Below are 144,179 nucleotides of genomic sequence, written 5' to 3' on the forward strand. Positions count from 1 at the left end.
CAGAATACTGAGCCACAGAGAACTCACTCACTTTGTCTGAGGTCTTCAAGCTGGAATATCAGACTTTTCTTGCCTTAGGACCCAGACTGGAATTTAAATCATCAACTCTCCTTAGAATTTGGGACTACAGATCTTCGGACTTTTTGGTCCCAGGCAGAGAACCAGACTAAATTTATACTCCTCCATAGGGGACAAAATGGAAACCAAATATTTGCAAGACCAAATGGGAGCAGGACAAAAGCTAAAGGCAAATGACAACAGTGCCCCTATCCCTTGGGACTTTTGTAAATCATTGCCTGGGACATGTTCTATTTTCATTTCCAGATGCATAATTAATGTTTCTTCCAATGGTTCCATTTAGTGCCTAGAACATGGAATTGGTAGACATGGGAGGAATCTGAGGTGTGTGTGTGGAGCTGAGGTTCATGGTGTTGCAGAATGGAACAGGAAAACCCATAATCACAGGGTGAAATGTGAACCAGGAACACACTGTTTAATTATTATTATTGCTTGCCTAGTGAATCCCTAGGCAAGTGTACATGGAGAGACACAGCTTATATGCAGAAATGTCAAGAACAATGAAGAAACACTGCATACCCATTACCCCACCACCCAAATCTGACTATTCTTAGCTTGAAATTTAAATGTCATCATTAATTTACTCAATTTGTTGGAAATGTTATTTATCTGAAAGTACAGAGCATTGCTAAGGTAATTTCCTCCTGTTGTTCTTTTGAATAAGTGGAAAAGGGAGTTTAAAATCCCAGTTTAAAATTCTTGTAAAACATTAAGCAAAAGCACCAAGGTCTCAGATGAAACTGTATGTACAAATAGTCATAAGCAGCTAAGAATTGGAGTCACATAAAACATTTATACTTCTTTCTGTCTCACAGTGGTAGAGAAAGGTGGGAAGTGGAGAGCCAGAAGGCAAAAGAAAGATAACCATGGTTTCACTTGGCAGTCAGCTGACTAAGCCTTCAGGTTTTAGTTAGACTCTTAAAGAAGATTTTACGGAGATTAGATACAGTATCTTTCCAAGTACATGCCACTGCTTTCCCTTGCTTGAGGTACAATTATGCCAATGGCACTTTTCTGTCTCCAACTAATCGCTTAAGTACCCACCTGTCTAAATTAGGACATCTAATACCCTCTTGTAAGCTCTTCTCATCAAGAAGACAGAAGAACCCAAAGGACCCACTTAATCCAAAAGGATCAGTCTTGTTCCCAAACACCACGAAGAGACAAATACAAAATCCCATCTGTTCCCCAGTAGATTCTAGTTTTAAAATATTGTTGTCACACATTATGGCACTATTAAAAACTGGCTCCTACTGACAACACCAAATACTGACAGTGATGTAGAGTAATAGGAACCCTCAATAATTGCTGGTGGGAATGCAACATGGTATAGTCATTCTGGAAGACCATTTGGCAATTGATTACAACATATAAGCTACCACACAATCCAATAGCCATGCTCCCAGGTGTTTTCCCAAATAAGCTAAAAATTTATGTATACACAGAAACCTGCAAACAAATGTTTATAGAAGCTTTATTCATAATTGTAAAAAACTGGAAACAATCAAGATATACTTCAATGAGCGAATGAATAAACAAACTGTGGTACATCTGTGATGAAGGATAGTGGGAAGAAAGGCAGGTAGGGACAAGGGTCACCCTGTTCTAAAGAAGCCACCCTTAAAAGGATTTTATATGACCCTGGAAGGAGACCCCCCCCCCACTCTTTCCCACATAACAGACAGATGACAAAAACCCAATTGGATGACAGACACAAGTTAATCAGATTAAAACAGCGTGCCAACAAGCCCATAACAATCCCTAGACTTAGAAGCTCTGGTGGCAACCCTCTCTTGTTCCCTCCCTCTTCAGGAGATTTGTACTATCACTTCATTATCACTCAAACCTTTCTTTGCTGCCCACCACTCTCTTTGGTCTATCTCTTCATTCTCCAAAGCAGCATGATCAAGAACTGTGGGCACTGAATGAAAAGAAATCCTATAACATCTATATTAGGGTTCTCTAAAGAAACAGAACTAATAGACTATTTAATATATTTGACTTTTATTTTAATGTGGCCAAATTTTTCAGGCTTTTAAAAAATATGTTGTGCTATTTGCCTTTTGATTAAATAAATCTATCCTATCCCAATGTCATAAAGGTATATCTCTATCTATAGATATAGATAACATATCCTTTATATTTTCTTCAAAAAGTTTTAATATTTTGGGCAATGATTTCTGTGTGCTTTAATTACTACTATAGTCCAATGTCTAAGAGTGTTGGCACAAAAAAAGGCAGGCAACATTTGTTAAAAGAGTGAAAGGAGGGGTACCTGGGTGTCTTAAGTCTGTTAAGCATCTGCCTCAGGCTCATGTCACCATCCAGGGTCTGAATCAGGCTCCCTGCTCAGCGGAGAGTCTGCTTCTCTCTGCCCCTACTCTTGCACTCTCTTCAAATAAATAAATAAACTCTTTAAAAAAAAAGAGTGAAAGGAGAGGAAATGTTCAGGGGAAAACAAAGTAAGAATGGAAAATCAAAATGGTGAGAGGGAAATGAAATTTCTTTAATTCGTGCAAGGTAGAGAGCACTGCCTTGTGTCATACCTTTCCATACTTCCTGATTGGAAATCAATGGGTGTCCATTTAGGGCATGATAAATCCTTGTATCTGGCCATTACCCAAGACAAAGTGGAGATAGTTGTCTGACTCAGCTGCAAGATCAAACCAGGAAATAATGGCATACAGAGGTGGGGCTGTCACGCATGAGTGCCTTCACCCAGCTGCTTAGACATCACCAATTATGAGTTCTAAACTGGTTCTTAATTGGACAAAGTGTTTACCCTGTTGTTAGGCATGTTTAATGAATACCTTTATGGCTTCTTTATATTGCATTTACTTATTATACAGCATTAAATAACACTATTTTATTTTGGCTTTGAACTGATAAAGATAATCCAAAATTTAAACTAGTGGACCCAATGATGTTATTTCTGGCTCTCATAAGTTTTATTTATTTTTTAAAGATTTTATTTGTTTGACAGAGATCACAAGTAAGCAGAAAAGCAGGCAGAGAGAGAGGAGGAAGCAGGCTCCCTGCTGAGCAGAGAGCCCAATGTGGGGCTTGATCCCAAGACCCTGGGATCATGACCCGAGCCAAAGGCAGAGGCTTTAACCCACTCAGCCACCCAGGGGCCCCTCTCATAAGTTTTAATCCAAACATCAAATTCTCCTCTTGAGGTACTCTGTTTTCCTTCAGCTAATAAGGAGATACTTTCCATAGCCTCACAGGCTCTGGCCTTCAAAGTGGTATTGATCATGACATCAATTGCTTTCATTAAATCCACATTCATTATTCTTGGAACCAATGTAAGAACTGCCTCGTATTGTCCCAAAGAGTAGTTGTACTACATGGCACCCATAGCCCCTTAGGCTAAAGACCAAGGCAGAGATTTTTCAGAAGCTGCAGTGACAGCAACTAGGCTTCCCAAACCAAGCCAGTGAAATCTCCTGTAGGATTTGCACTGCAGAGAAGGATGATGTGAATCACTGGCATAAGTTAAAGATTGACATCTGGCTAGAAGAGAAATAGAAAACTGGTACTTCTGTGGATGTAAAACTTCTGGGCAGAACTTACATCTTTGTATACCATGGGTCTGTGATGTCATACCTGAGAACTGAAGCATACTTTTTTAAAAATCTCTTATTAATTATCTTGCTTTTACCAACTCTGCTTCCTGTATGACATACATATTTAGCATATCATGACTCATTATAAAACATTACTTCCCAGTTTATCTGAATGGGTTTCATCATGTCACTGGTTGTCTGTACCTGGTTCGCAATGTCTTTTGGTTGAGCCCAAGTGTTATGTCAGATAACCCCTAAGGATAGCTAAATACTGAGGGCTCCAACACATGCATTGTGAGCTGCAACCCTGCCCCCAAATTCCCACTGTCCCTACGGGACCCCCACTGGCCCTGCCCATATCTCCTCCCCCACTCTACCTGGATCCCCACCCCTCTTCTACCCTGCATCCTGTCCTACAGCCAGATCAGAGCTCATGGTTGTCTATGCTTTCATATGCCAGTCTGCATGTTTCTCTAGGCCACAGGGCTTTTAACTTGGAGGCAATGAAATCTCTCTACATGGTATTTCTTTTATGTCACACAAATATAAAGATCAAAAAGTCATAATTTCTTTACAGATTTTATCACTTGAGCACCTAGTGAAGATTTTGCCTTGTAGATAGAAATATTGAACTTACACTTGAATATTGTTGGGTATATTCTAGTATACTAGTATACTAGTATACTTTCTCACTCCATTTACCCGGTAGTTTTCTAGGGATTGTTTAAAGCCTGATGTGTAGGGGACCTGGGTGGCTCAGTTGGTTGAGCATCTGCTTTCCGCTGGGGTCGTGATCCCAGGGTTCTGGGATCAAGTCCCTTGCCAGGTTCTTTGCTCTGCGGGGAATCTTCTTCCTCTGTCCCTCCCACCACTCCTGTGTGCGCTCGCTCTCTCTCTCTCTCTCCCTCCCTCCCTCAAAAAAAATTCACAAATAAAATCTTTAAAGTCTTTTGTATAGACACCAATTATTGTTTGTTTCAATACATTGATTACTCTCATCAGTTACTACACAGAAGAGCTTGATCTCTTCTCTATAGTTTGGTTTGCTCCCATATAGCTCAGCATCTTCCCAATTTACCACCCAAAGGTATTACTAGGCATTTTTAATCATTGAAGTCCTTGGTTGGTTCTTGGAATAGAGACCACTCTGCAAGAGGACACTGGTATGTATTCAGTCTTCCCTAAATATGTGTTTATCAGACAGTTTTAAGTCATGCCACTTGTCAGTAGAGGGAAAAGTCACTTACTTTGGATACTATATGTGCAAGGAACGCCAGCTCTGAAGAGTAACTGCTCTCATCAAGAGCAACAGGATTAGGGAAAATGTACTGAAAAGGGAGAATAAAATTAAAGGATCAACTTCAAAGATGGATGGACCTTAGGTTACACTGTATTTACTGCATACCCTTTTGTCAACATTACTTGACCATTAGCTCTCTACTTTATGGCTTGGTTTCTAGATAGTTCGTTTGGACAACATTAATACTCCTTTTTTACCGATCTTTTGTTACACAATAAAGAGTTGTGAATCCTTATTCTGGTTTGTTCAGTAGACTGCTATCAAATTATTTCCCCAATTTATATAAATAAGAATTTATAAAGACTAAGAAAACAAGTAAAGTTTGATTCCAATGCACATATAAATGATTAAATCAAGCCTATCAATGTTGTTTAAAATGATTAGTAACTGTCAATACTGGTATGTGTTTCATTTTTAACAATTAATTGATAGAGGAAAAATAAAACCCTAAGATAGCTAATTCAGAACCCTTGTTTCCATTACTTCTTTGTCTCAGAATAATTTATAGATTTTACTTATTCATTCATTCGTTCATTCATTCATTCAGAGAGAGCACGAGCAGTGGGAGAGGCACAGGGGAAGAGAGAGACAATCTCAAGCAAACTCCACACTCAGCGTGGAGCCTGAAGTGGGACTCAGTCTCACAGCCCTAAGATCATTACTTGAGCTGAAATCAAGAGTCAGATATTTAATCCACTGAGCCACCCAGGCATCCCTGCCCAAAAGTAATTTAAAGGGGTGATTTAAAATTTCCAATGGAAGGAATACATTTTATTTTTATTTTTTATTTTTTTGTTGTGCATTTCCACATTTTCTGCATTATGGTTGAGAATGTGGTCTTACGTGAATTCTGATTTGGGAACTCAAATTTTTCAGCGTGGCTTAATGTATCATCAGTTTTGGTAAGTATTGCATGTGGATTTCATAATTAAGTGTATATTTTTATGTGTTAAGTATAGGGCTCTTTATCCTTTTATTAATAAGAATTTTTATATTCCATTAAAATTTTTAAGTTTTTACTATTCCCATTTTGATATTTTTATTTCTGACTTATAGTTGACTTTCCTACTCTGGTTGGGATTTCTCATTTTCTCCTTGTCATTTTGTCAAGTTTTGCTTGCTATATATTTGAAGGTATATCGATAGCTACATTAGAGGTTCATGATTTTCTCACCAATAAAGACTTTTGCCATATAGTCTAGTTATTTTTGTTTTTATATTGCTACATTTATCTTCTTTATATTAATGTTTACCTTGTAAATCTTTCCCATTCTTTCTAATCACTTTTTAATGTATAATTTCTTTAATATCAAAGAGTCAGAATTTGTTTTTATCTCCCACAGTATAAGAGCTTCTGCCTTTTTGTTTTTCTAAATAGACACCATGCCCAACATGGGCCTCAAACTCACAATCCTGAGATCAAGGGTCATATGCTCTGTGGACTAAACCAGCTAGGCACCCTTGAGAGCTTCTTCCTTTTCATAGGATAAAACTATTTCATGTTTATTTTTCCTTCTCCTATATTTCTATCTTACTCTTTATTTGCCAATTATCATTCTTTCTTATTTCCTCTCCCCTTCTTACCTTTGTTGGATTAAAGTTTTTTTCCTCTCTATACTTAATTTTGATTCTTGTGACATATATAGAGACTGATAGCTATATCTATCTACTAATAGATATAGATACATATCATATATCTTCCTAATACCTAATATATATACATAATTTCAATATTAATAGTGCTTATACTCATTTTAATATATGTATTTAATTTGTATTCTTCTAGTAGCATCTAGTGTCTTTTTATGTTCTCAAACGTAAGAAATATTGAACATGATTTGATTTCTCTCCTTCTAATGTCCCAGAATCTCCTATGTGGAGATAATTTTCAATTTGTTGTTTTAAAGTTTTGGCTCTTTTCCCATTCATTATACACCAATAATTAGACTTTATATGTTTTGCTAGTATTACTATTTTTCACATCCCACATATATATACCTCATTTTTATTTTATTTTATTTTTGTACTTTAAACTGCATAGCAGTTTTATTCTTTTTTAAAAATTTGTTTATTTATTTATTTTAAGTAAGCTGTAGGCCCAACATGAGGCTTGAATTCATGACCTGAAGATCAGGAGTCATGTGCTTTACAGACTGAACCAGCCAGGTGCCTCTCAGAGAGGCTTTTTTTTTCCTTTTTTAAAAATTAACATATAATGTATTACTGGTTTCAGAGGTACAGGTCCTTGATTCATCAGTCTTATATAATACCCAGTGCTGATTACATCACATGCCCTCCTTAATGTTCATCACCCAGTTACCCTATTCCTCCAATCCCCTCCCCTCCTATCCTTCATTTTTAGAGTCACTGTTTAATTTACTAGAATATATCCTCAAACAATTCTTTCAGGAAGAATGTGTGGCTATGCCCTTAGCTTGCTTATCTATGAGGGATCTCCAGGTTTTCCTGGAATCACTTACCTGAAGTGATGTCTGGCTTATCCACTCCAGTTTCCACACTCAGTATTCTACCTGTGTCTACCGGTGAGGTGACCACAACTGCCCTTTGTCCACATGGGAAGAAGGACAGGGAGAAGAGTAAGTGTACCTGCTCTGTACCCAGCTACCCATGGATAATTCTGCTAACTATTCTAACAACTTTCTTACTTCTTGTGTTTACTTACTTGAGCTTGGAGTTGCTGTGAAATGTCCATGCCTTCAAATCAGAGCTCTTCTGCATGTCTTTTGTGCTACAATTTTCTTCAGTATTATTTTCCGGTGAGGGAAGAAGCCACCTCAGCACCTCTATCCATTACTTAGATGTTTCTGAGTGTCCCAGGGGAAGAATCTGTGTAACTAGGGTCTGCCTCTCTGTGCTCACAGCAGCAGCGTGGCCTGCCCATTGAGACAGATACAGCTCTAGTGAGCTGTGTCCAAAGCAGAAAAGCTAAGAAGTCTCTTTTCATAGAAGCCATATGTGCAAGGGTGTTAGAGGAGACAGAGTGATGACCTTCTCGTGATGTCTTTGTACTCATGCCCAGAACTTGCAGAAGTGTTCATTTACATGGCAAAAAGGACTCTGCAGTTGTGACTAAGAATCACATGACATTGGGAGGAATATTCTGTACAGTATTAACAAGAGGGGCCCAATGTAATCATGAGATAGGAGAAAGGGTTACAGTCAGAAAAGTAGATGTGATAAAGAAGCCAAGTTTGAAGATGGAAGAAGGGACTTGAGCCAAGGAATGTAGGCAGCTTCTAAAAAGCAAAGAAATGCATTCTACATGTGACCCTCCAGAAGGGACACAACTCTGCCAAAACCTTGAGTTGAGCCCATAAAACCCATTTTTGACTTCTGACTTCCAGAACTGTGAGGTAAGATGTTTGTGCTGTCTTTAGGCACTAAGTTTGTTATACTTTGTTACATAGCAGCAATAGGAAACTAATACAGGTGGCATCTTTCCCCAGCAACAGCGATTTTGCAGTGGGGGAGGTGTGGGCTTCCTATTTTCCCCATGTTATCTCCAATGTAGGGTGGCCCCAGCCAAACCAGCCAAAGCTCTCCAGAGAAACTTGTTTCTTCTTCCCTGCCCTGGAGTCAAAATCATGGACAGGGGCCAGTTACCTCACAAATGGGAACCCGTGGAAGCTTGCACTTTTGTGGAATTATGCTATAAGACTGTGTTGGGTACCATAATGGCAAAAGAGCCCAGGAATGTCACTGGGACTGGTGAAAGATGAAATCTTGTTCAGGGACGCGGGAAGGAAGAAGCAAGCAGAAGAAAGGCCCTCTACCCAGATGAATCCTCCTGAGAGCTGGGTAGAAAGCATGAACCTACTGGCTAGGTTCTCTGCTCTCATTGCTCTACCAGGAGCTCCTGGCTGTGAGTCCACAGGGGAAGGAAATCTCCAGATTATGTGCAGACATTTCTCCACCCCAATGCTTACATCTAGAAGGAATATGCTCTGACAGATGTGTAGGTGTTTGATAAGCACCAGGTGACCTCTGGATGCTGGATCATGTCCGGTTCCCCAATCCAGCCTCCCAAGACCCAGATGGGCCATCCCTTCACTTCTCTCTCTGCTTCAATGTCAGAGCTGGCTCACTCTCACCTTTATAGTAATTCTATTTCAGGGGCCCCATTCCCCATACCTAGCTTGGTTGATTCTGGAAGATGCCAATAACTTCAAACCTGAGGGAGCAAGAACTAGAATAGAGCTTCCTTGGGGTGCTTGGGTGGTTCAGTCAGTTAAGCGTCCAACTCTTGATTTTGGCTCAGGTCATGATCTTGAGGGTCTGGGATCAGGCCTTATGTAGGGCTCTGCACTCAGCAGAGAGTCTGCTTGAGGACTTCTCTCCCTCTCCTCTGCCTCTCCACCTCCTCCCCAACGCAGCCCCGCTCTCTGTCCTCTCAAAAATAAATAAATCTTAAAAAAAAAAAAAAAAAAAGAAAGAAAAGAAAAGAATACAGCTTCCTTTCCTCCAAAAAGTTTCTGAATTCCTTAACCTCTTCTTGCCCCTCCCCACATCAGAGAAATGTGCTTCAAGCTGATTTTTCTGTCCTGGGCTGACTGTGAAGCAAGTGGCAATTACAAAGAGAAAAGTTAAACAAATATAAGTTTAAGTAAGTTTGAGGTGTGTACTCTTTAGTAAGGTACCCTCCTCCCCTGATTGTGCTTGGATCCTTGTTCTCAGACTTACCTTGAATTTTTATGACTAACTCTGCCATCATACTGTCGTGTATCTTTAATGGTAGAAATCAAGTGACACAGTGTCTGGCATATTGAAAACACTCCATACACATGAATTATTTTGAAGTAATGCTGTGGCAAAGAATGCTTATTGCCTTATAATATCCCTTCTCTCTTCTTCTTTAGTAACAGAACCCTGGGAAGTAGGCTTGGCTGTAAGATATTTCTTAGACTCTGTTGCAATTAGATGTGGCCAGTGAGATATAATGTAAGTATTCTCTGAGGTTTCTAAGAAGGCTCCACAAAAGGAGGGGGACTGTGCCCTTTGGCCCATCTGCTCTTCCTCTTTCCTGTGTTTGGAATGTAAATGTGACAACTAGAGCAGAGCAGGAATTTGGCATCATTTTCCTCTGGATTATTTTTATGTAGGAAAAAACAAATGTCCATATGGTTTAAGACACTTTATTTTAGCTTTCTGTATGCAACCAGACATAATCCCAACTAAAGCAAGCCTGTTTTTCCTAGTTTGTAGAGAACAGAAGAAAAGAAACATGGAGAGAAGATTGAGGAAATAGGGAAGAGACAAAACAAAACAAAACAGTGTTAAGATTCTAGGGGTGGTGTATTCCCTCAAGTCTTTCAAAGAACAAAACGTCCAATCTATTCTGCCATCGCACGTGTTTTGGCGACACAAATGAGCTCACGGACAATCGGTAAGTAGGGAAATGATGTCAGTGTAATAATGCTCGTCATTTTGGTTCATAAACAATTTTACTCAGCATGTGATTTCCAAGAAATCAGGAGCAAACTTCCTCCACAATTAAAGAGCAAGCTTCAGCGACAATATATGAATGCCTTAAGAAAGAAATCCTACAGAGGTACCTTCCGTTAGTGAAAGCAAGGGCGGGGTTAGTGGTTTCAATAACTGCTACACATTTCCCTACATTAAACTATTTGCCTGAAGCTATGAAGACAGGTAAGGAACTTGCAACAATATTTCCTTCTGTATTTTAAAATTTTGGGGGTGTCTGGGTGGCTCAGTGGGTTAAAGCCTCTGCCTTCAGCTCAGGTCATGATCCCAGGATCCTGGGATCGAGCCCCACATTGGGCTTTCTTTTCTGAGGGGAGCCTGCTTCCTCCTCTCTCTCTGCCTGCCTCTCTGCCTACTTGTGATCTCTGTCAAATAAATAAAATATTAAAAAAATTTTTTTAAAGACTATTTATTTATTTATTTATTAGAGAGAGAGAGAGCAAGAGAACATGGGTGGGGCGCAGAGGGAGAGTAAGAAGCAGACTCCCTGCTGAGCAGGGAACCTGATGTGGGGCTTGATCCCAGGACCCCGAGATCATGACCCCCGCGGAAGCCAGATGCTTAACAGAGTTAGCCACCCAGGAGCCTTCCTTCTGTATTTTTTTTTTTTTTAACGATGGATCCTCCTGAATCAGATTTTTAATTTTGATAAATTTGCTTTCTTGGAAGCAAATGCTCTTATATTTCAAGGAAGAAAGTGTAAGTACCCAAATTTAAAGTCTACACAGGGCAAGCTGCTAGTGGAGACAAACTAAGCCATTAAAAACAAAACAAAACAAAAATAAAACAAAACAAACAAACAAAAAAAACCAGGAGCACCTACGTGGCTCAGCTTGTTAAGCATCTGACTCTTGGTTTCAGCTCAGGTAATGGTCTCAGGGTTTTGAGATCAAGTCCAGCACAGGGCTCTGTGCTCAGCACAGAGTTGGCTTGAGATTCTCTCTCTCTCTCCCTCTGCCACTCCCCATGTTTACATGCACAGACTTTCTCTTTCTCTAAATAGTTGAATAAAATGTTTTTTAAACAAATACATGTTTATGGTTTTTGTTAGCGCTCCTGTTATACAGTTAGTGTGTTCTGCCTCTAACCTTACTTATCCCATATGCCCTTTGTTAAGCACACGCTTTTGTAGAACGCAAAGCTTTAAAGGAATGCATACATGATTTTATTAACAAAAAAACTAGCTGTGCGAGGAAAACAGTATGAATAACTCTAGAACAAAGTATAACTGATACAACATTCCTCTTTCGCATCTCAGTGCCAATTCTTTGGTCACAGTTGGCTTTCCCACCTGCTACCTTCTATAATTTCATTTTCTAGAATCATCTAGAAAAAAAAGTCTGAAAAATGTCAAGCCTTAAACATTTTATTCCTATTCTCAGGAGGCTATGAGGAGATATACTCTTCCAGAATGAGAGCATGAGTGGTGGGATCAGGAGTCAGGGGCTCAGGACAGGAGAGCAGTGGGAAAAGGTCTTGGACAATAGTGATGAAAGGTTCCCAGAAAATCTCCCCGGAACTGACAGAAGACAAATTGCTCAGATGGGGTTCCTGGAAAATGCAAATGAAGGGATATGCTTGGGCATATGGAAAACTAACACTTAAGAGTGTCTTGCAGCTCTACTGAGGACACTGGGAAGAATTAGCTGTAAGACCATAGACAGACAGTTCTAACTTGATTTGAAAAACAAGAGATAGGACTGTACCTGCAGCTCCCATTGTACAGTATTGACCACACATCCTACACGGCCATCAGGACTGAAGAATAAAAAAATGGACGTCATCATGTTACATTTCCAGAGTTCCAGTAACAACCCTGTACTTTTAATAGGAGATTTACTTGTCCAAAGCACACGGAATACTTCATACTTTTGTGCCTGTGGCATAGTTCAGAGGGCTTCTTTACCTCTCAAAACCCTGGTCAGGAAGTGCCATCCCTGCACTTCTCCAGAGATGTAAAGTTCTGATATACACTTTCTCTTTCTGAGTATCCTTATCCAGACCTTTGGCTTCAAATAGCAACAGTATATATACCTACTTGTCCCAATTTCCTAGGCCCAGCCCAGATCTCACTCCTGAAAAATACCTTGGTTATCTTATATACCTCTTTGACAGATATTAGGCTTATTGTGATGTAGGCCTCCCTCAAAAAGGGTGGGCCTTCATAGGGAAACAACTTTTTAAAATACAGGCAGGTGAATACCTATTCTTCTCAAACTGTTCCAAAAAATATAAGAGGAAGGAAAACTCGCAAATTCATTCTATGAGGCCAGTGTCACCCAGATACCAAAAACAGATAAAGATAACACAAAAAAGGGAGAACTATAAGACAATGTATTCCATGAATACAGGCGTAAAAATTCTGAACAAAATATTAGCAAGCTGAAACCAACAATACATTTAAAAAATCATATACCACAATCAAGGGATGCAAAGTTGTTCAATACTTATAGATCAATTGACATGATATAGCACGTCAACAAGAAAAAGGATAAAAACTGTATGATCAGTTCAGTAGATGTAGGAAAAGCATTTGATAAAGTACAATATATATTCATAATTAAAAACCCTCTGCAAAGTAGGTCTAGAGGGAACATACCTCAATATAATAAAGGCCTTATATGAAAACCCTACAGCCAACATCATACTCAATGGTGAAAAACTGAGAGATTTCCCCTAAGGTCAGGAACAAGACAAAGATGTCCACTCTCAACACTTTTTTTTTTAATGTTCCAAATGTGATTGGTTTATCTTATTTCACTCTGATGCGAAACCAAAGATTCTACTACAGCACAGAGACCAATGTACTGAAAGGTCGTGAGAAAGTACTGAGGACCTGCTGAAAGATCAGGTCTTTTCCTTTGTAACATGACACTACATTGTCGCTTAAGGCCCACGGTTCAAGTAACACTGTGGAACTCAGCTGAAATGTGGCACAAACATGACAACTTCTAGGCATGCCTTAAGTACCTCACTCAGGATGGACCTGCGATCTGTAGACTTCAGTGTGGGGAGGATTACAATTCTTTAGAAGAATAAAAATTTCACACTTTAGAAATTTCACATAAGAATTTTAAGGCCAAAACATGGTGGGTTCCCACCTCCAGGGACGAATAAGATGCTTACCCAAAACCACATTAAGCTTCTAGTTCAAATCCCAACCCAAACTTGTGACCTCCTGCACTGAAATTCTTTCCTTTGATTAAAGCTGATAGGGTCAGTCTGACGCCTGGTCCAAGGGCCTGAGTATAATCCGGTCCAATCAGGCTGGCATTATTTACTCTAGCAGAGAAGTTCTACAGCCCAGCTTGAATTTAGCAGCAATGTCAAAATGGGTATTGTTATTTCTGGCTGTCCAAGCAATTTTTATTGACCTTTCAATCTTCTCATTAACCTTCTGCTAGGTAGACCCTCCAGATTCAGCGTCGTCATTCACATGAGTGTGCAGCTGGAAGTCTGCAGCCTTGTAACCCAGGGCAAAATTATTCTGTGATAGTTTGGATTTGGCTATGTCAAAACTCACCTGATAGCCAGTAAGCTAACCTTCAAAGGCTAACAGAGCCCAGCCATAGATGGTTGGTGTAGAATAATCTATATCAACATCACTGAAGAAGACCTTCAGCATTGCCCTGGTGGAGCAGAGACAGACCCTCTGGTTGAAGATATGTGTAATACACCAACTTATTGTGATCTAGGAAAGGCTACCAAGGATGTCTTCAATAAAGGATATGGAATCTGAATGGTCAAAATAGATCTGAGAACCAAGTCTTGTAGTGGAGTGGAATTTTCTACTTCTGGTCATGCTTATGCTAATACAGGGAAAGTGTCAGGCAACATAGAGACCAAATATAAAATCTATAATTATGGGCTTACCTTCACCCAGAAATGGAATACAGACAATACTCTTGGAGCAGAAATCTCTTTGGAGAATAAGTTGGCTGAAGGGTTGAAACTGACTTTTGATACCCTATTTATATGGAACACGGGAAAGAAAAGTGGAAAATTGAAGGCCTCCTATAAAAATGGATTGTTTCAGTCTTTGAACTCTCACCACTTTTATTCAACAGGGTATTGAAGTTCTAGCCATAACAATTACATAACATAAAGAAAAGGCATGCAAATTGATAAGAAGGAAGTAAAATTCTCATTATTTGCAGATGACATGATACTATGTACATAAAACTCTAAAGACTCCACCAAAAAACTATTAGAATTAATAAATGAATTCAGTAAATGGTCAGTCATTGTACAGAAATCTGTTGCATTCGTATATGTTAATAATAAACCAGAAGAAACTGAAAGTAAGAAAACAATCCTATTTATAATTATACCAAAATAATACCATATCTAGATATAAACTTAACCAAGACATAAAAGACTTGTATTCTGAAAACTATAAAATACATCTTGAAAGAAATTCAAGATGCTGCAATAAAATGGAAAGACATTTCATGCTCGTGGATTAGAAGAACAAATATGGTTAAAATAGCTATACTACCCAAAGCAATCTACACATTTAATGCAATCTCTATCAAAATACCACCAGCATTTTTCACAGAACTAGAAAAATCCTAAAATTTATATGGAACCACAAAAGACCCTAAATTGCCAAAGCAATCTTGAAAAAGAAAAACAGAGTTAGAGGCATTATAATTTCAGTCTTCAAGTTATAATACCAAGTGGTATAATACAAATACAAAAATATACATTAAAACAATATGGCACTGGGTGCCTGGGTGGCTCAGTGGGTTAAAGCCTCTGCCTTCGGCTCGGGTCGTGGTCCCAGTGTCCTGGGATCAAGCCCCACATCGGGCTCTCTGCTCTGCGGGGAGCCTGCTTCCTCCCCTCTCTCTCTGCCTGCCTCTCTCTGCCTACTTGTGATCTCTGTCTGTCAAATGAATAAATAAAATCTTTAAAAAAAACCCAACAATATGGCACTGGCATAAAAATAGACACATAGGCCAATATAAACCCACAATTATACTGTCAGTTAATCTTCTACAAAGGAGGAATGAGTATACAAAGGGTAAAGAAATCTCTTCAATATATGGTGTTGGGAAAACTGGACAGCTACATGGAAAAGAATGAAACTGGACCACTTTACACCATACACAAAAATAAATTCAAAATGGATTAAAAACTTATACATGAGACCTGAAACCATAAAAATCCTAGAAGATAGCACAAGCAGTAATGGCTCTGACATTGGCCATAGCAACATTTTTCTAGGTATGCTTCTGAGGCAAGGGAAATGAAAGCAAGAGTAAACTATTGGGACCACATCAAAATAAAAAGTTTCTGCACAGCAAAAGAAACAATCAACAAAACTAAAAGGCAACCTACTGAATGGAAGAAGATATTTGCAAATAACTTATTCAATAAAGGATTAGTATCCAAATATATAAAGAACTTATACAACTCAGATACAAAAAACAAGCAATCCAATTTAAAAATGGGCAGAAGACATGAACAGACATTTCTCCAAAGACTTCCAGATGGCCAACAGACACATAGAAAGATATTCAACATCACTCATCATCAGGGCAAAGAAAATGAAAACCACAGTGAGATACCATTTCAACCTATCAGAATGGCTTAAATAAAAAATACAAGAAACAAGTGTAGTGAGGATGTGAAGAGATAGGAACTCTAATGCACTGTTGGTGGGAATGCAAACTTGTGCAACCACTCTGGTGAACAGTATGGTAATTCCTCAAAAAATTAAAAATAGAACTACCCTATGATCCAGTAACTGCTCTACTAAGCATTTACCAAAAAAAAGCAAAACCATGAATTCAAAGAGATACATGCAACCCCTATGTTTATTGCAGCATTATTTACAATAGCCAAACTATGGAAGCAGCCCAAGTGTCCATCAATTGAGGAATGGATGAAGAAGATGTGATATATATATAAAATAAATATTTATAAATACTGTAAAAATATAATCTTGTCATTTGCAATGACATGGCTAGAACTAGAGAGCATAATGCTGATAAAATAAGTCAAAGAAAAAGACCAATACCATATGATTTCGCTCATGTGGAATTTAAGAAAGAAAACAAAAAAAACAAAGGGAAGAAAAAAAAGAGAAAGAGAAACCAAGAAACAGACTCTCAACTACAGAGAACAGACTAATGGTTACCAGAGGGGAGCGGGGTGGGAGGATGGGTGAAATAGATGATGGGGATTAAAGGCTACACTTATCATGAATGAACAAAATAAAATAATTAAAAATATACGTGTAGGTGAGATAATGAAATACTCTTTCTGGCCTTGTTTCATTGCTTTTATTTATTTATTTATTTATTTATTTAATTTTTTAGAGAGAGAGAGGGAGAATGCATGCACACAAGCACATGCAAGGATGGAGATGTGGAGGCACAGAGGGGTAAGGAGAGAGAGAGAATCTTAAGCAGACTCCATGCTCAGTGTGGAACTGGTCTTGGGGCTCCATCCCACGACCCTGAGATCACAACCTAAGTGGAAATTGAGTCAGACCTTGAACTGACTGAGCCACCCATGTGCCCCAAGTTGCCTTTAATTGTCCAGGCAATCTGCTCCTTATCTTGTAGATTTTAGTTACTTCACTGTGTAACCTTGTTGAAGGCATTTTTGGTGACAAGGAATCCAGACTTATCTTAAAAATTTAACAGCTGGAGTGGTAAGAATGTAAATAATGCAACCAGGTGACAAATTGTTCAGGGGTACTTCTGGACATGCCTACATAAGGAGGCCAAGAAAATGTCTCAATTTACTCTTTGGCCTGGCAGCTGAAATTCTTTTGACACCAATTATTGCAGAAATCTTAAGCTCTGAGTTGTTAAAATCTGAAAACCAATATGGATCCTAGGAAGAGAAAACTACAGTAATTCTAGAATTATAGGAAAACTTCTGTTCCCCAAGCATCAAAGACCACTTCAAGCATTGCCCCAGCCCTCAGGAAGTTTCTATAAGATGAAGTAATGATTACACAGAAGAAACAACTGGGAAGAAAAGCAAAGACAAGATCACTTCTGATTACATGTAAAATTACATGGTAAGGACTATGACAAGAGCTGAGGGATAAGGGTGCCATCCAAAAGTCAAATTAATACAATTGCCTCATTATCCACACACAAGAGACTAAATGTTTGAAACTATAGTAATTTTCTTTATGAATACAGTTCAGAAATTATGCATTTTCCTGGCCATGTAAATGCAACTAATATGGTTGATTCTGAACATCTGGAACATTTTGGTCACGTCAAACTTGGAACAAAGCATCTGGCATCCTTTAAAGGGTGTGTGCTTTCACAATGTAGGGAGGAATCCTTGATAGAATTCCACATTATTCCACATTAAAAGCAAATACAATTTTTAATATGCTGAACGAGTACTGTCCTGAGTGATAGAAGAACACTCAACTAGTAAATGGTGGAGCTCAGGCTAACCCAAATGTCAATGTGGCCCATCTCCTGTGGAATGTGGATGCACTTAGTGACTTCAATGATTTTTCATTCTTAATAGAACCCAGATGCTCTTAAATATTCCAGATATTATTAAAAATTAACTCAAACAGAAGTGGACTCAAAATACTATAGTGTTCCTTAATGATTGTTTTGGACACTGATGTAGAAAAAGAGCTTTGTCCTTTTACCAACATGGCTATTTCAAATGTGCTCTCATAAATTATTGTATAGTATTGATCTGTTCTTTATATTTTCTATATAAGAATTATGTATCAAGTGCATTAAAATATATTTAAATTTCACTCCTTATAAGACTTATTCATCATGGTCAGTGAAAGAATATAGAAAATAGAATCTTGAAACAATGCAAGGGACCCAAATGACAACTGAAACTCTTTCTTTTATAAGTCACATTTCACTTTTGTTTTGCTTGAAAATTTTCAGCAACCCCCTAAAATATTTCTATTTTGCGGAGGGGAGGACTCTCTTAATGTGGTAAAATTTAAATTTTTTACTGAAGCAGAATGCAACAGACATTTTTGAAAGGGAAGTCAAATACCATACTTTAAGTTGATTTTAAGTTAACTTCAGTATATTTATAAGTTACATTTAACTTATTGGTATGTCATCCAACCATATTTTTTTTACCTGTGAAAGGTGTGTATCATGACTGTGATAGAATTTTTAGTACTGATGATCACTTCACTATGGCAAAATAATCTATGATGAAGGAACTTTAAAAACAGCTTTGTAAAACAACACAAGAGCACTAATTCAAAGGGGATACATGCACCCCTACGTTTATAGCAGCATTATATACAATAGTTAAGATATGGAAGCAGTCCAAGTGTCCATCGATTGATGAATGGATAAAGAAGATGTGGTGCATATATACAACGGAATATTATTCAGCCATAAAAAAGAATGAAATCTTGCCATTTGCAAAGACATGGATGGAACTAGAGTATAATGCTTAGTGAAGTAAGTCGGTCAGAGAAAGACAACAGGTTTTCACACATATGTGGAATTTAAGAAACAAAAGAAAGCAAATGAGCAAAGGGAAAAAATAAGAGAGAGAGAGACAAATCAAGAAACAGACGTTTATTATACAGAACAAACTAATAGTTGGGGAGATGGGTGAATTAGGAGAAGGGGATGAAGAAGTGTACTTGTTGAAATGAACACAGGGTGATATACAGAAGTGTTGAATCACTGTATTGTTCACCAGAAACTGATATAACACTGTATGTTAACTAACTGGAATTAAAATTAAAAACCTAAAGAAAAGCAACTTTGTAAAATTGTGCATACTTGGGAAAATGGTAATTTAACAACAGAGACTATTCAGATTTACACATGAATGTTCTATTATAAAATAACCAGTTACACTAAATCCAAACTTTTAAAGTACAGTTTACTAAGAAATAATTACTCAATTTTCCACAAGTGTCTTTACTTTCAGTGTTCTTTTGAAATAGGGAGCACCCCTTGTGCATTTAAACAGTGACTGAATCAACAAAATATAATTTACATATTTGTTTTTCAGGAAAATATTCTAAGTGAGATTTTCTAGAATGTACATAAACAAATTTGTTCCAGGAAAGTCAGCTGAGGTGTGTTTTAAGTGGTGGTTTTACTGTTCAATAAAACATTGTTTGTAATTTTGTTGATGTAAAACCCTGAGGAAGGAAATGTGTTCCGGAATGGAAGCAAGCATTTCAAAGAGTTTAGGGCAGTCTGGTTTGTCATGTGGCTGGGATTTCAAAAAGGAAGAGGAAATTGCATAATTCAGTAGAGCAAGTGATGGCCAAGTGATCGGCTATTTTTGGTCTTTATGGTAAAATTAAATCTTTAGAAATAGCAATAATGTTAATTATGTAGTACTATGCATTATTAGTATTTCAAGGGCCTTAAAAAAACAAAGTTGTCCATTCTAAAAATTGAATAAAAATGTATCTGAATCATTCTTATCTTTACTCCTCACTATAAACAACATTATAAACCAAGAAGAGACCTAAGAGGCATTTAAAAAAAGTAAGAATACTGTACTTTAGGCATAGCATGGAATATAAAGAGATTTTAATATGTAGTAATGTCTTCGCTTAGGCGTATTTTCCCTTGGTAATTGTTAGAGTATATTCATATTTGTGGGTCTGTTTTTGTGTCAGACCACTCAAAGTCCAAAGAAAGTGACACGTTCTGGAAAATAACATTAGCTAGCATCTGTGGCTAACCTGTGATCATGGTTTGGGTCTAAACTAATAAATAATATGTTGATCTTACTATGCCTACATAAATATTATTTAAAGATGAGTCATGTAAAGTGATATGATTACAGTTCTTTTCTTGGTCAATTTGTCTCATTTTTTTCCCACTGCTTTGTACTCTAATTCCTTATTAATTCACCTCCCCTCTCCGAGAAATAGGAATCTCTTGCTATGTTCAAATATGCTACTTTTCTTGGAGACAGTCCCCCTAGAGCCCTCTATTATCCAATTGTAAGTGGGATTGCTCCTTTCTGGGCCTCTTGCCTAGCTGTCATTTAACAATAACAACAACGTTCCCTTCAACAACGTTCTTAAACAATCTTCACCTTCCTGAGGCTGAAGCCTCTGTGTTGTGGAAATTTCCTCATCCCTTTTTTCTTTTCCTTGTTGTATTCTTATTTTTGTGCAGCAAATGCACATTTAGGTTGTCATTTACTTTCTGGAAGAGCATGAGAGAGAAACTTTATGGTTCTTTGCAGTATTTATAAAAATGTCTTCATGTGTCCAATTTGAATGATCTCATCTACCTCAGACATAGACCTCCACGTTAGAAATCACTTTCTCTTATAACTTTGAAGGCATTGCTCCATTGTTCATCAGCTTCAGGAATTTCTGTTGAGAAGTCCAATCCATTCTGATTCTCAGTCATGAGCACAGGACCTGTTTCTTTTACCTGGGACCCTGTGCATGAACTCAGTCTCCAGTGCCTTCTCCTGCTTAAAAGTGGGGAAGAACCGAGGCTGAAAGTACCAACTCTCTAATCAATTTTTTTTTTTAAGGATTTTTATTTGACAGAAAGAGACAGAGAGTGCACAAGAAGGGGGAGCAGTAAGCTTCTGGTTGAGCAGGAAGCCCAATGTGGGACTCGATCTTAGGACCCCGGGATCATGACCTGAGCCTAAAGCAGACACCTAAGCAACTGAGCCACCGAGGCACCCCATCTCTGATCAAAGGCTTGGTCTTCCTGACAACCAGCCTCCATCATGAAGCTATCTAGGGCTCCTTCCCCCTCCAGCTATTAGCCACCTTATTAGCATAACAAGGAAACACCTATCACTCCTGAAACTCAAAGGGTTTCTTTCTTTCTTTCTCTCTCTTTTTTTTTTTTTTTTAATTATTAACACATAATGTATTATTTGTTTCAGGGGTACAGGTCTGTGATTCATCAGTCTCACACAATACACAGTGCCCACCACAACACATACCCTCCGCATCAAAGGGTTTCTGAAGTTCTGATCCAGGAACTGGGGACAAAGACTATCTGTACACACACCACATACTGTTACGGCTTTTGACAAATGCTAACATCATTGACTACCATTATGATATCATGCAAAATATCTTCACCACCCTGTGTTTCACCTGCTTATCCTTCTCTTTATTCCCCGAACGTCTGGCAACTATCTTTTACTGCCTCTATAGTTTTACTTTTTCCATAATGTCATATAGTTAGAATCATATAATACGTAGCTTTTTTAGACTGCTTTCACATAGCAATGTGCATTTAAGTTTCCTCCATGTCCTTCCATGACTTGATAGCTCGTTTCTTTTTATTGCTGAATATTATTCCATAGTATGGATGTACCACTGTTTATCCATTCACGTATTGAATGATATGTTTGCTTCCAGTTTGGGGTAATTATGAATAAAGCAGCTATAAATATTAATGTACAGAGTTTTTTTGTTTATTTTTAAAGATTTATCTATTTACTTGAGAAAGAGCATGAGCAGGAGAGGCAGAGGGAGGGGGAGAGATAATACCAAGCAGACTCCACACACTGTGGGGCGTGCCTCGGGGCTTGATTTCACAATCCAGAGATTACCACCTGAGCAGAAACCAAGTCGGAAGCTTAAACAACTGTGTGACCCAGGGACCCCTGCTATGTGCAGAGTTTTGCGTGGACATAAGTTTTCCACTCATTTGAGTAAATATCCATGAGCGTGATAACTGGTTCATATGGCAAGACTATGTTGATCTGTGTAAGAACTTCCAAATTACCTTCTAAGATGGCTGTACCATTTACATTCCTACCGGCAATGAATAAGCTTTCTGTTTGCTCCATATCCTCATTGGCATTTGGCGTTGTCAGTATTTTGGATTTTAGCCTTGTTCCCAGGTGTGTAGGGGTATTTCATTGTTGTTTTAATTTGTATTTCTCTAATGTCCTATGCTGTTGAGTCTCCTTTCATATACTTACTTGTCATTTGTGTATCTTATTTAGTGAGGTGTCTTTTCAGATCTTTTGCCCAGTTTTGTTTTTTAAGATTTTATTTATTTATTTGACACACAGAGAGAAATCACAAGTAGGCAGAGAGGCAGGCAGAGAGAGAGGGGGAAGCAGTCTCCCACTGAGCAGAGAGCCCGATGCGGGACTCCATTCCAGGACCCTGAGATCATGACCTGAGCTGAAGGCAGAGGCTTAACCCACTGAGCCATCCAGGCACCCTCTTTTGCCTAGTTTTAGATTGGGTTGTTTTCCTATTGTTGAGGTTTTGGTGTTCTTTGAATATTTTGAATACAAGCCCTTTATCAAATATGTATTTTGCAAATATTTTCTCCTAGTTTGTGGCTTGTCTTTTCCTTTTCTAAACAGTGTCTTTCACAGAGCAGAGGTTGTAAATTTTAGTGAAGTCTAAGTTAACAAATTTTTTCTTTCAGGATTGTGTTTTTGTTGTATCTAAAAACTATGATTAAACCCAAGGCCACCTAGATTTTCTCCAATGTTATCTTTCAGAAGTTTAGTTTCGCATTTTAAATTTAGGTCAATGATCCATTTCATTTTTTTTTTTTTAAGACGGTATTTATTTATTTCAGAGAGAGAGAATACAAGCAGGAAGGAGGGGCAGAGGATGAGGAAGAAGGAGACTCCCCACAGAGCAGAGAGCCCAATGTGGGGCTCAGTCCAAGGACTCAGGGTTCATGACCTGAGCTGAAGGCAAACACTTGGCTGACTGAACCACCCAGGCACCTAAGTGACCCATTTCAAATTAAGTTTTACAAAAGGTGTAGCGTCTATGTTTAGACTTTTTTTTTTTTTTTTTGCTAGCATGTTTGTCAAAGATCCGTTGAATACATTTGTGTGAGTCTATTTCTAGGCTCTGTATTCTGTTCCAATGATCTATTTTTCTAGTCTTTTGATAATACCACACTGTTTCAAATACTATAGTTTTATAGTAAGTTTTAACATTGGGCACTGTCAGGCCTGTGACTTTGTTTACTTTCTTCAGTATTGGTTGGCTCTCCTGGGACTTTTGTCTTTCCATAAAGACTGTAGGATTAGCTTGTTGATGTCCAAAAAATAACTTTCTGGGACTTTAATAGAGATTATGTCAAATCTATCAAGTTGGGAAGAAGTGACATCCTTTTTCTTTCTTTCTTTTCTTTTTTCTTTTTTTTTTTTTTTTTAAAGATTTTTATTTAATTATTTGAAAGAGAGAGCACAAGACAGGGAGGGTCAGAGGAAGACACAGATTCCCTCAGAGCAGGGAGCCCAATGCAGGAATTGATCTCTGGGCTCCAGGATCATGACCTGAGCAGAAGGCAGTCGCTTAATCAACTGAGCCACCCAGGCACCCAGAACTGACATCCTGACCATATTCAATCTTCCTACTCTTAAACATGGAATATCTTTCCATTTACTTGTATCTGATTCCTTTCATCCAAATTTTATAGTTCTCCCATATAGATTTTGTACATGTGTTAGATTTATACATAAGTATTTCATTTTTTTGTGCTAATATAAGTGATATTGTGTCTTTAATTTCAAATTCCAATTGTACATTGCTGAAAAATATAAGCAAGTAGCTCTTGTGTATGTTAAACTTGTATCTTACAACTTTGCTATAATTATTTATTAGTTTTAGGGTTTTTTTTGGTTAATCTTTTGGGATTTTCTAAATAATCATGTCACATGTTTGTTTTTAAAAAACAGGCATATTTCTTCCTTACCAATCTACTGTCTATTTTTAAATGTCTACTTTATCAGCTAGACCATAAACTCTCTGAGGGCAAGTTTTCATCTTGTATACTTGTCATCTCTTTTATTCTCAGATTTTTATTAGTTTTGCCACATTAAATTGTTACGGCACTAAATATAAATAAAATGCTTCTAAGTTAATGCTTGGGTAATTTAGTGCCTCAGTTTCTCTGTTGCTAACAGGGATGTTGTATCTGTCTTACAGACTGGTGTAAGGATTTCAGACTACATGACAGCATCTGGAACCTAGCCAGCCCTCAAGAAATATAGTTTTTTAGTGTTTGCTTTAGGATATGGGTTACTGCTTTTGCGCAGCACCATACATAACCTTGAACAGCGAATGAACTTTAGCTCAGTTGGACAAAGAGTAATAAAAGCCGAAGAATAAAGTTGTAACAAAGAGGGGAAGAGTTGAGAAGGTTTAGGGGAAGCAATGTTTCTGAGCCTGTGAGTGGCGAGGTAAAGTGAGAGGGTCCAGATAAGTAGGAGTAAAGTGGAAGTCCAAGGCTGTGAAGGAAATCTCCAAAGGACAGGTTCTCTGGACTCTCCTTTGTATTGTAGGTGATGTGAACCAAACGACCCTGAGCACACAGGAACACAGCAGAGGGCAGGTAGCACCCGCCCTCCCATACCACCCCTGGGGAGGGTGGAGAAGGTGGGGAACATAACCTCGGGCAGCGGGTGGGCGACTTTACCCTCCCCAACCCTAGCACTAGCATGAGCAGCCCACGCCCTTCCCCCGTCCCCCAGTAACCCCGGCCTGTTACCATAGGGATGGGTCACCTGACCTGGAGCCGCGCGCCTGCGCGGGCGGAAGGCGGGGGCGGCACCGTGACGCGCCTCGCGGGCGGTCCTCGGGCGCTCGCTGCTCTTCTCTCTTCGGGTCTCGGAAGTCTGTGCCAGTTACCGGAGGCGGCGGGGCGGCAACGGCGGTGAGCGGGTCCTTGTGGCCTAGGTGAGCAGCGGTGTGGGGGGAGAGGGGTGTTCCGGCCGCGTCCCGGGTGCGGGGACTAGGGGCGGAGGCGAGGGATCTCCGGGTCACCTAGCGGAGAGCGTCTGGGTCTCAGCGGTTTTCGGGAAGCGGCGGCGACGTCCGCTCTTCAGTGGTCTCCGCGCCCGTCCTTGCGCCCTCCGGAGCCCGGGGCGAAAGTTTGCGCGAGCCGCTAGCTCCGCCGGCGACCCTGGCGTTTCGTGGTCCCGCCCGGACTGGGGCGAAGGGTGAGGGGGCGGTGAGGGGGGCGGCGGGGGGTTGGCGGGGTAAGGGGCAGCGCTGCGGCCCGGCCCGCGGCGACGCCGTCAGCTGCCGCCTCAGCTCGGACTCCTCGTTCTGGTCCGTCTCGAGCGTTTTTGTTCCTCTTGGCTGGGATCGCTGGGGACCGGTGGAGGAAGAGCGGCTGGCTGTGGCTCGTCACGGTGCTCTGCGTTCCTTGGACTGTACCCAGTCACCTTCCTGGGTGGCTTAGTCGGACCGCCCTGGATTTGGAGGGGGGAAGGAGGTGTCTGTTGAGTGGGCCAAGCCTTGACTTTCTGGAAGGGGGTTGGGAGAGGTGGTTCGCTGCGCGCCTATTCTTGGAGAAGTTGGAGAAGAGGGAGAAACGTTCCAGCAGGGTGTGTGTAGAAGGAAGTATCCCTTGAGATGTAATGACTCAAGAGTTTTCATTTCAGGATTTCCTTGTAATAAGGGGAAAGTGAAGGCATATGGATGTGGAAAGTTGTCCTTTTCACCGAAGTGGAATTATTTAATTATGGAGCCTTCCAGTGTGCCAGGTTTTGAAAGGAATTTCTAGGTTATCTGGTCTGTATATATTATCTGCATACGTATTTATTGTGATTTTTTTTTTCTTGTGCTCGCTTCGGCAGCACATACATTGTGATTTCTTTTTTTCTTTATGTAAGTACATTTCTTGAGAAGTACTTGGTTTACCAAACTCTTAACATCTACGTGTTTGAAAGAAAAAAAAACAATTGATTAAAAAGGAAAATTACATTGAAAACAGCTGCAGGCTCTTAGCTTTACCTTCAGTATATGTGATTAAAATACAGATTTTCCATTCTTTACTTTTTCTATTTGAGGTTGAGGGAAATGGTAAAAAAAAATAATAATAATAAAAAGAAAAAAGTTTTTTCATGTTTTTTGTTCCACTTCAGTTCTATAAATTTTTGTCCTTTAAATGGTACAGAAATATTACGGATCAAGTGGTTTGTGCTATAGAATGAAAAAAATTAAGTGGAATGTCCTTTAAAATGTTCAGGAAATAGTCCATTATAATCCAGATTTAATTTCGACAGCATTTTTAGTTATTTTGAGCATTATAAGGATACAAAAATCTTTACCAGAAGAGGATGAATTTACAAATAGTTGGCAGTTGAATGTACTCTTCAATATAACCATTCCTTAAATTAAACATGAGTCAACTATTTTTTTTCCTGTTTTTGCCAGATTTCGGTATTTTTTAAGGTAGTAAATGCCAAGATTTTCTAAAAAAAAAAAAAAAAATTCCTCTGAACAACTTTAAAATATGTCCTGCATCTAGTAATAGTTATATTAGCATTAATTAGTTTTTTTTCCAAGTGCTGCCAACATAATTTGTACATTTATTTGATTTTTGAGGCAGTAAACAGTAACACGGCTCGGAATGTAAGCAATAAAAAAGGTGTGCCGTGTAGTCTCCCTCCATTTTAAGGTCCTCCAGCCAACCACAGTTCCTTCTTATAGGAGTCAACCCTTTCATGTTTTTTAGGTATCCATCCAGGGATATTTGATACCTATGCAAACATATATTCTCCCCCTTCCTCTTTTCTTTTTTACTGTGGTAAAATACACATAGCAAAATTTATCATCTCAACCATTTTTAAGTATGCAGTTCAGAAGTTTAAATACATTGACGGTGTTGTACAACCATTACCACCATCCGTCCTTAAAAACCTCTTCATTTTGTAAAGTGGAAGCTCTATGCCCATTAAACAATAACTCCCGGTTCTCTCCTTCCCCCAGCCCTTGGTAATCACCATTATATGTTTATGATTTTGACTAAGTACCTCATATAAGTGGGATCATACAGTATTTGTCTTTTTGTGATTGGTGTATTTCACTTAACATAATGTCTTCAAGATTCACCCAGCGTGTTGCAGAAATTCCTTCCATTTTAAAGCTGAATAATGTTCCATTGTGTGTATATACCACATTTTGCTTGTCCATTCATTTATAGATTGACACTTGCATTACTTCCATGTTGGAGCTTTTGTGGATATTGTTGCTATGAACATGGGTGTCCAAATATCTCTTTAGACATAGATTTTAATTCTTTTGGATGTCTACCCAGAAGTGGAGTGATGGATCATATAATTAATTTTTTTTTGTTTTTGGGGTTTTTTTGGTGGATCCACCATTCTGTTTTCTATAGTGGCTGTACCATTTTATATTCCCATAAACAGTGCACAAGGGTTTCAATTTATTCACATTCCTGCTAATTGATACTTTTTAAAAAATTCCAATATAGTCAACATACAGTGTCATATTAGTTTCAGGTGTACATTATAGTGAATAAACAATACTGAATATCACCCATTGCTCATTAGGACAAATATATTCCTTAATCCCCATCACCAATTTCACTGATTCCCCAGCCACTTCCCTTCTGGTTACCACCAGTTTGTTCTCTATAGTAAAGAGTCTGTTTTTTGCTTTACCTCTTTTTCTTACCTTTGCTCATTTGTTTCTTAAATCCCACATTCCACATATGAGTGAAATTTTGTGGTATTTGTCTTTCTCTAACTTATTTTGCTTAGCCTGCTCCCTAGCTTTATCCATGTTGTTGCAAATGGCAAAAGGTCATTCCTTTTTATGGCTGGATATTCCTCTGTGTGTGTATATCCCTTATCTTCATTATCTATTGATAGACACAGATTGCTTCCATAGTTTGGCCATTGTAAATAATGCTGCAATAAACACAGGGGTGCATGTATCTCTTTGAATTCATTGTTTTGTACTTTGGGGGTAAATACCCAGTAGTGCAATTACCGGATTATAGGGTAGTTCTATTTTTAATTTTTTTTAGGAACTTCCATATTGTTTTCCAAAGTGGCTGTAGCAGTTCGCATTCCTGCCAGCAGTGCAGAGGGTTCCTTTTTCTCACATCATGACCAACACTTTTTTTTTTTCTGTTTTTTTATTTTAGCCATTCTGATAGTTGTGAAGTGATATCTCATTGTGGTTTTGATTTGCATTTTCATGATGAAGAGTGATGCTGAACATTTTTTTCATGTGTCTGTTGACCATCTGGATGTGTTTTTTGCGGAAATGTCTGTTTTTGCCCATTTTAAAATTGGATTATTTGTTCTTTGGGCTTTGAGTTAAGTTCTTTATGTATTTTGTATACTAACCCATTATCAGGTATGTCATTTGCAAATCTCTTTTCCCATTCAGTATGTTGCCTTTTAGTTTTGATGATAGTTTCTTTTGCTTTGCAGAAACTTTATTTTGATGGAGTCCCAATAGTTAATTTTGCTTTTGGTTTTCTTGTCTCAGGAGACTTATCTAGAAAAATGTTGCTATAGCCCATGTTAAGAGTCATTACTGCCTGTGCTCTCTTCTAGGATTTTTATGGTTTCAGGTTTCACATTTAGGTCTTTAATTCATTTTGAATTTATTTTTTTGTGTATGGTGTGAGAAAGTGGTCCTGTTTCATTCTTTTGCGTATATCTGACTAATTTTCCTTCAATACTTGGTTTTTTTTTTTTTTTTTGATAGCCATTCTGAGGGGTGTGAGGTATCTCCTAGTTTTGATTTGCATTTTTGTAATGATTCATGATTTTGAGCCTATTTTCATGTGTTCATGGCCATTCTTGTATCTTTATTGGAGAAATTTCTATTCAGTTTTTTTTGCCAGTATTTTTTTTTCTTGTTGAGTTTAAGTAGTTCTCTAAATACTCTAGATATTAAGGGATTAATCTCTTATTGGATATATGATTTGCAAATATTTTCTCCCATTCTGTGGGTTGCTTTTTTTGCTTTGTTGATGCTGTCTTTTCATGTACAAAAATTTAAAATTTTCATGAAGTCCATTGTGTCTAAATTTTCTTTTGTTACCTTTACCTTTGGTATCATATCCAGAGAAATCACTGGTAAATCCAAAGTCATGAATCTTCTGTCCTGTGTTTTCTTCTAAGAGTTTTTATTGTTTTGGGTCTTAAGTTTAGGTCGTTCACCATTTTGAGTTAATTTTTGTAGTGTTAGGTAGAGGTCCACCTTCACACTTTTGCACATGGATGTCCAATTTGCTCAGCGCCATTTATTGAAAAGGCTTTTACTTATTGAATGGCCTTGTCACTCTTGTTAAAAATCATTTAACCGTGTGTGAGGGTTTATTTCTAGGCTTACTATTCTTTTCCATTGATCTATAGGACAGTATGCTAATATCCTACTGTTTTGATTAGTGTAGTTTCATAGTAAGTTTTGAAATGAGAAAGTATGAGCCTTCCACTTTTGTTTTTTTCAAGATTGTTTTGGATATTTGAGTTCTTAGAGATTTCATATGGATTTTAGGATGAGTTTTTCTGTTCCTGAAAAAAAGTCATTGTTATTTTCATAAGGATTCCATTGAATCTTGAGATTACTTTGGATAATACTGACATTTTAACAGTATTAAGTCTACCAGTCCATGAATGTGGGGTGTGCTTCATTTTATTTATATCCTCTTTGATTTCTTTCAATGGTGTTTTGTAGCTTTTTCTTTTTTTTTTTAAGATTTATTTAGAGAGCAAGTGCGAGCACAAATAGGATGAGGGTTAGAGGGAGAGGGAGAGAATCTCATGCAGACTCCTTGCTGAGTGCAGAGCCTGACTTGGGGCTCAGTCTTGTGATCCTGAGATCCTGACCTGAGCCAAAATCAAGATTGGATGCTTAACTGACTGAGCCACACAGGTACCTCTGCGGTTTGCATTATACAAGCCTTTTACCTCCTTGATTAAATTAACAAATGCATTAATTCTTAAGTATTATTTTTATGCTATTGTAAGACAATAACAATTTTCAGATTATTTTTCATATATAGAAATCAACTGATTTTGTGCATTGACTGTACCCTGCAGCGTTGCTGAATTTATTAGTTCTAACAGCTTTTTTTGTGGAGTCTTTACAGTTTTCTAAACCTTAGATATATAAATTAAATGATCTGCACAGATAATTTTACTTACTTTTCAGTTAGGATGCTTGTTATTTTTTATTTTTGCCTAGTAGTTCTGGCTAGAACTTCTAGTACTATGTTGAATAGAAATGGTGAAAGTGGGTTTCCTTGCCTTGTTCCTGATCTTAGAGGAAAAACAGTCACTTACCACTGAGTATAATGTTGGTGTGAGTTTTTCATATGTGGCTCTAAATTATGTAGATGTAATTTTCTTCTGTTCCTATTTTGTTGAATTTCTTTTTTTTTTTAATCATAAAAGACTACTGAATTTTATGAAATATTTTTTCTGTATCAGTTGAGGTCATCATATGTTTTTCTATTACCCTTCGTTTTGTTGATGTGGTCTGTTACATTGATTAATTTTTTGTATGTTGAACCATCCTTGTACTCCAGGAATAAATCCCACTTGTTAAAATGTGTATAACACTTCAGTGTGCTGTCGAATTCGATTTGCTAGTATTTTGAGGATTTTTGTAGTGTTCATAAGGGATGTTGGTTTGTAGTTTTCTTTCTTGGAGTGACTGTCTTTGATACCAGGTTAATGCTGTCCTCATAGAATAAGTTTATCTTCAACTTTATCTCAAATTTTGAGAAGGATTGGTATTTTTTTTTAATGTTTAATAGAATTCACTTATGAAGCTTAAGGTTTAGGGTTTTTATTTGTTGGGAGATTTTTGATTACTGATTCAGTCTTCTCACTGCGTTCAGATTCTTAATTTATTTGTGATTTAGTTTTGGTAGGTTTTATGTTTCTTGGAATTTGTCCATTTCATCTAAGTTATCCAATATTTTGGTGTAAAATTATTCAGAGTACTTTTAGTTTATTTTTGTAGAATCTGTGAATATTTCTATTTTCTAACTTAAGTATTTTGAGTTTTCTCTTTTTTATGTCTTATCTAGCTCAATTTTGTTGATTTTTTTTTCAAAGAAACAACTTTTGGATTCATTGATCCCCTCCCCCCCCATTTTCTAGTTCATTTCTCTATTCTAATCTTTATGATTTCCTTCTGCTAGCTTTAGGTTTAGTTTGTACTTCCTTTTCTAGATCTTTAAGCTCCCTCTTCCTTGTAACACAAATGTTAGCATGTTTATATATTGCTCTAAAGCATGCTTTGTTTTTCCATGTAGTGATATGTTAAATCCCTTTCAATATTGTATGTAGAACTTTCTCCTTTCAAGTCTTTTGCTATTGTAGTTGATGCTTCAGTGAATAAGCTTTTATATATGTCACTTTTTTTTTTAAGATTTTATTCATTTATTTGACAGAAATCACAAGTAGGCAGAGAGGCAGGCAGAGAGAGAGGAAGGGAAGCAGGCTCCCCTCTGAACAGAGAGCCGGACGTGGGGCTCGATCCCAGGACCCTGGGATCATGACCTGGGCCAAAGGCAGAGGCTTTAATCCATTGAGCCACCCAGGTGCCCCTATATGTCACTTTTTATGTGCAAATATATTTATGGACTGAAGACCTGGATTGCAGAGTTGGAGGGTATCTGTATTTATAATTTTGATAGATACTGCAAACTTACTCTATATGGAAATTGTACACGTTCATGGGTAAAGTAGGAGTGTTTCTCAAAACCTTACTGGTAGAGAGTCTTGTCAAACTTTGGATTTTTGCCAGTCCATTAGGTCAGAAATGGAACCTTATGGGTAAGAAGAAAGTATTCGACTTAACAGTAGATTTCTGTGGCCACATTTCACGATGGCTTTTGAAAATCTCCCTGGATAATTACTAAAAGAAGATTTCTTAAGTCCTTTGATGAAATCTGTGTCAGCCTGGGAAGCTATTTTTAAGTAGTGCCCAGGTAATTCTGATCTGATGATTAGCCAGGTTTGAGAACCATCGTTGTAGATGGCTGTTAGGACTTTATCAAAGTGAGTTTATTGACATCATTTATGAACCGTTTAGAATGCTTAATTAATCCTCTGTGTACTTTCAGACTTGGTCATCACCATTTACCATCTGAGCCCAGTGGACGCTTCCTTTTTTATATTTTAGTTTTATCTTCAGAAAAATTTGCAGAAGTGAGGGTAAAGGGATAGTTGAAGCACAGTTTTATAAGAAATACAGTTTTAATAACTGTAGAACACAAGAAACCCATGAGTTTTTGTTGTTTTTCTGTTTTTATTAGAGAGCATGAGCAGGTGGTGGGGGCAGAGGGAGAGGGAGAACGAATATCTCAAGCAGATGCTGAGCTGAGCATGGAACCTGATGAGGGGGTAGATACCACGACCCTGAGGTCATTACCTGAGCTGAAATTAAGAGTTGGATGTTTAACAGACTGAGCCACTCTGGTGTGCCAAGAAACCCATGTTTTTATTCTAAATTTTCTTGGATTTGAAAGTATATATGGCTGAAATGGGCAGCATCTTTTTGAGTACAACTAATTGTTCATCAGTTGTCATGCAGGAAGTTAGCACATGTCCATCTGATACTGTTCCCAGGTTTCAAATATGTCTCTGTTATAGCTAATCATTATTTATGGTTCTCCTTTATGAACTTGGTTGTCAAAATACAATATTGATTCTAGATTTCAAATACATCTCTAGTTCTACTGTTACCATCTGGTGATTTTTGTACTTGTATTGTCAGAATGCAGCACTTCTACAAATTTTAATGGCGAATGATTTTATTGAGAGGATGACCATCTTCTTTGTTCTGTATTTGCAGATTTTCATTTATACTTTATATTGTAAATACCAATTAGAATAATCAATGTGATGAGTTTTAAAAATTTCACTATATTACTGTTTCTTTCCAGTCATATTTGTTTAAAGGCCAACTTTCATTTGGTCACTTAAAAGCCATATCAAGTAAATTTTGGTCTACAAATATAAAAGAATAAAAGAAGGTAATATATTAGTGAAACAGGATCAAGGGACTTGTTTCAAAATACTGTATAATAAAATTCTTCCTTTTGAATGACTGAGTGAAAAGTTTTATGTCTTTTATTAATTGCAAGTATATTTACTTATTTTTTAATTTGGAAAAATTTCAGTTAGGATATCATGATCTGAAAATTCATGGCCTGTGAATTGCTTATATTATTGATTGTGTCATTATCATAAGAGTCTAGGGTATAGCTACATGTCTTCTGATTTGTCCAATAAATGTTTTCCTTCAGTTTCCTTTTCTCTGCCATCGTGGGTGAAAATGAAAAATTCCAAGTGTTCAAGGAACACTTCTGTAGAGAACAAGCATGGATGTAGTGTCTTCAGAGTTTATATGTTCTTGAAAGAGGATGCAGTACTTTGGGCAGTACAAACTGAAGGATGAAAGAATGTGATTATTTCTGTATTGCATCATTCTCTGATCTTATTTTTTTTGTTATTTTTAGTTTTTTAGAATAGTTGGCAATAACTGATGAATTCTGATATAATAATTTATGGATTGTTGAAATAGAAGGGTGTTTCAACATAGAGGAATACAACTTCACTAAAATCCCATAGTACGTTTTAGATTTATAAAAAAGTTCAGTTGAACCCTTATGATATTTAAAAGGGAATGATTTTACTACATTTAAAGATTTTTCTTTCTTTTCTTTCTTTGGAAGATCTCCAAGAAAGACTAAAAGTCACCTGGGGTGCCTGGGTGGCTCAGTGGGTTAAAGCCTCTGCTTTCGGCTCGGGTCGTGATCCCAGTGTCCTGGGATCGAGCCCCACATCATGCTCTCTACTCGGCGGGGAGCCTGCTTTCCCCTCTCTCTCTGCCTGCCTCTGCCTACTTGTGATCTCTGTCAAATAAACAAATAAAATCTTTAAAAAGAAAAAAAAGACTAAAAGTCACTAAATAGAACTTCTGAGAAAAGGAACTCAGAAATTAAAATTGAATCCAGGGGACCCTGATGGAATACAAAGGGTTGAGGGCAGATTTCTGAACCCTAGTCTAGATTTAACTGTGTCAGTTTTTGGGCTAGGACTGTAGAATCTTTAGTAGCATTTCTGGTTTATCCTTATGGACTTGAAATTTGAAGAAATGCTGTTTTAGGGCCTTAAGATGATTTTTAATTTGCTATCATATAGTAATATAGTATCACCCCTTATCTGCATGGTCACCAGTTGTCTGAATGCAGATGATCCTCCCTTCTGATCTATCATCAGAAGGTCAGTAGTAGCCTAACATTAGGTCACAATGCCAATGTCATTCACCTTACTTCATCTCATCATTTTATCATCTAACATCATCACAGGAAGGGCAGGTACAGTACAGTAATACCTTTAAAGAGAGAGAACACATTGGAGCACATTCATAGAACTTTTGTAGCATATTTTATTGTTACTAATTCCTTACTGTGCCTAGTTGCAATTTAAACTTTATCATAGTTGTATATGTGTAGGAAAAAGCCTGGTATATATATAGCTTCAGGACAATCCCTAATTCAGATATCTGCTACGTCTTGGAATGTGTCCCTTTTGGATTAAGGGGGTACTTTAGGTTACTTTCCTGATGTTCATTTGTTGTTTCTTATGCTAATTAAAAATGTTTTGTACTGTATTGAAGCTAATTAGGCTGCTGCTATGTTTAAATAAGGGAATAATTTGATATGCTGCTTTCCTGTGAAAGTAATTTATGGGACTAGAACATTCAAGCCCTTTGCTATTGAAGAGTTCCAGGAACATAGCACTAGTGGCAGATATTTAAAGAAGAATGTGTTCTAAATTTTTTGACTTACAGAATAGGTACTTTGTTGATTTACTGTAGCATCCGTGAAGTTGATAGAAAGAAATGTAGTTGTGGCAGAGCTGAGACTAAGACTTGGCTTTTTTTTTTTTCCCTCCCCCCAGTATATTTTTAAATTTTTAAAAATTCAGGTGTAATAGAGCTATAACCATTATATTAGTTTTAGGCATACAACATAGTGATTCTATATTTGTACATAATGTGAAATGATCACAGTAAGTCTAGTTAACATCTGTCATCACACGGTTTTTTTTCTTGTGGTGAAAACTTCTGAGATTTATTCTCTTAGCAACTTTCAAATATACAGGACAGCATTATTAACTCCAGTCATCATCCTGTACATTACATCTTCGAGACTGACTTATTTTATAAGTGGAAGTTTTGTGCCTTTTGACTCCCTTCCTCCATTTTGCCCATCTTTTTCCTTTCCCACCTCCCTCCCATCTCTGGGAATCACTAATTTATTCTCCAGTGTCAATGAGTATTTTTGTTGTTTAGATTTCACATGTAAATGAGGTCTTATGGTTACTGTTTTGACTTATTTCACATAGCATAATGCCTTTAAGGTCTGCCCATATTGTCACAAATAGCAAGATACCCCCCTTTTTTTTAATGGCTTAAAACTCCATTGTGTGTGTTTGTGTAGTCTCACGTTTTCTTTATCCATTCATCCATAGATGAATGGTAAGATTTCTTCTTTTGTTATGGCTGAAAAATATTCCGTTGTGTATATATACTACTTTTTTTTTTTTTTTTTTTTTTTAAACCCATTCATCCATTTGTGGACACAACTTGCTTCCATCTTGGCTTTTTTTTTTTTTTTTTTATAAATTTTTTTTTTTTTTTCAAAGATTTTATTTATTTATTTGACAGAGATCACAAGCAGGCAGAGAGGCAGGCAGAGAGAGAGAGGAAGGGAAGCAGGCGCCCTGCCGAGCAGAGAGCCCGATGCGGAGCTCGATCCCAGGACCCTGGGATCATGACCCGAGCCGAAGGCAGCGGCTTTAACCCACTGAGCCACCCAGGCGCCCCCATCTTGGCTATTTTAAATGGTGCTGCCTGGAACATGGAGATGCAGGTATCTTTAAGTTGGTGTTTTTTTCCTTCAGATAAATACCTCAGAGTGGAATTGCTGGATCATATCGTGGTTCTGTTTAATTTTTGAGGAACCGCTGTGCTGTTTCCACAGTGGCTGCACCAATTTACATTCCCACCAATGTTGTAAAAGGGTTCCTTTTTCTCCGTATCTTCACTAACACTTATTTCTTGTCATTTTGATAATACCATTCTAATAGATGGTGTACCTCATTCTCTCTTTTTTTTTTAAATTTTTTAAAAATTATTTATTTATTTGACAGAGATCACAAGTAGGCAGAGAGAGGAGGAAGCAGGCTCCCCACCCAACAGATAGCCTGATGCGGGGCTCGATCCCAGGACCCTGGGATCATGACCTGAGCCTAAGGCAGAGGCTTTAACCCACTGAGCCACTCAGGTGCCCCCCTCATTCTCATTTTGATTTACATTTCCCTAATGATTAATGATGTTGAGTTGAGCATCTTTTCATATACACGTTTGCCATCTGTAGGTGTTTGGAAAAATGTCTATTTGGCTCCTCTGTCCCATTTTGAATCATTTATTTTTTTGTTTTTTTTGGTCTTGAGTTATTTTGGATATTAACTTCTTATCAAATATATGACTTGGAAATATTTTTTCTTGTTTTGTAAGTTGCCTTTTAGTTTATTGACTGTTTTCTTTGCAGGGATTTTTTAGTTTGACATAGTCCCCACTTGTTTATTTTTCTTTTGCTGCATTTACTTTTGGTGTTACATCCAAAAAAAATCATCACCAAGACCAATGTCAAGGAGCTTATCATCTATTTTTTTTTTCCCTAGGGGTTTTTAGGCCTAAATTCTAATCCTTAATCCATTTTGAGTTGATTTTTGTGTACTATATAAGATACTGGTCCGGTTTAATTGTTTTGCATGTGTTTGTCCAATTTTTCCAGCACTTTCTTCATTGTATATTCCTGGCTTCTTTGTCATAAGTTAATTGACCACACATGTGTGGGTTTATTTCTGGCTTTTTTGTTCCATTGATCTGTATGTCTGTTTTTATGCCAATAGCTCACCCTTTTGATTACTATAGCTTTATAAGGTAATTTGAAATCTGGAAGTATGCCGCTTCTAGCCTGTTCTTTCAAGATAAAATTTTAGGATTTTTAAAATTTTAGTCCTTTGAAAATGCTATTGGAATTTTTGTAGAGATTCTATTAAATCTGTAGATTGCTTGGGGAAACAGGTAGTTTTTAAAAATATTAAGTCTTCCAGTCCATGAGCATAGAATATCTTTTTATTTGTATTATCTTCAGTTTTTTTCATCCTTGTTTTATGGTTTCAGTTTACAGGTCTTTCATCTCTTTGATCATTTATTTCTAAATATCTTATTTTTTGGATGCATTTGTAAATGGAATTTTTTTCTTAATTTCTCTTTTAGCTTATTAGTGTGTAGAAACAGGTGATTTTTATATATTGGTTTTTTTTTTAATCCTATAATTCTACTGAACTCATATATTAGCTCAGTTTTTTGATGGAGTCTTTAGGTTTTCCAAACGTAATATATCACCCACAATACAGACAGTTTCAACTTCTTCCTTTCCAGTTTTGTTGCCTTTTTTTCCTTACCTAATTGCTCTGGCTAGGACTTTCAATACTGTATTGAGTAAAAGTGGCAAGAGTGAGCATCCTCATCTCTATATTTTATTTTTGATGTCACACTTACTTTTCTTTTGTATATTCCTTAGCAAATTATTATACTTAGTTATTTTTACTTTCGTTTTTTAGCATTCATAACTAGCTTTGTAAGTGATTGCATCTTTATGGTACTAGATAATTCTGAATTTTACAGTATATTTATTTTTGCTAGTGAGATTCATACTTTCTTATATTTTCCTGTAATTAGCACCCTTCGGTTCCTTGTAAGACACATCTAGTGGTGATGAATCCCATTAGCTTTTGCTTGTCTGGAAAACTTATCTCTCCTTCAATTTTTTTTTTTTTTAAAGATTTTATTTATTTATTTAAGAGATAATGAGAGAGAGTGTGCATGAAAGGGGAGAGGGTCAGAGAGAGAAGCAGACTCCCCACTGCGGGCGGACTCAATCATGGGACTCCAGGATTATGACCTGAGCTGAAGGCAGTTGCTTAACCAACTGAGCCACCCAGGTATCCAGTCCTTCAGTTCTTAAGGAGAGTTTTACTGAGTAGAGTATTCTTGGTGGCAGTTTTTTTCTTTATATCATGGCACGTCTTCTGGCCTGCAGAGTTTCAGCTGAAAAGTGTGCTTAGTGTCTTATGGCGGTTCCTTTGTACCTAACCTGTTTTTTTCTCCTTCTGCTTTTAAGATTCTCTCTCTTTTTTTAAACATTTGACATTATAATGTGTTTTGATGTGGGTTTCTTTGGGTTCATGTTATTTGGAACTTTTTGGACTTCTTGGATCTCTGTATCTGTTTCCTTTCTCAGGATAGGGAAGTTTTAGCCATTTATTTTTTCAAGTAAGTGTTTTTCTGCCCCTTTCTGCCTTCTTCTGGGACCCTTATAATGGGAATGTTGGTTTTGTTGATGTCCTGTTAGTCTCTTAAGCTATCTTTACTCCCTCACCCATCCTTTGTTGTTGTTGTTATTGTTGTTGCTGCTGCTCTGATTGGATTAGTTGTACTACTCAGTTTTTGAGTTCATGAATTCTATGTTCTACTTAATTTAACCTGTTGTTGAATCCTTCTGTTGTATTTTCAATTATGTTATTGTATTTTTTAGCTCTTTGACTTCTACTTGGTACTTTCATATGTACTCTTTTGAAATTTTCACTTTTTTCACCCATTGTTCTCCTGAGCTAGGTGAGCATCTCTATATCTGTTATTTTGAGTTGTCAGGTGTATTGTTTATCTTTTCATTAAGGTCTTTTACTGAAGTTATATCTTGTTCTCTTGGAATATTCCTTTGTTTCTCCATTTTCCTTGATTTTCTGTTGATTTCAATGATTAGATTAAAAACCCATCTTTCTTACTCTTGAGTGACACAGACCATAGAAGAGATGGATCTCATCATTTAACTCAGTTCTTGGTTGTATCTCAAAACTTTTTTAATTGTCCAAGCAGCCTACTTTATTCTTAGTTGCTCCTGGTAGTTGATGATATGCCAAGATCCAACCAAGTTCCAAAAGGGAGAATCTCAGGTCCTAGATTCAGACTGATTGTAGACCTTCAGGCAGCAACTTTTAAAGTATGCAGAATACCTCTTTCAGGGGAAGATTTCTGTCTGCTCATTCTGTTTTGTGCCCTAGGATGATAGCCAGTTCACTTTTGTTGTTGTTGTTGTTGTTATAGCCTGTTGAACCTGTGAATACAGGCTTCCTGGCTACTTAAAGCCCGTTTATCTGGGGATGGGCCTTATGGGCAGCTTGTACTTCAGCTTCTTTCTTGGAGACACCAGTGACCTGATATGGGGCAAAAGGAGAGTGCCTAGATGGCACCCACTGGCCTCCCTGTTTCTGGAGACAATTGTAGTCAGCCCTTGGATGTGTGTTTAATTAGAAGGCTATATTCAGGTCACAGCTATGAAGGAAGATAAGCTAATCAACTTCTTTCATAGAAAGACTTGGTGGGGGGGTGCGGAATTTATTTCAGTCTGCTGTGTCTGCCTTGTGCCCTGGGGAAGATAGCCTATTAACAGTTGTTCTGTTTGTTAGAGTCTTATGGGATTGATGAATTTAAGCCAAGCTGGCCACCAGAGCCAGGCAAATAAGGATTGTCTTCTGGGCAGCAGCTACAAAAGCTAGAGTACCAGGAGTGTTGTAACTACAGTTCAAGATCACGGATTCTGCAGTCCCGAATTTTCATCGTCCTATGATTTTTTTTAACAGCTGGGATTAAATAAACAAATACCATTTTAACTTAATCACTCATCATTAAAAAAATGGAGACTAGTTGTAGCAGTTGGTTTGATTGAGGGAGTGAGATCAACAACTCAAAAAATTATATGTATTGCCATTCTAGGTGATATTATCTGGAAAACTTTACTTGTATGTTTCCTAATATTTCCTACCTCATTAACCAGAGTGTTGCAGCTGGAAAGCAAATTAACTAGATGTTCCAAAATATTACATACAGTATTTGAGTTACAGAAACCTTTAGTCTGTACATACATAAAGACTCCAAAGAAGCTGCCCTGACATTACCTTGAGGAGATGGAGAGTCAAATGGGAAAGTTCATACTGAGGCAGAATAGTCAGATATTTTTTAATTTTAGATGTTCTAAAGAAACCCTGTAAATATTCCAAGCCCTGAGAAACCTCTTAGTAGAAACTAACTTGGGGGTTATTTTCTAAGGCCTAGGGATGCATTGGGTGCAGAGACCTTTCATTATGCATGGAGAGAGTTGAGAGTCTGTGAGGTTGCAAAGAGTTTAGAGTGGGCCAAACCTGGGCTAGGAGTAAGTGGAGATACCAGTTCTTTCCAGGAATTAAACCAGTGAAACAAAGCTATTAGGAATGTTGTGCTAAACGCTGGTAGAGAGATGGCAAGATGCTTTGCCTACTAATCTCAGGGTCAGTAGGATCTATACCTTGTTATTGATTCTTAGTCAGCTGAAGGAGAGGCCTAGAAACAAAATTCTGTAGTCAGCACAACAATAGCATGGGAGAGGAGTTTCAAGTGAAAGTAAAATGAGGAATTCACATACTGATGTAACAGAATTATTTTCACAATCCCCTTAAGTCTCATTAATGGTCATTCTGAAATTCCAATCATACTTGAAAGGATTTTTCAAAGGTAGTTTGGTAGTTCTTCAAAAAGGGCTAATTATTTTTGACATTAGATAAAAGATTAACTCATATGTTAATGGAACCCTTCAGAAAAATAATACAAGAAATGTATTATTCTCCCTGAAAGCTTTAAACAGCTTGTGTTCAAAGACATAGACATGAAAGATTTTAAAAATTTGAACTTTTCAATGAATGTTTGAATATATCTTGTTTACTGCTATTTTGATAATATTGGTCAAAATTTAACAAACCTTTGACTTCTTTTACAATCAGGAATCATGCTAGATAAATAAGAAATTAAGGCCTTGATCTCAAGAGCAGAGAAACTCACTATATAATAAAAGGCAGAGTAAAACTTCTGAAGTGAGAGAAACAATGTTAGACTGAGGTCATTAGAGGTATCCTTACAGAAGTGGCTCTTGACTGAGATTTTGAGAGAAGTCTTCGAAGTACATTCCAGGAAGAGAAAGCAAGTTTTTGCAGATACAGGGCAAAGAAGAACTCAACCAGTGTGGGAAATAGCAAGTAGTTTGTGGCTAGAATGTTGTAATCCTTAGAAAGAAATGATGTGAAATGAGGCCATAAAAATAGTTTGTGAAGTAAAATCATTGAGAAATCCTTTATATTTTAGAAGAATGATGAGTTGATTAAGGTCACATACTTAGAGCAAACCTGAAACTGAATCCTTATCATAAGGTGGGGTTATATTTGTTATTTAAAGAATGTCTGAAAAGCCTATTTCTTTCCTGGGATTAAGTTTGAGTATTTGTGAGTATGAAGTAACTTCTGGGGAATGAGTGAGCTAAGAGTTGTTCAGACAATTTTGGTTAATATTTGTTTAAGGGAAAGCTTCTATGAGGAAAATATTTGAGAAAACTGCTCTCTGAGTTTTGAAATTTACCACTCATCCAGTTCATTTTTCATAAGGAAAAGGGGATCTTATAGGTGGCCAGTGACAGAACTAGAAGTAGAAACCAAAAATCGTGATAGTACTAGATTAAAAGTCAACATTTATTCCAGTGAATTTAAAATGATTTTATGATGTCGATAAAATGATTGGAAATGTAAATAAAACATGTTTAAGAAGGAAGCTTAATGATTTTTTTGAGACACAGAAAAGGTAGTATATTTTGTTTCCCTGGATTAATAGAATTAAACAATTTCTTATTGTGCTTTCTCATGAATTTGCATTTTATTCACGGATACAAGCCCTATGTTCTCCTTAAAAACTGTATCGGGGGGCGCCTGGGTGGCTCAGTGGGTTAAAGCCGCTGCCTTCCACTCGGGTCATGATCCCAGGGTCCTGGGATCGAGCCCCACATTGGGCTCTCTGCTCAGCAGGGGGCCTGCTTCCTCCTCTCTCTCTGCCTGCCTCTCTGCCTACTTGTGATCTCTGTCTGTCAAATAAATAAATCTTAAAAAAAAAAAAACTGTATCAGGCCCTTTTTTTTTTTTTTATAAGGTTTATTTTATTTCTTTGAGAGAGAAAGGCAGGGTGAGAACATGAGTAGAGTGGGCAGGGAGAGAGAGAAGTAGATTCAGGCCTGATGTGGGGACAATCCCAGGACCCTGAGATCATGACCTGAGTGGAAGGCAGACACTTAACTGACTGAGACACCCAAGCACCCCTTTATCGGGCCATTTTTATTTGGCATTTTTATTCAAGAGTCTAGCCCAGAAAAATTAAAAAAAAAAAAAAAAGAAAAAAGAGAAAGAAAAGAAAAATTAGTAACTCAGACAATTAATTTGAATTGACATTTTCCCAAAGATCTACAGATGGCCAATAAGCAGATGAAAAGGTGCTGAACATCATTGGCTATTAGAGAAATACAAATCAAAACTTCAGTGGGATGCTGCTTCACAGGAAGGTGGCTGTAATAAAAAAGATAATAGCAAGTATTGGCAAAGATATGGAGAAATTGGAACTCTCCCTTACATGCTGCTGGTGGGAATGTAAAGTGGAACAGTTACTTTGGAACCCAGTTTGGCAGTTCCTCAAAAAGTGAAACAGAGTTACCATGTGACCCAGCAACTCTACTCTTAGCTGAATACCAAGAGAATTAAACATATATGTGTTTACATAAACACTTGGATGTAAATGCTCATTAGCATCATTAGTAGCATTATCCTTAATAGTCAAAAAGTGTGAAAACCCAAAATGTTACTGACTGATAAATGGATACCCAAAATGTAGCATGTCCATAGTGTGGAATGTTTGTCAGTCATAAAAAGGAATGGAGTACTGGTACATGCTATAGCATGGATGAACTTTGAGGGTGTTAACATTAAGTGAAAAAGAAACAGATACGAAAGTCCTCATATTCTGTGATTCTTGATTAAATATCCAGAATAGTTAAATCAAGAAGCAGAAAGTAGATTTTTAGTTGTCTGGAGCTGGAGGGAGGGGAGAATGGATAGGCATGGAGTTTTGGGGGGAAGGGTTAGAAATGTTCTAATATTAGATGGTGGGGATGGCTGCACAACTGCAGATCTATTAAAACTGTAGAATTGTATACTTTAAAAAAGTGAATTTTATGGTGTGCAAAGTATATACATTTTTCCTTAAGATTTTCTTCTTAAGATTTCTTAAGAGTTCTTAAAGATTTATCTATTAAAGAGAGTTAATTTATCTATTAAAGAGAGCACGTCCATGAGTGGGGGGTGGGGTGGGGCAGAGGGAGAGGCAGAGAGAATCTCAAGCATCCAGCTCTGAGCTGATGTGGGGCTTGATGTCTAGACCCCTGAGATCATGACCTGAGCCAAAACCAAGAGTTGGATGCTTAACTGACTGTGCCACCCAGGTGCCCCAAAGTACATAAACTTTTTAAAAAGTATTGTTACTCAGCATTCAGCCAAGAGACAGAAACCATATAGTAATTTAAACAGTGAAAAATTTTAATGTATGGTATTATTAACTATAACATGATTAAAGGAATAAGAATTGTAAAAAGTAAAGTAGGTAAAAAGAACTTTAATGAATACAGGAAGAGCAGATTTAATAAGTATCTACTAACCTCAGGGGTGAGTTAGAGTGCCCCAAGAAGAGGCTGCCCTCTTCCCATGCCTTACAGCCCAGGCCTTGTTGGAGAGTGCAGCTGTTGCTCAGTGGATAGTGAAGTTGGTTTCTCAAAACCAAACTTACTGGAAATCTCCTGTGGAGTGCTTGTAGAATTTACAGGAAGGTGCTGTACCTTGGAACTTGCTGCACATGAGGGGAGTGTTAGGGAAAGCTACACATAGGGAGATGCCTTGCAGGTGGCACCATGCTGAGAAGCTGCTGAAGAGTGCTGGGGTTGGTGTTGGTTTTGTGGACTGAAGGAGTTTGGGTGCTTAAGAAGCTGCTTCCTGCCAGGAGCAAGGTGCTAGAGAGGCAGGTTCTTCAGGAGGCTGGCTGGAGTGGTATACTGGAAACTGGAATGAAAAACCTTTTCTCCTCCAGTGTATCTCCAGCTCCCTACCCTGATGAAGTTCAGCCTCCGCAAGCTGGCCACAGAGCATTATTTAAAACGCCCTTTTCCATTTGCAGAGCCCCCAGTAATGCGTGGATTTGGAGATGATAGGTAATAAATTGATAGCCAGCTCAAGAACCTCTGATACACCTATGCTATGCCAGTTTGGTATATATTGTTTTGTTGGGTTTAAAGAAAGTACCAGATACTCACCTTAAAATTTTCAAATACATATCCTTGTGATACTTTTAGAGAACTTTGTTTTAAATTCTTACATTATTACAAAAGCCAGTGGTCATTAAACAACACTGAACAGTATAGAAATGTTTAAAATGTAATAATTTCCATCTTATTCCTCAGTCCTTTATTATCTGTATCATTAATGTGTCCTAAAGATAAAATTACTGTTAGTGATTAGTGTATATTGTTTTTTCTACATACGTATATAGGAATATATCTGTGTTTGTGTGTGTGTGTGTGTGTGTGTGTGTGTGTGTATTTATTTCATAGATAGGGTCTAGGAGCCCTTATAGGTTTTTGTTTGGATATAATGTTTTCTCATTTCCCAAGCACTTGTGTAAGCTAGGCAAGTCACATAACTGTTCTATTTGATTTTTTAAACTTTTGAAATTAAGGGACTTTTCCTTGAAGGGAAATTTAAGATCTTCAGTGAATATAGTTTGATAGTAGTAGTAAGGAAGGGGGATGTAGTTTGGTAACCAGTAATCAGTTTTTAGTATAGGCTAGATGTTCATATTTTTCCGTGTTTTGCAATTTAAGTGTTTCTTATTGTGTTAAAAATTTATAGATGTTTATATGTTTTGCTGTTTTACACATATTACTTAAATTTCAGGGATGCCTTGGTGGCTCGGTTAAGCGTCTGTCTTGGGCTCAGGTCATGATCCCAAGGTCCTGTGATTCATTTCCACATCTAGCTCCTTGCTCAGCAGGGAGCCTGCTTCTCCCTCTGTCTGCAGCTCTCCCTGTTTGTGTGCATGCGCTCTCTGACAAAATCTTAAAAACAAAATCTTTTTTTTTTATGAAATTAGAATTACAGGATTTTTTTTTTTTTTTCTTTAGAAAAATCCTGCAAAAATGTCTCTGTACCCATCTCTTGAAGACCTGAAGGTAGACAAAGTTATTCAGGTATGTTCAAGTTGTTTATGTACTTTTCTTCAATATACAGGGTCCTACATTGTGCTTATAGATGAAGTGAAGCAAAGAACTGAAATAGCAGATGTATCCATTTTTACATTTATACATTTTTCAGTTGATTGATTGCAGACTAAAATTACAGAAGAGTTACAAATTTTTTTTTGTCACTGAATTAATGGACTTGGGATATTATTTCTTTAAAACTGTACTTAACCTCTTTCAACAAAGATTGATTTTAAGACTAAAATTTAAGTTAAATACCATATATTTGAGTTGGTAAAATACACTTCAACTCTCTAGATGGTGATAGTTTTGTTTAAAATTAGTACATTGTTCTTTCAGATAGGACCTATCTTTAAAAATAATTCTCTGCCTTTACTTTGAAGTTAAAAACTACAGAAATGCTCTTTGAAGTATAAAAACACAATGAAAGCAAAGTAATTTATTTTCTTTTAGGTGTAAGTAGCAGACAGTTCATGTATTCTCCTCTTAATGTCTAAATGTTAGATATTACAGTATTTCTAATTTAATGAAGTCAAAAATTTTTTGTAGTCCTTAGAGTAAGTATTAGCTTTGAAAATAGGTGCTTCTGCTTAAGAAAGTTTGGGAATAGGAGTTAAGTCTGGCTTTTTTGTAAGTTTTTATTCTGTTTAGCTGGGGATAATTTGTAATACTTCAAAGCTGCTTACACTGAGAATCCTTTTACTTGGGGCCTTGGCCCTAGTGTACTCTAAGTAAGATTTACTTCTTAATAATTATTTAATGGGCATAAAAATTTATTACAAACTTGTGATAAGTCTTAAGCAATGTCAAGTATAAAAGTGTCTTTTAGGCAAAATGTTGGCCTTTCTAGGGTGAAAACCCCCAGCAATAATAGTGGAATTGTTACATATAGCAGTGATTGGGTAAATATGGGGGGAGATCATGGTGAACACATATTCTACATCATAAGTCCACTGAGGATATTGAAATGTGGTTTGTAAAATCTCTGAAATCTGTTCCTCTGGTAAAGGCTTTGATGCTTCAGTGTTAAGGGGTTTGTTCAGTTACCTTAAATGCTCTATTCTTTCTTCAGTATTTTGTCAGTATTTTTCTCATGGGGTTTTTATTTCTACAAAGTCATCTGAACACACATACTTTGTTTTTAAAAAGCTTTTATCTAAAATATGTTGCCTTCATGAATAACAAGCCATCAATATGACATCAGAGCAATAAATAATAAGGATTTGCAGACAGATGTGAATGAATGACTAATCTGTTTTCATTCTTTTTTGTTAGTCTTTATAGAATTGAACTATTAAGCATCTGCCTTCAGCTCAGGTTGTGATCTCAGGGTCCTGGGATTGAGCCCCAGTTACACCACAGCAAAGTTGCAGCAGTGAACTAGCAGTTCTCATATTTTGTAAACTATTTTACAAAGGCATTAGGCTGTTTCTTTTAGCATCATAAAATCCCTGAATCTCTATCCGTTATGAATCCTGAACAGAAGTCGGTGGTAGTTATACCTGTATAAAATAAGCTTTTAAGAAACAGTGATGTAGTGTCACCTGGGTGGCTCAGTCTGTTAAGTGTCTGACTTAAGCTCAGGTTATGATTCCTGGGATTGAGCTCTGCATTGGGCTCCTGGCTCCCTGAGGAGCCTGCTTCTTCCTCTTCCTTTGTCTGCCAAAGGATTTTTAATTTTTAATAAAATTTAAATAAATTTTTAATAAAAATTTAAAAAAAATTTAAATATTTTATTTATTTATTTGACAGAGAGAGATCACAAGTAGGCAGAGAGGCAGGCAGAGAGAGGGAAAAGCAGGCTCCCTGCTGAGCTGAGAGCCCTATGAGGGGCTCGATCCCAGGACCCTGAGACCAGGACCTGGGCCAAAGGCAGAGGCTTTACCCACTGAGCCACCCAGGTGCCTCATGAGTAGCATTTTGATAAATATATACATTGCAAGACGATTTTGAGAAATTTGTTTAAAAGTTACAAATTACATTATTTTAATCATTCTTTTATGTCAATAATAAGGTATTTTCCCTACTTCGTAATTTTTTTTACTTAGTATAGTGTATTCCCTTCTTTGCTAAAATGAAGATGAATATTATTTCAGTAGGATATGCTAGAATGGCAAAATATTAGCAGCTTAGCAGGTACTTAAATTTTAGGTGTTTTTATGTGTTCTGGGTGACTTGTATGAATATGGTAGAGCTTTTTCCTTATGCAAATAAAATATTATTAGACTAGTTAATAAAAAATAATGAAAAATATAAAATGTACAGTCATATATTTCACAGTGCATTTTGAAAATACTAATTTATTAAACTATAAATTAAACTATTGTTTAAATTTTTTAAAAAAATTTACTTCTTTATTTTAGAGAAAGAGCAAGTTCAAGCAGTTGGGGGGAAGGAGCAGAGGGAGAGGGAGAAAGAAAACTTCAGTCAGACTCTTCCCTGAGCGGGAACAGATACAGGACTGGATCTCAGACCCTGAGATAGGACCTCAGCTGAGATCAGGAGTCAGATGCTCAACTGACTGAGCCACCCTAACGCCCCAGAATTAAGCGTTATTGAATAAGACTTCAGTGTTTAAGTTTCTTTTTAGAATTTCTAAACTTGGGGCGCCTGGGTGGCTCAGTGGATTGGGTCTCTGCCTTCAGCTCGGGTCATGATCTCAGGGTCCTAGGATGTAGCCCTACATTGGGCTCTCTGCTCAGCGGGGAGCCTGCTTTCCCCTCTCTCTCTCCCTGCTTGCCTCTCTGTCCACTTGTAATCTCTGGCTGTCAGATAAATAAATAAAATCTTTAAAAAAAAAAAAAAGTACTAAACTTAACTTACAAATTATATAAGACTTTTAAGTAAGTATATATATATATATATAGCATTGTTAGAATTTTCTTCTTTTCTTTTTCAGGCTCAAACTGCCTTTTCCGCAAACCCTGCCAACCCAGCAATTTTGTCTGAAGCTTCTGCTCCCATCTCTCAAGATGGAAGTAGGTTTATATTTTGGGTTCATTCTTGAACTGAAAATATTTAAGTCTTCTTTTACTAAAATAGGGAATCCAAGGTTTTTTTTAACCTGCAGCATAAAATATGTGGTTAAAAGTTCTAGTAATAGAAAAAAATGTTTACTTAAAAACCCTTTAATCGGGGCACCTGGGTGGCTCAGTGGGTTAGAGCCTCTGCTTTCGGCTCAGGTCATGATCTCGGGGTCCTGGGATCGGGCCCCGCATCGGGTTCTCTGCTCAGCAGGGAGCCTGCTTCCCCTTCTCTCTCTGCCTGCCTCTCTGCCTACTTGTGATCTTTCTCTCTGTCAAATAAATAAATAAAATCTTTAAAAAAAAAAAAACCCTTTAATCAAGAAAGTGAACTATGAATATGAAGATAGGTTTTTATAACTTAATCAGAATTAAGTGAATTCAGTTAAATACCAACCCTCATAAGTCCCTAACTTAGACTGATTGATTTATGAAGAAACCGTGTATGTGAACTGTGCCCCATGCTACTGCTCTTGAACTTCTCAACTGTCCTCCATCATTGTGGGGTGAGGGTGGGTTTTGAAGTTTCCAACCACCACCTCTGGGGGAGCTTCCCAAATTCTGGAATCTTTATTAGGTCTCCATATACTTCTCGTTGGTTCCTTTTCCTTCTAAGTTTATAGGGATTTAGGACAGAGCCCCTAAATAATATGACTTAAGATAAAAAGTATTAAATAGGATTTTATAGCCAGATATAACTATTGATAACATTCTTTTAGAAAATTCATTTTAAGTCACAAATCATGTAAAAAAGAACTAAGTTAAGTACTGTTAATATTTAAGTATACTGTTTCTAAGATTTCATTAGAATGTGGTTAACTTTTTTTTAAATGGTAAGATACTAAATATAGACACTTTTACAAGCCTTGGTTTTTTTTTTTTTTTTTGTAGTTCAGAGGAATCATTTCATAGCCGCATTTATTAAATGAGTTGTAAAGTTGCTGACTTGACAATAAACATTTTAGTCAGATCTGAGGTGGACAATCAGTGGTATGCTTATGAAATTCCTAATCAAAATAGGTTTATTTTAGGAAAAAAGAAAAACAAGATAATTTATTTGGAAGAATTATTTCCATCTTGACTAAACTTTCTGTATTTTCTATTTCTAATTACCATTACTGAGATAAGGAGACGATTTTCCAAATTGCTTATTTAGATTCATTTTAGCTTTTATAAAATAAATGTAATTTTTTAACACAAATAGAAGCCCATAATAACAACAGTGTTCATTTTAAATGTTCTAATTTTTAATTCATTCATATTAGATCTCTATCCTAAATTGTATCCGGAGCTCTCCCAGTACATGGGCCTGAGTTTAAATGAAGAAGAAATCCGTGCAAATATGGCCGTGGTCCCTGGAGCACCAGTTCAGGGGGTACGTATACTGTACTTAATTTTGAATTGTATAAAATCATATTTTAGACATAGACAGAAGCTTTCCTCTTCATGATTAACTCACAAATTTATAACTTTAGCATTGCTCTCTCTTTTCTAATTTTAGACTGCCTTCTGAATATCACTTCTTAATGATTTACTTTCTTTTAACCTTTTACTACTCTTCTAATTTATTAGGAGTTAAAGATTTATTAGGACTAGTCCATTCTCCTTAGTCTTCTGCATTTATTCAGTTACTAAGACCTAGTGATTCTGTCCTCCCCATGTTTCTTGTATTCACTTTATCCATTCCAGTCCTACTGTAACCCTCTTCTGGGTTTCTGTACTTCTAACCTGGATTATCACAGTCATCTCTTAAGTTTTCTCTAGTAACTTCTTATAGCAAACAGTACTAAGCTGCTGCTGGGTTAATCTTTCTGAAGTATAGTTCTGTCATATCTTTTTTTTTTTTTTTGCTCATAATCTTTTAACATTCCAAAGTCTAAAGCTCCCTATAAAAGACCCCCAAATTCTAGGCTTTAAAATATAATGTATCTTTTAACAGCCTCCTTGTTGGAAGGCCATGACATTTTATAGTACTTATTATAAATATAATGAAAACATGAAGGTCAGGGTCAATAGCTATCTCATTGCCATAACCCCAGTGCTTAATACAGTACCTAGTATTACTTACCAAATATTATTGAAAACTTGCTTTTATTAGGGCCCATTTGGTAGATAGTAGGTATGTCAACAGAAATAATTTAAGAAATTAGGCAAAAAGGTTGAAGAATTTAAAAACGCAGGCATGGAAGACAGATGTAATTGCAGAAAAGTTGGTGCTCCTTCTAGGACTGGAGTGACACAGGGAAGAATTTGGAGTTTTTAGAACCTAAAAGCTTGGGGGAAGGGCCCCTTGGAGCTGGGCCTCATCACACCTTGGAGGAGTAGACACTGCTGTCAGTACTGGTACCTTTGAGAGGTTGCAAGCAAGGCTGGTTCTGGAAGTGTGGCAGTAAAAGCTGGAGAATGGAATCAACTGCTTCCATCAGGGCTAAGGGTGAGGCCCAGGCAGAGCTGATAGGCTGGAAACAAAGAGGAAAGAACAACGTAGTTGTCCTCCTCCAGCCTTCCAGCCTCCTGTGCTGGATGCTAACCAGAAATCTGCTGACAAAGGATTATGTAATTTGCACATATCTTTTGCACAAGCCCCATCATCACCCCGTACAGTCTAGGTGGGTTTGGAGCTGACAAAAAGTAGCTTAATACACAGCACTGCCTTGTATCCACACAGTTTTTAAGTTCAAATGACAGCAATAACTGCATAGTTTCCCTTTAAAAGATGCAATTCTTGGTAAAATTGAGGTTTCAGCCCACTCTCTGTTAAGGGGGACCTCATGGTAACCATTGTAAGCTTTGCTGGTCACACATGGTTTCTGTTGCGTATTCTTGTTTTTGTTTCTTTTGTTTGCTTATAATGTTTTAGAAATACAAAAGTAACTTTTAACCTAGGGGTATACAAAACCAAGCCAATTACCTCTGCTGTAATGAAGTACTCCTACCCTTATGCCAGAATGGGGCAGTGCCAGTTATCATAGCCATCTCTGGGCAGTGGCCTGTGGTATCAGTTACTGTGCAATATTAATTACCCCTTAGTATTCACATTCTCAGCTGAATATTTTTGATGTAAAGACAAAGTATAAAGTTCACTGCTATAAAAAATTCATGTATTTACAGCAAAGGAGGTATAGAGGAACAAAAAAATTGTTACTTACAGAAAATATACAGGTACAATCAAAGAAGTAGTCATGGCTACTGGGATACTTATTTTGGTAACTGTTCATGAGGCTGTAGTTAGTATTATGACTCCCTTTGTCTATTATACATTCTTTTTTTTTTTTTTTTTTTTTTTTTGTCTAAACATATATTTTTATCCCCAGGGGTACAGGTCTGTGAATTGCCAGGTTTACACACTTCACAGCACTCACCATAGCACATACCCTCCCCAATGTTGTTACACATTCTTTATCCCGTTTGCCCTCAAGACCACCTTGAGCTGGTCTTTTCTTAATACCTCATGGGGTGACCTAAACCATTTTGAAGTGTCATAATCTCCTTCTTAAGCATCTTGCTTTTTCTTTAGTTTTTATTTTGTTGCTGGTTCTATTAACTGTTTCTATATAGTGAATTTTTCATTTCACCTACTGTATTTTTCTTCCCTAGATGTTTCATCTGGCTTTAAGTCCTTGAGCATACTGAGCAAATTTATAGTAACTTTTAAAATCCCAGTTTGCTAATTTTCTGATCTGTTATTTCTGAATTTCTGTTAACTGATTTTTCTCTTTATTGTAGATTACATTTTCCTGTTTGTTCACATGCCACCAATTCTTTTTAAATCAGAATGGGACACTGAATTTTACATTTTTAGATGCTAGATTATGTCTTTAAAGAGTGTCCGCACTTGTTCTGGCAAGCAGTTAAGTCACATACATCAGCTTGGTCCTTCTGAGGCTTGATTTTACACGTTGTTAGGGTAGGTCTGAAGCTGCTTTTATTGTAGGGTTATCGTACCCCCATTACTCAAGATGAGTGTCCCCTTGGGTTCTCTGCTGAAGGCCCTGGGTGTTCAGTGAGCACACCGCTTTTGCTGATAGGACCTTGGATGTCTCCCAACCCTGTGTGATCTGCAAGGAAGGTTCAGCTTATAGCTTCCTGCATGTACTTTGCCTGGCCTCTGGAGCTTTACCTCACAGATACAGAGATTAGTATTTAGCAGAGGGTTCCAGGAGACCTGTATACAGATTTCTGGAGCTTTTTCTCTGTATAGCTTAGCTCTCTCCTTCATGGGACTCATCCCTGAAAATTCTTGCTGTTTTACTAGCTGCTTCATCCTTCCTGATTTTTGTCTCCTCAGCTTAGAAGAGCACAATGCTCTGCTTGAGATTTGTACTTCTGTGTTCTAGTCCAGATAGTGGTCTGGGTAGAAGGCCAGGCGATGAAAGGGCTCACCTCACGTTTCTTTTCTGTCAGGGATTACTGCCCTACCTTGCCTAATACCCAGTGTTCAAAAATTTTTGCCTTTTATTTTTCCAAATTTTTAGTTATTTATAGCAGGAGGGTAAGCCTGGCTCTATTACGACTATAAGCAGAAGTCTGTTACTGTTTTTAATTAATTTTACTGTTGAACATGGAAGACCTAAAAGGCACCTCAGAGACCCTCCAGGATTCCAAATATAGTCTAGAATCCATTTTCTAGTAGTGACCCAGTTTCTTCTTGGTTACTAGAATTAATCACACTAGCCCGTTCAGTAATCTCCTCTTGCCTTTTCAGTGGCATATAAAATCCAAAACATTCAGGTGATGATCTTCTAATTCAGGGGAAGCGTGTTCCCCAGTGGAGGCCTTCCTCCCTCTTAAATAAGACCTTCACACTCCTGTCAGGACAGGATGCAAAAGTTTTGTGTGTGTTTAGATATAACAGTGAGAGGAACCATTCCCATGGCCACACCTTGGTTGATACCTTTTATTTGGGCCTTGGAAGAAACTGCATCATGTATTTGGTTGCTCATTCAAAGCATATATTTTTTATCCTTTAAGGTAAAACCCCTTTCAGTGTGTTGTCTCCCATGGCACTGTGTGAGTAGAGATGACAATCAGTAGCTTAAGAACCGACACATTCCTGGCACTGGGCCAGGTGCGGTAGATACTATAGTGAACCACAGCAGTGCCCCCTTCCCCAGGACACACACTAGTGAAAGTCATATTGTAGACAAATAATAAACCAGTGCTTATGACATGAACCAAGTGGAAGAAGAGTAAGTGAATAAAATGCTAGAGCTATATATCGATATAGGGAGTATATATGTTCTCCCTGAGGGGTTGACATATGAATAGAGAACTGAGTGAAATGAGGGAATAAGGCATGTGAATGTCTGGTGGGAAAACATTCTGTACAGTATAGACAGAACCTGAAGGCTTTCAGGCAGAAATGAACTTCGTGGACTGGAGACTAGATGTGTGTGACTAGCAGAGGAAACAAGGCAGGACATGGCAGTAGATGGCATTGGAGTGGTAGTGGGGACCAGGTGCTCTCTGGCCTTGTAAACCATGGTGTAAGGAATTGGGAGAGAGTGGTCTGATCATAATGATTTCTTTTCTTTTCTTTCCTTTTTTCTTTTTTTAAAGATTTCTGTGCTTGCTCTGTGGAGAATCAGGAAGATGATCTAGGTTATTTTAGTAGCCTTTACCAGAAATAGTTGCATGGGGAAAGGGGACAGTGGTAATGTGGTGTTGGTCATAATAAGGAAGAACACTTAGTAAGTCAGGTACTTAAAAATACTGCTGGGGCGCCTTGGTAGCTCAGTGGGTTAAGCCTCTGCCTTCGGCTCAGGTCATAGTCTCAGGGTCCTGGGATCGAGCCCCGCATCGGGCTCTCTGCTCAGCGGGGAGCCTGCTTCCCTTCCTCTCTCTCTCTGCCTGCCTCTCTGCCTACTTGTGATCTCTCTCTGTCAAATAAATAAATAAAATCTTAAAAAAAAAAAAAATACTGCTGGAGGGGCACCTGGGTGGCTCAGTGGGTTAAAGCCTCTGCCTTCGGCTCAGGTCATGATCTCAGGGTCCTGAGATCGAGCCCCACATCGGGCTCTCTGCTCGGCAAGGAGCCTGCTTCCTCCTCTCTCTCCACCTGCCTCTCTGCGTACTTGTGATCTCTGACTGTCGAATAAATAAATAAAATCTTAAAAAAAAAATAACTGCTGGAAAAAATATTTTCCAAAAGTAAAACCCACTCCAAAGCCCCCTCAACCCTTTGTTCTGTATTCTACCTAAACTAAGTAATTCATTTGCTAAATAAAGTTTTTCTGTTTCTATCCCATTACCTATTTTTCCTCTGTTTCTTATAGCTGTAGTCATTTCTATTTTGAACTTTGTAATCTCACAAGTAATACTTTTCTGGCATTACATTCTGATTTCTAGTGTAATTGTGTGTGTACATTATTCCTGTTAGACTATCAGCTTTAGAATATGCTATCATAATTACCATGAATTCTGAACAAAAATTTGCCATCTGTAGTGATTATGTAGTTGAGGTTCCTCTTTCCCTATTATTGCTGCTCTGAGCATCACAGCTCTTAGGTAGGTCAGAGGTTTTTTTGACAGATTCCAGTGAAGAAGTCTTTGATTAGCTCTTCCCTCACTATCTTTTTGGTTGAGAAAAGGGGTTCACTTTAAAAAGCAGTTTTGGTCAAGAAAACTTGAGAAAATTGAAAAATTGGCAGCATGGTACCTGCCATGCTTCCCTTGTATAGCTTGTTCTTGGTCATTCTAGTTTGTGCATATAATTGGTTAATCCATAAAATGTTCATTACAGAGAACGAGGAATGTATTATCCTGTCTTGTGTGTGTCAGCACTCATGTAAACGTGCAGTTTTAATTCTCAAAGTGGCACTGTGAGGTGTAAGAAGGTTCCTCCTCTTAAAGAAATGCTGAAAGTCAGTAGATGGCTAATAAAGATCAGACCACATATAAAAGAACCCTCTGGAAAATGTGTGAGTTTCAGAAGTATGATAAGGCCTTTAAGCTCGAGGATAATACATTTGAGTGGAAATAAGCTAAAGCATACATGAAGCAAATACTAGTGAATTCAAAAGGTAAGTCATTGAATCTATTGGAGGTGATAAATTTCCTTAAGAATTAGTAAATAAGGGGCGTCTGGGTGGCTTAGATGGTTGAGCACCTGCAACCTGCTCTCTGCTCAGCAGGGAGTCTGCTTTCCCCCTGCTTCTGCCTCTCTCCCCTGCTCATGCTCTATCTCTCTCTCTCAAATGAATAAAAAGAATCTTTTAAAAAAAAAAAAAAGAATGAATAAAAACTAGGGTCCTTTTTGGGTAAATCAGACTTTATCTGAGGGTAACAGTATGCAGATTACTGAGAAACCACAACTGAGTATATTCGAGTTAATTAAAATGTTTCTAAGTATTGACACATTGTGTGTGTTTTTATTAGCAGTTGGTAGCAAGACCTTCCAGTATGAACTATATGGTGGCTCCTGTAACTGGTAATGATGTTGGAATTCGTAGAGCAGAAATTAAGCAAGGGATTCGTGAAGTCATTTTGTGTAAGGATCAAGATGGAAAAATTGGGCTCAGGCTTAAATCAATAGATAATGTAAGTATTTTTCATTCTATTTTAGTTTGTCCAAATAGCTTGAGATATTAAGTGATCACTCTTAGAATAATTTACAGTGAGAATGTTTTCATGAATTATAATACTGAACTTAAAATCAAGATCATTTTAAATCTGCTAACTTAAAATTTTCTACTTGGAGATGCTTTATTGTGAAGAGGCAGGTTGGTACTTCATTACCTTTAAATGAATTTTTTTTGAGTCTTCTGGAATGAAGTTCACTGGTCTTCATGTATTATAGTTTCTACAAGTAAAATTACGGTATCCAAATAGGGCATCATATATGATGTTAAGAGACTGACCAGTGAGAATTGGTGTCCATTAATGGTGTGTATTTTTAAATTAAATAATGATCATTTAACTTGTGAAGTGGGTTTGCAGGTTTATTATTTCCATCCTTCATTTTGATTTAATAGGTCATTTTTTTGAGTAAAAGTGATTTTCTAATTAGGGCAGCTGTTCCTTTACCTTTGTAATTACTCTCCCTCTTAACCTCACCATACTGAAGAAATTAAATAGGGTTATTCTCCTAGGAGGCATTTAGGATTGTTAGGGATGTGCTGAGTCTTTATCCCGATTTGTGGTTTTAGGTATTACCTCATGGATTTCTTATTAATCTTAAGTCTTATTAGCTCAGTGCATCTAGCTTTTTCACACAGAAAATGACAGTGAGTATCCCACACTGGTAAATGGCTGAGGCTGATCTTAAGGAAGCCCCAACCCAGACTGCCTACCCAGAGAGCTGAGGGCATCAGTGGCCCTGACTTTACTGCTCTCCCTTCCTTTTCAGTGAATAATATATGCTGCCCATCTGCCAGGATTTCTCCTCTGCTCCTTCCTTTGTCTTAAAAGACAAGACACTCTTCATAGGCCCCTATCTCCAATGCAGTTACCCCTGCAGTGGATTTCTCCATTTGGCCAAAACTCAGTTGCTCTGACCATTTTACATGGTGCCTTCTGGTTTTCAGTACTACCCTGAAGTAAACTGTAAGACATAGGGCATGTCTGAACCTAGGAGGATAGAAAGGGTCCAACTTTGTAGATGCTTTGTTTTTTTACCAACTTTACTCTTCTTTTATACTTTTACATTTTCTTCAACATCTGAGATTGGGAGTTTATAGAAGGATAAATATCCACGTGGATATAGTTCTTCATTGACTAAACTTGAGTTTTCTGTATTTCATAGTGGATTCCTTCTAAGAACAAGTGGTATTGAATGTACCCACCTTTTTAGGCTGTTAAATAAACTCTAATCTTATTTATCTAATTAGCAAATGGGTTAAGGAGTCCTTCAGTTGTAAGGAGAGTTATGACCTTACACTAAATTATCATTTTTTAAACTAAAAGAAATCATGAAATTTCTAACCATAGACTCACTTTCCCCCTAAACAAAAGCCATGTGCCAGTACCTCTTTTATATTCTACCAGACTCATAGAAGCTTACATTTATTATGGCAGTCCTACTTTATTTTCCTTAGACTTTTTATTCCAAGACAAAGGGGATGATTAAGGTTGGTCAGGTGGGTGGTGGGTCATGATTTGAGGTTGGAATTACTAGTGAGATAGTACATTTTTGCCTTATTTCTTGGGGTCACTGTCTTGATAAAATTTTCAGTTTCCTTTTTGGGAGTAACAACATACATTCATGTAGTTTCTCTCTTTACTAGAGTAGATTCCTAACTTTCTGGCATTTTTAAACCATATCATAACAGTGGTAAGTGACCAAAGTTATTTTATTATTCTCTAGGGCATATTTGTTCAGCTGGTCCAGGCAAATTCTCCAGCCTCATTGGTTGGTCTGAGATTTGGGGACCAAGTACTCCAGATCAATGGGGAAAACTGTGCAGGCTGGAGCTCTGATAAAGCACACAAGGTACTCAAACAGGCTTTTGGAGAGAAGATTACTATGACTGTTCGTGACAGGTATGTTGACGAGAGAGACAGTTCAAATGGAGATTCAAGACTAGTTTTCCATTTTCTTGGGCTTTTAAGATTCTGTGGATATAATACTTTGATGCAGAAGATTATCACCTTACTGATCAGTCTTATCTGTCAATTTGTGTGTTGCAGATTCTTCTTACATAGTTTTCTTTTTAAAGATTTATTTATTTGACAGAGATCACAAGTAGGCAGAGAGGCAGGGAGAGAGGAGGAGGAAGCAGGCTCCCTGTGAAGCAGAGAGCCTGATGTGGGGCTCGATCCCAGGACCCCAGGATCATGACTTGAGCCGAAGGCAGAGGCTTTAAGCCACTGAGCCACCCAGGCGCCCCATAGTTTTTGTGGTTTTTGTTTTTTTTTTTTTTATTGCATTCTGGTTTTGTAGATCTTATTTCAGAGCTTACGAAATTCATCCTCTAAGACGTTACTTTCTGTCTCTCTAGATCATAAAAAACCAATCTTGGAAAAGTTAACAGGATGGTATCTCTGGCCTTGCTTCCCAGTTTGCTGCTTAAACATCCGTCATAGGATGGACACAGACAGTGCCAGGGTTCCTGCACAACTCCCAAGTGGTGTACGAGTTCTAAAAACCAAATCTGGCTTTTTTGGGTGGCTATAGACTCTCTAGTTGTCAAAGTGGGAAGATAAAATATTTTATTTAGCAGTTAGTTTATAACCTAAATATTTAGGTGCATGAAATAAGGGCCTTTATTTTCTTGCACCGTAATAAGTATTAAGTCACAGTTAGCTTTTGGATTTTTATTCTTCTCAGTTAAACTTAGGTTTTATATAACCTTGTTTCCAGTTCCTCACACATGGTAGGTATTTTTAGTAAACATTTTGTAGATGAACACCGAATTTACTTTATATCTAAGGAAACTTTAAAAGAGTAACTTGGACCAATAGGAAGAAGGACATTTTTAATTTAGTCCATTATGTTTGCAGGCCCTTTGAACGGACAGTTACCATGCATAAGGATAGTACTGGACATGTTGGCTTTATCTTTAAAAATGGAAAGATAACATCCATAGTGAAAGATAGTTCTGCAGCCAGAAATGGTCTTCTCACAGAACATAACATCTGTGAAGTCAATGGGCAGAATGTCATTGGGCTGAAGGTAAGGAATAGAACTCGTGTCTTGTGCTGAAGTTTTATTTTAGCAACTGTCTTTTCCATTTGTCTGTTTCAGTGGTATTTTCATCTTGACCCCCAAAATAGAAACTCAGTGGGGAGATGGGTGATGGGAACCTGGGGCTCTGGCTGTGCTCTCAGGCCAAAGGAATTACTTAAGGCTCTTTGGAATTAACATTCCTGTAGCAAAGGGCTTGACTCTATGATCTTAGCAGTCCCTTGAACTAGAATTCTGTAGAGACGTAGGTATTGAAGATTTTGGTGACATTCTGAATGAATGATTGCTCAGCTTTTTCAACCTAGGAATGGTAGAAGATGAGTAGTAGTTTCTGTTTGTATTAGTACCTTGTTTTTTTCCTCTATAGATTCCTATTTTAAGGTATAAAGGTTTTCATTAAGACGTGTTCATTTCATAAACTTGATTAACACTGCACCATTTAATTGAGGGGTAGTATTGTATGGAAAATTATTTCATCTTAAGTAATGAAAAGTTGATTCTTTAAGCTAAAATATTTACTCAGTTTAACATAGCAGTTTTGTTTCCATCTATAAAATTGTTACTCTCTAGAATTAAACTTGGTAAAAGAAACTGGAAAAAATGACAAATATCAAGGGTCAGATTTTAGAGATCTTAGCAAGATGTAAGAGGACATACATATTTACCAAGAATAACATACTTTCATATTTTGAAATAAAGCCTTAATAATTTTTATTACATGTTTCCAACAGGATTCTCAAATTGCAGACATACTGTCAACATCTGAGACTGTAGTTACTATTACAATCATGCCTGCTTTTATCTTTGAACATATTATTAAACGGTAAGTAGACAGTACTTCAGTTAGATTCTTACGGTTTTCGAGTTAAGGTACAGTGCTTATATTAAGTCTCAAATCTTTGGTTCTTTTACTTAAGGGATGACATGGTATTTACCTAGAAATCTGAAGTTACTTATTTAAATCAGAGGAATTGGTAGGTAAGGACGATCTCTCACAACTTTGCAAGTACTGAATAAATTTCACCGTACACTTCCGAAATGTTGACATTTTCTAGTTGAAAAGAGGTATATGAGTAAAAGTGGGCAGGCTTTCATTTTAGCATTCAGCAAAATGGGACTGCAGTTGCACTCTGCCTACAGCTTCTCTGCTCAGTAGAAATCTATTCTGGTGGTTCATGTTGGAGAATTCTTGTCTGTGGGATGTTAGGAGTAATGCTTTTATTCCGAAAGCATCTGAGGAGGTAGGTAGAGGCATGCAGGGATATGGGTGTGGTGCTCTGATGGGCCTCAGAAAGGAGGTTTGGACACCTCTGAGTGGGGGAATAGAAGAGAGGCAGCAAGTACTGTTACCTTCCCTAGAACTTTTAAAATCCTGGCTTCTATCATAGCTGTTTATGCCAAGCCAACTTAGATCCTTCTTTCAGAATCTATCTTGCCTGTGGAAATAAGATTTAAAAGATTAAAAACATAATACCTTAATAAAATTTTTCAGTTTCTGGGTAGAAAGAAAAGGGAAGTGTTACAGTCAAGACTACTTGTTCTCAAGTTCTCTTAAAACAGTGACAGGTTCCCCCTAACCATGTCCCTCCCGGTTCATAACATTGTTGTCATTTTCCTTGTTTTTAGTCATCAGCTTTAATATATGAGCTCTTACTTGTATCTTATCTTACTTTTCTAGCGAAGGTGCAGATGGTGTTTCACACTGGCTATATTTGCAAACAGATGGATTTCCCCTGAGACTAGATTTCCCCTGACATTCCTAGGTCTGAACTCATGTAAAACAAAAACAAAAACCCTTCCCTTTCCCCACAGTCCCACTTGATGCTAGAAAGTGCTGAATTTGAATGGGCATTTTTTTGGATTAGCATAGCCTTTTTGAAAAAAGAAACCCAAACCACACTGTTTAATAAAGTGACTCTCTCATAGGATGGCACCAAGCATTATGAAAAGCCTGATGGATCATACCATTCCTGAGGTTTAAAAGTCATGGCACAATGGAAACTTCACTGAACTCCAGTTTACTTCTTGGGCAACTTAACTTTCTATTATGCACATGAAGCTTTCTAGGAGCCAGAGAGCATATGCTGCATGAAGACCTTTCTGTCTTACATTATGGCTGGGAATCTTACTGTCTTGATTGGATATCTTGTTCACACTTCAAGATTGTTGTAGCCTTATCCTGGTTTTACTGATGTGAAACTTTGGACAGATTTTAACTGATTTTCATTGAGTAGTTTCTCTACTGGAAACCCGATGCTTTTACAAGCCATTATGATTAGAATGACTGATACAGGCTTAGCTCTGTGTTAGAACCAATCACCTTTATCTAAAATACCAAGTAGTGCTGTTCATATTACTTTAGTTCTGTGGTGTAATTGCATTTTTAATGTGTAACCATAGTACATGTAGAATGACTGCTTTTGATGTTTTTTTAGTTCTGTGTGTGTGTGTAAAATACCAATTAAGTACACTGGTTTCATTCCATGTAAGCATTATACAGTGTATGTAGGTTGCTAGAGATTGTGTTGATCATCATTTAATTGTAACTACCTTTACTTAATATGCTTCAACTGTCGCCTTAACCGTGTTAAGCATCTAGAATAAAAGCCAAAATATAACTATTGCTGCCTTTCTAAAACCCAAAATGCAGTTCTGTGTTAAACTGAAATGTACACTAGCCCAGAACAATGTAATGGTACATACTGAGCTATACCATAGCTGCTTAGTTGCATTTGAGATTTTCTAGTCAATTGTGTAATGGAAATTTCTTTCTTCTAAAACTTACCGGTATTACTTTGAGAAATGATTCACTATATATTAAATGTAAAAATTCTTATACCACATAGGATAAAGTTTTGACTCTTTTTATTCATTTGTAGATTAAGTGGAATAATACCTAATTTTGTCTTTAACATTCTGTAACCTCACTGCTTTGGGGTGGTCTTAGGATGTTTCCCAGGTAATCTGTTCCATTTCCTGACCCCTCCCTACAAAATGGAAGTGACACTTTATCCCGATTTTTTTCTTTATGGTTTATGCCTATTTCATCTTAATTAAATATGTATAAATAAAGTGGACTTTTAGTCTGTTGCATCATTTAAAAGCTGTCAGTGCCCTTCACCAAACTTGTGCATGACTTAGAGAACGGGCGCATGAAGTTCACAGCTTGGGCCTGTGGGAATCGTCTCCTGCAGCAGTGAGCATCCAGAGGCCCTGAGAAAAGCCGTCTGTACCGAGAGAGGAGGTGTGTCAGGAAGAATGCTTCCGCCGGGGAACCGCAGGTGGCCAGTCTGCACACTTAAGGCTGAGCATCAGGAACTCAACGGAGGCCGTGGGTGCTCTCTGCAATACCTAGGACCAAGTCATGTCCAATGACACTTAAAACTGACTTTGCAGACTGTTACCCTGGGTCATTTCCCCCCATATCATACAGCCTACAAGATAAAACTCTCCTACAGCCTTTAAAAACATTGTCCTAATATAAAAGGAGGTCAGTAGTGTGGCTTTACAGTTTACCTTGTTGAAATTTTGAAAAGCACCCCAAACAGGGGTTCCCGGTTTACCTACCTAATTACCTAGATTTGAGTCTGAGGATGGTTCCAAAAATATAAGAATGAATGACATTCTTGTCATTTTATGGTTTTCTAGAAGGAACAATACTTGAACTTCTTAAAAGGTACTACTAGTCTTGGTAATCATTTAAATAAGAAAATGAAAACTGCTTTCATTACAGAAAAATATTTTTAATGTAGAAAAGATGAGCATTTAATAGCTATAATGAAATAAACCATTCCTATACACAATAAACTTAATTGCTAATCATTCCCCAGGTTCTTAGAATCTGAGGACAGTAGGTTATACAAAGTAACCACTCCAAGAAAACACATACCCAAAAACCCAGTGGGCAGCAATTCTTAGATTAGGAAGACAAAATAGAGTGACTCAGAAGTAGAGAATACTGCACGTTTTCTTGGAAAATTCAGAATTGTTCAGTGTTTCCTGAAAGTTTTCCCATCTTAGTTTAGTATCTCTTAGCTACTTCTCTTTGCCATCCAAACCTACCTTCTGACCATCCGCATACTAGGATGACCATCCACCTTTCAAATGTAATGTTTTCTCCCTAACACTGTCCTATCTTTGTCTGCCTTAGAGGATGGCAACTAATGGCTTTCAATGAAGTTGCCATGATTTAGGAAGTTTAAAACCACGAATGTCTCATGTGGTCAAACTTCTATCATTGCACATTCACCAGTTCATTTAAAAGTCTGGTTTAAAAATACATTAAATAGAGTTCAACTTAACATTCAAGAGAGGAAAGGCACTTAATACTGCAATTTCCAGAACATAATTTGTCTGTCTTCCCCTCCCGTGATGACACTGCTACACTGTTCATTCATCCATATACATGTCACAGCACCTAAGAGAAAGAGACCTTGTGGTTAGGTGGTAAGTTGAACAGGGGCCCCCCAAAATGTTCATCTCTCATCCTGTAATTGGTATGTAAATTAAAAATAAGTGCTTGGTATCGGGAACTTGTGAGCAATAAAACCACTTAAACATAAAGCTAAAATAACGGATGCAAACATACTCCTACTGCAGTGGTTAGGACACGGATGAGAGGAGAAGGCAGGAGCTGGTGGAAGTTGGCTAATTCCATTTCTGCAGGAAGGAGTCAAATAAATGTTGCTTAAAGCCAGCAAGTTGAGGATGACCTAAACAGATCACTTTATAATGTTAGGAAATAACCACATAACTTAGTGACAGAGGCAAAGGACTGAATGGGGGGGGCAGTTATTGGTCACAGTAGAAAGTAAATAGATACATAGAACTGTAGTTATTAGAAGAATTAAAAACCATAAAATCTTCCAGATGATCAGGAGGCAACCATGCAAATGTAAGCAAATGCAGTGAATCTCTACAAGATACAACGTGGGAAAAAAACCAAACGGGCAGAATAGTTAATATGCCTATAACCTACCCTCTCAATAATAAGAGGGCACAACTCCAGGACACGTATCATTCAGGGAGGAAAACAGTGGGGTTGGGTTGGGGTCAGTAGTGGGAGGAAAATCGTTCTCATTGTAATTTTTGTGTTGTTTGGGGTTTCATTAAAACTTTGTGCTTGTATTTTTAAAACGATTCTAGCTTTTACTGTGGTTTTAAATTCTCCATGTGGAAGTTAATATAAAAACTTCCTTTTTGGAATCTAATGTCTTGTCAACATAAATCTCAGTCCCAAAGGACTCCACCTGGCCAACTAAGATGCTGGAGGGGAACACTGACAGTGTGGAGGGAAATGGTGTGTTTTCTGCCTGGGAAGAGTATGCTTCCTGATGGGAAAAGCAGTTTGAGTTCAGCATTTTAGAAAGAAAGGTGAAGTCAGCTGCGTAACTGCTTACCTGCATGGCCCTGTATTCTCTCACTGATTTTTCCTCCGAGCAGGTCCCAAACAAGCAGTTCACCAGACTGACTTCCAGATAAAACAGAATTTCCATCCCAGATAAAGCATCTGCAAACATGATTTAAAAATGATTATCTGATCAGTCCTCATGAAGGAGGGGCTCTATTACCCTGCCAAAGCAAGCCCACATGACAGGATCATGAACTTGTTTGTACATGTCCTCCTCCACTAGTAACTCAGGAAATGTACCTCTGGGTCTCGTCCGAAGCCAGAGAAGAGATGAGCATTCCTGTCTGCACATCTATGACGTTTAGACAGCCATCTTCCCCTGTGCTGAGGACATGGCGACTGTCTGTAACACGAGGTAAAATGGCTTCAGAAGTGTGTTGAAGATTATTCTGACATTTTATCTCTGACATAACGTTCACTTTTGGGCTCCTTGAGCTAACTGTACTTAACCAATGACTCTCCTCTCCTTGAAATGCTTCTAAGACACTGGGCTGATGACCCTTTGGTGTGAGTTCATTTGCATAAATTTAATTTCTCTGGGGAGCTGACGAATTAATGTCCACTACAGGTTTTCTGTGGGTGCACATGGCACGAGTAGATGTTACTGTGCCTGAAACAGCCTCAGATACTGGCGACACTTACCGGCAGACTGTTTTCCTTTTTACATTCTTCTCTATTTTAAAGTAATAATTCTGATTCCCCCAGTTATCATCTGTAGTAAAAAGGATCATACTACCTGGGCTAAAAGCAGTATCACATACAGTCCCTGAATGGCACGGGATCTGATGCAATATGGTGGCTGTAGTGAGGTCCCAAATATTCACTGTGCCTTCTTTGGTGCCTGAAACCAACAGTGTGCTTGCAGCATTTAGACTAATTGTATCTACCTAAGGAAGAAAACACAAAGTATTCCATTTAGAATCACAGTCATTAGCGGTTTCCCTAGGCTGACTCAACTATCAGGACACAATAAAGGTTCAACTCCACTATACGGTGTTACTGATGTGACTACTGCAGATGTGTTTCAACATTGCCTATTGAATTATTTAAAAATGAAATTCTTCATATGCTAGTGAATAAAAGGAAATATTGGTAGGGTAACTGCAATGCTGGATTTTAAGATTTTTTAATTTTTAGAGCAGGTGCAAGAGTGCATGGGGGGAGCGGCAGAGGGAGAGAATTTTCAGGTAAACTCCCCACTGACTGTGGAGCTGGGCACGGGGCTTGAGCCCACAAACCATGAGATCATGACCTGAGCCAGAACCTGAATCAGGAGTCAGATGCTTCACCGACGCAGCCACCCAAGCGCCCCATTTGCTGTTTGAACGTAGTCTAAAATTGACACATTTCGGGATGATGCCTCCATGAGTTATAAACTGTACCATGATGCCAGGCGGTCTGAAGCACAGTGGACCCATGCTTATGTGAGGGATTTGGGAAAAGGGAGGGGGAATCTCAAGGTTGTATTTGCATGTCCACCTGTAGTTACAGACTACATAAATATCTCTCAACCTCAGCTCATCTGCCGACCATGCAAGTCAGGCATCAATTTGCACCTTGGGGAAAGGGCAGTACTGTCAGCTCTAGTGGGAGATGCAGCCTGCACAAGCGTGGCTCTCCCGGCTCATGTGTGCCTGTGTGTGCCCCCCAAGACTCTCAGAGGCCGTCATGCTGGACAGACGGCCCTGTCTACTGTCTGTGTCAGAAAACACGAAAATCTATGCCCCAGATAGTTTGAGGGTATCCAAATATTCAGTGTCATGCGCAGAAATTGGTATTTTGGGAATTGGATGGGACGGTAGTTAATTCTCAGGGAAACGGCAAATTGGAGGGGAAAAAAAAAAGCAGACTTGGGAACCCAAAGAGTCAAGTCAAAAGAACGGAGAGCCCATGCTCTCCTCCAGTAAGCAAAATAAAATGAAAAAGAAAAAAAACAAAACCAAAAAAACACAGGTAAAACCAACTGCCACCACCCTCCCTGGGACTCAGGCTCAGCTTTTGAGCAGTGCTGTGGCTGGTACTCACACTGACGTCGTGCTCCAGCTCGGCCAGCATGTCAAACTGCTGTCTCCTGGTGCATGTCATTTCTGCAGGAACACCAGACCACACCTAAGGTGGAATATATTGCAGAAGGTATTTGCAAACATTAGAATGAAAGCATGTCTAACACATTCAAGAAAAGCACTCTTGACCAACCAATTGCCAGTTAACGTACTCATCAACAAAATAAAGCTGTGAAATGCTTCCAGTTCCTTTCCTGCAGCGCTCGTGTTTTTATTCCCATTACAGCACTCACTGAGTGTCTGCTGCACCTGTGTGTCTGTTTCTACCCTCTGTACTTGCTGTTGTATTCTGTGGTTTTTGTGCAAACTGAGGAAACATGAGTGTAAAAGTGTTGTGTCTACTGAGGGTTTGAGAAGACCCAAAAAGGCAAGTCACCAAAGAACTTACTAAAATTAAAAAAAAAAAAAAAATAAAAAAAACTTAATAAAATTTGGTGTAGGCAAGAAAATTGATAAGAATGGGGGAAATCCTGAAAAACTCTTGAAGGAATTCTAACAAGTTTTAGGTTCTTGATTTCATTTTACATAAATGCAAATTGGAAGCGGAGGATGATGAGTACTGGTGTGGTCTTTGCAAGATAGTTGTGTAAGGTCCCAAAGAAGAGGGCAAGGATGGCCCCATATCAACGGAATGATGAATGAACGCATTTATATGTTTTGACTTGAAATAAAATGCATTCCCTTTTCATGAGTCCTCACTTAAACTTGACATTTTCTGATTGACAGATTAACTGCTAGTTCCGGCTGTGTGAGATAAGAGGGGCTGTTACTGTATACAGATGGCCCTTGAACAATATGTGGGGGGGAAGATCTCCTACCCCCTACTCCATGCAGTTGAAAATCTACATGTAACTTTGACTCCCCCCAGATGTCACTGTTGACCGGGAGTCTTACAATAACATAAAGAGTTGACCAATGTATTTTGTGTTACATGCACTGTATACTGTAGTTTTATAGTAAAGTAAGTTAGAGAAAAAAAAGTTAAGAAAATCATAAATTTACAGTATTGTATGTGTTTATCAGCAAAACTCCATGTCTAAGCAGACTATGCAGTTCAAACCTGTGTTGTTCACAAGTCACCTTTATTTCTCTATAACTCTGTTTTGTGAATTCTGCATCATTCCAACCCCCCGTTGAGTGCACAGTACAGAAATCGGGAAAACTTCCTATTGAGAAGTACACATGTTGGGAAAACAGAGGCGATAACATTCAGCATCTTTACAGATCACTGACGCTCTGTGAAAAGGAGTGAAGTGAGGGAGCACACTAAAAACAGGTGTACAACAGTTTATAACACTTGCAGTATCCAAACATTTTAAGTTATAAAATCTATACAGACCTTTACGGTGGAGTCCCACGATGCTGAATACAGTCGGTTGTCATGCCAACAGATCTTACTAACAGCATCGTCATGTCCCATTAACGTGTCCTGGCGTCTTGCAAATGCTATAGAGTAAAAATAGCTAACAGAAAAGAGAAGGAGAACTATTAAAAAGCATTCCAGCTCAATTTGGAGACTCCTAAACACATATTCAAGGAGTATTATGTTGTTTAATTCTACACTAAGACTCACTAGAATTACAAAATACAATTCTAATGTTATTACACCAAAATACTCAATATCTGACTTTGAAACTAGAAATCACCAGGTCTCGCTCATTTGTGTTTTCACCTCACGTTAAAACAGAAAAACAGAGTCCAGTGGGAGAAATTACTAGATTCAAACAATCACAGTCAAAGCCGCCAGTACTAGCCTTATCTAATATCTGTTCCTTTTCGAAAACAATGCACTGTCCCACCAATGGAAGACCTGTCTTTTCCTGCCTTCTGTCCACAAAGACAGCCATGCCGTGTGTGGAATTACACAAGGAGCACACTCAGATACATACACGTTATTATCCCACGAAGAACTTATGACAGTGGCATCTCCTGGCAAAAGTAAACAAGATGATAAAGCCTGAAATACAAATGGTTTGACATAATTATATACAATAATTAGTAAATCCCTAACATGTTAAAACTATCTCGTAAGCTCCCCCCAAAATTAATGCTTAAATTCTGTTTATTCTGTCCTTCCTCGTTATTTGGGAAGCGTTTTTTTTCAACTGGCTAATTCCAGATGCTAGGTTCCTTCCCAAATGTAAACCAGTAAGTGTGTCCAGGGCACATGGATCTAGCCTGTGGGTGTTCAGGGGCTCTGGAGGGCCCCCACAGCCCTGGGCTGGACGAACTCCTCATGCAGGTAAATCCTGAGGGGATGGTGGGCTGCATGTTATTCTCAAGGAGCCTCTCTGGATTACAGGCTTCCACAGGTAGGGAGAACTTCCAAAATTCTTTAGGGACTTTCAAAACCATTCGGATGGTTTACATTAACAATAAAATGTGTTTCTTCAGAAGAATTGGCTTTCTGGAATTCAAGGTCCTATCCACTCAGAAATGCACACATTATTTAAAAAACACAGACATGTTTAGTTTGACAGTTCCAGAAAAGGAAAGAATTATTAAGGGGAATTCTACTGGTTGGCACTTCTAGTTTTCTAGGCTATAAGCAAAATCGCTGTATTCTGAAAAAGAAGCACCCTGAAAAATGTTTAAATTGAATTTAGAAGTAATGTCACTGAGGTACCTTGTAGACATCGCACAGGAAAAACCCAACTGCTTGGGGAGAAACGAAATGCCATTATGTGTGTATAAAACAAAGTGCTACATGAATTTCCATCATATCACTGGTTTAAAATTAAAATGAACTCACCATATTTGAAAATGATATACTTCTTTGTAGCATTTTGGATTCCTTGGAGAACATCTTCAAGGTGGAATCTGGTTTAATGATGAGAAGGCAGACATATGAGAAAGATTTCCTGACCCTTACAGAGGATAAACAACAGTGGAGGCAGCGGAAGCGGGGCAGGAGGTGAGGCCAGAGGATCTGGGGCCCCATCTGGTGACCTGTCACCTCATGACAAGGAAACCAACGCATACCCAGTCCAGGCCCAGCACACTGCTCACATTTCAGCATGACTGAACCTGGAACAGGCCTAGGCACTGATAGAAGCTCAAAGTTAAAGAGAAGGAGCACCTGGCTGGCTCAGTCAATTAAGCATCTGCCTTTGGCTCAGGTCATGATCTCAGGGTCCTGGGATTGAGTCCCGCATTAGGCTCCCTGCTCAGTGGGGAGCCTGCTTTTCTGTCTCCCCCTCTCCCTCCCCCAGCTCATGCTCTCTCTCGCAAATAAATAAAGAAAATCTTAAAAAAAAAAAAAGTTAAAGGGGAGTAAAATAGCAATTTTAAAGACAACAAAAATCATGGGAGATATATATATATTTTTTTAATTTATTTTTTTTAACCAATTGCCCAGTTATGGTATGCGACCCCTGAACTGAATTAGCATTTATGAAGCAACCACTGACTTCCTAAAGAATAATAAAGCAGGGATTAAAATGTCCTCTCCTAACAGAAGCTTGAAAAAGTACAAAAGCAATCTCTTAGGAACCAAGACTTGCAGAAATGACAATGAATTCTGAACATCCCATATGTGAAACAATTAACACATTTCCTAATTTGTAAACTCACAACATGATAACGAAAAGGTCAAAATGAGCTTGAAGTAATTTCTTTGGTATAGTAAAATTTAACATTTTGACCTCATTTTTGCAACACCAATACACACAGGTCCTGACTTCATCAAGCCGAAACGCTCTCTAGCATTCAGCTTGGAAACAAAATCCAGCGAGTGAACACAGCATTACCTGAACGTTACCCTCTGGGTGACACTCAACTCTGAGTCTCTTCCTGACCGTGCTGCTGACTCTGAAGAATGCCTTTTCTAGCAGGCATTTCTGAGTCATCACCACAAAGTCTACTGCAGCTTATGAATTTGGGGGATCCTACGGGAAGCCGTAAATCAGCCCAGGATGTGAGGACGCTGTTCTCAAAACAGATGACTCTGTGCCCATGCTAGAGGGGAGCCTGCTGGAGCCTGGCTCGCAGCTGATGAGCCCTCCGAGTACCCACACAGCCAAACGTAGACCGTGTGTATATGAGCAAGGAAGGTCCCTTGGGGGTGACGATCAGGATATGCATAGATCGGTACTACATGTTATTAACAGAAGAAACAAAGAGAAAAAAACAAAGGCTTTTCACTTAAAAAAAAAAACAAAACCCTTCTTTCCCCTTCACTTGGTAAATTTACAAAGAAGGGATATCATGCTTAATGAGCATCCAGGTTTTCAAGCCTCGACGCTCCCCAACGTCCCCACTCATGGTTTACAAGGTCATACAAGTACAGGAGGCTGAGGGACTTAAACCCTCGTGGACAAATCCAGCTACGAACACAGGCTCTGCTTGCTGATAAAGCTTTAGTGAGAAAATGCTTTCACGATACAGCATTCGGTCTTGTGTGATGGTGCTGGCACACTCGGGGGACAGGACCCTGGGAGAAGGCGGAGTGCTTCCCTCTGTCAGGGCACCTGAGACCCCAGTGGGGCCCCGCGTGGGTCCTGCATGTCACTTCCTTTGGCTGACAGCAGAACCATTATCTGTGCTTTATGCAAAATTCTATTGTTTGCATCCTGAGGTTGTCCCTGAGAGAGTGAGGAAGGACGTGCTACAGATAATGAACCACCGTGAGCAACTCTGAGAGCAGTAAGCCTGCCTTCTCCGGGAGGGTTTGGTTGGATGGCACCACTTCCAGACTTAATCGATGAAACACATAATTTCCTCCGATAAGGCTAAAGGAAAAGTCCCCTCCAAAACAGCCAGCTACTAACTGTCAGAGCAAGTTGTCTTAAAACCTAAGCAGGTTGTCTAAGAATCTGATAAGGTAGAATATTAACAATGTGTCTTGGATTTCCAGTGAAATTCCACAACAAACGCCCCGAAGTGCATAACCTGTGACACAAATGAAACACCTAACAGCAAAGGTGCACTTGTCCATGCTCCCATGCACGGTGCCCTGGGATGCCCCGGCTACACCCTGCAGCTGCCCGGCTGTTCTGGGGCCTCCCTCCTAGCAAGGAGCCGGGAGTGAGCTCTTTGTGCCCGCCCTGTCCCAGAAATTTCTGGAAACCTCGTCAGCAATGGAATCTCATGATTGTTTCTGGCAAACTACAGTGACGTTTTCTGCTAAATGCCACAAACTGCTCAAAAGTCACTTTCTGTGGAGACAGCACACCCAAGTGCAATCCTTGACTCAGTGCCAAGAAACCTGGATTCTTCACGGTTCCACGTAAACCACTGTTCAGGCAGGAAAACTCACCTTGTGAGGTTGTAAACACGGAAGACCCGTTACAAGAGACAGCTATTCCGGTAACTGCCCTGTTTAAAGACAGAGGTTTATAAGTTACCAACATCCATGAGCTGGGACACTCGTCTCTTTCAAGTCCTGGATTTCATTTGACCAAGTGTCTGTATTTATTTTTGTCACAGCCTGTCTGCTGGATCTGCCTGCACACATTACACCTGCCACAACCAAATCATCAGTTGGGAGCTTCAAGTTTTGTTTTCGGTGAGACTTGTGGTCAGAAACCATCCCCCCTCTCGGCTTCCCCAGCTGCCACAGTCAAAGTCGAACATCTTCCCGATGCTGTGAATTCGCTTCTCCTCAATTCCACCTTATCTGACTGTCCCCTAAATTGCTGAAACTCTCCTTTATTTACAAGCACTTCACTTGCTTCGCGGCTGAATCGAATTTATCCTCAGTGAGGATACTATGTCTGGTACTACCATTTCCTTTTACGGGTACCTTCCTGTCTACACTGCCTGGGAGGATAGGGCCTCTTTCTGTGGGTCACTTAGAGACGCTGAGAAAAGGAAAGCCACTGTTAGAACGAATGAGGTGGAACTATGTATTTCGTGGCAGGAGGGTGATCTCTGGTCCCTAGCCTTGGCTCTGAAGTGGACTGGGACATTCAGACCCACCCGTGACCCATGGTGTCTGTGGTATCAATATGTCAGGATATCTGTGCCATCGAGCAGACCCCCAGGCCCATCTCTGAGCCTGGGTTTTCTCATCCATAACAGGATGGCTCAGGGGAGCTCCGTGCTTCTCAAGCCTTCCTACCAAAATGTGTGAATATCCTTAATGGCGGAAGTCTAAACACTCATAACCCCTTTGGGCCTGACAGCAAGCCCTTTCTGTGAAAGTATGGGTATTATTTTTAAAACTCCTGTGAACTTCGCCCTTTGATCTCTCTCCCTCTCCACATACTTGTTGTAAATTTTTAAAAGGACACATCTTCCCCTACAATATCTGAGAGTTCAACACTTGGAGAAGATCTACCATGTTTCTCCCATCAAAGACTTGAGGGGCTGTGTTCCCCAGTTTGAGAGGCACAGAACTACCTGCTGGCCGCAGACCCCCTCCTGGGCTCCAGAAGGACCAGCAGGAGACATGACAGCATGGAAGGCTGACATAAATCCATTCTGTGCCGAATTTCCCCTTGCCATGTTGACTTCACCTGGCTGATCACCACAGACATTGTGGGGGGAGAAAAACCCATCAAGACAACATGGAAAGATGGGGCGCCTGGGTGGCTCAGTGGGTTAAGCCGCTGCCTTCAGCTCAGGTCATGATCTTAGGTCCCTGGGATCAAGTCCCGCGTTGGGCTCTCTGCTCAGCAGGGAGCCTGCTTCCCCCTCTCTCTCTCTCTCTGCCTGCCTCTCCATCTACTTCTGATCTCTCTCTGTCAAATAAATAAATAAAATCTTTAAAAAAAAAAAAAAAGACAACACGGAAAGAGAGTTCCCACCCTCTTAACTCCACTTAAAACTGTCACTCCAGGTCAAGACCCCGGGTTTGGCAAGGATGGCAGAGGGGCGCTCTTACTCTTTGTGGATTTTATATTGCTCCTGTAACTGCAGTTTGGTGATGTTGTTCCAGGCCAGGCTTTTACTTTCTTCGGTCAGGTCTTCAAAAGACTCTTCACCTGGAGAGACTACATTGAGTTGCTGCCCGGTGAGTCAGCCGAATTGCTAACAAGCACCGGAGACAACAGCATCAGGGCCACAACATTTTCTATTAGAACCAAACGACCAAAGAAACACAGTGCCCCACTGAAACATAACTAACCTGAAATGTGCTAGGGAGCTCCATGTTCGTCAAGAGAAAATGACAAAATGTATTATCTAAATAACATAAAAATCCTTGGGAGAAAGACTGAAAAGTATCTTTGAAGACTGAAGTCTTTTTATACTCTTACCAGTGTTCTCGAGGTTTTCACTCAGCCCCTGCCTTAGGAACTTCAGGAAACACAAGACTGAGTAACTATTTCCTTGTCAGTAGTCATTGCAAGAGCCTGACTATTCCCTAGAAATGCTGCGGTTTCTTTTTGGTTTCAAGGGGGAGAAAGCAGACTTGCATTCCAAGCTACAAGTGCCCTGGCCAGGATGCGGGAAGCGGTCCCTCCTGTCATCTGAAGGGCCGGGCAATTGCTCCCTAGTATGATCACAAGACAGTGGTATGAGCCTGGTGACTAAGCGGGGCACGGGTTTAAGAGGCATCACAAGATAATCTCATGATCTTTATGACTGAACCCCGTGGGCCATTAACTCTTAGAGAAGAAAGGCCGGCTACCCGGGGTCCCGGGCCCCTGCGAGCTGTTCCTCCGGCCTGAGAGTACACTCCGCTCTCGGCAGCTACGAGGTCCCTGGGTGCCTGGAACAGACAGGAGGGTAGATGATAAGAAATCAAGGGACTTTGCTCCCAGGGTTCCACATAGTGTCAGATTCCTCCTGGGAGCCTGTGGGCCTGAGGCCATCCTATATGAAATGTGAAACACAGATAACTGGCTGAAGGGGAGTACTCTTTCCTCCTTCTCCAAATACTAGATGTCACAATGGAGTCAAGTTCATTTTAGCACCCAGCACATGCCAGGCACACAACAGACTCTGTGTTTGTTCATCAAATGACTAAGAAAATGAATCAAATGAAGGAAACCAAGCACCCTGAATTCAAGATCTGTATGTGGGGGAGGAGGAGGAGGGTGAGGGATGGCGAAGTTGTTTCTGGGAGAGAGCAGGGGAGAGTGGGGCCAGGGTGACCGTGGGAGTGGCACGGCGGGAACGGCCAGTGTGAAAGTGAAGGGCTAAGCATCAAACACTGGCTCGGAAAACCACAGAAAAGGTGAAGGAGAAAAACAACAGCAACAACAAAATACTGCCACGTCTCGTGGAATGGGAGTAATACCACTGGGAAAGAAAAGTAACCTGATTTTCTTTAAAATCAGCAGTTAAAACACAGACGAAACAACAACAAAAACAGGCTTGTCGGAGCTGTTTTTCAGGAGAATGGGAGGACGGCCGTCTGGTGTCCCACCACAACCACCCCTGGGCCACGCAGCTGTTCGTGGCTCTCCTGTTCTTCAGAACCTTCAGGAACATCTGACTCAGAAAAAAGAAGCCACGGGTGCTCCCGTTTATTCTCCTTCCACACTCACTTGGAGACTCTGCCGTGGGATCATCAGGACTGCAGGTCTGGGTGACAGTTTTCAACTTTGGGGTGATCCGTCGAGGATGTGGGGTCACAAAGAGCTGTTTTGGCGTCTGGCCAAACTCCAGGATTTGGGTGAGCATGGCCACTTTCTCGTCAGGGTCCTCGATGCTTTGGGACAGAACACAAGTAATGCAGTGAACCATGAGGTTCGAGTCCCCCAAGAGCACAAATGTCAAACAATGCGGCTCAACGGAAGAGAGATTTAATCCTCATACAGGAACAGCAACTCTGTGCCAGGACAGTCCAAGCCTCATCACAGATCTTTAGAGAGTTTTCTGAGGCTCGGTGACTTACCTAATGGGGAAAGCAAGATATAATTCACTGTAAAATTTCCACACCTTCATATGATCAAAGAGCTGCATTCATCATTTAGACAAAGAGGTTTTTCGTAACTCAAGTAGAAACTCCTAGACGTATAGGTACCTGTTCAAGTCTACGCCTCCTTCATAGGTCAGGGGATGAAATACTGAAAAAAAGATGAAAAACTCTCTTGAAAGGGGTAGTACTGTTTGGTTATAATAGACATTTCACACAGACTCTTATATAAAGCTCAACAACTTTGAACTCATGGTTTCAAAGAAACTCATGATCACTTTGCAAGAAAAAACTAATAAAAACCAACGGCAATAAATACCAACCCGAGTTATCTTTCACTGAGCAGAAATCCAACTGGCAGGTGAGACAGCCTCTTATCTCCAGGTGTTTGCTGGTGAGCACCTCTAACCCCAGGGGAATCGCCAGTCAACCCCCATTGCCCTGCGCCCATCCGCCCTGACCTGCTGGCTCCTCTTCAGCAGCTGACACCACTGGCAGCCCCGAGGCAGGTAAGAAGGAGCCCGAGGAGGGTGTGCTGCTGCTGGTTTCTTTCTGCTCCATTAATAGGAAGCCCTGGGGCCCTTTAGAAGAAGGAGGGGTGGGGGGCACTCTTCTACCATATTCTGATTGAGTTTGAATTGAAATCGATGAGTGGGGAGGAGAGTACATGTTAACATTGGAAGACTTTAGAAAAACCCCTCTGGGGATCGGGGCGAAGTTGGGGTTCTTTAGGCAGAAGTCCTTCCTCCTCTGTTACTCAGTCCCTGACCCAGGGCCATGGAGCTGGGGCCACCCTCTGCTGACAGAAGATGCTTCTGCCAAGCATGAGCTTGGGCTGCTCTGGCCGCGTTTTTTTTTCTCTTTTTGCTTGTGTTTTCATCAAACGCTATATGACATTTCTGAGACCCTCACTTACCATTATGGGCCTCAACGGCATCATTTCCTTTCTGCTTGTAGCCGAATATTAGATCGATCCACTCGTGGAGGTGCTCTGACACGTAACTGCTCTCTAGCGCATCCTTGCTCTTCTGAAGGAAGTCCTCGGGACCTGTTAGATGAGACTCCGTCAGAACGTCACTGTCTTCCTTGACTCTCTCCCATCTCTTTTGTCTATCCACATGCAGATAAAGCTTCTAGGAGAGGCAAGAGGCACATATTTCTTAATGAGGCTTTTTGGGCCCCATCAGATAAAATATATATTCTGGCGGGGGAAGGGGAGTGGTGAAGATCACTCTCACAACATTTAGATCTTTCAAATGCGTATCGATGTTTTTACGTCATAGACTCACAGACTAGTTCCGATTTGGAACAGAGCTGACAGCGCCTCATTTACATAGGCAATTCTACTGCTATTTTAAAAAACCGAGGCTACTAAATCACAATACTGAAGGCCCCCCCCCCCCCCCCAGGTGAAGAAGTGCTGAAACTCGGTACTTCCAAGGTGGTACTCACTCCGTGCCCAGGGTGGGAGTTCCACATCATCGACCATCTGCCCTCCTTGTCTCTTTCCCAGATCCAACTTCAGACTATTGACTAAAAAGCTGACATCATCACCATAGAATTCTGGAATCAACTGAAAGTTTTTTTTGGGGGGGGGGGGGGGAAAGAATAACAACGAACATTTTTTAAAGCAGTTAGAAACCACAAGCCCAGTGAACTATTAGCTTTATTAACTGCCTACCTCTTTAAAATCTGTTGCACCATCCAAACAGTTTTTCCAAGTTTCTGCAATACTAGATACAAAGAAAAAAAAAAATCAACTGATGTGAAGTCTTGGGTCTGGAAATAGCAACCAAAGTGCTCTCTATGCACCTAGGTGTTGTCCTACACTTCACCTGTGTTAACTCGTTTCTCTCATTAACTCATAATTCTCAACATCTGTATGAGGATCCCCGCTTTGACAGAAGAGAAGCCTTCTCTGAGCTCATGCAGGGAGTGACATGGGGTGAGGACAAGGACCCTGTCTCCATGCCCACACTGTGAACCTCCAGCCACACACTGCCTCATCGAAGGGACAACACAGGCTACTGCTTAAACACGGCAAACCTAGCATGGCTGTTTTAACAGTTCACTTTAGAAAGTGATTAAGTTGCACACAGCTTAGAAAAAGACCGAAGAGACACAGACCAAAAGATTAACAATGAATATTATCTCAGCGTGGTGGGAGGCCAAGTTAATTTTCTTCTTATTTTCTGACTTTTTTTTTTTTTTTTTGCAAGGAATACTACCTTTATAATTAAAAAAAAGTCATTCAAACAATCACAGGAAATTGTATTCAATTCGCAGCAGAATTATTTGGAATAAGGAGGTGTTGGAAACAGTCTAAATGTCCAACAATAGAAAAATAGTTAAAATACTTAAGTTATGGCATACATTAGGATGTGATACAATAATTTAAAAGTCACTGTTTTGAACATCTGATATATGGGGAAAACTTCAACATCTAATATGACGGGGCCACACTAGGCAGGACAAAAGCTGTAATTGAAAGATGTTCTTACACACACACACACACACACACGACGAGAAAGAGCCTGAAAGGAACAGATGTACCAGTCAGTGACTCTTTACATTTCTTGACATTTTTGAATCCGCTTTTTTTCGAAGCAAACATAGGGTTCGTTTATAATTAGAGAGCTTAAGAACTGGTAGATGAAGCATGGGGTCAAACCTGTTGAACATTCTGTCCGCGTTATCAAACCTTCCATTCTGCAGACACAGCATGTACTCGGGTGCTAGAGGGGAAATCAGAGTTGGGTGAGATAACAGAATCCCTGGCGAACCAACGAGAAGCCCCACTGAACTGGGAGCACCAATTCAGAATCTTACCAATCCTCACAAGATAAAAGAGCACATAGCCGGGGGAAGAGTAGTGACTGCCGTACATGAACTTTGGCTCTGGCATCTCCTGGTAGCGGGTCTGCAACAGACGGGGAAAGACCGTGCTAGGTGTCGGCCGGGAAAACAGTAACCGCCTCAAGTAGCCAAACCCCAAATCGTGGCACGGGTACATTACATCCCTTAGTTTCTCTCTTTAAGTAGAAAAAGGAGAAGGGGGCGGGGGGAAAACTGTGAACACACAGTATTCCTGTGACAAGTATTTTGCTTTTCTGGGCTCTGTGGGAACAGTGTTGGGCTGGATTGAACAGAATGGATGTTACACATCTCTTCTAAAATTTACCAGGGACTCCCTCTGTGCAACTAAATCAGTCAACTTGTGATCCGGTCAGCCTCCTCCTTCCTGAATTTCAGGCAGAAAATTCAGAAGTGGGTGGGTGAGGAGCTGACCTCAAGGGAGAGGGCAGAGGGCAGAGAGGGGAGTAAGGAAAAAAATAGGTCCTCTAGTCACTTGGCATAGACCTCCCCTAATTTTTGGGAGAAATGAGTTTCCCTTACTATAAAAACAGGCCACCATGGCTCAGGGAGTTCCTTAGAAACCAGGCATCCCCAGATCCACGTACCAGGAGTCTCTCCAGCCGTTCCTTGTTTAGGGCCCCTACCGGCCTGCTAAGATCCCGGAAAGTTCCTGGATTTGACAAATCTGTAGAAATAAATACATTTTTAAGAAATGAATTAATTAAAATAAAGCCAACAAACTTAATAACATTACCCCCCATGGATACACATGCACAGATTTATTTCCACAAATAATTTTAAAAAATGGAGACAGACCCATTAGAATTATAGTATTTCTGATAGTCACTTACATAACTGTAAATGTTAGGGCTTGAGTTTTAAGTCAGCAAGTCACTAAAGAGTAGCATCTCTAATTTGAAAATACCCTGATTATTTTATCAAAGAGTGCACGTACTACACGGAGCACTGGGTGTTATATGCAAATGATAAATCACAGAACACTATGTCAAAAACTAATGATGTCCTGTATGGTGACAAAATAGCAAAATCAAAAAAATTATAAAAAAAAAGATGATTGGTTTAAAAAAAACTATATTTCAAGGAAAACAACAAAAATTAAGCACATTTGAAAAGTCAGTATTCTTCTACCAAGATTTTCTGAAGTTTGAATTATAGTGAATATTATTATTGTGTGATAATAACATAATCTGAGAATTGGAGACTGAATGTTAACAGAGAAATAAATTCTCAAACTCCCAGAAAGTCTGTTATTTCTCTCAAGTGTAAGGGTTCAATTAGTGAACTGTCAAGAGGAATTTATTGTTCACAATATATAATTTAGAATATTACAAAATCAGATTACAATATAGTCACATTTTTGTTGAAATAATGAGAGAAATACATATACCACAAGGTTAAAATGATTCTCATTAATGTAATCATTGGTGATTTTTCTTTCCTTCTTTAAATATTTCAGTACTTTTTAAATATTCTAGAATGAATGATTATTACTTTCGGTCATCACATTTTTGATTGTGAACTTTAAAATAATATGATAACCCAAAACCACTTTTCAAAGTGAAAAACTTAATTAAATATTTGAAATGCGGTCATTACAGGTAATGATATGGCTTAAAAACATACACATACTTTCTGCGCATGCCTTTCAAGAAGTCTGTGAGTCCTTCTTTTGGGATTAAAAGAAGTTAAGAGCTAGTGGAGAAAACACCTACAAACCCCACACAATGTGGAGAACACTGACCTGGTACTGCGAGATGGAAACTAGCAACCCTTAGTACAGAGATCCAGATGGGTTGCAATCTGTTGACACCTCCCGATCGCAGCACCTGCTTCCCTCTCACACTGGGCCTTGGGGCACACTGGGTCTTGGGGCACTTACCCAGCTCGGTGCTGCAGTAATCGTTGATTATCCACGGGAACACGGGGTACTGCGAGAGGTCATTGCAGCTGCGGTCCGCCAGGTTGTTGAGGTGCAGGAGGTACTGGTAATTGGAGAGGTGCCCGCGCTGCCACTGCAGCGTGTAGCTCTCGGCTGTGCGCTCTGCGACGTGGTGCTCTGAGGAGGACAGGGCCCGCGGGTCACCACTGAACTTGGCAAACACGGGCTAAGTTGTACTGAGTGTATAAAAACTACATGTTTTGGGGTTTTTTTGAACAATTTTTAAAAGATTTTATTTACTGATCTGACAGAGAGAGACAGCGAGCACAAGCAGGGGGAGCAGCAGAGGGAGAAGGAGCAGGGAGCCTGTTGTGGGACTTTCCCAGGACCCTGGGATCATGACCTGAGGGGCAGGCAGACGCTTAACGACTGAGCCACCCAGGTGCCCCCAAAACTAGATAAATGTAGACCCGTCAGTGCATTTTTGAAAAATACGTTTTAAGAAAATGAAAAGTAGGCTGTGGTTGGTTTTCACCAAGTAGCTGTTGCATTAAGTATGAATATCTCCAAGGACATTCACCAGGAGGAAACATTATTACATATTTAATACACGATATAAAACATATATGAGGTGCCTCATTAGCGCAGTAGGTCTCATAAAACATATATGAAGGTATGGGGCAATATGTACACATTACATGGTAACACATAATATTTACTATATTCTATATAACCTGCAAGTACACAAAGTGCTTGAATTTTAACGCCTTTCAGAAGCCATGACCATTTGCAAAAGCTTATTTCCTCCACTTTTTATGAAATCAAAACAAAAACAGTTTTCTTTTAGATCTGGAAAGGGTCTACCACACAGATTTGCCAATGCCTATGTATTAGGTAGGCACATGAGGAGCAAGACAAAGAAAAGAACCCGCTGAAGGAGAAGAAGGTCTCTGACAGGAAAACACAATTTCTCAAAGGAGAACCAGGAAGTCTCCTCCTGCCCCCAAGAATACCCTCAGGAAACATGCAACCATAGAGTATGTGGCACCAAGGACAGCTTTCCTCCTGGAGGGCATAAAGTGACTCAACTATTTTATTTTGTTCAGAAGATTCTGCTTTCAACATTTGGTTGGCTCTGCTAGGCAATTTATCTAACTCATCTGTTGATTCAGTATTTATCCTTACTTATTTTTACCAAGTTTCTTCTCTCACCAGTTATAAGGAAAGAGCTTAAAAACTCAAAATGCTTGTTCTCATTTCCTACACTCACAATACCTCAAAGAAAGTCTGACCAACCTGAGGAATAAGATCAGCGGGAATAAGGAAGCTTTAAGAAACAAGTTCTTAGGTCATGGCAAGTGTTTTGACTTGAAATTTTAGGACTCACCATGAAAGTTGAATTTTTTGTTGTAATCTTGTTATATAGTTAGAGGAATAAAATGAAAAAAAATTTAATCAGGAGGCAGGAAATAACAATCAATGTGTATCAGAGCTATACTTAGGCATTAAATTAAATGTAACAGTTTATTGTGAGAAGAAAAAAATTGAATTCTAAGCCTATTGTAAAATAAAATATATTCCTCATTGAAAATAGACTATTCTTCTGAGAGAAAATTCCATTTCTAAGGGAGTAAGAACAGCAAACAAAGTTAAGATGGCATTAATAAAATCCCAACATCTGCTTTTTAAAATCAACCCATTTTAGTTATCTAGCAACTCTGTAAACAAGAATAATTCAAGCATATAATTTCATATGTTCATGTCTAAAAAGAAAAATCAGGTGTTCTTTCTGATAAAGGTGGGAAAATTCACATTTTTATGGAAGGCTGAGGAACTATTAATTTAAAGCAAATCAAGTCCCATGGAGTCCTCTGAGTACAGAAGGCTCATGTGTTCCTTTTGTGCTGTCTTCCAGCTTTATGATTAAGATGACAGTTAATGATCACAAACACATGACTGGACAACTTGCTGCATCACATTAAGAAACCAAGTCTTGGTTTCCATAAACGAATCTAGACATGACAGAACAGAAAAATAATTAGGTGGATTCTTTATAATCCATTCAACTTGGGGGTGTTACAATATAAAAAATATTCAAATATATTTATCAAGAGTTTTTCAAACACACACTTGGAACGGACTACTGCCAAATTTCACTTATATGAACTCATGGTTTTATTTTTAGAATGCCATTTGCCCACCTTAGTTCCTGATGTGAAGAAATAAGGAGACCCAGAAAGGTGATTCTAGATAGCATTTCTCTTCTCCTATTTCCTACCCCAGGTACTCAGGAGCTGAACTACCATCATATGAATAGATACAATGAAGGGTGAGCACCATACCTAGATACGTGGCAATATAAAAATAGAGGTCATCTCTATCTTGAGGTTCATAGAACTTTAGGTAGATGTCAGAACAGAGGTCGTCTTCTGTGCAAAACACTTCCAAGCCCTATAAATTCAGTAAGAAAACAGTAAAATAAATAGCACTGTATTTACCTTGCAATCTCAAAACAAGCTATGTAAGTACAAAAGCTTTTCAATTAAAGATGTCTACTTTTTATATGCAGGTCTTACTTATTCACATTCTCCACATACAGATTTGATTCAGCAATGCACATATATGTGTGTGTTTGTATGACTATGTGCAGTGTGTATATGCGTGCACACAGTTCACCCAAAAGAAAGACTTGCAGACAACGTGCTTACAGTACAACAAACTTGTACTTTTCAGATATGCCATGAGTGTTTACAAGTCAGCACCATTGGCTAAACTGAGGATATGAGAATCATCCACCAAGAAGTGACATCCCACAAGAACTCACCAAAGGCATGAGGCCGTGCCTCCTTTTGTAAATGCGGCGGACATCCTGGAGTGTTATCTGGACCACAGGTTTCTTTAAAAGTAGATAGACAATCTCAAACATCAACATCTGGACACAATTAGAACCTGCCCTATCAGAAAGGTGAAAAAGTGGCCAAATCTTGACTTCCCGACATGTTACATGTGAACAATTGGAAAGGCAGCTCTTAGAACAAGACATTTCTGGTTTTATGTCCTTGCCTACCCTTTTCCACTAACTTTATGACTTCAGATGAGTCTCCCTACCGTCACTCAGGACCCCAACAATGCTAATGCACTGATCTATCATTCAGACTCCTGCAAGGTTGCTGAGAGAAAGGGGATATTAAAGTGCTGGTACAGATAACCTCTCAGGAATTTTGCTCTTTTTACAGATCAAAGGTTTTCTTAGAACTGACACAGGATATATTTTTTTAGAATTCTGTTCCTTATCTCTGTAATGACTACATTGTACTAAGACTCATAAACAACTACGATATTAAGCAGGGCCTCTAAATTTTTCTTCATGAGGAAAAAAATGTTCTTGCTTCTCAAGAGGCTTAAAGCACTAGTAAGAGGAGAATGAGGTTAGAAAAGCCACTGAGACTGGCTACATGGTGACACATCCACCTTGCCCCACGTGAGAGAGAGGAAAAGCCCACATGTGGAACTGTGGAAATTGCCCGACGGCTGGTCAAGGATCCGAGCCCAGAGATTTGGGAGAGGATACATGCTCACACTATGGATCCTGAAGCTCTAGCACATACTCCAGTATCATCCCAAAAGTTTTTGACCCAAGCCATAGTAACAGTAGTGGTCAAGCCAACTATTACACCAGTACAGTGTAATGTCTGTGGGAGGGCTGGGTGAGGGTGTTCCGCCACCTGGTGGACAAAATTGTCATAGCACCATTTTTCACACACAAAAGAATCAGGTGTTTTAGTGACAGAATGACTGACCCCACCAGGCGGAGAATTTCAGGGACATAGCCTCCTATGACAGAAAACATGTTCTTTGGGCTGCCCTGCCAAATGGTCCAATGCACTGTCAGAGTGTATTAGCATTTCTGTTCTTCTAATGAACCATTCCAAAAAGTGTTCAGCTCTAGATACAGCAACAAATCTTTACAAATTTTAGTGTGGCAATCCGAGTTTATCTTAAGCTATCTGGGCGAGTAAATCTAAAGTCACTGTGGAAGAGAAGACTGTTTCCACCATCATGGTAGAAGCACCACACCTTTTCCAGAGGTGTGTGGGTGCTGGCTGGCAGGGGACACTGTCACACTGCTTGTGACAGACTTGGATCTACTGATTTTGCTCCTCAATAAAGAGAAACAAGAAATACCACATATATGGATGCAAACTCAGATATACAGAAAATACCCATTTCTCTTTAATTTTAGTACATTTCATTGCTCTCTTCCAGAATGGCTTCCAAGGAGAAAGGTATAAACCTCTAACAACCCTTTACTAAAATTGGGGGCAGGGACAGGGTTTCTTTTTATAGTGAGAGCAAGTAACCCCAGAATTACTGGAAAGAGATCAGAAGAGCTCGAATCTGGATAAGGGGGCAGTAGGATGACATAGGGAGGCCTGCTGAACACACAGCTACTGGAAGAGAAGGGGTGGGGTTTCGATCCTTGCCAAATTATGAGAACATTGTAACTGTGAAGTCAAGTTCCAGGGAAAAAGGAGTACTCCAGTGCTGGAGCAGCTCCCCATCTGACCCTGTAGCCCTCCTTACCGGGTACCCATTGAGAGGCTGAAAATACAAGTTTGTGTCGGTGATGCACACGTGTCCGGGATTCGTAACCAGCGGTGTCACCATTTCTGCTTTGCATTCCATGTGCAGCTTTTCAGAAACACTCTGGAATCTGACCATACGGTTTTCAGCAAAAGTAAGAAGAATCATAAATCAATACTTCCTAGGTTTCACTTTCTCAAAGGGAGCTACAGTGTGACTATGCACGGGATCTGTCTGAACACTACACTTAATACAAGAAAAATGGCGTTATAAACTGGTTGCTTAAATAAAACTGACATTCTTAAAACAAAAACAACAAAACAAAAAACCTGACATTCTTTTAAGTGGCAGAGTAAGAACTCAAACAACAACAGATGAGTTTATCACAGAAGAGAAGACACAAATAAGTAATACCAAACAACCCCTTACAGCTGAACTATTTTTCCTCCCAAAATAAACTGGCCTTGAAACTTTTCTTATATTAACATATTTTTCTATTGTTGTGTCTCTAAGTCCTATTTTTTGAGTCACAGGTGCCATTTACTTCGCACAGCATTGGTAAGGCCTCGAGTCCATAATTACAATTACTTGACTGTCAGTTCCAAGGTATGTTCTTTTGTGGCTTTACTGTGGTAAAACCAGTCAAATGTGATTTTTCCACTACCCCTCCTAAATTATTTAACTAGTTGAAAAAGTCCATTGTCTTTTTGCTTTACTAATTAGTAAAAAAAAAAAAAAGTCATCAACTGGTTAAAAAATAAATCTCCGCATTGTTCGCAGTAACAATGGGATGACAGCCCACAGGACAGACTTCTACCTCCTTAGGGAGTGAAGGGGACCTCCCAGCTGTCACCCTAACCACACACACTGGCTAGAAGAGCTTCACAAGCCTTTTTAAAAGCTGTCAGGAAGCTTAAGATGCAAAGAAACTGGAATGAAGAGAGCAGAGGCTGGGTGATGGCAAGAGGCGCCGCCTGTGGCAGACAGAAGGGGAAGGGCTGTGGATGGGAGACAGGTCTAGAGGGAAGCGGGTAGAGGCGCAAAAATGCCGCCACTAGGTGGAGAGCAGGGGGGAATGGCCCAGGGTTCAGAAGGCTTGTGGCTCAGCTGCAAGGCACGAAGGTGTCTCCAAGGTCCTTCAAGCGCTTAGGTCCTGAGCCCCTCTGGAAGAAAATCTCCATCGCTCCCCAAAAGAACTGCAGGCAGCAGAGACGGGGACTGTAACTATGGCTGCCAGGAAGGCTTCGGCCGCTCAGAGCGCCCAGCACAAGAAAGGGAGCACAAGAAGGGGTGGGCGTGTGACCTCTTCTGGAGGTAAACAGCATTTAGTTGGGTCTCCACGTCCAGGGAAGAGAAATGAAGAATTACTTAAGCAAGCGGAACAACAGACTGGACATAGCAGAGACGTCCAGTCAGGCTGAAAACAGGTCACAACGAAGTGGCCTAACTGAAACAAAACAGAAGAATATAAAAGAATAAAAGCAAAAAATATAGAACAGGGTATGTGAGACCTGAGGGAATATACAAAACACACTAACATAAGCATGACTCCAGTTGTGGGGGGAAGAGACAGAAAACGGGGCAGAGGAAATGGGGAGGGAGAGGACGCCAATTCCTAGACGGCTGTTAGCCCGAAACCAAGAGGTCCCCAAGCAGGATAAGCACAGAGAAATCGGCAGCGACATGGAGGCAACAGTGAGACACATGCTGTGGCCTCAGAGCCAACATGGACACCAACAGATAATGGAAGGAGAATCTCCACAGTAGAGAAAGGAACACCAGCCAACCTAGAATCCCAAAGGCAGCAAAGACGAAGGGGAAACAGCTCTATTCCCCCCGGAAGCCGAGGGAAATCATCTTGAACAGATCTGCATTATAGGAAATGTTACAGAAAGTTCTTCAAGCTGAGGAGAAAGGATGCCAGATTAAAAGCACGGGGGCTGCAGAAAGGAAAGAAGAGTACCAGAAACAGCACATGGTTAAATATCTCCGTAAACAGAAGAAAATTAATCTTTCAGTATTTTTAATTGACATAGACACATATGTATGTGTCTAAATTCTTGAAAAAGCTAATGACTGTTTGAAGAAAAAGAACACTGTGTTGTGGGTTTTATGCAACATGGAGAAATTTAATATAAGACCACAAGATGAGAGTGGGTGGGAGAGCTCTAAGGAAGTCCACTGGTGTAAGGTTCTCACACCACTGTACAGTTGTGTCATGTCACTGGACACACACGATGGTACAAGGTGTGTACTGTGATCTCTGGAGAAACCACTAAAATGACCCAGAGTGGCACAGCTTAAAAAGTCAAGAGAGCTGATAAAATGGAATACTTAAAAATATCAGACTGACCCAAAAGATGGCAAGAAAAGAGGGTCAGAAAAACAAAGAACAAATGAAATGCTAACATAGTGTTATGACATTGGGTTTAAAATCAACCATAGCTACATCATCATAAACGAATTAGGGGCACCTACGGGGCTCAACTGTTAAGCATCCAATCCTAGGGTTTCCGCTCAGATCACGATCTCAGGGTTGTGAGATCGAGCTCCGCATCAGGTTCTGCACTGAGCATGGAGTCTGTTTCAGATTCTCTCTCTCCCTCTGCCCTCTCCCCTGCTGTACTTGGTCTCTCTCTCTCTAAAAAATAAATTAAAAAAAATGAATTAAACATCCCCATTTAAAAGGAGAGCTTGTCAGACTATAAAAAGCAAGACTCAACTATATAAAGCATGTGGTTTTCAGAAACAGAATAAGGACACAGGTACAAAATAAAGGGACAGAAAAAGATATTAATGTGCAAACATACCACATGAAAATACTGGTATGACTAGATTAAAACAAGGCAAAGCAGACTTCAAGACAAATGGCTAAGGAAGGATACTTCCTATGATGAAGGACTCAATGCATTGAGAAGACATTACATTTAAATGTACACGAACCTAACAATATAGCTTCACAATATACAAGGCATAAATTTAACAGAAATGGGGGGAATAATTCCACTATCATTATTAGCAATTCTCCCAGTTACTGATGGAACAAATCCACAAAACATCAACAAAGTAGAGATGATCTGAACAAGATATTCAACAACTGCAGGGTACACATTTCCCTCTGGGACTTGGGAAGCATTCAGCATGACAGACCATACACAGGGCCTCCAGAACAACTCTCAGCAGCAGCAGACTGAAATCACAGAGCATATACTCTCTGAACTGAGATGGTATTCAACTGAAAGTCAGTAACTATAAAATAATAACAAAATTCCCAAATATGCAGAAGGTAAACGACATACTTCTTAATTAACCCACGGATCAAGGAAGAAATGATACAGGAAATTACAAAATGTTTTTACAGTAATGGCACTGACACAGCATATCAAAATGTGTGGGATGCCTCTGAAGCAGTTTAGAGGTCAAGTTACAGTGAAGTACTAGTTATATTACAAGAAGGTCTAAAACTGGTGGTCTCATCTTTGTAAGACACTAGAAAAAGAAAAGTTAAACCCCAAAGTAAACCAAAGGAAGGAAATCGTAAGAGTGGAAATCAATTTTATATAAAATGGAGAAGTAGAGAAAATTCAGTAAAGTCAAAAGTGGGGTCTTTGAGAGGTTAATAAAATTGGCAACCACCTGGCAAAACTGATAAAGAAAAAGACAAAGCCTTGGTATAAGGAATGAAAGAGGGACCAGAGCTACAGATCCTACTTACATCAAAAGGACCTTAACAGCTTCATACCAATAAACCTGGTAGGAAGAGGAAACATTTTTTGAAAACCACAACTTACCGAACAGGCACAAGAAGACATAAACAACCTACACAGTCTCGTGCTAATAAATAAATTAAATAAGTAAGAACACTCTGGCTGTATACTTCGCCAATAAATTATGTTAAAATTTTTAGGAAGAGATACAATCCAACACACTTTCAGAAAACAGAGGATGAAAGAACATCACTACACTGATTTGATGAGGCTGACCTAATCCTGACAGCAAATCCTGATAAATACATTAAAGATTTACACAGCAATATACCTCATGAGCACAGATGCAAAAACCCTTTACAAAACACTAGCAAAGCAAGTCCAGTAATATCAAATCATGTAAAAAGAATATATCATGATCAAATTGCATTTAGCCCATGAACAAGGTTGGTTAATACTGAAAAAATCAATCAATGTAATTCACAACATTAACAGCATAAAGTAGAAAAAAATATGGTCATTTCAGTAAGTGCAGAAAAAATATTTAACAAAACTCTAAAACTATTATTTATTTATTTATTTTTTAAAGATTTTACTTATTTATTTGACAGACAGAGATCACAAGTAGGCAGAGAGGCAGGCAGAGAGAGAGGGGGAAGCAGGTTCCCTGCCGAGCAGAGAGCCCGATGTGGGGCTCGATCCCAGGACCCTGGGATCATGACCTGAGCCGAAGGCAGAGGCTTTAACCCACTGAGCCACCTGGGTGCCCCTCTAAAACTATTATTGACTCAGCAAAGCAGGAATAAAAGGGAGCTTCTTCATTCTGATTAAGGGCATTCATGAAAAACCTCGGCAGCCTCATTCTTTAGTTGTGAAATAAACCCTTTTCCTGTAAGATCAAGAACAGAGCAAGGATGTGCTCCCATCACATCTACTGAATGTTTAAAAACAACTACAACAACAACAAACACTGTGATTCTATATTCCAGTAACAAATAACTGGGAAAATCAAATTAAATAATATCCAAAAAATCACCGGTCTAGGAATCTGTTCAACCAAATGTGGCCACGTTGACAGACTAAACATGTAACAGGGGGGAAAAGTGGGCTATCCTTACACCTTCTGTCTAGGTGTAAAATTCACCCCAAATAAAGTAATTTAAAGGGGATGTTTTGGGGTACAAAAGGGAGAAACCTGACTCTGAAACTAGAAATCACATGGTGTTAGAGAATCATCAGTACCCGAGTATTGTAAGAGTACAGAGGAGCGCCAGAAAACACCCTTCGACGAGACGCATGTTGAAATAGTTATGGGTGAAGTGTCATGACGTCTTGTAACTCGAGTGGTTCTGAAGGAGCGTATTTTACACACAATACAAACACACACATACATGCACACATTACCTACACATATACGCGCATATAACACATAGACAAGCACACGCACCCTCTCACAGAGCATGCACGAACTAAAGCAAATCTGACAAAATGTTAACAAACCAACACCGGGTGACCCGTAGGGTGTCTGTGTTCATTAGGTTTCTCTTTCAAATTGTGGGGATTTGAAAATTTTCAGAATGAACAGTAGGGAAAAATAAATATAGTTACCCTTCATTTCTTCAATAAGAAAGTTATTTCCTCAGAACTATGATGAAAGCTTATTTTGGCAAAAGTTTATTTTTTTCTTTGAGAGGAAGTATATAGCACTGGAACATCTTATTTTATACGGCAAAAGTTTCTTCTCCAAATTCTTCAGCCTAACATTTTAGGGACTGTATTTAATTACAACTTCCAGAGTGAGCCATTTTCTAAATTAATGTCATGCTGAAGCCCAGGATTGAAAAAATCGCTACTCAGAAGAATTATGCATTCTAAGTAGGTCAAAAGAAGCTAATTCCTCTTACTCCTTTTCCTTCCTAAAATGGAAGCTTTTCTTCCCCCTGGCAATCCACTTACCTAATATATCCTGCCAGTATTAAAATAGAAAGAAAATTAATGCTATGTAGGTGAAACAGAAAAAGGAACAAATAGAAACACAAATACATTATTGGCCAGATGGCTTTACTGGCAAGTTCTTCAACACTTTAAAATGTAGTGGAGGGTCACAAGTCTCACAAAGATAGCAATAAAACAGAATATTACAAACTGACCTTATTTATAAAACATAAGCATCTAACCAAAGCCAAGTATCATAATCCATAAATGAATCAATTCAACCAATACAGTCTACGTTGTCCTAAGCTGTAGTGACCTATAGGTTTAGCAGAACTCTTAGATGAGAATCTAAAATAAAAATATTTAGTGAATAGGGCCTGTAACAATTTGTACTTAAGATTTTGTACATATTGAAGAGTTTACATATAAAGTTAATGGAACTGATCACAAAGTTTAGCAGGGTTGCTGAAAACAATATGAGTACACAAACATCCCCTGCATTCTATAGATCAATAAATGGAAAATGAGCATTTTAGGACATCATTTACAATACCATCAGGAATGTGTACTAAATCCAGCACAACAGAGGAAAGACCTTTATGGAAAAAACCACAAGGAAGACATGAAAGAAGGCCTAAAGAAATGAGAGATTCATTGCGATCACAGTCAAAATCTCAGAGAGCTTTCTTTAATGGAACTCGACAAGCTGTTTCTAAATATACGGAAGTGCAGCATAAGGCCGAGAATAGTGAAGACACAGATTAAAAAGGAAAACAAAGGGTGAGGCCCAGAACCTGCAGATGCCAAGAGTTGTTACAAAGCTACATGATTGAAACAGTGGTACTGTAGATGATGCAAAGCTACTTAGTATAAAGCAAGAGAGAAATAAGGAACAGGTTCATATAAAAATGTAATTATTAAAAAAATAATTATTTGCAGGAAATATATTGTATATTTAGAAAAACCAAGAAAATCAATGAAAAAAAACAGTAGAAATGTAGTGTCCTGGTCCCTGCAGGATGCCTTAGTAAGATACTGATCACAGCCTGAAGGGTCAGGAAAGACTTCGCAGAACTACCTCAGCTAAGAACTATCTAAGCTAAGCTGAGATCAGATGAGTAAGTAAGAGTCAGCCAGGTGCAAAAGAGGAAGGAGCCCGAGCTGGGTAAGCACAGGCAACTCGTCCAAAGGCTCCGAGGGAAGAGACCGTGGGCATGCTTGGGGTCTGCACAGATGCAAAGAGCTAGCACACAGAATTTGAGACAAGCTACCAGAGACTAGAGTAGTGTGCAAGGATTAGATCTTAAGCCATGGAAGGTGAAGATTTCACCCTGAAGGCAATGGAAAATCCTGAGGAGTTTTAAACAGACAAGTGATATAATTAAGTTCTTTAGAAAAACCACATTTTCAAAGCACACTCGGTGCAGGAGGGAAGAGAGGACAGGAGAAGGGAAGACCGGGGTCAGGCAGATAAGCGAACAGCTGTTATGATGTTCTGACTGAAGGTGATGGTGGCCAGAACTCAGGCAACAACAATGGGAAAAGATGGTGACAGACTAGAAAGATCTTAGGGAGCATCAGTCAGTCAGCCTGGTTGACTGGCCAACGTCAGGATGGAGAAGCGAAGGCCAGCGCCATTCCTGACCACGAGTGGGTCTGGATGCTGCAGGTGGTCACATGGGCAGTTTGGGACAAGCTGAAGCAGGCATACAGGTGTAAGACATCTTTTAGAATCAGGGAGAGAGGGGCACCTGGCTGGCTCAGTCGGTTAAGCACCCAACTCTTGATTTTGGCTCAGGTCGTGATCTCAAGGTCCTGGGATCGAGCCCTCCATCAGGCTCCGTGATCAGCAGGGAGTCTGCCTGAAATTCTCTCTGCCCCCCTCACTCACACGCACATGCACTCTTTCTCACATGAATAAATCTTAAAAAAAAAAAAAAAAGAAGAAAGAAAGAAAAAGGAAAAGAATCAGGGAATGAAATAATTAACTTACCTGTTTTTGTCAAATGACGTCCTAGCCAAACGTGACTGCAAAATAGCTGTTATCTATGAAAACAAAACCATTTAAAAATAAGCATTTATGAGTAAAATATCAATACAATTTAATTCACAGTAAAGACAGCTTACTTTAGAAACTCTTACCATGGCAGTTTGGTCCCCTAGTTTGTCAAGGTGGGATGCTCTGTGAAGCTACAATATTAAAAATAAACAAGAATTTATTTTTTTCGCTAAAAGAGTAGAAAGGTATTTCCTAAGAAGCAATGAAAAACAGCAATCATTCTGTTACTTAGTAACAGTTAAGATCACTTCTGCTATATCTATGACTTCTTCCTAATACACAGTTTTCAAATTCCACATATTCAAGTAAATCTGCTTCATATTTGTAAAAGAAATTGTTTTTAGTGAGATGTATGAATATGATTTTTTTTTTTTGAGTTTCTGCCTAAGATTGCTTTGAATTCTCTGCCCCATAAATGCCCGACTGAGGCGCTGGCTTACTTGAAGCAAGGTCTCCACCACGTCTTCCACTTTCCCTGAAACATCCAGTTCGAAGACATACTCCATCTTGCCCTAACAAAAAAAAAAAAAAAGGAAATCAAATCAATCAAAGGACGGGGAAGAAGCAAGTCAAACCGTATTCCTTCAAGAACATCTGCAACCCCCTGCTGACCTGTGTGCATATCTGCCTGCACCCCACCCTGGAAGGGGAGAGTAGATTCTGTCAGACTTCCTGCTACATGGATTATTTCATCCCTTCTGCTAACTTCAGGCTTAGTCTGTGGTTCTTGTGCTAGTTTCTTGAGGTGCACAGTTGGGTTTTTAAATCTGAGACATTTTCCTTAATGTAGGCAGGTATCACTACAAACTTTCCCCTTAGTGCTGCTTTAGCTGCATCCTCTAAGTTTAGGCATGTTCTGGTTTCAATTTTGTTTGTCCCAAGATACTTTTTTTTTTTATTAAGATTTTTTTTTTTTAAGATTTTATTTATGTATTTGACAGACAGAGATTACAAGTAGGCAGAGAGGCAGGCAGAGAGGGAGAGAGGAGGAAGCAAGCTCGCCACCGAGCAGAGAGCCTGATGCGGGGCTCGATCCCAGGACCCTGAGATCATGACCCGAGCCGAAGGCAGAGGCTTTAACCCACTGAGCCACCCAGGCGCCCCTGTCCCAAGATATTTTTAAATTTCCCTTTTCATTTCTTCTTTGACCCCCTGGTGGTTCAAGGGTGTTGTTCAACTTCCACACACTTGAGAATGTTCCTTCTATGTATTTCTAGTTTTATTCCATGGTGGGCAAAAGGAATACTGATATGATTTTAATCTTGAATTTATTTTTATTCATTTTGTGACCTAACGTGATGTAGCCAAGAGAATGTTCTGTGTGCCTTTGAGAAGAATGTGGACTCTGCTGCCGTTGGGTCGAGTGTTCTTTGTGTCCCTTAGGTCCATCTGGTCTACAGTGTTGTTCAGACCTGCTGTTTCCTAAATGACCTTCTGTCTGGATGCTCTACCCGTTACTAAGTGGGGCACTGAGGTCTTCTATTATTACTGGGTTGCTGACAATTTCTCCCTTCAATTCTGTCAACGTTTGCTTCAAATACTTAGGTGCTTGGAGGATGGCGGGGGGCTAAATACTGTGAAGATTAATGTGATGTGTCACACATTGTCTTCTTCTTCTAGCCCCGAGGGAGAGTCTGCTGGGCTGCTCTGTCCTCTGTCTGCTGGTCTATGGGTCCCCTGGAGCAGCAGCCAGATGTCCAGCTCCCCCTTGTTTTCAATGGCCCCATGCATCTAGGGCATATGCCAGCTCCTGTTGCTGCTCCAAGACAGGCAAGACAGAAGCCAATCCCTTGGGCAGCCACCCCAACAGTCAGAACACTAGGCACACAGTCCAGTCTTGTCTCTCCCTCCCCAACAGAAGTTGGGAGCTGGGAGTTCCCTCCCATCATGTGGTATTTTGCCCAGGGAGGGCCCACACTGAAAGGATGTTACCAACATCCCCATCAGCCTCAATGAAGCTCATTTCATGCTAACCTGGGGTGCAGAGCCTCTTAACTGGTTTCCAGGTTTGTCACAAAAGGGACCAGTCCATGTATCGTTGACTGAATGAGGGTCACCATGAGAGGAACAAGCACTTTCTATTCTGTCATCTCTCATCGTCACCATCAGTGTCACTATTCCCCTCTTTTTTAAATCTGGAAAACCTCGGGTGTTCTAATTCACACTGGAAAAAAAGTGCTTTTCTTTGCTCAGACAACCTCCCTCCTCTCCCTTTACATAACTTTTCTGTGGGCCAAGAATAGCTTCGCCCTTCAAGTGGGTATCAGGAGAGCCTTAGGAGGGAGAGCCCTCCAGGCGGTGGTTCTCAGCTTGGGGAAGAGGCATCCCCACCTCCATGAGGCTTGTGTCAATGTATGGAGGTACTATCCAACAGCAGGGGTGAAGGTATAGTAGGGGTGTCTGGTTTAGCCTGGGAGCAGGCTGCAGTGAAAGGGATGCCCCCCCCCCACAATTAAGAACTAACCTTCCCCAATGCCAACAGCCCCACCAGAGAGTAAGTTAATCTCGTATTTGTGGTTTCTGACTAACTGGCACATGCAAGTGTTTCTTGTGCATAAAGCCCCAAGGCCGCAGTGTGTGGTCCGCATGTCCCATGGGTGCTGACTAAGCACTGCAGAGACAGACATTCAGCCTGCGGGGCCCTTTGCTCAGAGAGGGTGGCTTTTCCTCTTCACAAAGGTGGCGCTATGCAGAGCACCAGCCTGATGTCAGTCCTATAAAGACTCTCTCTTGGTCAAAGTTACCCTTTACTATATATTAAGCTGAAGCAAAAGAATTAAATAAAGCACAAAATTGTTAAATGTAACATCTATGCTTCCTTGACAAGTCCTGGAAAGCCAGACATTGAATTCAAGTCTACTCGTAGTTTCTCCCAATTAAGAGAATTTATAAATTATGACTGAGCTCCCAAATAAGGGTATTTTATAACATCAGTATTTCTCAAGCATTTAAAAATTCTCAGTAATATCCAGTAAATAATCTTATAAATGATACATATTCTGATTTCAATTTCTAATCTAATAATTTAAGCTTTCTTTTCTCCCTTATTAACACATTTGTTTTTAAGTCAAAGAGTTAATTGAAAGCTCTTGGACTAAAGTCTGTGGCTCCCTTGGGTAATTTTGTTATAACTGCTGGTAAGAAGCTTCTAAATACACATAATTATTATATTTGATTAAAGATGTTAATAAAGTCACAAAATCTTATTGCTTAGAATCACTATGCAAATTGCTAGGAATAAATGAAAAGCTTTACTTACCCTTTCTATTTTATATGGGGCAACAATGTTGTGTTCTTTAATGAAATACACCTGAGAAAGAAAAATCAATACTTGTAAAATAACTAAAAATTTTCATAATAATGAGTTACCATAAATTAGGGTATTATGAAGGGAATTTAAATCACTGTCACATAATCTCAGTTTCCAAAAGAACTTGCATTGATCTTAGTCTGATGTAAGAATAACAAATATTAAATTAAAGAGATTCATTAAGGCAACAAGGTAGCAACAATTATTGAATAAATAAAATATTTAAGATGTTTTATGAATTCTGTACTTGTCCCAAGTAACCAAGTAGATGGGTGAAAGAAGCTAATCTAAGTGCCTATTTTCTAAGAAATGGGTGAAACAGAGTCACTATGGTATGAAATACATTTATTAAAATCAAGAAATTTCTCTAGAGGTGATCTGGGCACACAGTGCCTCATACACACAGCCAACTACTTACACTGTATGTCAGTAACCATGTCCAATAAGCAATGTCACCCCCAGAGCCATCAACATGGAGCTGGTCCCGTTAGCCCTGCCTTCCCTCCTGTTTTCGTGAAGGGTGTACCTGGGCCCTCAAAGCCAGTCACTCGACTAGGCCACAGAATGCAGACCTCGCTCTACCTGTCAGCTGTTCAAAAACTTTGGTTCTGTGTAATATGCTCGCTGCACTTTCTCCCATTTGAAACAAACCATTGATGCAAACCCTCCCTTGGTCTTATATCCTCCTTTTGCTATTTCTGTTCCTCTTCATGGCAAAACCCTTTGCAAGAGCTGACTGTACTCTCTCTTGGGCTTCGGGCAGGTTTTCAGCTGCACCACGTTATGGAAATCCAGTCCTGAGAAGGTCATAAAAGGTGCAGAGGATCTCCATGTCACCAAACCCAAGAGTTTGTTCTAAGGACTTCCTCAATTCTGTTTCTCAGAGCATGCAAGAGAGCTCACGGTTCTTCTGAAGCAGTTTCCCAGTTGGTTTCCAGCCACTGGCTCCTGGCCCTCCACGACCTCACCCACTACTCCTACTGTCTCCCTTGTGACCCTCTGTCTTCCCAACCACCGTTGGCAGAGCCACTGGGCCTTTGTCTTAGACCCTCTGTGCACACTCAGCCCCTGGGAGCCTCATCCAGCCCCAGAGTGTTACCCACGGTAACCCGTTCTCTTTCTCATCTCCGTCTCCTCCATGAGAACCACACCAATGCTTCCAAATGCCCATTGGGCTTTTCCTCTCAGAGGCCACATTCTAAACAAAGCCTGCTCTTCTCCAGGCTTCTTCACAGCAATAAAGGCATGGCTATCCACCCTGCTGGAATCATTCCTGATGGTTTTCCCTTGTACCTTGCAACTAAGCCATCCGCACATCTGTGGGGTTTTCCTTCAGAATACATCCAGACACTGACCACCTCTCACCCTGCCATCGCTACCATCCTGGTCTAAAACCCCTGAGTTCTCAGCACCCCAAAAGGCCCTCCTGCTTCTGCTCATGCCCCCTGCCCCTAGCATATTCTCTACCTGGCCTCCAAGAGTTGTGCAAATACATACAAAGCAGGGGGCACCCCTCCTCTTCTCAGCTTTCCAGGGGGTTTTGCTATTGTGCTGTATTCGGACTCTTAACTGTGGCCCGCAGGCTCTCTGTGACATGGACCCTGCCACCGCTCAGACCCGTCTGCCCAGCTGCCCTTTGTGCCTTGCCCCCGGCACCTTCCTCCTCACCATGCCTGCCGCCCACCAGGATGCTCCCTCTCAGGGCCTCTGCAGCTCAGGGCATTGCCTGGCTCATTCGCTCAGGCCTCCCGAGCGGTGTGCCTTCACACGCAGCCCCAGCGGTTCTATCCATAGCAGCACACATTCTCCTCATCCTTCTCTAGCCTTCTGTCCTGTTGGCATTGTCTTCATTATAGAAGATGTCTGCTTACTCTCTCTTCCCCCATCTCAAGGAAAAGTCCTTGGGGAGAGGGGATTTTGGTATTTTGCTTTTTCCCATAGCTTCATAACCTTAAATATATTTCCTGGATATAATAATGCATGACAAAAACTATTATTTACACACATACACCCTTCTTTATTCTAAAATTTGGAAAGCAAATCTGGAAGCAAAACTCTCTAATATTTGGAAAACTTTCTAAAACTTTCTAAAATTTGGAAAGAAAATTTGAAAGCAAAAGAAGCAAAACTCTCTAAAAGGCTAAAGGACCATAACATTATTTCTGAAACAGTGCGACCATTTAAGGTAATCAAAACCCACAAAAGTTGAGTTTTTGGGTGTTTGTTTTTGTTTTTTTTTTTAAATTGTATACTCAATCCAGGAAGCTTGAAATAATTCTAGAAAGAGTAACTGATGACTGGTCACCCCTGGATGTGAAGCTGGTTTTGAGTTTGCCTGACATGAGACCTCTTCCAGTAAGTTTGTAAATAAAGTACAATGGATAATTTTTATAATGGAAACCACACTTCTGACTGAAAAACTACTTCTTCCTTTCCAGATATGGACTTTCTAACAAGAGGCCATGAAGCAGAAGGATACTTCAGAAACAACAAGAGCACAGGTACAGGCCTGAATTATTAATAATGGTGTTCTGCTCTCCCCCCCCATGACCCAGAGTAGTAGAGGGCTACAACCATTTGCCTCTATGCCGGTTAAAACAACATGAAGTTAAAGATAGGCTGTGAAATGCTTTCTTCCTTAAGATTCATTGACCTGTGGAAGGCAGACCTAGAAAACTACCTAATGTGGTATCTCCCAACTTTCTAAAAATATTTTTCAATATACGTTAAAAAGTGCTCCATGAAAAGAAGAGGTAAGTGGTCCAAAAACTACTGGGAGCTCCTCTGCTCCCAGCCCTCTGCTTCCCTGAGACCCTCACGTCACTTCCTCCAGACCCTCTCTCTATTTGCTGAGGCACTGAGTCAGGTCCCGAAGTAGAGAAAGCCATATCTTTGCTTCCCACAGCTTCTCCTAAACTAACCTGAGCACAGAAGGATGTTCCTTTGAACACTTCATGGAACTAGGGCTCTGGACATAGTTGGGGCAACATGATCTCTAACCCTCTCATCTTAGAGATGAACAAGGTAAAAATCCAGAGCAAAAAGAACGAGAGAGTCCCTCCACTCCCGTCTTATTTATAAGTTAAGAAAAATACAAAACTAAACTAAAATAGATGAACTACGTGTATGACAGGAGAAAAACCGTGTTTTTTCTCCGTGTTGCTGGTATTAAGCATGATACTGGGAACATATATGTATGCCGAATAAATTTGGGATGAGAAAAGGTCAGGACCCCAAGCCTCCTAACTTGTACAAGATGGCACATCCTGAGTTGGGGCTGTGGTTGTCTCCAGAAGTCACCCTGAGATCCCCCTCAGGGCTGTGCCGCTGGCTTCCCTCTGAATGGCTCAGAGGTTGCAGGAGAGACCGCAGTGCTTCCAGCTCAACCCCCACACTCTGGCAGGACTCCTGAGGATAAAGCCATAAACCTGTAGGCATCACACAAGTTTATGAACATTAAAGATCTTGGGGCACCTGGTGGCTCAGTTAAGTGTTTGCCTTCAGCTCAGGTCATGACCCCAGGATCCTGGGACCAAGTCTTACATTGGGCTCCCTGCTCAGTGGGGACCCTGCTTCTACCTCTGTCTGCTGCTTCCTCTGCTTGTGCTACTCTAACTCTCTCAAATAAATAAAATCTTAAAAAAAAAAACCCAAACCCAAACATTAAGGGTCTCATGACAGATCACAGCTTTTTAAAAAAATATAGTTCTCAATGGTTCAATCTTAAAAACATGTAAACATATATGCCAACAGTCTTCATCTGAGATTTCTACAAATAATGTCAGTGCTAAAGAAAAAAAAAAAAAGGATGTGTGTGTCTGTGTCTGTGTGCCTGCATTCACTCAGGTTAGGAAAAAATATTTACTATGTGTTTCTTACCTGACTGAAAATGAGTGAAATCTCTCCGGATTTTGCCCTACAATGCAGATAAAAGTCATTAAATATATAAACTTATTTTGGTAGAAGTAAAATTAAACAGTTAGTGACAATGACATACTTTGCAAAGTGTCTATTGGATCCATTTTCTCCATGTTTTCCTATTTTTATGCAATCTCTCAAAGGAATCTGGATAAAATTGAGAGAAATATTACAAAAATAAGCAAGGATAAAATATACACAAAAAGTAGGAATGTCTCTATTCAAATTTAAAATGCATTTACCTTAATGATGGGCTGGGATATTACATCTGGTTCAAAAATAACTGATTTTGAACATATTTTTAAGGAGCCTCTGATTTTCCTAGGGATCAAAGTACAAAGGATTATTATTAGTGAACACAATGAAAGTCAAAAAAGAATCATAATATATTTTAACTAGAAAGTAGATAACTAAAGCATTAACTGAAAGAACAACAATATAATTATTTTAATTACATTGACCCCAGGCCAATGGTGTGCCAACCCAATCCTATTATTCATTAGGAACTGAAATTTTTATCACTCCTTCTGTTTATTATCCAGAATTCATCGACAAAGAACAACTTTACAGTATATACATACATACATACATACATACATACATATATATATATATATGATCTGGAGTACAGTATTTATCTATGATTTGAAGTACAATTTGTACAAAGAAAGCAGAAAAAATAGCTTGATTCTTTATCTCCTATTCATGAAGTTTTTAGAATAATGAGTTGGTATCCTAGGATCCCTGCCAGGTGATATAAACATCTCATGAACTTGTAGATTCTAATGATTCTGATACATTTCCACCACTGCAGGCATTGCTCTTTTTTGGTGTTCAGTTTGTCCCACTTATTGCCTAATTCTTCCAGTGGGCCCTTGTGCCCTTTTCATTCAATGTGCAGTAGTTTCTGACACCTCCCTTACTTGCCAGTAGGACAAGACATGCCAGGCTCCCCTTGCACCCTTCCTGCCCCAGACTTAGACTCAGCAACTTCTCAAAGAGCCCTCATTCTTTTTTTGTAGGAAGTGGTTTTTTTTTTTTAATTTTTTTTTCTTTTTTTAAGATTTTTTAATCTATTTATTTGACAGACAGAGATCACAAGTAGGCAGAGAGGCAGGCGGGGGTGTGGGGGAGGGAAGCAGGCTCCCTGCTGAGCAGAGAGCCAGGGGCTCGATCCCAGGACCCTGAGATCATGACCTGAGCCGAAGGCAGAGGCTTTAACCCACTGAGCCACCCAGGCACCCCTGTGGGAAGTGGTATTGACAGCACAGTCTCAGTGCTCATGGCTACCGGGTTGTTTCTAGGCCTTTCCAGAGGGGAGAGCTAGAAAATACTTTCTTTCTTTTTTTTTTTTTTTTAAAGATTTTATTTATTTATTTGACAGACAGAGATCACAAGTAGACAGAGAGGCAGGCAGAGAGAGAAGGGGAAGGAGGCTCCCTGCTGAGCAGAAAGCCTAATGTGGGGCTCGATCCCAGGACCCTGGGATCGTGACCCGAGCTGAAGGCAGAGGCTTTAACCCACTGAGCCACCCAGGTGCCCCGAAAATACTTTCTTTTAAAAGAAAAATATATGAACCCATATAAACATTTCCAATTCAAATGTAACATTAGGTTTTTAATTTAACTCCTTTACTATTAGATTTGTAGGTCTTTCATCCTGAAAGTCTTGTCTTTGCATAGACATATTACTCATTTGCTTCATTTAACTATATAAATCTATGTGCACATGTGAATAAACCAGTTTCAAAATAATAATACCCAAATTACTAACAATGATATTACAACTAAAACATTTACAGCCTCTTTTTGCAATTCTTTTTCAACTTAGGCCATATCTCACCAGAGACACATATTACTACGTTGTGAAGCTGATTACAATAATTCTCTGTGGTTAACCTTCCAACACACATATAGTTAAGTTCACTTGTTTCATTTTCTCTTTGATTTTTAAGATTTACTGTTTCTTCTGAAATGTTAAGTCTATATTAAGATATATGTAAAATATTTCTACAGTTCCAAAGGCAAAATTATAAAATAAGGAACAGTCAGAGATGTCTAGTTGTCATTTTATATTATTTCCCCATCGATCCTTCTGTGTAGATAATCACTTTCATTAGCTTTTAGTTTATGTTTTTTAAATATGTAATTTAAAATGTTTTTAATTTTTAAAAATATAACCAAAAAATTATTCTCCCTTCATAATTATGTGAAAGATAGCATGCAATTCACAGTACTCTGCCCCTTATTTTTCACACCGAACATATGCTGGAGATCACTCCACAGCACTACACAGACCTGCTTCATTCCTTTGTTACAGCTGCATAGTACTCCATTACGAGGACATTCCATTGTTTATTCAATCAGTCCCCTATTGGATTATTTTCAGTATTTTGCAATTACAAGTAGTGTTATAATAAATAACCTTGTACATATTTCCATTTCTATATTTCCCACGGTAAGATAGTGAGCTAGTTCCCTACAAGTAGACTTGCTAGATCAATAGGTAAATGCACATGCAATGTTGCTAGATATCACCGAATTCACTTCCATGGGTCGTACCACTGAACTCCATTAATAACTTAAAAATTATAAAGACAGTTTTTGGGTTGCTAGCTTATATTTGTGTTTTAATAATAAACAAATGCACTTAATTTTAAGCAAGATGTTTTACGGTATACAGCAGAGGAGTACTGGGAGGAAAAACAGAGGTATGGAATTAGAGAGAAGAATATGAGCAAAATTCCAGAAGAAAGCAAGGTACCGATCTCAAGGAACAAGAATTATCTAATTTGACTGCTAAGGAAACAGACATGCCATAAGCTCCCTAACAAAAAGCTAAGTAATTCTCACTTTAGGTTGTATTTAAACAAATACCACATGGCTGTGGTGGTCCTTTCAAGATAAAAGCTGAGGAACACTAAAAATTATAGAGTTTATCTAATATCAAAGTGTGATCAAGTTATGACCTACAGTTAAGGGACATCCCCAAAGGAAATCATCGGCAGATACAATTTTGTGGGAACAATTCTGATCTTAGTTAATTCCAAGTTGGCATATTAAACAAAATACTTCATTACACGTTATTGTACACAGCTTTCAAAAAGTATGGTGAAAGAAACCAGATGTGTTTCTATAGCAATACACAGTAATAAATACAATATAGAGAAAATTGACTTTGCTTCCAGTTCAAATCAAATTATTCATTTTGAAAGTACTGATTTTTATGCCACTTTGGTGTTTTATGATTATGACTTTATAACACCATAACCCAAATAATTGAGAGTGTAAGTACAAAAGTGATACAAGAAAAAAGAGCTGGAATGAATCAGTCCTGTCCAGCTGAGTTAGACACTCACATTAGAGGAATTCGTACACACTGCTTCCCAGCTTTAGAAAATATCTGAAGTTACAGCAACAACTTCGAAGTCCTCCTTTCTCATTACTCTCCCAGTGCAAAAGGGGGACAAATCTATATGACCATACATTTCATTTTAAAAATATCAGACAAGGGAAAAGTCTGTTAGTTCACAGAGATCCAAAAATCTTCCTTACCTTTCATACTGACCGCCTTTGTTCTGAATATGATTAGCTGTGTGTTGTTCAAAGTAATATTCCTCCAAGTTAAGTAGGAGCAAGGAAAATCTAAATTTGGAAAAACCAGAACAAAATAAAACCTCATGTTTATTTTTTAAGCATAAGAATGCAGAATATTTAAAGCATCTGTTCCCGAAGTGATTGTTCATTTAATCATCAAATACCTATAGGTGTGTATTATATATTAGATGCTGTCCTCGATTCAGTGGGAGAAAGCAACAGATTTGCCTAGCTGAGCAAAAGATGCAATAAATAAAATTACTTACAGATGGATTTTTAAAATTCCTTTAAGAGAAACCCCAGATTTTTGAAATAAAACTTATTCTTGTCTGATCCAACCCTGGGGCTTTCCCACCTTTTGGAGTTTTCATCCTTTGTTTCTGCTGGCTGACCACTAGACTTCCCTACCTCCCCTTCCAGGTTGTACACCCCTCCTGGTCTAGTGTTCTGCCTCATGGTTAGTTACACTTATCCTGCTACTTCCACAAGATCATATGCCTCTGAGAGGTAGATCTCTGGATGTTTCCCTGTAATAACAAGTCTAATGCTTTGGTATTGGACAAATAAGTAAATTGAACAGAATAGGATTAAAATACAGTTCCTTTTAAAATTTAATGTGTGTTAAACTTTCTTTTTCTATTTAAAGATGTTATTTATTTGACAGAGAGAGAGCACAAGCAGAGGAAGCAGCACGCAGAGGGAGAGGGAGAAGCAGGCTCCCTGCTGAGCAGGGAGCCCAACCACTAATAAGGGGCTCTATCATAGGACCCTGGGATCACGACATGAGCTGAAGGCAGACGCTCAACAGACTGAGCTGCCCAAGTGTCTTAAACTTTTAAAAACAAAATAAGGTAGGGGCGCCTGGGTGGCTCAGTGGGTTAAAGCCTCTGCCTTCGGCTCAGGTCATGATCCCAGGGTTCTGGGATCAGCCCTGCATCGGAATCTCTGCTCAGCAGGGAGCCTGCTTCCTTTTCTCTCTCTGCCTGCCTCTCTGCCTACTTGTGATCTCCGTCTGTCAAATAAATAAATAAAATCTTAAAAAAAAAACACACACACACAACCAAAATAAGGTAATAAGAAAAGGTATTAATTCAGTTGTATGGCCACAGAAACAAGTATCTGGCAAATAACTGGAAACAAGTGTTTTCATTCAGGAAACCAGTGGCATCCAGAGTTCCAGGAAAAGCTCTCAGGGGGAGTGTGGGACTGGAATTCTGCTGTGTTAGAGACAGGGTCTCCAATAAACATAGAGGATTGAGCATGTGTGTCTATTTCTGTTACCTCCAGAAGAACCACTAAAATTTGAGTAAATGAAAATATTTTTTAAAAAACCACAGACTAAAGAAAATTGAAGAGTCACAGAGGAAGATGAGAGCAACAAATTTGTGAGAAATGGATAACAGATGGGAGGAATCAGCAGCAATCAGAAAACAGAATGGCACACACCTCCAGTGGAAGGTACCTATCAGGAGAAAACCAACTTAAATCATAGGACTTCCAGAAAGTCCCCAGATCGCAGATATTAGGTACAAAGAAGCCCCATGGAGAGCAGGGCTATGGAGTAAAAAGTAGGAAGACATAACCATTCCAAGTAACAGTTTGATAGATTATTTTTAGAAAACACAAAATAGCTGTAAAGACCCAGGGATAGGAATATTTGAAAGAGTCGGGTCTTTACAGCATCATCCCATACTGAAGCCCAACAGAAAAGGCCTGCCCACAGTGACGCAGAATTACATATCTCACACTTAAAGAAGAATGGATAACCCAAGATCACCAGCCTCTAATATGAAAGAACTAGACCAAAACAAGCAGGACACAACTTGAAGTTCTCGAGAACTTCTCTCTAGAGAACAGGAGGTCAAAAGCCTATAATAAATATCCTTACAAAGAAGAATCTATATTCATGGAATAAGAAGACATTGCTCATTACCAAGAAAACTGAGCCAAAAGAAAAATAACTCATAAAGACTAATGACAGCAGGAACCAGCTATACCATCCTAATAGGTAACTTTTTATTAGCCTATTTATGTCTTTAAGTCCATGAACAAGAATTAATCACCGGCTAAAATGCCAGAGCTCAAAGGTAAATGCTCACTATTAATACTTATTCTGAATTTCAATACAATCACACGAGTTAGGATTGCTAGAACAATCCTTTGATGCATCGGATAATTTCCATGAAGGTTTAACTCAGAGAGATCCTTTTTAGTTACCTTGCCCCTTATTTTTAGGTCATGCCTTAATGACCTGAAACCCTCTGCTTGAGCTGGAACTATTTAACCCTATCTTCCCACGCTTCATCTTCCCACTCCTCCTCTTAGGGAGAAGGTAAAATAAAATAAGTACCTTTAATAAGACAATGGCATAATTTTATTTCTATGAAGCACAGGCAGCCTTCATAGACAACCAGCTCTTCCACATAATTAATAAAATATAGTCCTATTCCTTGCAATAGCATGAGTGGATCTAGAGGGCATTAAGCTAAGTTAAATAAATCAGTGAAAGACAAATACCATATGATTTAATTCATATGTGGAATTTAAGAAACAAATGAATAAAGAAAAAAAGAGACCAAAAAAAAAAAAAAAGATTCATCTACAGAAAACTGGTGGTTGCCAGAGGACAGGTGGGTGGGGAGATGGCTGAAACAGGTGAAGGGTTTAAGAGTACACTTGGGATGAGCATTGAGTAATGTACAGGATTGGTGAATCATTATTTTATACACTGAAATTAATATAATGCTCGATGTTAATGGTACTTGAATTAAAAATAAGTTTTTTAAAAAGAAAAATAAAAACATGCAACCCTATTATATATAATAGTATATTAATAATTTTATTTATACATATCAATTATATATTTAAAAATAAAAATATATTCCTATTATTATACATTATATATTACATATATAACATTACAATATATTATTATTAAGTGTCCATACTACCCAAAGTGATCTGCAGATTCAATGGAATCCCTCTCAAAATCTCAATGGCATTTAGTATAGAAATAGAAAAAAAAATCCTAAAATTCATATGGAATTGAATAGCCAAACGATCAAGAAAGAAAAATAAAGCTGGCAGTCTCACAGTTCCTGATTTCAAAACATATTTCAAAGCTATAGTAATCGACACAAAATCAAAATCAGCAAAAAGATAGACATATACACCAATGGAACAGAAGAGAGGTCAGAAATAACCTCACATATGCTCAAATATGAGCTCCAAGGCCACACAATAAGAAAAGGACAATCTCTTCAAAAAATGGTGCTGGGAAAACTGGATTTCCACATGCAAAAGAATGAAGTTGGGCCCTTACTTTAACACCACATACAAAAATTAACTCAAAATGGATTAAAGACTTAAATGCAAGACTTGAAAGTATGAAACTCCAGAAGAAGACTTGATGGAAAGCTTCATGACACTGTGTTTGGCAATGATTTCTTGGACAGGACACCAAAACACAGGCAACAAAAGCAAAAATAAATGTGACCACATCAAACTTAAAAACTTCTGTGTGGCAAAGAAAACAATCAACAGAATGAGAAGACACCCTAAATAATGGGAAAGAATATGAGCAGACCACATATCTGATGAGGAGTTACTACCCAGGATATATATTAAAAAAAAACTCCTACAGCTCAACAGAAACAAAATGTAACCCAATTAAAAAATGGACCTAAGACTTGAATTGATACTTCTCCAAAGAAGATATGTAAGTGGCCAAAAAGTATATGAAAAGATACTCAATATCACTTATCACCAGGAAAACTCAAACCAAAACTACAAGCGGGCGATTGCCTCAGACCTTATTAAACAAAACAAACCTGAAAATAACAAATGTTGGTGAGGATATGGAGAAACTGGGACCCTTGCCCACTGTTGGTAGGACTGTAAAATGGTGCAACCGCTATGCAAAACAGTACAGAGGTTCTTTCAAAAATTAAAAATACAACTACCACACAAGCCACAGGCCCACTTCTGGGTATTCATCCAAAAGAAGTGAAAACAGGATCTCAAAAGAGATATTTGCATCACCATGCTCAGGGCAGCATTATTTACGATAGCCAGGAGGGGGAAGCAACCTAAACATCCATCACCAATGAACGGCTAAAGAAAATGTGGTATAGTCTTATGTGGAATAGTCATATATGACTATAGTCATATAGTCATATGGTGGAATATTATTCAGCTTTAAAAAAGAAGGAAGTCCTGTCTCATGCTACTACACTGGTCTCACTGAAACAAATACTACATAATTCCACTCCCATAAAGTACCTAAAGTCATCAAACTCTTATCAAGAGAAAACAGAATGGTGGCTGCTAGGAGCTAGTCGTACGGGGAGAGCAGAGCTGCTTTTCAGGGAGTTGCTTTCAGTGGGGGGAGAGCTCGTTTTGCAAGGTGAGAAAGCTCTAGAGATCTGTTGCGACAGATGTGAGTGAACATCCATAACATTACTGTACTACACACTTAAAAGAGGCTACGATGGTAAGCCTTCATTATTTTTTTTTACCACAATTCAAAAAATTAGTATCAACTACTGTAGAACTGGATAATGATCTTGGCAAGTAACTTATGTCCTCCTTAATTTACCAAGACACATATTTTGTAAGAAATGTAAAATACAAGGTAAACAGACAGAACCAAATCATATTATTTGAAGTTAAAGGATTAAGGAATTTTTTAGAGTGTGCATTTTCTTTCTACTGAAGTGTTACACCTGCTTTAAAATTTTTGTATACACAAATTCTTACAATAAAGTTTCATGGTATTTTGCACGATGATTTTCAAACCATATCCTCAGGAGGAAAAGGTTCTGAGAAATCACTTTTTTTTTTAAGATTTTATTTATTTGTTTGACACAGAGATCACAAGTAGGCAGAGAGGCAGGCAGAGAGAGAGAGGAGGAAGCAGACACCCTGCTGAGCAGAGAGCCAGATGCGGGGCTCTATCCCAGGACCCCGGGACCATGATCTGAGCCAAAGGCAGAGGCTTAACCCACTGAGCCACCCAGGCGCCTGAGAAATCACTTTTTAAATGTTTTTCTTAGGAGACTCTTGGCCCTGTCCCTGGGAATTCCTTAGCTTAATCCGTCTTGTCTTTACAGAGCTGTGGTGGGCTCTTCGGATTCCTCTTTGATAAATTTATTCACTCAGCAGCTTAACTTTCCTGAAAAGATCTTGCCACATCCTCATGTCACCTAAAGTTTGAAGTATATTATTCAGCACTCCACCAAAACACAGAAACAAGTTCACTCAAGGTGGCCCTCAGGTGCGTCTGTGCCCACACTCACCCACCACCCAACACTCTACTGATGAAAAGTATTTATAATGGATCCAGAAGACTCGGCTAGTCCATCATTTCTCTGGATTGGAGAGGTGGCGCTGTGTTGAGGAGAACTGTTATGTGCTCGTGGGAGAAACTGGCCCGATGCCGTGGTGATGTGCACAGGGACGGGCATGGGAAAAGCCCGAGAGCCCAGCATTTGCCATCTCTACTCTGGATCCCCAACCACTATCCTCAGGTCATACTAAACTCTAGGGCCTCCACCACTTAGAGAATTGGTGTAACCAAATTGGGCATTTTTTTGTGAGCTTCTTAAAATGGCTCTGAAATAAAGACATTAAGGAAATGCTGAACGGACAAGGGCGAGAACACAGTGCTGTGACTCAATATGAAAATGTTCCCCCCATAATACATTTGACAGGAACCTCTGAATACAGTCATTCAGACACATAGTATCCCACCTATCTACGTTAACATTAATTTCTCCTTTCTCATTTCCACTATTAAGACATAAACAACAACAACAACAACCCACCCTTATTCTCTGACAAAGTTGCTGCTGTGTTTTCCTGACTTACCAGCCAGAATTCTGTCAAGAGATTAGTATGACATGACTTTACAGTGGATTCATGCTGGAGCCTTGTGGCAACAACTTCCTCTTCTAGTGGTTTATAAATAACCTGTCTGAGCTAGAGTTAGCACTGAACTGACTTATGCACATATGTTCTTTCTGCACCTTTCCAAGCTCTTGGATCACTGAACGATTCTGTGGTCCCAAACTCAAATTCTCCCAGCAGCTTGGAGGTAGCACACATCTTAGGACCGTTGATCCTGTCATTTCCAGTCTGAAGGTCAGTATCATTAACAGCGTACAAAACACACTTCCTCTGTTATACATCAACTTTCCACTACCGGCCTGGGCCCGAGGCAGCAAGCTCCTTTTAAATTCAACTTTAGGAAACTTAAAAAAAAACCACAAAACTTTTTTTTTTAATCTGTAGCATTTTTTAAAGCCACCACTCATTGGGGCTTCAACTTTCTTGATGCTAATTGTGCAGGTCTGTGCATCCTTTTCAGCTGTCCGTGGCTGTTGTCCTTCCAGCTTTATACTTTAAAAAAAAATTATAAGCTCAGAGGAACACTACCTATATGACCATCCTAGGTTTAACTGCTTGTCTCATTTTCTATGACTCTTCGCCAAAGACCATTTGGCTTGGATGTTCTGAATTTTCAGAGTTTCAAAACTTACGGGATCAATATCCATTCCAGAACTGCCCAGTAATAATAGCTCTCTCTTTTTTTCCCTTGTAACTTTCATTATCTGCCTTCTAAAAAATCTACTTCTGTGTTAAGACAGAATCCAGCTTGATCCCCCTCCCGGGGCTTCAGTGACAAATAACTGGATATGGACAGCTTTTCCTGAAGGTTACCAGCACTACTACTTAATTAGTTTCTTTTTAATATTCAGAATTTTGCAAAGTTCTTAAGTTCTCTGCCTTAAAATAGATCAAAATTTCAACAAGGGAACTCAAGAAACTGTAATTATATCTCACTAGGCATTGACTAAGGAAGGTCTCTCATCACTTTCTGTGCTGCTATTTCCTGTTTTCAGTCTACATCAGGTACATATCTGCCATTTTTTTCTACTCACTTAGGTGGCCTGTAACAAAGGAATGCAATTATCTCCGATCCTCTTTCTAGAAAGTTCCCGAGGTTTCCCCCCTCTATTCACAGATTCCCTGGCAGTTGTACTCCTTGACATTCAGGGCCTCACCTCCTGTCATGTCATTCCTTTTCAGCAGGTTTGTATCTTTTCAGCATTAGATTCCAATCCCCCCCACTTTTTTCTTAAGCTTTTATTTATTTATTTTTGAGAGAGAAAGAGAGTGAGGGCACGTGTGCATGAGCATGGGAGAGAGGCCGAGGGAGAAGCAGACTCCCCACTGAGCAGGGATTGGGATACAGGACTCAGTGTACAGATCCTGGGATCATAACCTCAGCCAAAGGCAGACGCTTAACCTTCTGAGCCACCCAGGCGTCCCTAGATTCCAATCTTGAGTCCCCATCCTAATAAGCTTCAGTAACATCTAAGACACACACTAATTCTCTTCTGTAATAAAATTTAACTCATTTTATTATTCATGTTATACATACTCACATAGAGACATCTGAGTGACTGAATGTTATTTCTAGGTCCGGAAGTGATTGTTTTCTCATACAAATTACTGTCTCCTCTTTCCACGGGAGTCGCATCTCATCTTCTACCTGTTGTCCTCCAGTGTAACCAATGTCAGCATTTCCCCTGGCCTTGTGACCCTCTCCTTTGGGGCTAAGTTTAAAACTCTACCACTTGGCCAGACTCTAGGAAATTACATTCTCCTCTATGTAAACTGTAGTTATTTCCTGGACAAGATGGTTCAGATATCGAAATCCCTTTCATTGACACCATCCATAAGGCCAGTCATCTCTACTTTTAAGTCTCAACTATCTATGAGAACAAATGGCAAAAAGATCATGTATGCTTTCAAAATCTTTCAATTTACTCATCAAGGGTCATAGCCCGAGGGAGCATGCACCATGAGCCTTCTCTAAACAATGGAGAAAACATGGAAGCGTAGTTCAAAGGAGCCAAAAAAAAAAAAAAAAAAAAAAAAAAGAGAGAGAGAGAGAGAGAGAGAGAAATGCTTAATTACTGTTACCCGGAAAGTGCTTCTCAGATGTGAATGTGTGTATGACATGCAGGGATCACATCAAAATGCAGATTCTGATGCAGCATATCTAGGGTGCAGCCCGAGATTGTGCCTTTTCTCCCTTTTTAAAAAAGATTTTATTGATTTATCAGAGAGAAAGTGCACAAGCAAGGGGAGTGGCAAGATCCCCGCTGGGCAGGGAGCCCTATGCAGGGCTTGATCCCAGGACCCTGAGATCATGACCTGAGCCAAAGGCAGAAGCTTAACCAACTGAGTCACCCAGAGACCCAGACTGTGCATTTTCTAACACACTCCAAGGTAATGGTGAGCCTGCAGGCCCATGGTGAGAATAACAAGGTTCTAACTCATATCCATGTAAACCAGGCTTCCATCATTCCTCAATCATTCTAAATTTCTGAGATACCATAAAAATAAGCATTGTCCTAATATCTAAAAAAGAAGCCACACATATGGTGGCACTGGGGATGGCCTTGGGTCAGATAACATCTGTTCTGGTCTTAGTTCAACTGTGACTTGGCTATTAGACTTTTAGTGCAATCACTTTACCTATTTAGGCCTCAACTATAAAATTGAAGCGAGAGAGAAAAATTAGATGAACTTGAAAGTCTCTTATTAACCAGTGGATTTATAGATAAACTAAATAAATCCAGGCTTACACAAATCAGCAGGAATCCCATTTCAGACATTAATGGCAGATTACATGTCCAGAACAACAATCTTACTACAGATACAGAGCCTCTAAAATTGCTAGATAAATTACTACAATCTTTTTTTCAAATGTTTGGCTGAGGACACGGGGAAAGTGAGGGAAAGTCACAGAAGAGAGAAGTTAGCAGGTACTGGAGCAGTCTTTTCCCCTCCGGGCTTTGCCCAACTCTGAGTACTAGAGAGCCTGCATTCATAGAGTCATGTGCCCTGAGAGGATGGCAGGGGAGTGGGGGGAGGAAAGGGGTGCAGGAAGCAGAACCAGAAAAAGCTAGAATCCCTAGAGTTAACACCCTTGGAGTTTGGAAATAAAACCACCTATCCTCCCTTCCCTAGAGGGAGATGGTAGGCCCTGGGCTCTGGGCTGGGGGCAAAGTCAGTCTCCCTTAAGAATATGAAACCACCAGCCTGCCTTGACACACATTTGGGGCTAGAACTCACACTACTAACGTAGCCCAGTAAAACTCAAGACAAACCAGGGTGTTTTCTCCTAGCACCCCAGGCAGAAATGAATGCAAAGACTTTCTGGAAAAATCCAGCTGAAACCCAGGCCTACAAAAATCCCCAAGGATAAGCTTCCAAAGAACAAGAAGCCAAAACCAAAAACCCTAAAACAAACAAGTAACAAAATTACCAAATGAGGGTCAATATAAGCAACAAACTGTTCAGTTGGATCTGTAAAAGTTAGATAATTTATTTTCTGTATCTGATCACTTCAAGAGATAAATTTAAAGAAATAGAAGGACATCAAAATATAGCAAAGAGACTCTTATCAAAATGGATCAGGCAGTTATAAATGACCCAAGTAGAATTAGAAATTTAAAAATAATTGAAATTAAAGCAAATGAGTGATATAGACAGTAAATTAGGCCACTAGAGGAAAAAAAAATTTAAGTTGTAAGATGGATTTAAATAATGCAGAATGCAGCATATAAAAGTACCGATAAATGTTAAGGAGTCTTTATGAGACATAAAAGCAATATTCTAAGAGCTGAAGGCTCGGCTCCAAATTTTCTGAAACTGTTTCAGCTTTAGGAATACCAATCAGGACAGGTGAATAAAAAGAAATTTCTATAGAGAAAAACAGCAAAGCACTAAAAAGAAGAGATCTTAAAAGCAGCCAGAGTCCTGCTTTTAAAAGACAGAGTCTTTACAAAGAACTGTTAAGACTTAAATGCAGGCTGGTCTCCCCCAGAATGGAAATTGGCTTTCTACAGAGCTCCACAGAAATCTGCTATGCTCCCAGGTCAAGGGCAAACAGTCCCAGTCAAATGCAAGGCTTGGACCCCAGTGTCTTAATTACGCCAGAGAACATGCTGGTGGCTCTCTAAACATGAACACAGATAAACCAAGTTTTGCCCCAATCCTGCCACATCATACAGACTCAAGTTCAAGGCTTGACAGTCCCACTCAGGCCAGAGAAGAGACAAGGCCAATGCACAGCCACAGATGCCGAGCTGGACATGGTGAGCCAAGGTTCCATCACAGCATAGCTCTAGGCATCTTGGCTCCTGAGCACTCCATGAGATACAAGATTCTCCTGGAGTCTGAAGCATGACCCTGTCAGGTAGCTAAGAGCTGCACCACGGGGGGCAGAGCACACCTGTTATTGACCTTTTCTCTGAGTTTGCAAGTTGGGTTTTCTCCCACCAACAACTGCTCCAGCAAGTTGGGTGCATATTCCCTGGCTAACTGTCTTCATTTGCACAATCTTCAAAATGCTGAGAAAATTACAGCGTTTTGAACAACATGGGTTTGAACAACATGGGTTTGAACTGTGCTGATCCACTTATATGTGGATTTTTTTCCCAATAAATACACTACAGTACTGTAAATGTATTTTGTCTTCCTTATGATTTTCTTAATAATATTTCTTTCCTCCAGCTTACTTTAAAAATACAGTATATAATACACATAGCATACAAAATATATGTTAATTGGTTGTTTGTTATTGGAAGGCTTCCAGTAAACAGCAGGCTACTAGTAGTTAAGTTTTGGAGAAGTCAAAATTTATACACAGATTTCTGGCTGCACAGGGATTGGCTCCCCTAACCCACATGTTGTTCAAGGACCAAAAATATATATCTAGGAAAGCTGATCACCAAAACAAGAACATAAGCACATGTTCAAACAGACAAAAATAGTTTATTACCATTAAGGGAACCTCTAAAGGATATTCTTCAGGAAAGAGAAAATAATTCCACAGAGAACATATGATTGTCAAGAAGGAATGCTGAACTAAGATAATGGTAAATATGCATGTAAAAATATATTAACTAGATAATTGCTATGTTTAATTTGTAGGTTTAAAATCTAGATTTTAAATCTACACTGAAAATACTAGACAACAGAGACTATAATTTAGGATGGGACAACAGGAATTACTCCAAGGTCCTTATATTATTAGGGAGGAGGGTTATGAGAATGATTAGTTTCAGATCTTAAGCTAAATATAATGTTAAAATTTCAAGGTAAGCTCTAGAAAAACAGAAACAGAACACACAGGTACCATAATCTCCAGGTAAAATGAAAGGGAGCAAGGGGGTCTTAATCTAAAAAAAAAAAAAAAAAAAAAAGACAAAATTAAAGAACAAAATTTAAAAATCCAAATATATCTATAATATAATAAATGTAAATGGACTAAAATTAATCTGTCAAGACAAAAATTAACGGAAATGAATTATTAAAATATCCCACTATTATATTAATCTATTAATAAGAAATATACCTAAAACTTAAGGATACAGAAAAATTGGAAAGCAGAAAAATGAAAATTCCATATAATGCAAATACCCCAAAGAAAACTGATATAGTTATATTGAAATCAGACAAAACAGAAAAAAAAATCATTACTAGAAGAGGTCATTGTATATCAACAAAAGATTCAATTTTTTAAGAAGATAGCAATTTTAAACTTACATAGACTTAATAACATCCTCTGAAAATATGTATAGCAAAAATTGATAGAAATATAAGTCAAAGTTTGCATCATGAAGAAACTCCCAAACTGATAAATCAGAAAAAAATTCATTAAAAATGAAAGATCTAAACCCAACTAACAAGCTTAATGTAACAGATATATAGATATTATACCAATATTAATATATATCTATTTGTAATCTCACATCAATTGTGAAAAATGACTACAATCTAAATCATAATAATTTCAAAGAATTAGTATTAAGCAGAGCTTATTCACTACACATAAATTAAAACATAAAAAACGGGCTGCCTGGGTGGCTCAGTCAGTTAAGCATCTGACTCTTGATCTCAGCTCAGATCTTGATCTCAGGGTCCTGAGTTCAAGACCCATGCTGTGTGTGGAGCTACTTAATTAAATAAAAAAGGCAGAGATAATTTTCAAAATCTTTGAGTTATAAATGTTAAGTTACAACTGTACATGTCTGATGGGGAAAGATGAAATTGCAATGCTATTTAGAAAAAATCAAGCAATGGGGCCCCTGGGTGGCTCAGTGGGGTAAAGCCTCTGCCTTTAGCTCAGGTCATGATCCCAGGGTCCTGGAATTGAGCCCCGAATCCAGCTCTCTGCTCAGCAGGGAGCCTGCTTCCCCCTCTCTCTCTGCCTGCCTCTCTGCCTGCTTGTCATCTCTGTCAAATAAATAAATAAAATCTTTAAAAAAAAGAAAAAAAGAAAAAAACAAGCAATGAATTCATTAAGTGACCATACCCAACTTTATATCACATTAAAAAAAATTTTTTTTTAATTTTTTTAATTATTTATTTGACAGAGAGAGATCACAAGTAGGCAGAGAGGCCTGCAGAGAGAAAGGGGGAAGCAGACCCCCCGCCAAGCAGAGAGCCCGATGTGTGGCTCGATCCCAGGACCCTGGGATCATGACCCGAGCCGAAGGCAGAGGCTTAACCCACTGAGCCACCCAGGCGCCCCGACATTAAAAATTTTTTTAATGAAAATCATAGAGCAAACCCATTCAAAATTTATGGTTGTTTTCTTGTGTTGTCTTCTTCTTCTTCTTCTTTTTTTTTTAAGATTTTTTATATATTTATTTGACAGAGATCATAAGTAGGCAGAGAGACAGGAAGAGAGAGAGGGAAGCAGGCTCCCTGCTGAGCAGAGAGCCCGTTGCGGGGCCCGATCCCAGGACCCTGGGATCATGACCTGAGCTGAAGGCAGAGGCTTTAACCCACTGAGCCACCCAGGCACCCCTTCTTGTGTCTTCTTAAATGGTAACCATTTTGGAAGAAGCTATTTTTAGGCAGCCATAAGGGCATAAGGTGAAGGACTCGTAATGCAGTTTGGGTAAATACAGTGTAAATTCTAAGTTAATAAAAATATCTGCAACATTTATTTCTCCTCCCACAATGTTTTGTTTTGTTTTTTGTTTTTTATGTGAGAAAAATAAACCCTACTTCTGAGTCATAGTTTGGTAGATTTCCTTCAACCCTTCAGCATTCCTGACTAACTGTGGCTCTACAGTTTATTTCCATTTTCAACACCTGGCATATATCAATGAGATATTACAAGAACAGGACGGTCAGTCTTAGAAATAAGAGAATAAACAGGAGGATAGCAAACACTTTTCCCTCTCAACCAGTACTTATAGTACAATAAATAAAAAATAACATATTAAGCAGAAGATATTTAATATCAGCCAAGAAACTTAATATAAGCATAACCAAGAGAACACATACACATGGAATGTTTGAAAGCAAAGTTGAATTCTATCAAGTGCCTGTAAAACTATTAAGGAAATATGTGTGCTCAATATATAATTCATGATTACTAATGTTTTATCCTGGGATGACAGCTTACAAGCTACACCTAAGTAATTTGTTGTACAACATTATAAAGAGAAAAATTTGACTCTCCTCCAGTAGGAGCATGCCTCAACTCTCTAAATTTCTAGTCATCCAAGAAAAAACAGCTATTCTTCCATCACACCACTTCTAAATGTAAAGATAAAAAATATTTAACAATCAGCCTACTTCTAAATCTTAAAATAGAAATATCTTAAATAGCAGCCGTTTGTAAAATATCCTTATCTGCTAATGTTTATTTCCTTATCTACATGTTTGTTATTTCCAACAATTCAAAAGAAAGATATGTGAATTGTCTTTTGAAATTTTTTTCCATTAACACCTACACAATGAATTTTTAAAAACCAGTAAAATTAATATAGTTTCTGGCATCTATATCTTAACCAGGATACTAGTGTACTTAACCTGAATGACCAAGTATCTCTTTTGTTTTTTAATACCAAACACTACCAAAGCATTTCTTTATAAACATTACCAGTAAGTGGCACCACTGTACAGTTGTTTAAGCCAGAAACCTGAGAGGACTGCCGTGTTGAGCAAATGAAAATACAGGATGCCTAGTGAAATCTGAATTTCAGATAAGCTACAAAAAATTTAATATAAGTGTACCAAATATTGCATGGTACATACTTACACGAAAAGATTTTTCACTATTCATCTGAAATTCAAATTGAACTGGGCATTCTATATTTTACCTGACAGCTCTAGCTGGGATTCTTTCTCTGTTACCTTTTATATGAAATGTACCACTCCAAGACCTGTCCACTCTACCTCCCCAAAATATCTAAAACCCATCCACTTCTCTTCATTTCTTCTGCCCCCATCTTGGTCTAAGCCACCAATCCAGGAAACTCCCAACCGGTCTCTCTGCTTCTACCTTTGTAGAAATACTGCCTACCCTAAATGCAGTAGCATCAGTTTAATACTAAAAGAAATAAAAGCTAACCTCAGGTTTCTCATTTCCTGGGGTCATTATCTGGTAGTGGTAGAACTCTAAAATCTCACAAGCAGCATGAGAGGGGGACCAATGAACTCACAACTCTGAAGATGTGAGGCCTTTTGCTGGGTCAGCCCTGAAGCAGTCCCAAGGAAATTAACAGTTCTCATGGGTATGCCTCAGCCAATGACCTTTATCAATTCTTGTGCTAATTGGTGTTTATTGCCACAAAGGGATGACGCAGGAAAAATCTGTGTGGAAACAAAGTCGGTTTAAAATATTTCTCTCTTTCAGAGTGCATTCTGAGGTTTATAGGGACAGCATGGTTCCAACCCACACCTAATTGTGAGACAGAGTCCTTTCATCCAACTAGTATTCTGTAGAAACCTTCTGGGTAGAAGTCTGCTTCTCAGCCCAAGGTTGCAAAGCTAGGGAGCCGAGAGTTAAAAAATTGGAGCAGTCAGCAAAGAGGATCCAAATATATCGAAGCTATGCGACACCAACTTCTTCAGATTCCTGATGCTCAGGAATATTGGCTCCCTGCTGACGGATGAATAAATGTTTTGGTTTTGAGAGCTACAGTTATCTCGGTGTGCTGCTAGCCTGTCACACTGTCTGACCAATAGATACACACAAAGCAGATCATACACTGAAACCCAAGAGCAGACTTTAAGATTTGTGTGACATTGCCGAGCTGTATAAACCAACCAAATTAAACAAAAATGACAGCTATGGAATTAACTGGCAGATCTAAAGAAAACAGGTTTCTCTCTATACCAAAGGGGCCACAGAATGGTTACAAACGACTCTTTGATCACAGAACACGATGGCAATTCAAGTGTTCCTAAGTTCTTACGATGCAAATTTGCACATCCATCTACTTAATACAGAATATCCCCAATTCTTAATGTTGTAGGTACAGAACAAAGAAACTCTCCTCGAGGTCCTTCCACATGAAACAGACATTATAAATGAAGTCAGAAGAGCCTCTACAAGTGTGAGTTACTTTATTTAGGGTCTAGTTATTATTTACCATTAAAAGTAAGTCTTTCTTGGATAAAACCAAATCATAAAATCAAAACGTTCTCAGAAGCCATATCCAAGATATGCTCTTTTGATACATCTTATCTTCTTCTTTACAGTGAAGAATAAAATCTTCAACTATGGATATCCTGGGCAGGCCAGTATTAGGGATTAGAAAAGGATATGAATGTTTGGACGAAACGGGTCAAGTCAATACCTATAAAATAAGTGTGGATGCTGCAAGATCACACAGACCTTAGAGCCTACACCTGTATTTCCACATATAATCTGCTTTGTTGGTGTCCACTGCAGGGGCCAAGGGCAGGCTGCCCCAAAACGTGCCCCTCTAGCATATTTTTTGAAATAAAAGTTACTTAAGAAATAGCCAGTGCAAGGTCACTCAGACCCTCCTCTGTCCCCTTGAAAGCAGGAAACAAATCTCCCTGTATTAAAAAGTAAAAACACATCTTTACACCAGAGATAGGGACTTAGAAGCGAAGAAAGCTGCAGAAACAAAGCTTGTTACTATTTTTTTTTCTAATCTACTACCTCAGCCTAAATTCTGCTTAGAATTCCTAATTAAAGCTCCCAAACATCTGTTTTCTCTACCCTGTCAATGCCTCACAAATGTATTGTCTCTTTGTCTAAAATATATAAAAACTACTTGCCTTGGTCATTTCTTTAGGCTTCTATTTTAATATTGGGCCTCTGCATACATGTGATAAAACTGGCTTTCTTCTCCTGTTATTCTGTTTTATGTATATTTCATTTAGTACAGCTGGAAGACCTTCAAGGGTAAAGATTTTTTTCCTTCCCTACACCATCCATCACACAACAAGGTGACAGGCTAGCAGCGCTCCTGGGTAACTTGCTCTCACAATCAAAATAACTGTAAAATGATTCATTCCCAGTTCCTTTTGGCACCTGGGACCACAGACCCGAAAATCAGCAAGTTATTTCATTCACCAGAAATACACTTAGAGCAGAAGTGAGTTTTTTTGTGTGTTGTTTTGTTTTGTTTTTACAAACGATTTCCTTTGGAGGCTGAGGATCAGAAACTAAAACGGCGCTGCTCTGAGATCATCTGAGCTTGGGCTCGCCCTGGGACCCCAAATCCTTACTGGTCCCCCTTACTGGGATCTGGGGATAATGACTGTTGTGCCTCACCGAGCGTTGGAATGCAAAGCCTTCAAATACACTTAAGTACAATGAGGCCCATTGCTCGGCAGAGCATGTTTGTGGGGTGGCGCTTGGCTTTTCTCAGGGGAAGGCCTTTCTTGCGGCCCACCTCGCGGCCCAGCCGGGCAGGGAGCTGGGCAGGCCTTAGCCTTCGGTCCGAAGAAGTTGGCAGAAAAAGGCGCAGGGAAGCGAAGCATCCGCGTTTTCCCCGGTGCGGGCGGGGTGATCGGTGCCCGCACGGTGCGGCCCGGGCGGAACAACGCTGTGGCTCCCACGCAGTGCGGGGACCCAGCGCCGGTGACCTGGGGTCCAAGGGAGGCCCCGGCCCGCGCACCCCCAGCCGCTCCCCTCTAGAGAACGCCCGGGCTCGAGCTCGGGGCCGGACGCCCGCGAGGGAGTCCACGCCGGGACCCGCGCGGCCTCTTCCGGGTAAGCCGGGCCGCAGGAGCCGGGACCAGCGTAGCTCCGCCTGGGCTCCGCTTGCCGTCGGACCCGGCCCGGACCCGGCCCCGACCCTGACCCGGCCCGGACCCGGCCCTGACCCTGCTCCCGGGCTCCGGCCGCGACCCCCGCCCGGGCGCCCAGCACGCCCCGAGCCTCGGCCTTTGCGCCGGGGCCTCCACACCGGGACCGGGCTCTCGGACCCCCGCCGGCAACCCCGCTCCCGCCCCCGAGCACGTCCCGGGCCCCGACCCCGGCTCCCGCCCTCCCCGCCTCCGCCCGCGGGTCCCGGGCAGGCGCTCACCGCTCCTTGGAGTAGAGCTGCAGCTGCTGCTCCCGCCGCTTCTTCCGGATAAACGCCATGGAGGGAGGGCAGCGCGCGGGCGCGCGGGGACGCACGGCTCGGGCGCCGCTGTCGTCCGCGAGGAGTCAGGGACGCGCCTGGGAGGCGGGTCCGGTGAGCCGGCCTGCAAGGTCCCGGCCAGAGGGGAGCGCGGGCCGGGGCCTGGCTTCGCGTGCAGTGGCGGCGCTGGGCGCCCCACAGCCCGACCGCCCGACGCTGCGCCCCAGGGCCCGCGGCGTCCCGGCCGCGCTCAGCGGAGCATGTTCGCGTGGGGACTCCGGCGGCGCCGTGACTCAGGCCGGAGGAGGGGCGCTCGCTGACCCCGAGGTACTCAGGCCCCCGGGGGCCCGGGAAGAACTGGGGCCAGCCTGCGGTCTGTCCTTGCACGGCGAACGTTCCCCGTTTCGCCACCCGCGGCACCGCGGCGTTTGTACTGTTGTACGCACGGAGACAGATGCTTGCCCATGAACTACCCTGCTCTGCTGGCCGCGGGGACTCGAAATAGCTGTTTGGGCTCTCCATCTCTTGGTAGCTGAAATACTCGGTCGCATGACTTTTTTCGCTTTTTCTAACAGCCTTATTGAGCTAGAGCTCATATGCCAAGCAATTCACTCATTACAGTGTACCATTCAGTGGCTTTTAGTATAGTCACAGGTACCCCTCACTGTAGCCTTTAGTCATTAGCTCCCCCAATACCCTTCAGTTATCACCCTCACGCTCTTAGCAAGCACTGAGGAACTTTTCTGTGTCTATGAATTTGCCTATTCCTGACATATCACGCAAATGCTATCATACGTTATGTAGCCTTTTGTGTCTGGCTTCTTTCATTTAGCTTAACTTTTTCAGGTTCATTCATGTATCTGTACTTCATTCTTATTGCTGGAGAGTAGTCTAGTATGTGGATATACCACATGTTGTTAATTCATTCATCATTTGGCTATTATGAATGATGCTGCAAAGAAAATTGTACATGTTTTTGCATGGCAGATGTTTTCATGTCTACTGACTACATACCTAGGAGAGTCATGTGGTAACTCTGTATTGAAATGTTTGGGAAACTGCCAAACTGTTTCCCAAAGTGACTGCACCATTTTACATTTCCACCAGCAGTGTTTAAGGGTTCCCAATTTCTTCAGTTGCCAACACTTGTTATTTTCTGATTTCTCCATTATAGCTATCCTAGTGGGCATGAGTGGTATCTCACTGTGGTTATGACTTTAATATATCCTGAGTCCAAGCCTGTGTTTGTAAAGGGATTCTGGAATAACAGACTTCTGAATTGTATATATGCTGACCCATCTAATATTGTCTTACAGATCAGGTTCTGCAGAATTCGATTTTTTAAAAAGATTTTATTTTTTTATTTGACAGAGATCACAAGTAGGCAGAGAGGCAGGCGGGGGGTGGGGTGGGGTGGGGTGGGGACAGGCTTCCTGATGAGCAGAGAGCACAATGCAGGGCTCCATCCCAGGACCCCGGGATCATGATCTGAGCCGAAGGCAGGGGCTTTAACCCACTGAGCCACCCAGCCAGCCCCAGAATTTGATTTTTAAAAGCTTCAAGTAAATGTGTATATCTACTCGATAGAACATGGCAGGACTCTGAAGAGAAGAGGGAGAGCCACGACTAAAAGCCAGGGATGGATCTTACTGAGCTTCATCCCAGCAGCATTGGGAAAATGAGATGCACAAAGTGGGCACCCACCACAACCATTCTGGCATGAGTGAAGGTGAATGGATACCCTGTAAGTTGGATTGAGTCCTTTCCATGTGACCAGGTGCTGTGCAGAACGTGTAACTGTAAAAACATGTCAGAGATATTAACCCAGTGCACTGATTGGAAATTGTGGCTAATTGGGGAATCCAGAAAAATACATGAACAGATACACAATGAAACAGGATTATAAAAGTTGCACAGAGGCACAACATGATGTCTTTCTATATGAGAAGTACTATAGTAAGTATGAATTCAGAAGAGGGCTATCACTTTGGCTGGAATAAGGCAAGAAAACAGCAGGAGGTTTTCTCCTCTTGTCATTTTAAAAGATTTTATTTATTTATTTGAGAGGGATAGCATAAACGGCGGAGGGGGTGAGGGAAAGGGAGAAGTAGGCTCCCTGTTGACACAGGACTTGATCCGAGGACCCTGGGATCATGGCCTGAGCCAAAGGCAGATGCTTCATTGACTGAGCCACCCAGGCAGCCCAAGCTTTTCTCCTTTTAAACAATAAAGGGTAATGTGATTCTGGTAGGTGGAGAGTAACAATTTCTTCTTGACCAAACTTGAGCCAGGCCTCTTTGAGCCTTCTCAGCTGGGCCTCAACTGTGTTCTATAAAAACTACAGACTCCCAGCACAAATGATTTTGTCCACACTCCCCCCCACATTAAAATACTTTAAATACCAACACTAACATAGTTTCTAACAGCTCAAGGCCTCATTCCTGGGATGATCCTAGCCTCCTGTAAGGTCCCTGTCTGAGAAAGCTCAAGGCTGCCAAAAGTATTTACTGTTTGTAACACTTCACATAAGCCCTGGACTGCTGTTTCTTAGAACATTTATTAAGAAGGGCTTACAGTTGTGAATTCTTTCTCTGTACCTTTGAGGTAGACATATGTGTACCTTCTACAACTCAGGAGTGCCTTTCTCAAGGACTTGAAAGCCATTCCTTTGAAATGTAGTCATCAGGAAGGATCAGCTTCCATCTCCCAGTCCCCAAAGATAATTGCCAGCTAGAAGGTACAGATACAGCGTCTACACTGAATAACCCTTTGTAATTTTTCACTTCCCTGGTTTTTATCTTTAACAAGAGGAGGGGAAGAAACGTACTCAAAGGGAATATTTTGAACAATAGCTCAGAAGAGAGATGTTTCTGCTGTCACAGAGTTTGTGTTTGGGAGAATTAAGACAGAACTGAGGTGGGAATTTCCTCAGCATCCCCACACCTCCCCCCGCCCCGGCCCAAATCATCCACCCTGCTAGCATCTGCTCCCTTGCCTTCATTACTGCTATTTTGAGGTAAATTTGTTCCTACAAAAGGCAACTTTTCAGCAATTTTCAACAATTCCTGAAATTGTTCTTCCTTTTCAACAGTTTAGCCTTTGTAATTATGCTTTGCCTCTTCTCCCTTTCTCTCTCTTGCTTTGTCTATTTTCCCTCACTTTTGAATCACAACCAAATATAAATATACTTTTCAAAAAATGTTCCTTCCAGCTCCCCCATTCTTAGCAAAACTTTTTGAGACATCTGTCCATACGTGTTGTCTTCATTTCCTCTACTTCAAGCCATCCCAGCTGGGCTTCTGTTTCCATCCCTTGACCAAGATGTTGTCAAGTCACAGCCTTCACTGGTCAGTTTTCTACTTTTGACTTCCCTGAACTCTCAGCAGAACTCAGCATCCTTGAATGTTGGATTCAACAGAGATCCTTGCTGGGAGCACTTCCCTCCATGACTTCCAAAATCCCATGGTTTCCTTGCTTATCTCTTACCTTGCTTCTTACCTTTTCTCAGTATCCTTGGTTGGTTTCTCTTCTGCCTAACTTCATAACATTGATTCTCTGCAATCACTGTACAGGTCATTCCAACCAGTGCCATGACTGGGTGGGGTAAGGGAAGTAGGAACCAGTGCAAAATCTTAGGTCTAGGTGTGTGTGAATTAAATTCAGTACCAAATTTCCAAGGCTCTACCATGTGAATATTGACCACGGAAGACATGAGGGAAAATTTCAGGACATGCAGCACAGTAAAAGACTTCAGTGGAGGATGAGTGAAAGATTACTTTGAAATGTGTGTGCCTCAAGAAATGGAAGTTTGGGACAGAGCATTGGACTTCCAATAAGACCGAGTAAAGCCCTAAGGCCATCTTACCTTGATCTTCAGTTGCTTACAACTATTGTTTGAGGTGATACTGCATACCTCAAATGAAGGTGATTGCACATCCCAGGAAATATGGCGAAGCTCTGGGAGAGACCTCATCTCTCTATCCCTTCCCCCATTATCATCCTCATAAAACTCAGAAACAGTTCTGAGTTCCTTTGAAAACAGTTTCCATTCAGAGCTATTTTGCAATCACAAAACACATTTTTGAATTCTGGGTAATATTTTTATTTTTATTCTATAGACTCTAAAAATTTCAAAGAGCATTGTACTCAACAAAGTACTTTGTACTCAACAAAAAAAAACACAGTTTTTTTTTTAATTATGTTTGGTTGCAGATAAAGATTTGTACATTTATGTACCTCCCATTTGCAAGGAATCCATCATCAGCGTAAACAGAAACATTGTCCTTATCTGTAAAATAAATAGATTTCACTAACGCATATTTCTGAAGAATGTCTGCTTGAGTTATTTTTTTAAAAAAACTCAAGAAGGCATTTATATTTAATTATCACCCCTTCTTAAGTTAGAAGTGGTCACATACTTTTTTTACCTAGACAAAATGGCCAATCATCATTCTTTTTTTCTTTTTTTTAAGATTTTATTTATTTATTTGACAGAGAGAGAACACAAGCAGGGGGAGCAGCAGGGAGAGGGAGAAGCAGGCTCCCTGCTGAGCAAGGAGTCTGATGCGGGGCTTGATCCAAGGATCCTGGGATCAGACCCAAGCCAAAGGCAAACGCCCAACTGACTGAGCCACCCAGGCACCCCCAATCATCGTTCTCTTATATTTGTTATGTTTTGCTACCATTATGCTTTGAAGCTTCCTGTTCTCTACCTGAAATGCCATTTTACCTTTCACCCAACATTTCTCCCTGTTGAAATCCTACCTACTTAAGTTGCCACTCAAGACTGAGGCCTTCCCTAATGCACCCAGGTGGAATTCGTCTCACCTCCATTCACTCAGTACATGTTTATTTAATACCAGTATATGTCAGACATCGTAGTGGGCACTGGATAGTGACTTTACAAAGCTCAAGGTCAGATGGGGATTTTAACAGTGAACCCAGTCTACTTCATAGTACTAGGGTTTCTCTCTCCATTTAGGTTGGAAACTCTCTGGAAACAGGAACGGCGACATTCACCACTCATCACAGTGTCTTGCACTCAGTGGTTGCTCAGTAACTGTTTTTGTCACCACTGTGTCTGCTATGATTTGTTGCACTACGAGTAATAGAAAACTCAGTCAACAGTTGAAGTTCTTTTTCTCACTACTGGCTTTGTTTGAACAGCTCGGTGGTATGATATGACTTTTCTCTTGGGTTTATAGCTGTATGGTCCGCAGATAACTGCTTGATCACCATGATCATACCCAGCATCTGAACATAAATAAGGATGAAAGATAGAGCCAGTGTTGTTTGTCCCTTTTAGTAGGGCAACCAACCAAACACACCCCCAGAAATATACTCCAGACTTGCACCTGGAGTATATTTCATTGGCCAGAGCTGTTATATAGGCAGGCCTGTGGCAGCAATGGAGACTAAGAAAAGAAGTATTTAAACCTTGAAGGCAGGATCGTGGGAAGCAGCCAGACAGAAGCAGGCCGGGGATGGTTCTTGAGTCACCCAACCAGCAGTATGTACCCCATTACTAAAATAAAAAATAGTCAAGGACTTTTCTTTGATAGTTCTTTTTTTAAAAGATTTTATTTATTTATTTGACAGGGAGAGAGCACAAACAGGTGGGGGGGGAAGGCAGAGAGAGAGAGGGAGGAGCAGACTCCGTGCTGAGCAAGAAGCCCAATGTGGGCTGAATCCCAGGACCCTGGGATCATGACCCGGGCCAAAGGCAGATGCTTAACTGACTGAGCCACCCCGTTGCCCCTTGATAGTTCTTCTTAAGAACAACTACTCTTCGAGATTATTTTCTCCTTTACTTTTTTACAACAAATATGTACTGACTGTTTTCTGTGTGCCAGGAAATTCTCTAGGTGCTGAAGACACCTAAATAAAATAAAATAAAGTCGTTGTAAATAAAATAAAGTCGTTGCCCTCATGGAGCTTACATTCTGCAGACATGGACAGGTTTAAAAAGCAAATAATATAAATTTAGGCAGGGACAATCGCCGTGAAGACAAATAGAGCAGAATAAGGGATAGAGTGTAAAGGGAGGGAGGTAATGCTTTCAGTAAGGGCGTCATTGAAACCCCCTCTGATGACTGATCCTTGAGCTAGTAAATGAATGATTTAGACATAAATGTGACAATCCTGGGAAAGGCATTTCAGACAGAAGGTACAGTAAGCACAGCAGCACTGAGACACGAGGTAAAATAACCCAGCACACAAAAGGAGGGGTGCTAAGGCAGCTGGGGCCAGAGCCATGAAGCCAGGGAGGGCACTGGACTATTCATCATTATTGTTATTGTCCTCGTTAATAATGAATGGCAGAAGCCACTGGGGGATTAAGAGCAGGGGAGTGACCTGATCTGATTTAAATGTTTAAATTTTCCTATGGTGTAACTAGCCTAATAGAAGCTCAGAACCTACGTAGACAGCTTTGAAAGTTAGGAACAGTTACTGGCTATTTCCTCTTTCGTTTCTTCCTTAAATAACAAGGAGATTCAGCTTGGGTACCTGGAAATCAGAGGTAGAGTGGACTTTGGGCTTTATTGATCCAGTGGCTCAACATTTTCCTCAAAGATACAGTTATTCTACATCTGTGTTAGGCCTTCAGCATCATTAGCCAATTAGTAAGTTTGGTTCCCCCTTCCCACGGGGCTGACAGGTGGCATAGGTTTTCTCCTTCTGGGTGAGAGACCCTAACTAGCCCAGCGTCCTAGCAAGAACCCAGGGATTCACCTCAATCAGACCTCCTAGGACACATGAATCAAAAACTTTGGAAAAATGGAATGTTCTATGGGATGTAGACCATGGCCACCTCTAAAGCTAACATTAGGAGTGAGTTTTCCCCAAAGCGTGTGGCTAACTGAAGAAGGGGAAGAAAAACAAGTGGAAAGTATGGGAGAAAGACCGGATTGTGGGGCAGCAATGAGACGCTAGCTCTGTCACTCGCAGCAGGCACAACACATAAGCACTTGCCTTTTTCCACTTTGGTAATGTGGGCATGTACCTCTTCCATTCCCTTTCGTGCCTATTAGGTCTTTTGAGTTAGTGTTGAGGTCAGTAGAGCAATAAATACCTTACATTCTTGCCAGGCCATTCTCATAAGTGAGATTTTAAAATTTTTTAAATAATTTCCCCCAACACAGTTAATATTGTTTCTGAAATTCAGATTTCAATGGCCAGTTGCAAAATCCCAGTGTGCTCAGGACTTGCATACCCCCACCACTACATTAGTTTTCTTCTCCTCGGGTAGCATACATTTGTCAGAGGCCACCCGTAATCTGTCATCTGCACGGAGCGTCTTCCCTGCATGAGTGAGTACTTTATCGATCTAGCAACTTTTTTTTTTAACCAGGCACGTTGCCTATTAGAGAGTAATGTGGATTAGATTAGAAGGCAAGCATCGAATGGTAAATGAAACAGTGACTTTAAGATGTATGTTACATCCTTCAGAATACAGAGATGTCAACCTCATTAGTAAATAAATAAAAAGTAGGGGTACCTGGGTGACTCACTTGGTTAAGTGTTGGCTTGGGATTTTGGCTCAGGTCATGATTTCTGGGTCCTAAGATGGAGCCCTGCGTTCAGCTCTGTGTTCAGTGCAGAGTCTGCTTGAGATTCTCTCTCTTTTCTTCCCATTGTCCTTCCCCCTTCTTGCTCACACATGCTCTCTATAAATAAATAAATAAATAAATAAAATCTTTTTAAAAATTTTAGAAAAAGGACACCTGGGTGGCTCAGTTTGTTAGGTGCCTGTCTTCAGCTCAGGTCATGATCTCAGGGTCCTGGGACGGATTCCCACATCAGGCTCCCTGCTCAGCGGGGAGACCGCTTCTCCCTCGCCCTCTGCCCCTTCTCTGGCTTGTGCTCTTTTTTGTTCACTCTCTCTCTCAAATAAATGAATAAAATCTTTAAAAAAATTGTAAAAATTAATGAAAAGTAAAACAAAATGAAATTCCACTTTCATATGTCAAATTAGCAAATAATCAGTGCTTTAATGATAGTATTGGTTACCTGTGAGAAGAGCATTGGGTACATTCTTAAACATGACTGATAGTAAAATTCGGTACCTGTTTCAAGTGTGTGCTGGTACAGGTTCAGCAACTAGCAAGCGGGGAGAAAACAGACTCATCTGTAGTGCTTGCCAATAACCATAGTATAAGTACTCCTGGTCACGGCCAATTTCAAGCTACCAACATGAGTCACTGAAGACAGAGTTGGGAAGAGAGGGGCACAAGTGAGCTAGTTCCTCCAGAGGGCAATTGAATTAGGTGGCAAGACCCACTGAATTCACGCCTAGGAATTTTTTCCTGAGAAACTATTCAGCTGCACAAAGACACTTACCTCTTGATCCAAAGGTACTTGGGGTGTAAGAACTCAGGATTAACACAGCACAAAGGATTAAGAATTTGGGGAGAAAAAAGGGATGGAAGATGGGATCGGATTCGGAGTCAATGACATGAGAAGTTTGGGTTTCTTATTATAATAGAAGTGAAGAGATGAGAAATGGGAGGTATGGGTGGAAAAAGTGTAGTCTTTTGTCCAGAATACATGGCTCATTGACTTCTGGCTAGTGCTCACTTCTGCGTCTCCCCAAGCTTCAGAAACCCAGGAGGGATGCCTGTCCTGGGAGCACGAGCATACTTACTCACACATCCTAGCATTTGCAAAGTTGCTTTGGCCTCTTTAACTTCCTTGTCCTCCAACTTCACATTCACGATTCAAGTCCAATTTCACTTCTTCCTTGAGCCGACCGCCATCACCATTTTACCCAGCCACACCCCAACTCAAACACAGGAGTTACTGAATACTCAGCATTCTCAGAACTTCTTGTTCCTAGGCTAATTTGAGATCATTCTATAATGTAACTATTTGTTCACATGCCCGTTTACCTTACTCCAGTCACATCTCTTCAAGGACAAGATTATGTTATTCCTTTCTGATTCCTAGGGATTAGTAGAGTTCTGTCCTGTGCATATCTTATCAATGAACGTTGATGAAAGAAGGAGAGATTCAGCTCCTGTAGTCTATTACTTGCTTTGTCTTGTCCTATTTTCTCTTATTTACTGTACTTATCTCGTTCAAGTTTCAAAGTGCCACTCACAATAGTATTCTGAACTTAACTATCAAATCTATCTTATTTTGCTCACATGGCTTAGATTTGTGTGCTCTGTGTCTATGCAGCCTCTATCCTGGCAAATCCCAGAGTCCACACTTTGTGGCTCATTCTTTCAGTGGAGTTTCTCTTTTCCATTATTCTAATCCCTTCAATTCCCTTCTCTATCCAATTAAGTACAGAATCCCTTTGTGCTGTTGGTAAAAATGTAGTAACTGCTCCACTCTACATTTATTTCTTAATTTCTTCACTGGGCCTTAAGACCGACTTGAAAAGCTGACCAAAAACAGGCCCAGTTGTCCATATGAAAGAGATGCAAAATACCATTGTACACACGGCCTTGACATTCAAGAGATTTTAGTTACAAAACAGACCAGATTTTTTGTTTCTTAAATCACTAAGGATTGTGTCACTGGCCACATTTAATGCAATCGTTTATTTACAGGGTATTGACAAAAGATGGTGGGGGGGCGGAGATGAAGATAAAAGGTGTCTTATCTGTCTCTAGACACATAAAGAATGTGGACTTTAGGGGCGCCTGGGTGGCTCAGTGGGTTGGGCCTCTGCCTTCAGCTCAGGTCATGATCCCAGGGTCCTGGGATCGAGCCCCGCATTGGGCTCTCTGCTCCGCAGGGAGCCTGCCTCCACCTCTCTCTCTGCCTGCCTCTCTGCCTACTTGTGATCTCTGTCTGTCAAATAAATAAATACAATCTTAAAACAAAAAAAAAAGAATGTGGACTTTAGAACTTAAACCCTAAAATAATCATAGAACAAAGCAAAACATACAAGTCTACTTCAAAACAGATTTATGAATAAGATATCCAGTGAAGACTATGCACATTACCTTTAAAATGTTATAAATTGCTTTTGAAAATAATGAAACCTCCTCAGATGCTACCAGTAATTGGGGAAGCAAAATAATAGCTCCCCAAAGATGTCCACATCTTAATTCTTTGAATCTGTGAATATTTACTTTCCATGGAAAAAGAGACTTTGAATATGTGATTAAATTAAAGAGCAGAGAATGGCAACATTATCTTAGATATTCTGGATGTACCCAATCTAATCACGTGAATCCTTTCCTAGCTGTGTTCAGGGAGAGATGTGCCCTTGGGGGAAAGAATTAGAAAGCAGTGTGAGAAGAACTCAAGCCACCTGGTTGGCTATGGAGACAGAGGAGGGGGGCCATGAGCCAAGGAATGTAGGAGGTCCCTATAAATCAGAAAAGGCAAAGAGTCAGATTTTCCCCTGGAGTCTCCAGAAAGAACCATTGACTTCCTGACACTTCAATTTTAGTTCAGTGAGACCCTACATAACAGTAAGATAAAAAATTGTGCTGATTTAAGTCACAGGTTCATGGTAACTTGATATAGAATCTATGGGAAAATAACATATGACTTTTGAAAAAGTAAGGAACTGTTTTCCAGGAAGAAAAAAAAAAGAAAATCTGGTTAAGCGTTGTATCTGATTTATATGGAAATGCAGAAAATAGCTTTAGAACATGAATTATCTTTTTTTTAAAAAAGATTTTATTTATTTATTTGAGAGAGAGAGAGAAAGAGCATGCATGAGAGAGAACACGAGCAGCGGGCAGGGAAGGAAGGCAAGGGAGAAGCAAGCTTCCCACTGAGCAGGGAGCCCAATGTGGGACTTGATCTCAGGACCCTAGGATTGTGAGCTGAGCCAAAGGCAGCCACTTAACTGACTGAACCACCCAGGTGCCTTAGAGCATGAATTACCTTTGATTATTCTTATAATAGGTAGATCTAATGACTGCTTAAGACAAAATAGAAACAGATATACAATACACATTAAAATGTTTACAGCATTATCTGTTAGTGAGATTATGGATATTTATTTATTTATCTATTTTCCCATTTCTTTATTTCCTTAATTTTAAAAAATATTTATTTATTTATGAGAGAGAGAGAGAGAGCAGGGGGAGTGAAGCAAGCAGACTCCCCACTGAGTAGGGAGCCCAACATGGGACTTGATCCCAGGACCCTGAGATCATGACCTAAGCCCAAATTAAGAGTTGGATGCTTAAATGACTGAGCCACTCAGGTACCCCTGCTAATTTTTTTTTTTTTTTAAGTAGGCTTCTTGCCTAGCGTGGAACCCACATGGACCTTGAACTTAACAACCCCAAGATCAAAACATGAGCTGAGATCAAGAGTCAGATGCCAAAGCAACTGAGCCACCCAGGTGCCCTTTGTTTAATTTTTAATTTTTCTATGATAAATATACATCACTTTGTATTAACAAAGTATCTGGCAAAAAATGGAAGTGGACAGAAAAAGAAATGATTTGCTTACAGAAAAATCTGGTTCAAAGGTCATTCATAATCAAAATCATGACTCATGAGTAAGTTTTCCAGTCAGTAAGAAATTCTCTTTTTAAGCACTTTGCAAAATAATAATAATAATAATAATAATAAAATTAAAATTAAAATTAAAAAATACTTTGCAACACACACACATCTCTGAAGCAAAAACTAGAATTTTTTAAAAACTTCATATAAAACCGTGAGCTTGATAGTTTCCTAATGTTCAAAAGAATGTTCTTGGTGAAATCAGCGAGGATATTAGCAAGTGTGACTTTTTTTGATGTTGTAATAATGAAATGTGTCAGCATTTGGAAGTAACACAATCACATGTGTCAAAAATCCACTCAGAGTGGCAGAGAGAGTGATGAATTTTCATGGAATGAGGGGAAGAAAAACTTACTTTGTCTTACTTAGGTTTGGTTTCCACATTCAACCATTCTTTTAAAAGTTGCCAGTTGTTGAGTTCTAATGTAGTACCAAAGAAGAATATTCAGTTACACAAGAAACTCTTAAGTAGTCTTCCGTTTTCTGACTACACATTCCTGTGAGATCAGATTTTCTTCATCTACTTCAACCAAACAACATTTCACATGCATTAAATGCACAAGCAGATTGTGGGAATCCAACTTTGCTCTATGAAGCTGGACATTAAAGGAATAGCCAAAATACAAAAAAAAAAAAACCAACCCATTCTTCTAATTAATTTTATTTAAAAAACATGTTTTTTTGTGAATATATTATTTTTAGTCACTGGAAATGGGTTTGTCATTGTCATTTTAAGATGGTTTTTAAAACTCTTCACTCTTAATTTTTAATATAGTAGATATCAACAACTATAACCCACATAAACAAATGTTCTCAATAATTTTGAAAAGCATAATGGGTTGGTAGACCAAAAAGTTTGAAAACTACTAAAAAAACAAAACCGTCAGGAAGTTCTAGAACCTAGCAACTTCTGACAGAGAGAAGTCAAAAACTGTTAGCTAGAGATGTCTTGTTTGATACCCTTGTCATTTCAGGCAGGGTTAAAAACATCTCAGCTCTAAGGATGGCTCCAGTTAGCCGCATGACTACTTAGACTTCTGGTTGGTATGATAAACTGAATTATAAATGAGTTACATTAATACAAAAGAGATTTTATTATCCTATAAGTAATAAAACATGCAAAATATGAAAGACATTTTGGTCCTTCACTATCAGAGAAAACGAAACTTTATGAAAAAGAAAGGGGGGGGTGGATGAATGGAAATTGACATAAGAAGGTAAGACTTTGGGACTCACTTAAGAGAAAAGAGTCACTAAGAAACTTGTGATAAACAGGGTCATAGATTATAGAAAGACTGGAATCTCTAACGGGGTTGAAGTCATCTTTGAAACAAGAGTCATCTGTCCATTTAAATAAAACCTCAAGTTTAAGAAACATTCTTTATTCCTGTAGCTTCTATAAAGTATACTGTCAATGCAAATCAGCAGAGAAAACCTATTTCTGATCCATACAATTTCTCAGCTGCATGTCAGAGAGCAGCGGGGTCATGGTCATGGCCATTGTGACAAATCGCAGTTCTCGAACCGCAGTCTGCAATGTGGAAAGTTCACATACGGAGAACTGGGAGTTTATTGCATGTAATTTAATGTTCCCTCTCCACCCAGCAGGGAAGATGTTTCCGGTATTTTCGGGAGTCAATGATCATGTTCCCCCGATTATGATTCTAGAGGTACAGTACTTTAATGCCAGTTAATTGAGCCAATGACTCCCTCAGGGCACAGGCTGCATGAGCTACACGCTGGAGCTAAATGGGCTGTGACATCGGACTGGCCCGGAAGGGCTGTAGAAGTATTCCACGGTGACACACGGTTCTGCCGCAGTGATGATGGTTTGATGGGGATCCAGATGGATGATGATGGCTAGAACTTACTGCGGTTGCCGGACCACCGGCCATTTATTTTACTACTCATTCATTCACTTAGGCCCTATCACATCACATGTGGTGTCTCATAGGTTAGTAGTTTAGAAGAAATACAAAGCCTGCTTTTAAATTGGGTTAAGGGTCTATTTTCTCTTAGTGAAAGACTATGGATGAAAAATAATATGGTTTAGGGATGATCATATTGTAACAATTATTACGGCGTTGAGCTAAAATTAATTTTAGGATACAAGCGTAGAAGACCAGTGGTGGCTTTTTGGCAACTGGCATCCCCTGCCTCTTTCTCATAGATCACTATTCATTTCCTTTCGAGGGGGGTCCCTGGGTAACTCAGTTGGTTAAGTAGACATCTTTGGCTCAGGTCCTGACCTCAGGGTCCTGGGATCGAGTCCCGCATCAGGCTCCCTGCCCAGGGAGGAGCCTGATTCTTCCTCTCCCTCTGCCTGCTGCTCCCCTTACTTGTGCTCTCTCTCTGTCAAATAAATAAATACAATCTTTAAAAAGAATTCCTTATGAGGATTATTTTATCTCTTGTTGAGTTTAATCTGGGGGCATTTTTCGTTAGTCTAATGTTCTTTCCTCACCAAGCTAATGGCTGGACACATAACCTGAACTTGATCCACCTGCCATGAAACTTAAACCCCGAGTCGACTACAGACTGAAGATGATGAATTGATTGATTCCAGAGGCCCTAACTAGGAAAAGCTGGTCTCGCTGCCACTTCATTCCTGCTGCTCTTGTTCACCAGTCCCTGGAGGCACCTGGGTTCTTGCCCATAGAACCCTGTTCCTCCAGCCTGCCGATTGCTTCTCAGTACCCCTAATAACTTTCCAGAAAATTTCCTTTTTTTGTTTATGGTAACCAAAGCCTACAGATCCAATTTTGGGCATGCAACCAAAGAACCCCAATGCAAACAATTGTCCATACATGTGTTATTACGTTAAACCTGCGATTCAAACCTGCGTGTGTAATTTCATGCTTGCTGAAGAGCACTAGGATTAATCGTGTGCAAGAGAGTGTTGGCTGAAATACCCCAGACCTCTGTCAATGCCAACACCTCGAGTATCCATGAGCACAAAGGACCTAATTCAAGAATCACTGTAGTTTACTTACTCTGCATCACACATTATCCTAAACCCTAAAGTCAGATATTGGAAATACAGAGATAAGAATAAAATGGTGGTTCATCTTCAAAGAACTTATAACCTAGCAGAGCAAACAGACACACACAATTAAACAGAACCAGGATTGTAAATGCTACAATAGAGGTATGAACAAAAGACTGCGGGGGTCCCAGAAGCAGCAGCAATTTCCTGCTGCTGACAAGTTCCAGAAGGGGTTAGACCTCAAAATAAATTGGCTTTCTGGAGCTCAAGAAGGAGAGGGAGGTATCTCAGTCAAGGGGAACACAGAAGGAGATTAAAAATTCAGACCATGGAAGATTGTGCCCTGTTTGGGCAACTACGAGAAGTTCAGAGTGGCTAGCAGGAATACAGGAGGTGAAAAGGTCCAGAGCAGGATGTGAGAGGAGCTTGTGGGCATCCGTGCAGGAGTGATGATGAGTTTAGATTTTGAGCAATGGGCTGTGGAGAGCCTGGACGCAGCTTTGGATAGGAAAAGAGAGTCAAGAGAATGACCAATCCTGTATTTTACAAAAGTAACTCATGGGAAATGGAGACCAGCTAGAAAGGAGACAAAAATCTCTACAGAATGTGCTGGAGTGGGTGGTGATACCACTAAGTAAGATAAAAAACAGGATGATGTGCAAGTTTGGGGAAAGGAGATAACGATTCTGTTGAGGACAGGAAGGTATTGCTACCGCAGCAAACTTCTGAGCTACCCACAATGAGGGAGGAGGAAAGGAGCGAGTTAAGGTGACCTGATTGTCTTGGCTGGCAGCTAGGAAACAGCTCTGTGATGGCTCCAGGGACTCTCTGGTCCCTCTCCACTGTGGTGTGTGGTCTGTGCCAGCGGGGCCACGTTTTCACTGCCAGGTCTAGGACATTATCCAGCATATAGTGGGCTCAAAGTCAGCATTTGCTAAACGAATGAGTTGGTCATGTCTTGAAATCCTTCCTTCTTTCCCTCTTTCTCTAGGCTGGCTGCAGAAAATTCTAAGTCATGTTACCACAGAGGCCAGACTCTCTTTTTTTTCTGTTGATATATTCCAGTTTCTAGAGTTAACTTTGAGCAGTTGAAAATGATGGAATTACCTGCATTTTGTTTCCATTATGTTTTTTTTTTTTAATTTATTTATCTGACAGACAGAGATCACAAGTAGGCAGAGAGGCAGGCAGAGAGAGAGGAGGAAGCAGGCTCTCGGCTGAGCAGAGAGCCCGATGTGGGTCTTGATCTCAGGACCCTGAGATCATGACCTGAGCTGAAGGCAGATACTTAGCCCAATGAGCCACCCAGATGCCCCTCCATTATGGTTTTTAACTGATACTCATTAATAGAGCCACTGGTGCAGAATGGGAGTAACCGCTTGTTTGGACCCTGTTGGGTTCCCAGTTCAACTGTGTGAGCTATTTGGGTTTTAAAAAAGAGTGTGGAGGACATGTTCTGCCTACAGACTGGATGGTGGGCTCTGAGAACCAGAGTGAAACACTGTTCCATGGCAATTGTGCTTCCAGCAGCTTGGTATTTGTTTCTTCATTCATAAATACATTTTTTTTCCTAAAAAATGGACAGATAGATATATATCTTCCTGATGTTCAAGTTTACCACTGTGAAAATGAAACCATCAACAGAAAACAGGACCAGGAACATGTTTTCATCAACAGATTTCATCATCCAACAGATGCTAGAAGATGACATGCTTCGAATGATACAATTTCCAGAAGGCTTCATCATTAGTGACTACCAAGTCATACCATCTGTCTTGTTGGTGATATTTTATCCCTCTCTCCAGTCAACACAACTGCCTGTTCTTACAGTAAATGATATATGTGGATAAATATATATAATGAGGGTATCTCAAACATTGGAGGTTTGCAGGGATTATTTTTATTAAGGCGGGGGCGGGATATAGCTTGACATTTGTAGTTGAGAATATCAAAAGTCTATATACACAGCACCAAGCCCTAAACAGTTACATTCACCTTAAATTCACTTATTGATTGACTCAGGTAGAGTTATTGAGCACCTGTGTAGGAAAGGCCCTTCCCTGGACTCGGGAACAAGAGAGATGAAGTTCCAATTTGCAGCGAGCCTACATTCTAGCAGGAGAGACAAAGATTAACCAACCACTTATGGAGTGAATTATTTCATTGCCATTGTGGTCACTGCTGAAAAGATTAAGTACCGAGCTCCTGCGAGACCATATGGCCTGAGATTGTGTGGGTGACATCCTGACATACAGGGGACATGGCTGCAGGCATGACGGAAACCTTTCTTCAGGAACAGCTGTTGGAGTCTCTATCCGGGAGATCCGTTGTCCAGTGTGGTGAGGAAAGTGCGTGGAGCCCGGACAGGAGCCCGGCCAAATGAAGTGAATGAAGCCGGAGTTGCAGGAGCCCAGACTCTGTGAGGTGCTTAGACGTGTGACGAAAGTTCCTTAACAGCTTCCAATTTAGAATTCTGATCTCATCCCCAGTTGGGGTTTTACATACAGTCATACTACTTGTGAAGGTTTAAATTGGTTTATTAAATAAACATTTAAAAACACACCGTGGTTTTTGATTCCTTGTTTTATCATTTGAAAGGGGTGGTCCTTTTCTGTCAGAGACATTGAAAAATCTACGTGGCTCAGGCCTTTCTTACCTCAGAAAGGCTCTGCTGACAAAAGAAGGGAGTCAGGTCTCGCAGGATCTAGTCGGCTTTGCAAAGGATTTGGGGGTCATATCTCCAAGGCAGTGAATGCTTGATAATGGCTTCCGCCCATATGTGAGAGAGTCTGTGCCCATGTTTTCACAATAGTCATCTCTTTCAACTTTGTCACTGCCTGGTGAGGAGGGTATTTCTTGTTTTATTTTACAAATGGGGAAACTAAGGCTAAGAGGCTAAATAATTTCCCCAGGTCACATTGCTAGGAAATGGTGAAGCTGGCCTCTTAACAGAGGCCTAACTCCCACACTCAGGCCCTCTCCACTGTTTCATAGCTAGTCCACTACACTGTGTAGTTTTTATGATTTTTTTGGTCTTTTTTAAAAAGTAGGCTCCAGGAGGGGCTCGAACCCATGACCCTGAGATTGCAAACTGAGCTGAAATCTAGAGTTGGACACTTAATCAGCTGAGCTACCCAGCTGCCCCTGCCCTGTGGTATTTTAAGAAGGATGGGCAACATGGGCAAGAAGGAGAGTGTCGTGAACTGGGTTGTGTCCCCTCTCAAATTCATGTTGAGATTCTAACCCTCAGTACTTTAGAATGTGACCATAGTTGGACATAGGGCCTGTCCAGAGGTAATTTAGTTAAAATGAGGTTATCAGGGTGGGCCTTAATCCAACAGGATGGGTGTCCTTACAAGAAGAGGACATTTGGGCACAGGCATGTATGTGTGCAGATAAAAGGAGAAAATGGCCATCTACAAGCACAGGAGAGAGGACTTAGAAGAAACCAACTCTGTTGACACTTTGACCTTGAACTTATGGTTTCCAGAACTGTGAGAGAAGAAATTTCTGTTAGTTAAGTCTTCCAGTTTCTGGTGCTTTGTTATGACAGCCGGAACAAGCCAATATAGGGAGTTTGTTACTATCTTTATGTTTCTTCGCCGTTTAGTTCTTTTTTCCCAGGTGCCCATGGTTGGGCTTGGCAGATTTCCTGAAGCAATATTCCGCTGGCTACAGACCATGCTTTGAACACCTGGTCTTCTCCCCATAATTAAAAATCATCACCATGTTAACCCTCAAAGCCTTACCTTCCCACCATATGATGATGTATAGTAAAAGATTATGGTTGTTTAAGCTAAATCCTGCTATCATTGATATTAGCCATCCAAGTCCAGGTGAAGCCTTAGCACCGTTAAACATGTAAGAATGCTAAAACATAACAAAGCTTGCAGATCTTAAGGTAAGATGCGAATCTTAAGAATTTTAGGTACTAGGGATTATTCAGAAGAGAGATGTCTGACGAAGGAAAACTTCTGGCATCTTTTGAAACATCCTCCAAAGCTCATGCATCAGGCTGGCTCCACCGAAAAGAATATTCTGGCAGATGGAGGAGTTGAGAAACCCTGTGTCAATTTACTCTCATTTGCAATCTCATGGCTTGTTTGGCTTCTCTAATTGAATCAATATTTTTTGTGTATTTTTTTCTCTCTCTAAAAAAAAAGAAACCCACAAAAATACAGTACCAACCTAATGCCTTCAGGCACTTGTATTCTGTTTTCTGAAGACTTTTTAGTGTTATAATTCCCTCAGCCACTTTGTAATCCTTTATTAAGTTTTAATGTGGTTTAAGCTCTCCATCTGTAGACAATATATTATTTCCCCCTCTTTGCCAGAGGGTTTAATACTTCCCAATGGTCTGTTTTAGAGCTCCTTCTGGTGGTTGAAAGCTATTATGACACATCCATCTGTGGCAGCTGCATCCATTCAATCTCACCGCGATTGCTAAGTCCTAATCATCAAAACAGAATCACAGAAGTCATATTTGCAATAGAACGCGAAAGAATGATGTTCAGCTTTACAAATTAAGAATAATCATCCAACTTGTGACCATCAGAAAAAGGACGGGAGAGTTTCTGGGAGGCAGGTTACAAGCGTTCTAACAAATGGCCATTCTTGCTCCTGTAACTAATGCCTTCCAAAGGAGGCATTTTGTATCCCTATTGTTTGCTGAATTTGGCTACATTTTTAGTATGGTGTGAAGGCGGAGAAAGGGCTTTAGTTTCGTGTTATGTTCATATTAATATGAACACTCATGTTAATTGCTCATACTAATGCCTTTTTCAGAACAGGTATATTAGAATAGGGCAATATGATTATTAGCGCCTTTTAAGATTTTTTATTTTTCTTCATGAAATGTTAGTAGAAAGAGCTCAGTAGCTTGTGTTCACAATTACTTATTTGCCTTCTGATCTAAATGCCTGTGCCCTTCTTTTTATTTGACTTTTATTCTGGCAAAAACACATAAAATTTAGCATCTTGACCATTTTAAAGTGCGGTTTCTGTGCCTTTCTGAGTTTGCCCTTCTGTTCTATCACGCCCTTCTTTTTGTCATTTCATACAAGTTATAAAGTAAAACTTAAGTGATATTTAAATGAAATAAAATGTTTAAGAATTATAATAATAAATTGGCCTGTATTATAATGTAACCAGAAAACCATGTGAAAAACTCAAAAAAAAACAAAAAAAGGAAAAAAATAAGCCTAGATATGTATCAACACAAGTGTTTTCCTTTCCAAAGTCACAATATTGGGAAGTCAAACACTTAGAAAAATTTCATCTAAAATTGTGACTTTTGGGGTGCCTGGTTAGCTCCATCAGTTAAGCTTTGGACTCTTGATTTCAGTTCTGGTCATGATCTTAGGGTTGTGAGATCGAGCCTGGTATCGGGCTCTGTGCTGAGTGAACATGGAGCCTGCTTAAGATTTGCTCTCTCATTTCCCTTTTGCCCCTACCTGCTTCTCCCTCTTAAAAATAAAGTAAAATAGAGTTGTGGTTTTTATTTTGGAGAGCATGTTAAAATGTTAGTCATATTCTCATTGCTGAAAAATAATGTGTCTTTGGAAGTAGGTTTGACTTTTGGAGACTGACAGAGGAGAAATGGTTAATAAAATAGACAATCATGCTGAGTAATGTATGCTTAGATAAAAAATAAAACCCAACTATTAATTAATGAGATGTCTTTTTCCCACATAACTTGTAAATGGATTTTTCAAGCCATTCCAAAAGAGGAAATTAAAAAGTATCTAGGGAAATGGCAGCATTTTTGGAATAAAGAGAAAAATGTGGGCAAGCTATTTAGAGGTTACAACACATTTTAACTTATATTTTCTCACAGGATCATAACAAACCATAAAAAGTGTGTGAAAGAAATATTAGTTATTATTATAATTATTATAATTAATTATCAACACACAGATGAGAAAATGGAGACCTGAGGAAGTAAAGTGTTTTATTAAAGTTGCTACATCTATTCATTGTGGGAGAGGTAAATCTGAACCCAGGACACCAAACGCTAGGATCTTCTAGCACTCCCACGACCCTTCAGTGACTGGCCATTCCAGGCATATTCTTTGGGATAGCGCTTATGTTATTTTTGCTTTATCAAAAAAAAAAAAAAAGATACCCCTATCATAAACCTATAAATCTCATAACATTCAAAAAGTGTTAGATGGTGGAGAGAGACGTTAAGAATATTTCTCTCTAATTGTTAATAGTTAAATGGTAACATGATTTTTTTTCTTCTTGAAACAACAAACAGGTATGTGAAAAAGGTGTCATTTGTAAAAATCAATTTTATTTTTGGGGGTGCCTGGGTGGCTCAGTGGGTTATGCCTCTGCCTTCAGTCCAGGTCATGATCTCAGGGTCCTGGGATCAAGCCCCGCATCGGGATCTCTGCTTGGCAGGGAGCCTGCTTCTCTCTCTCTCTGCCTGCTTCTCTGCCTACTTGTGATCTCTCTCTCTCTGTGTCAAATAAAATAAATAAAACCTTTAAAAATTTTTATTTTTTAAAGGTTTTATTTATTTATTTGAGAGAGAGTGTATGCACAAGCAGGGGAAGGGCAGAGGGAGAAGCAGACTCCTGGCTGAGCGGGGAACCTGATCCACAACTTGATCTCAGAATCCAGGATCATGACCTGAGCTGAAGGCAGACACCTAATTGACTGAGCGACCCAGGTGCCCCTGTAAAATCAATTTCAAAAGAACTAATTGCTGAGTTCACAACTGTAGTTTCTTCCCTTTTTATTGAGATTTTATTTATTTATTTATTTAGAGAAGTTTAAGGTTCACAGTGAAATTAAGGGGAAGGTATAGAGATTTCCCTCATATCCCCCATGCCACATGCATAGCCTTCCCGTTATCAACATTCCACCAGCCATCAGCATGTTTGTCATAATTGATGATCCTCCATTGACACATCATAATCACCTGAGGTCAGTAGTTTACATTAGGGTCACTCTTGGTGTTGTATGTTCTATGGGTTTGGACAAATGTATAATGAATGACATGTATCCACCATTCTGGTATCATACAGAGTATTTTTGCTGACCGCCCCCCCCCAACCCAAATCTTCGGTTATTCATCTCCCAAACCCCCTGGAAACCACTGATCTTTTTACTGTCTCCATAGATTTTCCCTTTTCCAGAATGTCATATCATTGGAATCCTACCATACGTATGTAGCATTTTCAAATTGGCTTTTTTCACTTAGTGATAGGTATTTAAGTTTCCTCCCTGTCTTTCGATGGTTTGGAAAGCTCACTTCTTTTTAGTGTTGCATGATATTCCATTGTCTGGTACACCACAGTTTGTTCATCCATTCATTTACGAAAGGATAGCTTGGGTTGCTTCCAAGTTTTGGCAAATATGAATACAGCTACTATAAACATCAGTGTGTAGGTTTTTATGTTTCTGTTCCTTTGAGTAAATACCAAGAAACGTGATAGATGAATCATACGGTAACAGCATGTTTAGTTTTATACAAAACACCCAAACTGTCTTCCAAAGTGGCTGTACCATTTTGTATTCTCACGAGCAATGGAAGAGAGTTCCTCCCCAGTGTTTGGTTTGTGATTGTTTTGGGTTTTACTAGGTGGCTAGTATTACCTCGTCATAGTTTTAATTCGCATTTCTCTGAATTTGTGGTTTCTTTAAAGACATTTTTAGCATATTAGAATCGAGACTTTGATTGAAGAGCTATAAAGGAGTTCTTTTGTTTTGTTTTGTTTTGTTTTGTTTTTTAGCTGTGGTTAAGTTCTTGAAAATATATACAGGAAGAAATTATTCTAAATGCCTTACTAAATGTTCTTACTAAAGAACATATATGGTGAGAATGGACTTTTTTGGTGAATTTTTATCAGTTTTTTAAAAAACCTTTTGAAATTTAATGAAAATTATGAACTCTTTCACCAGGAAAATGGATATGATCTCAAAATTTTGCTTGTAGTTTCAGAGAATTTGTCGGCTACCTAAACACCATTTATAGGTCATACATTACTTATTTTTTCCCTGAGACTTTTTTCCTACCACAGAAGTTTATTTTTTCATGTATTAAATTATAACAACGTCTTAATTGGTAGAGTTAATAAGACTTTTATATGAAGATAGAAAACATATTCATATTAGAATAAAGAGAGATTATTTTTTATCATCTCTTTGTAAGTAATTTCTTGAATGTGTTGGGATTTTTTTTAAGAATCTTTATTCAGTCTATACACTAGATATTCCCCCTTGCCTCCTCCCTTCTCTTCATGTCTTTCCAGGAAGGGTTTAAGGCAGTTTATGGACATGCACCAAGTAAAACAAGGCAAATGTAAAGATAATTAAGGAGTAGATCTGGACAAAGAGAGACTCAAAGGAGGAAAAATGAATTGAAATAATGTTTGACACTGCTTTGAGAATTTAGACGTGGACCACTTATTGGACTCTGAGATAGCATACAGTAAGAAATGTGTGTATTAACTGAGTCAGTGATCATAAGATAAGAGCCAGTGAATGCTTAGGAGAAGCATATTTATTTTTGGCACCAAGTCCAAAGAAAATGTTTTTCTGGGGGTTCTCATCAGGAGAGCAGGGGTAATGGACTGAACAAGGTCTTTAAAAATATCCATATAGTAAACACAGATTACTTAGGGCTGTTTCTTATGGAGAAGAAGATCTTATTAGAGATTCATACTATAATGCTTAACCAGCTCAATAAAAGCAATGTTCTGGATGGGGAACCTAAGCAATATGGCCCATGTAACCAGCTCTAGGATGCCCGTAAGAATATGGATGGAGGGAGGGTTAGATTGACAATCTTCCACAAAGACAGCTTCCTTTAATAACTCCTGATAAATATTTTTATAAGATCTATCAGAATAATACGTGCATCTAGCAAAGTATCAAATACTAGATAACAGCTTTGACATAAGCAACAGTCTTCTAAAAAAAAAAAAAAAAAAAACTTCTCCTAGGCCTCACTACCTTCGAGACTCATTCCTCAGAAGCAATTATTACAGTGTATCAAATTCTTCAAGTGGTTACTTTCATAACACTAGGTAAAAAGATCTTTCTTG

The 144,179-nt window shown here is 39.6% G+C and overlaps 2 protein-coding genes and 1 pseudogene across 4 annotated transcripts; 1 reads left to right on the top strand and 2 right to left on the bottom strand.

Annotated features, from left to right (window-relative positions):
- Positions 1-13,586: 13,586 nt before the first annotated feature.
- On the bottom strand, positions 13,587-14,074 carry LOC116882341 (annotated as a pseudogene).
- A 10,895-nt stretch (positions 14,075-24,969) lies between these two features.
- On the top strand, positions 24,970-62,161 carry SDCBP (syndecan binding protein). 3 transcript variants are annotated; one of them, XM_032882601.1, is made up of 9 exons: positions 24,970-25,099; positions 45,360-45,425; positions 48,337-48,415; positions 49,726-49,835; positions 55,841-55,999; positions 57,765-57,940; positions 58,901-59,072; positions 59,816-59,907; positions 61,011-62,161. In XM_032882601.1, exons 2-9 carry the CDS (start codon positions 45,375-45,377, stop codon positions 61,063-61,065), a joined length of 894 nt encoding a protein of 297 aa, XP_032738492.1. In that variant the 5' UTR covers positions 24,970-25,099; positions 45,360-45,374; the 3' UTR covers positions 61,066-62,161. The 3 variants fall into 3 exon arrangements, with proteins under 3 accessions (XP_032738492.1, XP_032738491.1, XP_032738493.1); XM_032882600.1 differs by having other exon boundaries at positions 24,971-25,099; positions 55,838-55,999; XM_032882602.1 differs by lacking the exon at positions 55,841-55,999 and having other exon boundaries at positions 24,971-25,099.
- A 1,152-nt stretch (positions 62,162-63,313) lies between these two features.
- Positions 63,314-121,143, bottom strand: NSMAF (neutral sphingomyelinase activation associated factor). Its single transcript, XM_032882603.1, is given in 34 exon segments — positions 63,314-63,501; positions 64,484-64,593; positions 64,735-64,837; positions 65,231-65,381; positions 66,520-66,603; positions 67,897-68,020; positions 68,447-68,514; positions 69,310-69,377; positions 71,815-71,873; positions 73,384-73,492; positions 74,993-75,156; positions 75,472-75,514; positions 76,280-76,411; positions 76,816-76,936; positions 77,045-77,096; positions 78,035-78,098; positions 78,193-78,283; positions 78,825-78,904; positions 80,120-80,296; positions 82,462-82,570; positions 82,944-83,015; positions 84,704-84,833; positions 92,339-92,391; positions 92,488-92,535; positions 92,845-92,916; positions 95,664-95,714; positions 99,594-99,630; positions 99,712-99,779; positions 99,875-99,953; positions 103,187-103,276; positions 120,616-120,695; positions 120,698-120,795; positions 120,798-121,056; positions 121,058-121,143. Coding segments are annotated over 34 exon segments (3,204 nt in total). The 5' UTR covers positions 121,121-121,143; the 3' UTR covers positions 63,314-63,406.
- Positions 121,144-144,179: the final 23,036 nt, after the last annotated feature.

This window comes from Lontra canadensis, unplaced genomic scaffold (assembly GCF_010015895.1).
Source record: "Lontra canadensis isolate GAN:19392208 unplaced genomic scaffold, GSC_riverotter_1.0 scaffold83, whole genome shotgun sequence".
NCBI lineage: Eukaryota > Metazoa > Chordata > Mammalia > Carnivora > Mustelidae > Lontra > Lontra canadensis.

Bases quoted from the DNA above. Each gene is read 5' to 3' on its own strand.
- SDCBP (XM_032882600.1), top strand. From the start codon at position 45,375: ATGTCTCTGTACCCATCTCTTGAAGACCTGAAGGTAGACAAAGTTATT. The intron at 45,426-48,336 runs GTATGTTCAAGT...TTTCTTTTTCAG, and splicing joins AGGTAGACAAAGTTATTCAG to GCTCAAACTGCCTTTTCCGC. The intron at 56,000-57,764 runs GTAAGTATTTTT...ATTATTCTCTAG, and splicing joins GGCTTAAATCAATAGATAAT to GGCATATTTGTTCAGCTGGT.